This window comes from Scyliorhinus torazame, chromosome 2, assembly GCF_047496885.1.
Source record: "Scyliorhinus torazame isolate Kashiwa2021f chromosome 2, sScyTor2.1, whole genome shotgun sequence".
NCBI lineage: Eukaryota > Metazoa > Chordata > Chondrichthyes > Carcharhiniformes > Scyliorhinidae > Scyliorhinus > Scyliorhinus torazame.
In genome coordinates this window covers 217,971,170-218,115,348 of record NC_092708.1, presented here as the reverse complement: position 1 = coordinate 218,115,348, position 144,179 = coordinate 217,971,170, and the positions used below count along the sequence as shown (strand labels likewise).

General features: G+C 48.1%; 1 protein-coding gene across 9 annotated transcripts; it reads left to right on the top strand.

Moving 5' to 3' along the window:
* Positions 1 to 23,800: 23,800 nt before the first annotated feature.
* On the top strand, positions 23,801 to 141,659 carry LOC140395751 (sentrin-specific protease 2-like). Of its 9 annotated transcripts, none has more exons than XR_011936294.1 (17): positions 23,801 to 23,991; positions 27,346 to 27,401; positions 28,391 to 28,530; positions 38,411 to 38,486; positions 40,069 to 40,144; positions 42,398 to 42,524; positions 54,986 to 55,104; positions 57,155 to 57,258; positions 61,133 to 61,193; positions 77,000 to 77,081; positions 83,557 to 83,721; positions 86,878 to 87,009; positions 109,159 to 109,362; positions 116,455 to 116,534; positions 120,825 to 120,907; positions 136,819 to 136,903; positions 138,588 to 138,657. XR_011936294.1 is itself a non-coding variant. In XM_072483916.1 (17 exons), exons 1-17 carry the CDS (start codon positions 23,876 to 23,878, stop codon positions 140,989 to 140,991), a joined length of 1,779 nt encoding a protein of 592 aa, XP_072340017.1. In that variant the 5' UTR covers positions 23,802 to 23,875; the 3' UTR covers positions 140,992 to 141,659. The 9 variants fall into 9 exon arrangements, 5 of the variants coding, with proteins under 5 accessions (XP_072340031.1, XP_072340036.1, XP_072340017.1 ...); XR_011936299.1 differs by having other exon boundaries at positions 120,825 to 120,925; positions 138,588 to 138,627; XM_072483916.1 differs by lacking the exon at positions 120,825 to 120,907 and adding an exon at positions 140,929 to 141,659 and having other exon boundaries at positions 23,802 to 23,991; positions 57,158 to 57,258; positions 138,588 to 138,683.
* The last annotated feature ends 2,520 nt before the right edge of the window (positions 141,660 to 144,179 follow it).

Sequence of the window (144,179 nt, the reverse complement as noted above, 5' to 3'; positions counted from 1 at the left end):
GCACCTGCAGGTGTTGGATGCTCGCTGACATGTAGTTCCTGACTCTGCAATTGCATCTCCACAATCGATGGGACTGTCTGTTCCAGAAGCTCGAAACCCGTCTGGACGCAGCTAATTAAAAAAAATAAATTTAGCATACCCAAATATTTTTTTCCAATTAAGGGGCAATTTAGCATGGCCAATCCACCTACCCTGCACATCTTTGGGTTGTGGGGGTGAGACACGCAGACACGAGGAGAATGTGCAAATTCCACGCGGACAGTGACCCAGGGCTGGGATCAAACCCATGTCCTCAGCGTTGTGAGGCAGCAGTGCTATCCACAGTGCCACCCTGCCGCTCCCCCTGGACAACAGCTAGTTCCTGGCGTCGGCCCGCCCTCCAACTGTCCACCTCCTCGGGAGTTCCTACCTTCAACGGATGTACCGGAGCAGCTGTGAGGTGTGCACCAGATAGTGTCCCAGGAGCCTCTTCACTAAAGTGCCCAGCTGTGGTGAGTGTGTCTGGGATGGTGGAGGGTGTTGGAGACAGCTGTGACGGGAAATCTGTGTCATCCCCAGACTGGAGCTCCGGGGTGTCTTGGGTCACAGGAATGTGGCTTGTGTCCGTGCTGCTCTTCTCATCACTGCTCAGCTCATGGGCTCCGTCTGTGGCACTGGACCCGTTGGACCCGCCTATCACCAGCAGGTCCTGCAAGACACAAGGCAATTAAACCGTGGGCCGGGTGAGGGTAGGGGTGAGGCTGGGGGTGGTGTTGGGGGCGGGGTGGTTGACACACGTGTCACAGGGAACCGCAACTCAGCAGGGTCTCACTTCCTTGCCTGCAGCCGATCTCCACCCAGGCGGCCTCCCTTTCCTCTATGCCGCCAACCATGTCCAGGGCCCTCTGCTCAGCCATGGTGTGGGGCCGCAGGTCCGGCAGTCCCCCTCCTGTTTTCTCACGCTCCTGGGGGGGGGGGACAGAAAATGATAGTGTTAGACAGTCTGACGCATGCAGCTCAGGGGGTGGGTAGCTGGTGGCCTCGGTGGCCAAGGCACCTGGTATGGGTGCTGACATGTGGTTCAGGGTGGGGATTCAGCCACCCATCCAGGTAGAGCGGGGGTGGGGGGGGGGGTTAGTTCCTGGGGCACAGTGTTGCCTACTCACACTGGCCGCCCTGAGGACGTTGTGCAGTTTTTTATGGCACTGCTGGCTGGTCCAGCCTGTGTTTGCTGGTGGTGCTGACCGCCTCTGCCACCTGCACCCAGGCATGGCAAATGGAAGCGGGCGCTAGCCTCCTTCCCGGGCTGGGGTACAGGGTGGCTCGCCTCTCCTCCACCGCATCCAGCAGGGACTCCAGTTCAGCGTCTGTAAATTGTGGTGCCGTGCGTCCTGCTGCCATCTTGTTGGCTGGGATGGTGTGTGTGGGGAGTGAAGTGTCAGTCTCCTGAGTGTCAGTCGCAAATCCGGCAAATCCCACACTGCTTCTCATTGGAATGGATCGTGTTCCACGTGGTGCCGGTGTTCGCCCCTCAACGGTCGCTGAATCGGTCCAGGTGCGCCACCAGTTTTGCTGTTCAGGAAGTCCACGCATCCTGCACCAGCGTCAACACTTAAGTCTGAGGAACAGAGAATCTATCCCATTAACTTTTGAGACTTTGAACCGTTCTGCTTCTCCCAGTCCATTTGAAAATTAAAGTCTCCCATTAGCAATAAGCTTCTCTGATTTCTGTACTTATCCCACAGCTGATGAATCTGTATGGCACTTGAAGGGAGCAACAAGAGCAAGGATATACCCCAGGACTTCAGTATGTGTCTCACTGAGAGTGCCATGGTGCCCGAGTCAAGAAAGCTTAGAACATAGAACATACAGTGCAGAAGGAGGCCATTCGGCCCATCCAGTCTGCACTGACCCACTTAAGCCCTCACTTCCACACTATCCCCTTAACCCAATAACCGTTCCTCGCCTTTTTGGACACTAAGGGCAGTTTATCATGGCCAATCCACCTAACCTGCACATCTTTGGACTGTGGGAGGAAACCGGAGCACCCGGAGGAAACCCACGCATACATGAGGAGAAAATGCAAACTCCTCACAGACAGTGACCCAGCGGGGAATTGAACCTGGGACCCTGGAGCTGTGAAGCCACAGTGCTAGCCACTTGTCTGGTTTTAGTATCCAGTTATTTCTTTAAAGATGCAAGGGCTTTCAACTCCACCTCTCTTCTTAACGTGTATTTCCTGGGACTCGCCACATGGCATTAGAGCCTAGCCACTTGAAAAATGAAGGGCAGTTTGAGAGATTTTCCAGTCAGCACTGAGTAAAGAGCTGTGCAGCTGCAGCACAAACACCACAGGATTGAGCAGTAATGTCACAGCAAGTACACATGTGGAGCTCTGAGGGTGAGTAAGTAGGTTCATAGAATCCCTCCAGGGCAGAAGGAGGCCATTTGGCCCATCAAGTCTGCACTGGCCCTTGGAAATAGCACCTTACTTAAGCCCACGCCTCCACCGTATCCCCAAACCCAGTAACCCCACCTAACCTTTTGCGCACTAAGGGACAATTCAGCATGGCCAATCCACCTAACCCGCACATTCCTGTGGGAGGAAACCGGAGCACCCGGAGGAAACCCACGCAGCCATGGGAAGAAAGTGTAAACTCTACACAGTCACCCGAGGTCGAAATTAAACCCGGGTCCCTGGCGCTGTGAGGCAGCAGTGCTAACCACTGTGCCACCGACCGCCCCACGGTTCAGGGGGTCTTGAGAGCGAGGTTAGGAAAACAACTACAAGTTCCATCAGCACAAGGGGAGATGCTGAATGGTGAGTAGCTGCAGTGACTTTTTTTTAAACATTTAACTCCTGTATACATTTTCTGTCTATGTTAAAGTTTAGTTAGTCTGATAAGTTGTGAGTCTGTGCTCAGGTCTAACAGCAACTGACCTAAATGTCTGTTGGGACTTTTTGTTTAAAGAGGAAATGACCCCAACTTTACTGATAAGTCACAGAAGGACATCGGCATTCTCAGGGTTATTGGTTGTTTGCAAACTTTGATCATAGCAGATGGAGAATTTCCACCTGAAACCAGAGTGAATGCCAGTGTGCTGGTTAAAGGACTTAGCAGAGGATGTTTGGTGGTTCTTTTAGTAAAAAATATACTTGCAGGGTAAGCTAGTTACAGAGCTAATAATAGTGGGGGGGGTGATGCCAAGCTTTCCGAGGATGGGTCAACGAATACAAGGTATGGGTGGCATGGTAGCACAGTGGGTAGCACTGTTGCTTTACATCTGGAGTATTGTGTTCGGTTTTGGTCTCCTTACCTGAGAAAGGACATATTGGCACTGGAGGGAGTACAGAGGAGATTCACTAGGTTGATCCCAGAGTTGAGGGGATTAGATTATGACGAGAGGTTGAGTAGACTGGGACTGTACTCATTGGAGTTTAGAAGGATGCGGGGGGATCTTATTGAAACATATAAAATTATGAAGGGAATAGATAGGATAGATGCGGGCAGGTTGTTTCCACTGGTCAGGGAAAGCAGAACTTGGGGGCATAGCCTAAAAATAAGGGGAGGTAGATTTAGGACGGAGTGTAGGAGGAACTTCTTCACCCAAAGGGTTGTGAATCTCTGGAATTCCTTGCCCAGTGAAGCAGTTGAGGCTCCTTCTTTAAAGGTTTTTAAGAAAAAGATAGATGCCTTTCTAAAGAATAAAGGGATTCGGGGATATGGTGTACAGGCCGGAGAGTGGAGCTGAGTCCACAAAGATCAGCCATGATCTCATTAAATGGCGGAGCAGGCTCGAGGGGCCAGATGTCCTACTCTTGTTCCTAGTTCTTATGTTCTTATGTTCTTTACAGCACCATGGTCCCGGGTTTGATCCCAGGCTCGGGTCACTGCCTGTGCGGAGTTCTCCCCGTGTCTGCGTGGGTTTCCTCCGGGTGCTCCAGTTTCCTCCCACAAGTCCCAAAAGATGTGCTGTTAGGTGAATTGGATATTCTGAATCCTCCCTCAGTGTACCCGAACAGGCACCGGAACGTGGTGACTAGGGGCTTTTCACAGTAACTTCATTGCAGTGTTAATGTAAGCCTACTTGTGACACTAAAGATTATTATTATTATCTCCAGAGACTGGGGAGACTGAAGGAAACAAACAAAATTCTGCACAGATGCAGAGGGTTGAGGAAGTCCCAAAGATCCCACAGGAGGTGATAGGGCCAGTCAGGATTAAAGGGGCGAAAGGAAAGCCAATATAATTTACAGAGGCCGAGGTAGAGCCAGTGGAAAGTGAAGGAACTGAGATACAAGCAACAGATGTTGAAGGGAATGCACCAGAGGTAGTGATAGCAACTGTGAGAAATGAACATTGTGTTGTTTTTGTGTTGTTTTTACATGTATATACTCTGACGACGCAGTAGCCCGAAACCTCGGCCGACTGGGAGTTGGAGGCCATGGAAATATGCCTGCGCGTGGGTAGTACCTTGAGGGAGCAGCGGCGCACGGTGTCCGGGTGGAGGAAGCTCTCCGTGCTGCCGCTGTCGAAGAGGCAGGTAACAGTGAAACAATTTACCTGAACCTCCATGGTGGATCTGGCGAGCTGATGCAGTCGGTCCTGGTCGAGGACGATGGATGCGATGGTGGAGCTGTTGGAGAAGGGTGCCGGATCTGGGGAGCGACCTGCGGAAGAAGGTGGTGGCGCCCAGGCATCGTAGGCTGCAGTTGGAGGTCAGGTTGCTGTCGTTGGCTGCATCTCAGTTATTTGCTGCATTTCGGTCAAGTGCGCAGGTCCGAAAGTGACGATCGGCGGCGGGGCGGAACCGGAAGCGACGATCGGCGGCGGACCGGAAGTGACGTGGGGCGGACCGGAAGTGAAGGAAGCCGGGCCGGGGATAATCAAAGATGGCGGCACCCATGTGTCGCACATGTCGAATAGCGAGCCGGGAACGGAGGATGGCGGCACCCAGGAGTAGCAGGCGCGGTGTTGGACCCCGAGGCAGCAGTGGAGCGGCAGATGTTTGCAAAATGACCTTCCTTGCCACAGGCTGAACAGGTAGCATCTCTAGCAGGGCAGCATTTCCTGGGGTGTTTTGCCTGGCCACAAAAGTAACACTGGGGCCCAGGCATTATTTTTACTGCTGGTGTGGCTGGGTGGGCCGTGACTTGCAGGGGTTGTTGCTGGGCGAGCGGCAGGGAGGTAGCGGCCACGTAGCGAACGTGGGCAGGCGCATTATTTGGGCCTGTAAGACGCATTATTGTCATAGGCTGCCTGTTGGGCCTCTGCCATAGTGACTGCCGTGTCCAGAGTCGGTAGTTTGTGCCAGTAGGAGTTGGCGAATTGGGATGGAAGCGATGCCGGCTACAAAGGCATCGAGCGCCAGGGCCTCAGTGTTCTGCTCAGCGGAGACTGCTGGCGCATTGCAGGTGAGCGCGAGGGCACGGAGGTCCCGAACAAACACGGATAGGGGTTCACCCGGCTGCTGGTGCCGGGAGGCGAGGCGGTGGTGGGCGTAAATAGAATTAACAGTTCGTGCATACCGGCTTTTGAGCTTCACGATGGCATCGGCGTAGGTCGTTGTTCCCGTGATGAGGTTGAAAAGCCCGTAGTCGAGCCGTGAGCACAGGAGGTTGAGTCGGTCAGCGTCCGTTTTGGCGAAGGCAGAGGATGCTTCCAGGTAGGCCTCGAAACACCGGAGCCAGCAGTTGAAAAGGTGATCCGCGCGTGGAGCGTGGGGGTCGAGCGAGAGCTTGTCGGGTTTCAGAGCAGCCTCCATTATAACTGTAGTGTATTAAATTGATGCACTAAGCATCAAGAACCACAAAGACATGTGAGACTTTAACCAAGGCTTTAATACACTACATAGGAAGCTTACCCGACACAGACGACCCCAGACAAAATGGGTCCGGCCTCAGAAGCTGGGTATTATACTTAACTCCCGGGGGAGTGGCCAAGGCGGAGCTCTCCGTGGCCAGGTCAGGTTACATACAGGTGACCGAACCTCTACAGAGCTACAGTACAATACACAGGATTACAGGGCCACGTTACACACAACTATTATATAACTATGTACAATGCTAGGGGAGTACAGTGGTGTATCACCACATACAGAGAGACAGAGAGAGAAAGAGACACAGAGAGAGAGAGATACAGAGAACAGAGAGAGACAGAGAGATACAGAGAACAGAGAGAGAGAGAGATACAGAAAGAGGGAGACAGGCACAGAGAGAGAGATACAGAGAGAGAGAGATACAGAGAGACAGAGAGAGAGAGATACAGACAGACAGAGAGAGACAGAGACAGAGAGAGATACAGAGAGAGAGAGATACAGAGAGACAGAGAGAGAGATACAGAGACAGAGAGATACAGAGATAGAGAGAGAGAGACAGAGAGAGAGAGATACAGAGACAGAGAGAGAGAGACAGAGACAGAGAGATACAGAGAACAGAGAGAGAGAGATACAGAGAGACAGAGAGAGAAAGAGACAGAGAGAGAGATACAGAGAACAGAGAGAGACAGAGAGCGAGAGATGCAGAGACAGAGAGAGAGAGACAGATACAGAGAACAGAGAGAGATACAGAGAGACAGAGAGAGAAAGAGACACAGAGAGACAGAGAGAGATACAGAGAACAGAGAGAGACAGAGAGAGAGATACAGAGAACAGAGAGAGAGAGACAGAGACAGAGAGAGAGATACAGAGAGAGAGAGACAGGCAGAGAGAGAGAGATACAGAGAGACAGAGAGAGAGATACAGACAGACAGAGAGAGACAGAGACAGAGAGATACAGAGAACAGAGAGAGAGAGAGATACAGAGAGACAGAGAGAGAAAGAGACACAGAGAGACAGAGAGCGAGAGATACAGAGACAGAGAGAGAGAGACAGAGATACAGAGAACAGAGAGAGAGAGAGATACAGAGAGACAGAGAGAGAAAGAGACACAGAGAGACAGAGAGAGGGAGATACAGAGAACAGAGAGAGACAGAGAGCGAGAGATACAGAGACAGAGAGAGAGAGATAGAAAGAGGCAGAGAGAGACAGAGAGAGAGAGAGAGAGACAGAGAAGGCTGCAACATGCCTGGAGTCACTGTTTCAATACAGGGAGAGAGACAGAGAGAGAGACAGAGAAGGCTGCAACATGTCTGGAGTCACTGTTTCAATACAGGGAGAGAGACAGAGAGAGAGACAGAGAAGGCTGCAACATGCCTGGAGTCACTGTTTCAATACAGGGAGAGAGAGAGAGACAGAGAAGGCTGCAACATGCCTGGAGTCACTGTTTCAATACAGGGAGAGAGAGAGAGAGAGACAGAGAAGGCTGCAACATGTCTGGAGTCACTGTTTCAATACAGGGAGAAAGAGAGAGAGAGACAGAGAAGGCTGCAACATGCCTGGAGTCACTGTTTCAATACAGAGAGAGAGAGAGAGACAGACAGAGAAGGCTGCAACATGCCTGGAGTCACTGTTTCAATACAGAGAGAGAGAGAGAGACAGTTTGTTACAGAGAAGGCTGCAAATACTGAACTATCACCCGTGGGAAGGCTGAAATAATCATTCTGGAGCAAATAGTTCCCCGATACGGGTTGGTAGAAAATATAGACTCGGACAGGGGAAGTCACTTTACCTCCAAGGTCTTATAAACCGCAGTGTCAGTTCCCTGTCTGGCAAAGGTCCCAATATAGCATACAACCCTGCCAAACGCAGGGGCCCAACAACCAGGCATTTCAGCATAATTATTATAATTAATAAATTAATCAAATTTGATACTACTGATTCAGTATTAATAAATTATACAATATAATACAGTCAAACAGTTGATTGATCAGTAACATTTCAATAATAGTATGGGAATGAAAGTACAACATTCTGCAATTTGACATCTTCTGGATTATACACAGAAGCTTGTTGAAAGGGTTGGTTTTCTTGCAGAGACAAAAAGAGGCGTATAGCTTGGAATGATGCCATTTGCATCTCCAAACTTAAAAAAAAATATATATATATATTTGTCACTCCAAAGGTCTGGGAGTAAAAGTTGGATTGCTGCCAAGTTCCCGTTATCAGGTGTCCTTGAACGATCTGTTCTTTTTAATCAAAGTTGTTTTGGTTTTTTAAGACCAGCTTCCACATTGTTTGAAGTTTTAATTTCCAGGCTAATTCTAAACATTTATTTTAAAATATCAAACACAATAACTTATTAAACATATAGGTTTTCTGTAGATGAATTCATCGATTCTATTAAAGAAGGCACTACTAGAAGTTTGGAGATAAATTGGGACTTCCACACTCCTTGGCACCCCCCCCTCATCGGGACAGGTGGAAAGGATGAATCAAACTCTTAAAAATCATTTATCAGAAATAATACTAGAAACTAGGCTCCCCTGGACAAAATGCTTACCGATAGCCATTCTAAGAAAAGATTTGGGGTTGTCCCCATACGAAATGTTGTTCGGATTGCCATACCTTGGAACAATGGGAGAATGGCCAATTGCAGAATGTAAAGATATCTATGTAAAGAAATATATACTGGCACTGTTCCTCACTATCATTCCTCAGGAGACAAGGACTGCTAGGCACCTCCCCTTGAATTCGCAGTCCACAAATTTAAACCAGGAGATTGGGTACTGGTGAAATCGTGGAAAGAAAACAAGCTTCAACCCACTTGAGACGGGCCGTTCCTGGTTTTGTTAACCACAGAGACTGCCATACGAACTGCTGAAAAAGGTTGGACTCATTACAGCAGAACGAAGGGTCCCGTTAAATCACCGCCGGGACAGGAACAATGGCATGTGGAGGCCACTGAGGAACCATTTAAGATAAGATTGAAAAGACACTAAATCCTGAACTGTTCAATAATATGACGAAACTACAGCTAAAATGGACTATGCAATGTATAATAATATTAATGATGTGGGAGTTTGGAATCGGTCGTATGATTACATTGACAATCCCAGAAAGACGCTACCCTCAGGTAATACGAACTGATCTGTGCACCCTCATAGACTGCGTGTCAGCGGGGCAGGGAAAGGAGTTTAGGGTAGATTCTCTTCATTATTACCGAGGGGGGATGATTATGGAGAGGGAGGGTTGGCTGAAAAGGTTCTGCCAATTGCCCAGAGGGGCACCACGGTCGTTTCCATTCAACAGATTAATGGTTATTCCCCCTCAACGTGCAATGCTGGTACTTGTCACCCCGTATACATCACCGTAAAACACACGGCCTGGATGGAGTTAGGCAACAGGGTTTGTTCACTTAGAAATGAGATATTCGGGGTGATCATGAGAAATGGCAAGACTGAATGCTGCTTCCGTATTTTATTAGACCAGGGAGCAACTCCCACTAATGACACTAGGGGCGACAAGGCAGAGAAAGAACAGGGAGTCAAAATAATTGAAGTAAAAGATTTAGAGCAAGCCTTTGAGATAGAAACCGGATATGAGGAACAGAATGCGTGGATTGAGTGGGTGAGGTATTCGGCCCAGACGCTGAAGAAAGACAATTGTTATGCTTGCGCATCAGGTAGACCACAGGCCCAGATGGAGCCCTTTCCACTGGTGTGGACAGAAAATAGAGGGAGCATGGAATGCATGATGGCCCTATACCAAGATGCGACAGCCTGGGGCAACAAGACCTGCACTGCCCTATCTCTGATGTTTCCTCCTGCTAATAAGAAACTATCAGCAAATCCTCCCTCCTTCTTGGTTACCGTGGCGCATCACAAATCGTGTATAAGTCGTTCTGATACGGGGCTAAGTAAAGATATGGGAGAACTCAAGACTTGTATTGAGACTAAGAACGTGACCACCCAGGGCAATTACTCATCACTGAAAATACCACGTGCAGATATATGGTGGTATTGCGGAGGAAAGATTCTAAGACCCACTCTACCCCCCCCCCCCCCCCCCAATGGAAAGGGACATGCGCATTAGTTCAGCTCGCCATTCCGTTCAGTATAGCCTATGAAAGGCAAGAGGAGTGGGGGAGTGTAAAAGGGGGACGATCTGAACGGGGCATACCCACCTCATTTGATGACAGGATTTACCTGGACTCCGTTGGCATCCCCAGAGGAGTACCAGATGAGTTCAAAGCCCGAAATCAGATTGCATCTGGGTTCGAGTCCCTCTTCTGGTGGGTTACGATCAATAAGAATGTGGATTGGATAAACTATCTATACTATAATCAACAGAGGTTCATCAATTATACCAGGGACGCCGTGAAAGGCATAGCAGAACAACTGGATTCAACCAGTAGAATGGCCTGGGAGAATAGATTGGCTCTGGATATGATTTTGGCAGAGAAAGGTGGTGTATGCGTTATGCTCAAAGGACAGTGTTGCACGTTTGTCCCCAACAACACGGCACCCGACGGATCGATTACCTGTGCGCTACAAGGGTTAACCACTCTGGCTGTGGAAATGGCACACAATTCAGGGGCAGACACATCCATGACTGGGTGGCTTGAATCATTGTTTGGGAAATGGAAAGGGTTAATTGTATCCATCCTCACCTCCATCATCGTGGTGATAGGAGCATTGGCGGCAATAGGCTGCTGCATCATCCCGTGTGTAAGAGGCTTGGTGCAGAGGCTCATCGAAACAGCCTTGACCAAGCATATGCCCCTGGGTCAGGATACCATTTGCCTACTAGAAAGTGGGGAGAATGAAGGGGGGGACGGCCCCATAGAGAGGGAAGTTGAGAGGATGTTGGACAATTTTGAGGTAGGTTAGAGGAGGCTACGAAGTGTAAAAAGCAACAACAGTAAAAAGAACAAAATGGGGATTTGTGAGAAATGAACATTCTGTGTTGTTTTTACATGTATATACTCTGGTTCACAATTAAGATGTCAACAATGAAGCATGATGGGAATATTAACATGTCAAGTTCTGAGTAAGCTATAGTGAGCGAATTATTATAACGATGTACCAGAATGACCTTCGGGGAAGAACGGAATGTACAACAGAACTTGCTAAGCAAGGGGGAGATAGCAGGTGCAAGCAAAGGGCCTCATTCTTATCTTTAACTGCCAAATCACTGTGTAAGGGAGAGAAGAAATAAGGGAACTGCCCTGTCGATAGTGTGTGGGATGTGTTTCTCAGGGATGGTTTCCCACGGATTGTATTTTCATGGATTGTATATAACAAAGTGATGCTGTGTGAATTCTTTGTGTCTGCTATTGCTTACTGGAGGCACCCGCTCTTGCAAGATCGATAATAAATACTTCTTCAGAATTTGACTAAGTGTAAATCTTTTATTAAGTGAGCGGTGTTTCTCACAATACCACTTTTAAAGATCTCAATAGGGACAAGGAGGGTTTCAAATCTGGCAATCCAAAAGTGAGGGAGATGTCTCACCTAGTTGAAGTGCCGTAGGAGGGTGCAGTGGACGCTGCACAGCCAACAGTGAGCAGTTGTGTCCCAGAGGATATGGGACAAATTGAGGGTGGGTGGGTTTGCGGGGTGGGGGGTTTGGGGGGGGGGGGGGGGGGGGAACTCATTCCCGAAGCAAAATAAAAATTAAAGGTAAATGCCCTAATTTCAATAGCACTTGGGAAAATAACAAGAAAAATAAATATTAAGTCAGTGTGGACTTGTCCAGTGAAATGGTCAGATTCTAAATCCAGTAGTTTAGATTCAGAATCCACAAGTCAATAAGCAGAACCCAGATATCTCACAGGGACATCAAACAATCACTTACTGGGCAGCATGGTGGAGCAGTGGGTTAGCCCTACAGCCTCATGGCGCCAAGGTCCCAGGTTTGATCCCGGCCCCGGGTCACTGTCCGTGTGAAGTTTGCACATTCTCCCCATGTTTGTGCGGGTTTCACACCCACAACGCAAAGGTGTGCAGGCTAGGTGGATTGGCCACACAAAATTGCCCCTTAATTGGAAAAAATGAATTGGGTACTCTAAATTTATTTTAAAAAAACAATCACTTACTGTCGCCCCAGAACTCTCAATGTCTATGAACCTGAACTATCAAACTTGAGTTTCCACTTAGCCCAAACACAACTATTATATTTGGTATTAAAATTTCCATTGTACTACAGATGCTGGGGAAAATCTAACCCTGCTCAACAACACATAACTAGGATTCAAAGGTGGGAAAAGGGATAGAAGGCATTGGTTCTTGAACAAAAGATTCCTGGGTCCAAATTTCAACGCCCAAAAGAAATTCAATTGTAAGTGTGCCTCTTTCAAAAAGGGGTGATGAGAAACTCAATCTTGGACAGAAAATGGCTGTAATAATGGGTGGGCTTCACATTGTGACATCTTGCGAGATCATGTTAGATCTCACAAACCGTGGCAAGCCGGATAGATCCCTGGAGCGTGTCCTCCTGTCATTTTGCGGCCACATTGCGTCACGGCGTGCTGCTTTTCGGGCACAGCGTGGCCAGTAGATCACGTCGTACAATGCAGGCACCAGACCTATTTAGTATTGTCAGTATAGTTATTGTTGCACCTTTTGTCTCTTACGAATCAGAGGAGAAAGTCGTGGGTTGTAAATTTTGTAAAAATACTGACATGATGCAATATTGTTCATTACTACTGCTTATATAAGCTACTCACTCCCATTTATAATCTACACCACAATCTGATAGATTGTTCTTTTGTGTTCTATGAATGGCTCGTATCAGATCCAGCAAGGTAAATATCATTAATAACCTTTGGTTAGGCTTTGCAGGAGTAAAATGCATAGTGATTTTATGCTTTAATTTGGAAAAATATCTTTTTATCACCACAAGGTTTAATTTTATATTTCACTTAATGGGCTCTTTTTCCTGATGAAACTACAGTCACAAACAATGGTTTTAATAAGAAAGCAACCATTCCACAATTTGAGTTATGTCCATCTTGGACTAATTTATTAACAAAGGTTTATTTATGGTTGGCTTGAGCTTGATGGAAAGTTTGGGTTCCAAAATGGTTTCCGCAGCGAGGGTGCACACCACTGATGCAAAGTTTTATTGATGGCCTCTTGGTAAAGGAGTTAGCACCTGCACACTTACTGTCACTATATGGAGTAGGCAGATCATAGAATTTACAGTGCAGAAGGAGGCCACTCGGCCCATCGAGTCTGCACCGGCCCTTGGGAAGAGCACCCTACTTAAGCCCACACCTCCACCCTATCCCTGTAACCCAGCCCTACCTTTTTGGATACTAAGGGCAATTTAGCATGGCCAATCCACCTAACCTGCACATCTTTTGACTGTGGGAGGAAACAGGGGCACCCAGAGGAAACCCACGCAGCCACCAAGGGCAATTTAGCATGGCCAATCCACCTAACCTGCACATCTTTCGACTGTGGGAGGAAACAGGGGCACCCGGAGGAAACCCACGCAGACACGGGGAGAACGTGCAGACTTCGCACGTGTTATAACCTGCCTGCTTACCACTGGCTGGGGACTAAGAGCAATCCCACAATCCTCAGGGAGTATGAGCTTCCTCAATGAGGGGGGCGGAGAAAGCATTAGCAGAGTCCCTGCTTAAATAGCGCTGGCCAGTCTGGAACCAACTAGAGGAGTGAGCAGCAAGGGAGTTACTGCTTGTGGTAGTATGCATTAGGGGTCATGTGGGACTGTGAAGCCATGATGTCATTGGCTGACAGATCCCGGGTCCTGGTTGGACGTTGACCTCTAGCTCCGCCCTGAAGGCGGAGTATAAGTACCTGGAGCCCTCCCTCGCAGGTAGCCTACTACTGAACTGCGGGGGAAACAGTCACGCTTAATAAAGCCTCATCGACTTCACTCTATTCGTCTCTCGGAGTCTTTGTGCGCTACAATTTATTAAGCGTGACTAAAAAGGACTATGGAGCTCAGGATCATCCCGGAATGCCTGAGGATCAGCCCCCACGCAGTGAACGTGGCAGCAGCTTTCAAGCACTGGCAGACTTGTTTCGAGGCCTACCTCAGAACGGCCACCGGCCGGGTCACAGGTGACCAAAAACTACAGGTCCTGCACTCGAGGTTAAGCACGGAGATTTTCTCTTTCATCGAAGACGCAGAGGATTTCCAGACACGTTCGCAGCACTGAAAAGTCTCTATGTCCGCCCAGTAAACCAGATCTACGCTCGCTATCAACTCGCAACGAGACGGCAAAGTCCCGGAGAATCGATAGATGAATTCTACGCCGCGCTACTAATTTTGGGACGAGCCTGCAGCTGCCCGTCGGTGAACGCAATTGAACACACGGACATGTTAATGCGCGATGCTTTTGTGGCAGGTATGAACTCCTCCCAAATCCGCCAAAGACTTCTAGAAAAAGAGTCGCTAGGACTCTCAGAGGCACGGGCCCTAGCAGCCTCCCTAGACGTGGCAGCGCAAAATACCCGCGCCTACGGCCCCGACCGCGCGGCAGCCCATTGGGCTCCGTACGTACCCGTCGCGACAAACCCCCCCCCCCCGGACACCCCACAGGCTTGCGCGGTCCAAACGCCAAGTCACACCGGGGGCGCCCGCTGCTATTTCTGCGGCCAGGCGAAACACCCCCGGCAGCGCTGCCCGGCCCGCGCAGCGATCTGCAAGAGCTGCGGGAAAAAGGGCCATTTCGCGGTTGTGTGCCGGTCCCGCGAGGTCGCCGCTGTCCCGGGAGAACAGGGAGCCCTGCACGCCGCTTACGCTCCCCAACCCCCCCTGCGGCCCATGTACGACCCACAGGCGCAGCCACTCTGGGTCCCGACCACCGCGGACCCGGGAGAACAGGGAGCCCTGCACGCCGCTTACGCTCCCCAACCCCCCCCCCCCGCGCCCCATGTATGACCCGCCGGCGCTACCACTTTGTGTCCCGACCACCGCTCTCCCCGGAGAAGAGGGAGTTCTGCGCGGCTCTAACGCCACCCAAACCCCCCCCCGCGCCCCACGTATGACCCGCCGGCGCTACCAATTTGGGTCCCGACCACCGCTGTCCCCAGAGATGAGGGAGCCCCGCGCGTTCCTAACGCTCCCCAACCCCCCCAGCGCCCCATGTGCGACCCGCAGGCGCAGCCATTTTGGGTCCCGGCCACCACGAGGGGAGGAAGGGCGCCGCCATCTTGGACCACCCCAGACCTGTACGACGCATGGGGGCGGCCATTTTGTCCACCCCCGCCGCCATCTTGTGACCCCCCCAGCCATGTGCGATGCATGGGGGCAGCCATTTTGTTCAACCCCGATGCCATCTTGGACGGCAACAACGGACCCCAGTGTCGACGGCTCCACGGGTTTCGAAGAAGACGCTCAACTACTACAACCACGTCTCACTTCAATAACGCTGGACTAAGCTCGGCCCCGGACACTCCAGACGACGACGACAACGGTGCTGATAAACGGGCACAAGACACCATGCCTAGTCGACTCCGGGAGCACGGAGGGCTTTATCCACCCCGACACGGTAAGACGCTGTTCCTTGACCACCCATCCCAGCGCACAAAAGATTTCCCTAGCTGCAGGATCCCACTCCGTACAGATCAAAGGTTTCTGCATAGTTACCCTAACGGTGCAGGGGAGGGAGTTCAAAAACTACAGGCTCCACGTCCTTCCCCAACTCTGCGCCCCCACATTACTAGGATTAGACTTCTAGTGCAATCTACAGAGCCTTACCTTCAAATTCGGCGGCCCAATACCCCCACTCACTATCTGCGGCCTCGCAACCCTCAAGGTGCAACCCCCGTCCTTGTTTGCAAACCTCACCCCGGATTGCAAACCCGTCGCCACTAGGAGCAGACGGTACAGCGCCCAGGACCGGACCTTCATTCGGTCCGAAGTCCAGCGGCTACTAAAGGAAGGCATAATCCAGGCCAGCAATAGTCCCTGGAGAGCACAGGTGGTAGTAGTAAAGACAGGGGAGAAGCAAAGGATGGTCATGGACTATAGCCAGACCATCAACAGGTACACACAACTAGACGCGTACCCTCTCCCCCGCATATCCGACATGGTCAATCGGATTGCCCAATATAAAGTCTTCTCCACCGTGGGCCTCAAGTCCGCCTACCATCAGCTCCCCATCCGCCCAAGTGACCGCAAGTACACAGCCTTCGAGGCAGACTGGCGATTATACCATTTCCTAAGGGTCCCATTTGGCGTCACAAACGGGGTCTCGGTCTTCCAACGAGAGATGGACCGAATGGTTGATCAGCACGGGTTGCGGGCCACGTTCCCGTATCTCGACAATGTAACCATCTGCGGCCACGACCAGCAGGACCACGACGCCAACCTCCAAAAATTCCTCCAGACCGCTAAAGCCTTGAACCTCACGTACAATGAGGACAAGTGCGTTTTTAGCACCAACCGGCTAGCCATCCTGGGCTACGTAGTGCGCAATGGGATAATAGGCCCCGATCCCGAACGTATGCGCGCCCTCATGGAATTTCCCCTCCCGCACTGCTCAAAAGCCCTGAAACGCTGCCTGGGGTTCTTTTCATACTACGCCCAGTGGGTCCCCTAGTACGCAGACAAGGCCCGCCCTCTAATACAGACCACGACCTTCCCTCTGTCGACAGAGGCTTGCCAGGCCTTCAGCCGCATCAAAGCGGATATCGCAAAGGCCACGATGCGCGCCATCGATGAGTCCCTCCCCTTCCAGGTCGAGAGCGACGCCTCCGACGTAGCTCTAGCGGCCACCCTTAACCAAGCGGGCAGACCCGTGGCCTTTTTCTCCCGAACCCTCCACGCTTCAGAAATCTGCCACTCCTCAGTGGAAAAGGAAGCCCAAGCCATAGTGGAAGCTGTGCGACATTGGAGGCATTATCTGGCCGGCAGGAGATTCACTCTCCTCACGGACCAACGGTCGGTAGCCTTCATGTTCGATAATGCACTGCGGGGCAAAATCAAAAACGACAAGATCTTAAGGTGGAGGATCGAGCTCTCCACCTTCAACTACGAGATCTTGTATCGTCCCGGAAAGCTGAACGAGCCGTCCGATGCCCTATCCCGCGGCACATGTGCCAACGCACAAATTAACCGCCTCCAAACCCTCCACGAGGACCTCTGCCACCCGGGGGTCACTCGGTTTTTCCACTTTATCAAGTCCCGCAACCTCCCATACTCCTTAGAGGAGGTCCGTACAGTCACAAGGAACTGCCACATCTGCGCAGAGTGCAAACCGCATTTTTACAGGCCGGATGGTGCGCACCTCATTAAGGCTTCCCGCCCCTTTGAACACCTTAGTCTGGATTTCAAAGGACCCCTCCCCTCCACCGACCGCAACATATACTTCCTTAATGTGGTGGACGAGTACTCCCGCTTCCCATTCGCCATCCCCTGTTCTGACATGACCGCGGCCACAGTCATTAAAGCCCTGAACACCATATTCACACTGTTCGGTTGCCCCGCATATGTCCACAGCGACAGGGGGTCCTCTTTCATGAGTGACGAGCTGCGCCAGTTCCTGCTCAGCAACGGGATAGCCTCGAGCAGGACAACCAGCTACAACCCCCGGGGGAACGGGCAAGTAGAGAGGGAGAACGGCACGGTCTGAAAGACCGTCCTACTGGCCCTACGGTCCAGGGACCTCCCAGTTTCCCGGTGGCAGGAGGTCCTTCCGGACGCCCTCCACTCCATCCGGTCACTACTGTGTACTAGCACTAATAAAACGCCTCATGAGCGCCTCCTTGTCTTCCCCAGGAAGTCCTCCTCTGGAACGTCGCTGCCGACCTGGCTGGCGGCCCCAGGACCCATCTTGCTCTGAATGCACGTGCGGGCGCACAAGTCGGACCCGTTGGTCGAAAGGGTTCACCTCCTTCACGCGAACCCGCAGTACACCTACGTGGAGTACCCCGAAGGCCGACAGGACACGGTCTCTCTGCGAGATCTGGCGCCCGCCGGCAACACACACACCACCCCGACACCAATCACCCAACCCCCCCCCCTTCCTGCCACCGCCGCACCCCGCGACCGCCCCCTTCCCAGGAGGATCAGTCCTCCTCCCAGGCCCGACCAGGAATAAAGCCCAAGCTGAAACCGTAAGGCTCCCGGAGAAGACAACACCGGAACAAGCACCACCACCACCGGGGCCGAGGCGATCGACACGGACGACCAGGCTGCCCGACCGACTCGTGGCGTCGATCTAACAGTACAATGTGGACTTTTAACGAGAACATTTTGTCTTTTCCTGACGATTACTGTAAATAGTTTGAAACAAAAAAAAACCTTGTACATACTGTTATAACATGTGAAAGTTTTCCTCCCAGGACCAGCCTTGTAAACCCTTACCACCATGCGAAGCATCACCCCGCCGGGTTCATTTTTAACAAGGGGTGAATGTGGTAGTATGCATTAGGGGTCATGTGGGACTGTGAAGCCATGATGTCATTGGCTGACAGATCCTGGGTCCTGGTTGGACGTTGACCTCTAGCTCCACCCTGAAGGCGGAGTATAAGTACCTGGAGCCCTCCCCCGCAGGTAGTCTACTACTGAACTGCGGGGGAAACAGTCACGCTTAATAAAGCCTCATCGACTTCACTCTATTCGTCTCTCGGAGTCTTTGTGCGCTACACTGCTGCTGTTGTATATATGTTATTGTAAATAAATGTTATTTCTTTCTATTCTACAACTCGTGCTGGATTCTTCGTGGCCCTCACAAAACTGGCGATGAGGGTTAAAGTGGATAGCTGTCTACGCTGCTGAAACCACCTCCCTGGATTTCTGTTGGATACAGGTTGAAATTTTTTTTCTGCTACGCCGTGCCTCTGTATGGACGTTTGGATGTCTTTGATGCTGCGCTGTAAAGTTGGAACCAGTACGCACAACAGATGTGTTACTATTTCTGGTCAAACAACATCACCAAAAACGAGCGGCAGGTGGTTATTTTGCTCACCGCTTGCAGCCCGCAAACGTTTGGGGTGATTAGGAGCCTTACGTACCCAGCTGCGCCGGACACCAAGACATTTGATGAACATGTGACCTTAGTGGGGCAACATTTTAACCCAATCCCGTCCACAATAGTCCAGCGTTACTGGTTTAATACCGCTGAGAGGACCCCAGGAGAGTCCCTTGCAGAGATTCTATCCAGGCTAAGCAGGATTGCGGAGTACTGTGACTATGGTGAGACCTTGTCAGAAATGTTACGCAACCATTTAGTTTGCGGTATTAACAATGCGGCCACCCAGAGAAAGTTGTTAGCTGAGCCAACATTGACTTTACAACAGGCAATTCAAATAGTATTGTCCCAAGAGAGTGCAGAACGGGAAGTGCAGGAGCTACAGGGAATGGAGGTGCAAGCCTTGGGGTGCAACCCCTTCCACCCAAAAGCATCTCCCCGCACCCCTGCGGAACCTTGTGCGGGGCGGCATCCGGATCGACGCCAGAGGCCGCCGGACGTTCCTCCCCGAAGGGAGCCTTCTCCAGAACCAATGGATGAGGAGCCATGTCAGTGTCAGACTTGTGGGCGCCGACCCTGTCGTGGACGCCGGTCCTGGGGGTGCCAGGGGCGCCGTCATTCCGACAGAAACTGGGGCCAGCCCAGGAGCCGTACCTTCCATTTGGATGAACCTGCGGCGACTACTCCCGAGGACATGGAGACGGAGGACGACTGCCTGCAGCTGCATTATGTGGCAGCTCCCCGTGTGGCCCCCATTAAGATGACAGTACGGGTCAATGGTCACCCGCTTGAGATGGAGTTGGACACTGGCGCAGCTGTCTCCGTGATCGCCCAGAGGACATTCGACCGCATCAAGCAGGGTATACAGACCCTTACATTAACTGACACACAGGCCAGGTTGGCCACCTGCACGGGGGAACCATTGGACATTGCAGGAACTACGATGACCCTTGTTGTTTATGGACGCCAGAAGGGGCGTTTCCCACTTATCGTGGTGCGCGGCCATGGGCCCAGCCTGTTGGGTCGGGACTGGTTGCGCCATTTGCGGCTGCAGTGGCAGCACATCCTCCAAACAGGTTCTGGAGGGTTGACGGAGGTACTAGGACGGTACCCAGATGTATTCCAGCCCGGTTTGGGGAAAATAAAAGGGACCGTAGCCCATATCCAAGTCGAACCAGGAGCCACACCACGCTATTTCCGGGCGCGCCCGGTGCCTTACGCCTTGCTCGAGAAGGTAGAAGGGGAGCTCGCTCATTTAGAGTCCTTGGATATTATCAGGCCCATCCATTTTGCTGACTGGGCAGTGCCAATTGTACCTGTAATGAAGCCAGATGCCACAGTTCACTTGTGCGGCGACTATAAACTTACAGTGAATACGGCTTCCCGGTTTGACCGATATCCAATGCCTCGCATAGAAGATCTCTACGTGAAGCTTGCAGGCAGACTCTCGTTCACGAAAGTAGATGTGAGTCACGCCTACCTACAGTTGGAGCTGGACCTGCCTCCCGGCCACATGTAACTATTAATACACACCGGGGCCTGTATGAATATACACGGTTGCCCTTTGGGATATTCTCTGCCTGCGCTATCTTTCAACGCGTCATGGAGGGCATCTTGAGAGGTTTTCGCTGAGGTTTAAGAGAGGTTGTCGCTGTCTACTTGGACAACGTTTTGATTACAGGGACTCCGGAGCAGGAACATTTCGAAAATTTGGAGGCTGTCCTTAGACGCTTTTCAGAGGCTGGAGTCCGTTTACGTCGTACAAAGTGCGTCTTTCAGGCGAAGTAAGTAGTCTACCTGGGTTATCGGGTGGACGGTGAAGATTTGCACCTCGTCACAGAGAAGGTGTGTGCAATTCAATAGCCCCCCGCCGCAACTGACACTTCGCATCCTTGTCCTTTTCTCGGCCTCGTAAACTATTACGGGAAGTTCCGCCCCAATCTGGCAACTACGCTGGCCCCGTTGCACCTTCTGCTGAAGAAAAATCACACCTGGGTTTGGGGTCAGCCGCAAGAAACCGCTTTCCAGCGGGTAAAACAACAATTGTCGTCAACTGGGTTACTAACCCACTATGATCCTGGAAAGCCTATGCTCATCACGTGTAATGCATCCCCGTATGGTATTCGGGCCGTCCTGTCCCACAAGATGGAGAATGGGGCCGAGCAGCCGATAGCTTTTGCCTCCCGCACATTGACTGCAGCGGAAAAGAAGTATGCGCAGATCGAGAAGGAGGGCCTGGCGGTGGCTTTTGCGGTGAAACGCTTCCACCAGTATGAGTATGGCTGCCACTTCACTATCGTGACTGATCTTAAGCCTCTGCTGGGACTTTTCCGAGAGGATAAGCCAATACTGCCCATTGCTTCCGCACGGATCCAGCGCTGGGCTTTGTTGCTCTCTGCCTACGCGTATTCTCTGGAGCATAAACCAGGGACCCAGATAGCGAATGCCGACGCACTGAGCTGATTGCCTTTGTCGACTGGCCCCAAGTCGACCCCCACAACCGGTGAGGTGGTTGCAACCCGAACTTTTATGGACTCCTTGCCTGTCACGGCATCACAGATCCGTGAGTGGACCCAGACGGAGCCAGTCCTGTCAAAGGTTCGGCACATAGTCCTGTATGGTGGGCAACATAGACAGCTCCCAGGCAAGTTCCTCCAAGCTGTAAGAATTTAGCGTGGAAGAAGGTATCCTCTTGTGGGGGATGCATGTGATTGTCCCGGAAAAAGGACAAGAACTGAGGGACTTGCACAATGGGCATCCAGGTGTGACCAAAATGAAAATGTTGGCCTGGAGTTATGTCTGGTGGCCAGGCCTCGACACCGACATTGAGAAGGTGACCCAAAACTGCTGCATTTGCCAGGAGCATCAGAAGCTTCCGCTGGCCGTGCCCCTACATCACTGGGAATGGCCAGGGCGGCCTTGGGCGCGCTTGCATGCGGATTTCGCTGGCCCTTTTCAAGGATCCATGTTCCTTCTATTAATCGATGCCCAGTCTAAATGGTTAGAGGTGCATAAGATGGTAGGCACAACGTCCTGCACAACAATCGAGAAGATGCGTTTGTCTTTCAGTACGCATGGCCTCCCCGAGGTGCTGGTCACGGACAACGGCACTCCATTCACAAGCGAGAGTTTGCGAGGTTCATGAAGATGAATGGCATACGCCATATCCGCACCGCTCCATACCACCCGGCTTCCAATGGGTTGGCGCAGTGCAGACATTCAAACGGAGCCTAAAGAAGCAGTCTTCCGAGTCTATGGACACAAGACTGGCTTGTTTTTTGTTTTCATACAGGACCACTCCATATGAGATGACTGGGGTAGCTCCCGCAGAATTCCTAATGGGCTGGAGACTTCGCACCCACCTTAGCATGGTTTTCCCAGACATTGGCGCAAAAGTAAGCCGCACTCAAGAACGGCAGGGACGTGGCCTTTCTCGGCATTGGCCGATTCGTCAGTTTGCGCCCGGTGACCCAGTGTTCGTTCAAAATTTTGCTGGTTGTGCCCAGTGGGTCCGTGGCATTATCTTTCGCCGAATGGGCCCTATCTCTTACCAGGTGCAAGCCCAGGGTCGTCTACAGCGCAAGCATGTAGACCACGTTCGGTCCAGAAGACCATTTCTTCCAAACGTTCCCCGCCCCCGGAGCTCATTTCTACAGCCACAGAGACCAGACACAGTGGAGAGTATTCCTCACAATCTTCCTCTGGTGCCGCACTCAAAACCTGCGCAGGTCGTTGCAGAACCGCGTGGAGATTGGGATGCCGAGATGACGGAGGCAGTGGACTCTGACTCCGAGACACAGACACAGGACGCCTCAGAGGGGGAGTCCTCGGGCCCACGGGCCGTAGATGTACAACCATTATGTCGTTCATCACGGAAGCGCCGTTCTCCATCTCGTTACACGCCCCCCAATCCAGCGTCTCGTGCAAATGGTGTCCGGCTGCGGCAAAATGAGCCCGGCGCCCTCATTTGCCAGGGTCTTGCGTGGATTCTTTGGACTTTGGAGGGGGAGGGATGTTATAACCTGCCTGCTTACCACTGGCTGGGGACTAATGGCAATCCCACAATCCTTAGGGAGTATGAGCTTCCCCAATGAGGGGGGCGGAGAAATCATTAGCAGATTCCCTGCATAGAGCTGGCCAGTATGGAACCAATCGTGGCCCACAAACACTTTCCATACTTCTTCATTCCCTTAGCATCCAAAAAGCTATCCATCTCTCTCATGAATATATTCAAGAACTTTGCGTCCATAGCTTTCTTTTAGTTTTTGCTGACTAGTCAGACTCATGCTGAGCCAGGGAGTCCTCATTGATCAGTGTCCTGGGTCAATTTTATTACTAAAGACTGGTAACCACTTTTTTTAATACACTAGTATTGGAAAAAATGTTTTTTTTTCCCTGGCCAGTTATCATTTTGCAAAATTATGGCTTCCTCAAACCTGTACAGTTCAGAACTGAGCATGTGGTCACCTTTTGTGCCTCCCAATAAAATATGGTGCCAGCCCTACAGAGAAGCGAGACAGTACACCCAAATTTGGTGCAGATTCAGCAGCGACATTGATAAAAGTGCCTGCAACACAGATAAATATCCCAAACAGCATCCCAGAGACAATAATAAAAAGATGCCACACCAAAACAGGAGGTAGTGGTTGGGGTGGCCTAAAGCTTGGCGAAAGAGGTTGGTATTAAGGAGGGCCGTAAAGGATCCAGAAGGTCAAGACAGCAGATGCATGGGAACACCACCACCACCTGCAAGTTCCCCTCCAAGCCACACACCATCCTAACTTGGAATTATGCCCACATCTATTGAACGAATAAAAAAGGCTGAGTGGTTTAGAAGGGAATGAAAGACAGGGCAGTTGAAGACAAAATCACTAATGGTGAGGGACAAAGTGAATTGTACACGATTCAAGGACGTTTCTGGCCTGCAGAAGCCGAGGGTTAACAAAATTGCTTGGCTTTTTACAAAGACAAGTGAAGACACATCTATCCGGATGCCAGCTGCCTCTCTTACAGGAGCAACTGAACATTCAGCCAACAGGCCGAGTGCGCACGCGCGCCTGCTGCCGTCTCCCTGGCAACGGGCCTGGCCCAGCCGAGGCCTGCGACCCTCGCCTCCAGCGGGATATGTACGAATGGATCCGCGGCAATATCACCTCGCTTTTCTCTGCCGGGCCGAGAGCTCCGCAACTCAGTGTTTCTAACCGGAGCGGCACTGTTCCCGCCAAGAGGAACTACCAGAGGTGGGTGTCGGAAGTCAGCTAGGCCGCGGGGGGAGGGGCCGCGGGTCAGACAAACACAGCAGCCTCCGGCCCTGCAGCAAGCGGCGGTCCACACATCGAAATAACTCCCGTTAACTTTAACTCAAGGTCTCTTAACGACTGATACAATTATTGGGCTTGTCCACTGCAGCTAGTTTCTGACTGGTGCCAGCATAACTGCTGCCCTTGGCGCAACTTGCACCCCTACTTGCTGACATACTGGCCTCCTTGTCCACCAAAGTTTCAGTTCTAATATTCTCACCTTTGTTGGATCATTAAATGAAAAGGGAAAAAAATGCAGCGCTATCGGGAAAGGGGAATACAGTGATATGAAGTGAACTGTGCTTTCAGAGGGACAGCACGAATTCAATGGACCGAATAACCTTCCATGCTGTAAACATTCTATGATTGTTTTCAAATCCTTCCATGCTCTTGCCCTTCCATCTCTCTGTAACCTACAATCCTCTGAGACATCTACCATTGGCAGATGTGTCTGTCTGAAGTGTAAGATGTCTCTCCTGAAACCTCTGTCTCCTTTAAAGCAGTCCTTAAAACCAACCTCACTCAAATACTCAGGGAGTCCGGTAATAATAACTTCATTGAGAATTTGGAGGCAGTTTCGCCAACACTTCGGGTTGGGGGCAGGGTCAATGGAAATGCCGATTCAGGGGAACCACAGATTTGAGCCAGGGAAGTGGGATGGAAATTTTCGGAAATGGGAGGATAAGGGGATTAAGACGCTAAAGTATTTGTTTCTTCGGGGTTGGTTTGCGGGATTGAAGGAGCTGGAAGCGAAGTATGGGCGGGAGCAAGGGGAAATGTTTAGATACAAGCAGGTTTGAGATTTTGCCAGAAAGGAGATACAGAGCTTCCGAGGAGGTGCTGACGACAGGGGGACTGGGGAAGGGGGTAGTGTCGGTGGTTTATGGAGCTATTTTGGAAGAGGAGAAGGCACCACTGGAAGGGATCAGAGCAAAGTGGGAGGAAGAGTTGGGAGAGGATACGGAAGAGGGGTTCTGCTGTGAGGTGCTCCGGAGAGTGAACTCCTCCACCTCGTTCACGAGGTTGGGGCTGATACAGCTGAAGGGCGAGGATGAGAAGATGTGTGTGAACGTTGCCCCGGGGGGGGGGGCTAAATCACATTCATATGTTTTGGCCCTGTCCAAAGCTGGAGGATTACTGGAAGGAGGTTTTAAGGGTAATTTCTAAAGTGGTGCACGTGAAACTGGACCCGGGCCCCCGGGAGGCCATATTCGGGGTGTCGGACCAGCCAGGGTTGGAAACGGGTGCGGAGGCAGATGTTGTAGCCTTCGCTTCGTTGATCGCCCAAAGGCGGATCCTGATAGGTTGGAGAGCAACCTCTCCACCCTATACCCTGGTGTGCCGAGGGGCCCTGTTGGAATTCTTGACTCTTGAGAAGGTTAAGTTTGAACTGGGGAAGGATGGAGGGGTTCTACAATTCATGGGCATTATTCATTATGCACTTTCAAGAACTGGATAACATCGAACATTAGTTGGGGGGGGGGGGGGGGGTGGGTGGCTGTGTTTGTTAATGGTGACTATGGGTGATTCCTCATTCCTTTTTGTCCTTTGTTTATGTGAACGTGCGGGCTAATGTTTGGGGTTTGGTGGGACGATGGGATTGTTATTGATATGGGGATTGACATATTTGTTACTGATTATTTGTTGTTGGTGGGTGTAAATTTGGGAGAAAATGTGAAAAAGGGAGAGAATAAAAATATTTTTTTTAAAAACCTACCTCACTGTCCAAGCTTTTGGTCACCTGCTATCTAATTAAGCAGTTTGGTTATCATAATTATAGCATGCCTGCTCTCTGTCAGACCTATCCAGTCAGTCTCATTGCCCTACTTTAATGTTGTGATCCTGCAAGTTTATTGCCCCTCGAGTACCTATCCAATTTATTTTTGAAATGATTGGTTGTCATCTTTTAGATAGCAAATTTTTTATTCTTTCACTGAGTGTGGATGCTGTTGGTTAGGCCAGCACAATCCAAAGATGTGCCAGTTGGGTGGATTGGCCATTTTGCCCATCTTGCCCATGCCAACCTGAGGACACCCAGGCGCCCTTTCTAATCTCACCTCCCTGCACCCAGGCCATAGCCCTGTAGTTTAGAACACTTAAGGTGCAGATCCAGGTACCGTTAAAAGAGTTTAATGTCGCTGCCTCCACCACCAACTCAGGCAGCGAGTTCCAGACTCCCATTACCCTTTGTGTAAAAATTGTTTTCCTCATGTCCCCATTACATCTTCTGCCACTTATCTTGAACCTATGTCCCCTGGTTCTAGAATTCTCCACCAATGGGAACAATTTTATCCTGTCCACCCTATCTCTTCCCCTCATTATTTTGTCCACCTCAATTAAGTCACCCCTCGGCCTTCTTTGTTCCAAGGAAAATAACCCCAACCTGTCCAATCTCTCCTCGTAGCTACACTTCTCTAGCCCTGGCAACATTCTTGCAAACCTCCTCTGCACTCTCTCCAGAGCAATTACGTCCATCCTGTAATGTGGTGACCAGAACTGCAGACAATTCTCCAGTTGTGGCCTCATCAGTGTTTTATACAATTATAACATTATATCCTTACTTTTATATACTAACTAAATTTCCCCCAGACCTTGTCAAGGATCCTCAAATTATTATTCCTTTTGTCTACTTTATTGTGATGCCCACCACCCCCTGCCAATTTTGTGAATCTCCCTGCAAGGATATTGGTCGCAGTCCAAATGAGGTGCAACCTGTCCCTTCTTAATAGGCATCTGTTGCCCGAGATTTGGATCCAGTGCCCCAAGAATCTGAAGCCTCTCTTGCATTATGCCTCAAGCCACACATTGCTCTTCTCTATCTTCCTATTTCCACCCTTGCTGGCACATGGCACTGGGAGTAAACTAGAGATTACAACTTTTGAGTTCCTACTTTTTTAACTTCCAACAAGAGGCTTGGTTTTCTGAGCATAATTGCAAATTACTGCTATGATTCCAGGAACCCCATGTCTATAATGGACAGTCACAACAGGATTTCTGAAAGGAAAGCCAAACATATTCTCAGAATGACTTCGGTAAAAAATCTCTGCATCCAAACATGTTGACGCAAACTGGCTTCTCCTTTAATGGGATATCTCATGGGTTTGATCTCCATTCTGTGAGGAAAAGTTAAACGTTTGTCATATGTTTTAATGGAGAGTCAGGTTCTTTAAAAAGCATATTTCCCAGTGGAGAAAAGCCCATCCATTCACAAGAAACTCGACTGTGTTTTCCTTATGCAATGTAAGTCTCTCAATATTGTCTTTAAATTGATGTCATTTTGATCTTTCTCCTCAGTGTCCAGACTTCTAATGATGAAATTGAATGGATATCAGTAAAAAGGCAAAGGCTGGGTATGTTTGTTTTTACAGGATAACATCTTTTAGTTGAACTGAAGATACTATACTGCATGATTATTTCACACCCTGTGCTTTTATGTTGCCACTTCCCTTTCCTTGTTGTAAATGGAGAGTATTAATGTTTTCCATCAAGGCTTGGTTTGGGTTCCCAAGCTTCCACCAATGCAGAGCAGAGGGTGGAGTTTGCACATTCTCCCCATGACTGCGTGGGTTTCCTCCGGGTGTTTCGGTTTCCTTCCACAGATCAAAGCTGTGCAGATTAGGTGGGTTGCCATGATTAATTGCCTCTTAGTGTCCAAAGGTTAGGTAGGGTTGTGGGGGAGTGGGTCTAGGTAGGGTGCTCTTTCAGAGGAACGATGCAGACTGAATGGCCTTCTTCTGTACTGTTATGTTTATTTGATTCTATGAAGGTGGGAGAGTTTTTGGAAAAAAATCTGGGAAAATGTTGGATCACTACAAAGCAGAAATGTGTACAGCACCTTTTAGTGGATGCATTGGTGGTCATCTTCCAAGATTCTTTAGACCATGACCCCTGGTTCCCCTACCATTGGAATCATTGAAAATTTGTTTCCTAGTAGTTAGTGAGAGACACTAATTAGATTAGCTTGAAACTGGTAGATGATAAAGAGACCATCTCATCGAGACATCCAAAGGATGTTTAAAAAGACACAAAAAATAACTTGATACAGCAGTTGGGGCTGTGGTATACTGAGCTATAAAATGATAAGAGTGCAGTTTTCAGCATGGTTTATGCCCAATCTGGAGAAGATGCTGAGCTGACCTGACTCTCATCATGGGGAAGTTGGCTCCAGAGTGCTGTCTCACACCTTCTCACAACTAGCTGTGGAAAGGGATTAGCAGGGACCTTGCAGTAGATGTTCAGCTTGTCCCTCCAGCCAAAGAACATGGAGGAAATAATCACAGGGAAAATGGAGCAAAAGGAAAATAGCTCAGAAGAAAACAAATGGTTCTTTGTTTTCTAGGTGACTTTGTGAATACAGTTAAGAAGTCTATATCGGGGTTTGTCAGCTATATGAGATCATTGTCACCATTTGGTTACAAGGTCATGCAGGTAGACTCAAAATCCACCGTGCAGAGGAAGCAGACCCAACCATTAAAACAGGTCAGTGCTATCATTTTTAAAAAAATATATATTTTTATTCTTCTCCCTTTCCACACTTTCATCAAATTTACACCCACCAGCAAATACATTCCAACATACCCTCCACCCTGCCCAATGTTCGATGTCATCCAATTCTTGAAAATGCATGATTAACAACGGCCATGAGTTGTAGAACCCTTCCATCCTTCCCCTCAGCTCAAACTTCACTTTCCCGAGCGTTAAGAACTCCAGCAGGTCCCCCGCCATGCTGAGGCATAGGGCGGAGAAACTGTCTTCCACCCCAACAGGACCCGCCTTCGGGCGATCAACGAGACCAAAGGCTAAGACATCTGCTCCGCGCCCGCTTCCAACCCCGGCTGATCTGACTTCTGGCTTCTAGGGGACCTGGTTCAAGCCTCATGTGCACCACCTTTGAGATTACTCTGAAGACCTTCCTCCAGGAGCCGTAGGAACATGATTTTTGGGCCCCCACATCGCTCACAAACATCCTCATCAAAGAGTCAACTCATCCTTGTCCTTGTGAGATGTCCGGCGCCGACCCCCCCCCCCCCCCGTAATCATCTTTTCAACTTCCTTAAAAAAACTCCTATGGCAAAAAGATTGGCAGGCGCTGAAAAATAAACAACAACCATGGCAACACATTCACAGAGGAAGACCATCCCACCTTGCCAAGTCTGCTTTCACCCTCCTCACCAAACCAGTAATATTATACCTATGGACCCCCCCCCCACACCTTATCCCGTGCCACCTGCTCCTCCAGGTATCTAAAGTGCGTCGCCACCCTATGGAATGGCAGCTCCCCACCCCCGGTCAGGACACCACAAAATATTCGCTTTTGTCCAAATTTAGCTTGTACCCTGAAAAAGACCCAAACATTCGAAGCAGCTCCAGTATAGCACCCATCAACGCACTTGGTTCCAACACATACAATAACAAATCGGCTGCATACAAAGATACCCTATGCTCCACCCCCGCACTATCCCCCTCCGCACCCCAGAACTTATCAACGGATGGCCAAAGGCTCAATCGCAAGCGCAAACAACAGGGGGGACAAAGGACATCCGGTGCAGTGCAAAATATCTCAAATTCATGTTATTTGTGCGGACGCTCTCCCTCAGCTGCCTGTATAGTAATCTTCCCCGCTCCACAAACGTGGCCCAATCCCAAACCGCTCCAAAACCGCCATCAAGTACCCCCACTCTACCCAGTCACATGCTTTCTCGGCGTCCAATGCCACCCCCACCTCTGTCTCCCTCCCATCCGCTGATGCCATAACTACATTCAATATCCTCCTTATGTTCGAAAAGAGCTGCCTCCCTTTCACAAACCCCATCCAATCTTCCTCTATAACCTGAGGGAGGCACTCCTCAACCTACCCACCAACACCTTCACATCCACATTCAAGAGTGATATGGGCCTAGAAGAGCCACACTTTGTCGGATCCTTATCCTTCTTGAGCAGCAAGGAGATCGATGCCTGCCCCAAAGTCTGTGGCAACACCCACTTCCGTACTGCCGTCTCAAACATCCCCACCATCAGCGGCGCCAACTTATCCCCAAATTTCTTATAGAGGTCAGTACTATCATTAGTCAAAGCTAAGCTTATAGAAATAACCAGACAAAGGAGATAACTGTGATATTTGATATTTTCCATTGCATTATTTGTTTACTATAACTCTTGACAATGTGAATTTTGCCTCTGTGATGTGAAACATATGAGGGGACCTGGATGTGGTGTTACTCTGAGTCTGACCTGCACACTGCAAAGAGCTGCTGCTCACTCCTGCACAGCTGCTCCATGCACTGCAAAGGGATTCCTTTGCTCTGTATTACTTCTACATGTCTGCTGCCAAATAACGATAGGGTTATGTGAGGGAAGTGATTAGTGCAGCATCCAATTTTTCTGTGAGGGGCTAATTGGTAAGTGAGTCTCAGCCATCTCATTTCCATGGTGTTCCAACAACTGTGCCTGTAATCTGTCTGTGTTTCCGGTCTGTACAAGCCTTTTCTTTTCATATTGGCTTGGTACTGCCTTTTCCTTTGCATTGCTGGAGAGAGAAAGAGAACAAGCAGTCATTGCTATTGGTCTGCCCTCACTCATGATTTATTTTGCTGCATCTTTTCAGTGGGCTTTGAATTACAGATATCGGAGGTTATCTTGAATGTGGCAGCAGGGAGGGGAGGCAGGGTGGTGAAGAGAAGTGTTCATTCACCTTTGTAAAGTGGCAGTTTTCATCTTTGTCTGGAATGAGATTGAGAATAGCTATATTGTATTTTTAGTAGAAATATGGATTACATTTTGATTGTTTTGATTGTAAATTTCAAAAATGGTGTTACAATTGTGATGAAAATGAGCACTGTGCATTTGTGATGAATTGTGTGTGTGTACATGTATAATGTGCGATTTTATTGAGTTTGAATTGAGACACAGTTTAAGAGTAAATCACTCCCTCTGCTGGCCCACGCCAATGCCTGCATATTGGCCATGAACAGAACTCTGATCTCCGGGTAAGCGTTCTCCAAGGTGGCCTTCAGGACGCGTGACAACGCAGAATCGCCAAGCAGAAGCTTATAGCCAAGTTCCGCACACATGAGTGCGGCCTCAACCGGGACCTGGCATTCATGTTGCATTACATTCATCCCCCACCATCTGGCCTGCAAAATCCTACCAACTGTCCTGGCTTGACACAATTTTTACCTCTTTAACCTGGGGTTACCCCATCTCTGGATCTGTAAAGATTTAATCACCTGCTAATGCTCGCATTCCAAGCATTGTCTGGCATCTTTGAATCTGTCTATATATATATATGTTTCTGGAACATACCTCTGCATTCACCTGAGGAAGGAACAGTGCTCCGAAAGCTAGTGACATCGAAACAAACCTGTTGGACTTTAACCTGGTGTTGTAAGACTTCTTACTATGAACAGGATTGACATTGACTGATGCCTTCACCTTTTTGGCTCATACATAAGGAAATGGTCAGAATAATGGCTGATGCAATGTTATACCGAGAAGTGGGAAGAAAAATGAAGAGAAGCAACAATAATGGTACAATTTAGGGTTGTAGGAATATGGAGACGTGGAGATTCAGTGTACAAAGTCATAGTCATTAAAGCAATCTTTGAAGGTGGTAGGACAAGTTGATAAGCTTATTTTTAAAGAAAAAGTTTACAAGGTCCTGGGCTTTATAAGTAGCCAAATAAAGTACAAAAAATTGAAGTTATTCAAACACTTTATAAATCCCTGGTACCGAGTTATGTGGAGAGACAAGAGAAGCTGGGATTGTTCCCTGGAGAAAATAAAAACTTAAAGGGAAAATTTATTAGAGGTCTTTGATAAAGTAGATAGAAACTGTTTCAAGTGGAAGGAAGGTCAGTAACTGGAGGACATGAATTCAAGATAATTGGCATTTGAACCGGAGGGTAGATACAAACTTTTTTTTTGTGCACTAAAGGGTGGACCCTGTGGGTAGCCCATGCTTTCCCCCTGGAACATACCATCTGGGAGGGCTGCATAAAGTTGTTCGCAACCAGAAATCAAAACTATTTGATAATTTGCCTGCTAATCACTGCTGCAAATTACTGGGATAGATGTAATTCTCCTCCACTCGCTGCATTTTGCTTTATGATTCTTTGACTTTCGGTAGTGGGAAGCTGCCAGTGCCCAAGGAAATACACTCCAGCATTGAGAAATGACAGTTAGAAATTACAGATTTAATGGTCAGTTCAACCACATGCTTTAAGTACTTAACAAAGTCTTTTTAAAACTGGAATGCAAATATTTCCACATTCAGCTTTCAAAATTGTGACATTTCAAAATAGTATATTGTTTGTCCTAAATTAATTCTGATAGCTTAGTTGCTTGAAGTTCTGATTTGAATATGGCTGCTTTGCGAATATTAGTGGGAGATTGGGTTCATAAAGTAGATTTCCCTTCTCAGTTGGTAACTCTCCCCTGTGGGTTGCTGTACTGACAGAGTTCTCCATTGTCAGAGGTACCATCTTTCCAATGAAACATTAAACCGAGATCCCACCTATCAGTTTAAATGGACGTAAAAATAAATTCCCATGGCATTATTCAAAGAGCATGTGGGTTTTCTGATGTTCTGACCAATATTTATCCCTCAACAAACACCACAAAAACAGGTTATTTGATATCTCCTGCAGTGCAGAAAATTTTTCTCGAGAAAAACAATGGCTAAATTTGTGATGAATATCAGTAATTAACTGACTATTCATGGGACATCTGAGGACATGAAAAACATTATGCAAATCCAATCCTTTGGTGCTTGTAACTCTGGAACCTTACCCAAAAGGGTGTTCTTCATATGCCAGCTGATAAAACAGTGATCAACAGCAGACAAGGTAGCATTGGAAGGTCTCTCAGTTGACCCCATCCTCTTCTTTCCCAGTGTTTATACGTTTGCATTTTTGAGCAGGGGCAACTGGAAAGCAGACCATATGAAGGACCATTGCTGACTTTCTCTTCTCCAAATTAGGGGCTAACATCAATGTCCAATTGCTGCTTTGGCTAAGGTTAGCTAATAACGCAGACTGGGTAAAATAGGTGATTTAAATTCATTTTAACTCCTAATTAGTGCCCTTATTTCTTGCTCTGCTTAGGTCATCCCAAACCAAATGCAACCTGTGATTGAAGAGACAGGCAGCAGATGAACATAACTTTAAACTGGCTGCCTGGAGGGTTTGTTTAAGAGTATTAAAGGTGTGCAGGTTAGGTAGATTGGCCATGCTAAAATTACCCCTTAGTAACCAAGGATGTGCAGTTTAAGTGGGGTTACAGGGATAGGGTGGGAGAGTGGGCCGAGGTAGTGTTCTCTTTCAGAGGGTCGGTGCAGACTCAATGGACTGAATGGCCTCTGTGGTGATATGCATACATGCATATCTGTATATAACTGGACAAATGTATAAAGCCGTTTATCGATGTATGTAATCACAGGTATGACCTCCTGCCAGTGGGGGGCATCAGACATGCATCACGTGACAGACGGGACTGGGCAGTTGGTGGTAGGATGGATAGTAGGACACTCGTACTTAGAGTAGCTCCCTAGGAACTTGAGTAACTTTGTTTGTATATAGATCTGTTAGTTATCTTCCCACGTGTTTAACAATAAAACATTGTTCTGGTAAATTGAACACATTCCTGTTCTGTGTGTGTCTTCATCATCGGGGGAACCACGGAACACAACATGGTACCAGAAGTGCTGAACAGCTAAAGGTAACTACAGACAAGATGAGACGAACTACGCCGTAGACTAATAAAATCAGAACAGACGACTTCTCGGCCAACCTGGTGAACTACGGCTATTTGCGACCCATCACAACAGACGACGGTGACGTTTGAGATGGAAGGTTTAAAGGCATCCCACCAACTCGGGTAACATGGATGAAAACTGGGGTGTTTCTAAACAGCAGTTTGGACCCATATGTCTTAGCCCTTGGCCTCCAGGCACAGCCTGACAAAAGGTGCATTGCGGTGCTGCTCAAGGTAGCAGGTGCTCAAGCACTTGAACTTTATAATTCCTTCACTTTTGATAGTGAGGGAGGAAGCAGGAGTACGATGAGGTGATTACTTACTTCCATCGACCCTGCTCCCCGAGAAAGAATGAGACCTTTTAAAAAAAATAAATAGATTTAGAGTACCCAATTCTTTTTTTCCATTTAAGGGGCAATTTAGCATGGCCAATCCACCTACCCTGCACATCTTTGGGTTGTGGGGGCGAAACCCACGCAAACACGAGGAGAATGTGTAAACTCCACACAGACAGTGTCCCAGAGCCGGGATCGAACCTGGGACCTTGACGCCGTGAGACAGCAAAAGAATAAGACATTTGAAAGATTTTGATTCTACACATACCAAAAAAGCAAATGAATCGTTCGATAGCTTTGTGACAGATTTGAAGCTGAAGGCCTAGTCCTGCAATTTTGAAAATCTTCAGTCGTCGATGCTCTCCGACCAAATAGTTTTTGTGACATTGAATGATAGGCTTCAAGAACGATTGTTGTGGAAGGACAACCTCACATTAGAAAATGCCATCAGGATCTGCCAGGCAAATGAGTTAGCTGCACAGCGGATCAGTATCCTCAGCTCAAAAATTGTTGGTGCTAGTTTCAGAGAAGATGCTGGCGCCATAAGCACTGTGACACCGTCCAGAAAGAAACGTGGCCTCAGTGCGGGCCGCTATTTTAAGGGCACTGTGACACAGTCGAAAGGTAACCGTGGTCTCAATGTGGGCGGCCATTTTGAGCACACCGCTACGTAGCATGACGAGAAACATGGTCTCGATACGGGTGGCCGTTTTGGGCAACAAACCAGATCCGCCATTTTGTGTCAGCAATGTGGCAACAGACACTTGCCGCAGCGATGACCTGCATTTAAAAATGTTTGTCACAAGAGTGGCAGAATGGGACATTTTGCCATTCGATGCACCTTCGGTCCGCCAGTTGTCCGAACAGAAGCGAAGAGGGCAAACGAGGATCAAGGCATCGACAACCGGGCCAATGTGAACATGATTTTGGATAACGACCCAAACAGTTCGACTGGCCAAAACAAAGACATTTTTCGAGGAATTTGCAGTCACAGTGAGGCGAATGCGGGGACCATTGAGGATAGATGGACGATCCTGATAATGATTAATGGAACGCCCATCAGCTGTAAGCTCGATACGGGAGCAAGGGCAAATTTGATCTCATTATCAGCGGTACAACGGCTAACAGTCAAACCAAAGGTTACTCCAAGAGTTTTGCTTCTGATGGATTACAACGGTCATCGGATCGCAACCTTAGTAGCATGAGAGCTCAAAGTCACCGTCAAGGATGTGACGCAGGGAGAATACTATTCTCCATAATGGAAACAGAACGTGAATCACTCAGTGGGGTGCAGACATGTGATGAACTTGGGCTCCTCAAGAGGGTGTATACTGCAGCACACATGACACCCAGCTGACATATCTCAGTGGAGTATATCATGCAGAACCACCCAGAGGCGTTTCAAGGATTTGGCACCCTGCCCTTCACATATTGCATTCAGCTCAAGGAGGATGCAAAACCGTTTGTGCATATGCCCAAACAGGTGCCTGCTCTGCTGAGGAACAAGCTCAAGGATGAGCTACAAAGAATGACTGCCTTGGGTAGCGTCATGTGCATAGAAGACTGGTCTGGGTGAAAAAGAGGAATTGCGACCTGAGGATATATATCGACCCCAAGGATCTCAACCTGAACGTTATGAGGGAGCACTACCCTATCCTGAAGAGAGAAGGAATAGTGTGCAAAATGGCTGGATCAACGTGCTCCAGCATGCTGGTTGCGTTGCAAGGCGTCTGCCAGTTTAAGCTTAATGAGGCAAACACAAGACTCTGCACCTTCAACACGCCCTTCGGGCGCTACTGCTTCCTGCGAATGCTGTTCGGCATAATCTCGCTGTCTGATATTTTTCATCGTGCTATGGAGCACGTAGTGGAAGAATTATCGGGTGCCCACATATACATTGACGACATTATAATCTAGGGGTCCGCGCGTGAGGAACATGATGAAAGGCTGTTTCAAGTCCTCCAAAGAGTCACAAGAATGGCCTCTAGTTCACTCAGGCAAAATGCCAAGTCGGTGTTGACACCGTTACTTTTTTGGGAGATAGGCTCTCGGCAAAAGGTGTGCAGCCAGATGATGAAAAAAATCAAAGCCATTCTTCAAATGCCACGGCCCATGGACAAAAAGGACGTCTTGCGCTTGCTGGGAATAATTAACTTTGTGGGAAAGTTTATTCCTAACCTTGCCTCCAAGACGTCCCAGGTTAGGCAATCCATAAAAAAGATGTAGTTTTTCAGTTGTCGCCGAAACATGAGCAGGAGTGGAAAGCGCTGCGCGCCTCACTAACAACGGCGCCTGTTCTTGCTTTCTTTGACCCGACTAAGAAGACCAAGATTTCCACCGATGCATCTCAGGATGGTGGGTGGCACCAGACATGCGTTATGTGACTGACGGGACTGGGCAGTAGGTGGTAGGATAGTAAGACAGTTGCATTTAGAGTAGCTCCCTAGGAACTTGAGTAACTTTGTTTGTATATAGATCTGTTAGTTATCTTCCCACGTGTTTAACAATAAAACATTTTTCTGGTTGAACACATTCATATTCTGTGTGTGTCTTCATCGGGGGAACCACAGAACACAACAGCCTCCTTCTGCACTGTAGGGATTCTATGGTTCTATGACTCCAGATTGGCACCTATGAAACTTTCTGCAGCATAAAGTAATTAGGCCTGCTTTTGCTGGACCAGGGCACTCATGGCATGCCCAATTAGTTAGACTTTATCCTGCGTCTTTCAACTCAAAAGGTTTTTGCTCAGTAAATTGCTGGAAGTCTGTGCTGATAATGACACAGTCATGCAATAGGGCATCTGGGATCTTTAAGATAGGCCAAACTGTGTATCATCTATGTAGTGATCTTAAAGGTTTAAGAAATAAACAAAAGAATGACTGAGAAGGAGGGTGAATTAAATTGAATGGACTGCAGCAGTTCAAGAAGATGGCGCACCACCACTTTCTTAAGGCCATTGACGATGGGCAATAAATGTTGGCCTAGCCAGCGATGCCCATGCCGTGTCAAATCAGGTACAAATAGCGAAATAAAGGAGAGGGGAAGAAAGATTGGTTTAAGAAAGAAAAATAAATAGACACAGATAGAAAATGTAAGTTAATGTGTAACATTTTGACATTATAAAGAACATAACATCAAGAAATAGGAGGAGAAATAGACCATATAGCTCTTGATCATTGTTGATCTTCTGCCTCAATTTCTGTTCTCCATATCCCTTAATTCTCTCTACATTTTGTGCTCAAACCTCGAGAAGGCGATACCACTGAGCCAGGGCTGACAAAGGTTACATTCCTTGACTAGAATTGAACCTGTCCTGCAATAGTGAAAACACCAAATTTGAATTCTAGATCACAGAAGCCCACCAAGTCTGCACGGCCCTTGGAAAGATCATCCTACTTAAGCCCACGCCTCCACCCTATCCCCTTAGTCCCGTAACCCCAACTAACCCTTTGGACACTAAGGGCCAATTTAGCATGGCCAATCCACCTAACCTGCACATCTTTGGACTGGGGACTGAAACCGGAGCACCCGGAGGAACCCCACGCAGACACGGGGAGAACGTACAAATGCCACACAGTCACCCAAGGCTGAAATTGAACCCGGGGTCCCTGGAGCTGTGAGGCAGCAGTACTAACCACTGTGCCACCGTGTCGCCCACCTGGACCACCAGTGAGGCTATAATGGAACATTTCCTCGGTAATGCACTGAAATGGCAGTTAAAATTATGTGCTCAAGTCCCAGAATAGTGATGAAACCCAAAACCATTCCAACAACAATTTACAACCTAAAGGAATGACCTGGCACACTTTTAGTTCTTAATTTTCTGGACTCAACGTTAGGCGGTCACCAACATTATCATGAAATTGAGAGGTGCTTAACCTATTACTTGCCACTGAATTTTCTGTAGTGAGTTTGATGAGCAATTAATGTGGAAGTGCAGGAACTTCATGAAAAACAGTGGTGTTTTCGTGAGACTGACGACACAGTGGTGCAAATAACCCAACAGTTTGTGACGATTCGCAATTCATAAAGTATCCTGTCTTGTCACAAGTGGCTGGCCAATTTTAATGTCAGTGATCATATTCGTTGTAATTTTTCCAGCAAATGTTGGCTCAATGTGCCATGAGAGAATGACTGGTGAAGAAAACAAGGAAAAAATAAGCATGTTGTGTTGTGTGTGAAATTTCTCAATGTTTATTTACATAGTACAGCAATGGATTGTGTCTACTTGTTACGAATTCAACATTAATGATGCATTTCCTTCTTTAAAGATTCTTTCCTCCTCCCTGACTGATCTCCGTTATTGCAGTTCTGGTGAATCTTTACCAAGAACAGATTTAAAATTCGGTAAGAGTGTGTTTTGATAGGTTGGTGCAGATCTTCAACCTGCCAGCCATCCATCTCTCTCCCTGTTTCTATAATTATTTTTCTCCCTCTCGTGTATGTATTGACAGCTCAGATACTGGAGCAATCCATTACTACAGATCACTAGCTAGTCAACCTACCCCTTTAACCAATCATAGACCAGAGCCATGCAATCAGAAACTACTCAGACCTCAGGCTATTGTCATTTCAATTGTACATTTTTCTAATGAAACCAATTGCATTCTGAAAAAAGAGAATCTTCCCTGTTGCTCCTTGGCTAAACTTCCACTTGGTTCCAGGGCTTTCTGCTGAAACTCTCAGACTAAAGCTTATTTGCTGCAGACTTACAACCTGTTAGTTTTGCTGGTATTGAAGCTTCATTTTATATTTGCATAGAAATAAGAGCAACATAGTTTACCACTGCCACCAGTTCTGTACTTTGCTACTGTTGCAGGTAGGTTTTGGGATTCCCTCGTACTCCTTCCTAGTCCCAAACTCCATATTTATCTGCCATGCCATCACGACTGAACATCACTCCCTTCCATCTTTGGTTTTTCACCCTCAAAACCTAACCTCCTTAATCTCAGTTAGGCAGGCATTTTTGGCCAGAATGTACTGCAACTGACAAGCAAGCATACGGACTCTGCCATTCTTTAGATTTGTCCTAGTTTTTGCCCTTTTAATTTCTCTGACTTTTTGTTGTAAGCTAGAGACGTAAATGGTGTGGTACGACGTGAGGGCAATCTGATTGATTCGTTAATGAACAACACACGGTCTGAACCAGAAAGTGCAAGTTAGAGTAGTGAATTTAATATCAAATCAGGTACAGAAAGTAAAATAAGAGGTGGAAAGAAAGATTGGATTAAGAGTGGAAGAAGGGCTGAAATGTGGGGAGAAGGAAGAAACAAATAAAATGTTTAAAAAAAAAAAAAAAATTTTACATTCACTAAAATGCAAATAAATGAGACTCCACGCTTGTAAAGTTATTGTTCAGTTCCAGAGATGATTGGCAGTAGTCTAAAACTTGACATAATGTTAAGCCATTACTTGGATTGAAATCGAGTAGCACTAATTTTTTGTGACATGTTTAGTCTGCATCTACAGCAGATGTGCAGGTACTTAACACTGTATAACACGTCCACGTAGGGAGCCTAATGGTGAAATGCCATTTTCACACAGCTTCTAAAAGAATGATGCATCTGATATAACAACTGCTGTATTTTCACATTTAACAGCACATCTGTGTTATTTAGTACATTCTGGCCATTGTGTCTTCATGTTCTCCAGAAGATTTGTTTTCTATCTATATTTTTCATTGCATTTTCACTCTTGAGAATCTGCCAGGGAAAATACAGAAAACTGCCCAGGCAGAATTTTCAAGAAAAATATGATTAGTGAACTCTCATGCCCTCTGGGTGGAAATCTAGTATGTCAAAGGTGGCTCTTTGACAACCCATCAAGCACCTTAATTTGTGGAATTCCGTTGAAATTACTTCTTGCAAAACTAAACTGGCCGAAGGAGGACTCAATCACATTGCTTTTTGGCTCTTGCTGTTTGACTTAGATGTTGACCGAGAATCAAGGAGAAGGAATTACGGGAATGAAAGGAATTGGCATGAATTTGACAAGATAAAACAGAGGTAAGTATGCAGTCTCATGAATGTCAAAGCACCAACTTATTTTTGTCTTTCTATAAAATCGGTAGTATAATAATCTTAGGCCTGCTTGCAGTCCTTGTTAACTTTTTCCATCACCTTACTACCCTTTCTACATATATGAAAGAAACTGTCTATATAATTAATGCACTCTCACTACCTAGCTCCACCTCCCAAACCTATCCCAGTAACTCCACTTAACCTGCACATTTCACATCAAGGGGAAATTTTAGCATGGCCAGTCCACCTAACCCGCACATTTTTGTGGTAGGAAACCGGAGCACTCGGAGGAAATCCACGCAGATACGGGGAGAACATCCAAACTCCACACAGACTGCCAAGGCTGGAATTGAACCCGGGTCTCTTGTGGTGTGAGGCATCAGTGCTAGCCACTGTGCCACTATGCACTATGCTGTCCTTTCCAGAGGAGACATTGGAGGGAGTGTTTAATTGCAGTTGACCAATTTTCCCAGACGTTTCTATTTTAAATGTGGCCGTAGGAATTCACAATGGAAGTATAAAAATAAGATCAGAATATGAGTTTAAAATGGCAATTGAATTATGACTGCAAAATCTGGCCAAGTTATCAGCCACCCTCCAAACTGCAATGTGCAGGTGCTTGATTAGCATACATTAATTTCTTGTTTGCAACAATCTTTCCCTATGAGAACTAGTAAGCCTCTTCAATGGAATATGTCACTACACTGTTCATTTACAAGAGGCTGAAATACCAGGCAGTGTAGTTTCTGTTTAGCGTGATTCCCATTGTATATTGAAAAGAAAACTTGGAAAGAAACAATTATTTTCAGAAATGTTGTTCTCCATATCTTGCGTGCAGTGTTGTCCAGTAGAAATAATTGACAATCCACAGGTATGACTACAGGGTGCATTGTTTTCGCCACATGCATTAGTTTTAGTGGAAACACCTTGCATACACAATACAAGTAAGTGTAGTTCATAAGTATCCATAACAAACTTCATCAGATTGACCTGCCCCTGCTCTCCATCCAGGATGCTGCTCGTTTGCCCAAGCTAAGCCTATGTGGAGCTGCTTGTCGTTAGTTTGGGACTGTTTTCTTCTGTTGGTCTGGTGTGGCTATTCTGATTGCTGGAGCTGAAAAGGTTGACAGCTTTCCTCCCCATACAATGTTGCTGGTTTCCATGGTGCTGGTATCAGGTTTACTTAGGATTGCACAGGATATATGGCAACAAAGCTGACCATTTGTCCCAACAAGCCCATGACAGAGTTTATGCTCAACTCAAACCTCCTCCTATCTTTTCTCATCTAAATCTACCGTCATAACCATACATTCCCTTTTCCGTCATAGCTTGACTAGTTTTAATTTGAATTAATTTATGCTATGCGTTTCTACCACTGCATGTGGCCGTGAGTCCCACATGCTCACCACTCTGCTTGAAGAGGTTTCTTCTGAATTCCTTATTGGATTTCTTGGTGACTATCTTGTATTGATAGCCTATAGTTAAGCTCTATCCCATAAGTGAAAACACTCTCTCTCTATCTGTTTAATCAAACCTTTTCATAATTTTGAAGACCTCTATTAGGTCACCCTTCACCCATTGATTTTCAAGAGCGAAGAAATCCAGCATGTTTGTCCAGCCACGTGTACAACCACGTATTTCTGATATCACTCGTAAATCCTCTCTGTAGCCTCACCACTGCTTTGACATTCTTTTTATAGTATGCTGTATATGGGACAACTTTCCCTCAATGTTGTAATGGAGCAGAGAAGCAGATGAGTTCCTCCCTGAAGCTTAGAAAATTGAATTTAAAACCAAAAAAATCTTAACGATAAGCAAATTGATTTTTTTCCCCAAATGTAAAGGGAAACAGGTAAGCTAGACTGCTCTTCCACTTTAAACAAAGTGCCCTTTCCTTTCCAACTGTAAGATTATACCCTGCACTTTGAGGCCAGTTCTAACATCTAAATTATTATGTGGCTGAGAGCACTTAATTTAGCACCGACTTAGAACTATTAATTTCACTGCATCTTTTCCAGCTTAGCTATCAAAAGTATTATTGCCGGCAATTTAGGATGTATTGCACAAACACTTTGGAGATAAGGGCAATTTTGCTGGGTCTACAAAAGTTTACATCAAAAGTGGGAAAATGTGCTTTCTTCCTTTATTGATTTGTGTGGACGGAGAAGGGTATTCTAATGTACAATCTACACAGGTGAATAGGGAATGTGTTTTATCATGCACCGTATGTCCTAACAGAACATTCTGTGAGCTTCCAGGAGAAACCAGTGAGCAGCAGCCTTTTCCTCTAAAGCACCATAGCCTTCCATCAACACCATCACTGGTCAGGAAAAATGTCAGAGGCCACCACTGCACTGCGAATGAGGTGAGCAATAAATCAGAAATAATAGCAGAAAGTGCTGATTAGGCAGCATCTGTAGAACAAGTAGCAAAGTTAATATTTTGGGACAATGCCCTTTCATCAGAACTGGAAAGAAATTAGAGATTAAAATGCTGACTGAGTTGCTGCCATATTTTTAGTGGGGTGGCACGGTAGCACAGCGGTTCGCACTGTTGCTTCACAGCGGCAGGGACCCGGGTTTGATTCCCAGCTGGGGCATTCTCAATGCGGAGTCTGCACGTTCTCCCCGTGTCTGAGTGGGTTTCTTCCGGGTGCTCCCGTTTCCTCCCACAAGTCCTGAAAGACGTGCTTATTAAGTGAATTGGCCATTCTGAATTCTCCCTCTGTGTACCCGAACAAGCGCTGGAATGTGGCAACTAGGGGATTTTCACAGTAACTTCATTGCGGTGTTAATGTAAGCCTACTTGTGACAATAATAAAGATTATAGTGTGGCAGCCACCACCGGATTCACAGAACATTTCACTGGCGAAAACGGCAGAGATGTCGTCACCAGGGCCTCCAGACCCTCCCGTTACATGACCCCGACTCCAGGTGTACCCAACTAACCACCTGATCCACAAACCACCCCAACACCTTCTCTGCATTGGCCACCAGATAATAGTACAATACCCCCCCCCCCCCCCCCCCCCCCTCCACACCCCCACCTGCCGTTCCCTCTGTAAGACCCCTCTCCAAATCTGACGTGTTCTCCCCACCCCTATAAAGTCCATTATAAGCTGCTCCATCTCCTGAAAAAACGACTTTGGCAGGTAAACTGGGAGGCATAATAAGGAGAACTGGGAGGAGAAATAAGAACATATCACGCAAAATGTTCACCTTAATAGATTGAACCCGACCCGCCAGTGACAATGGAAGGCTGTCCCACCTCTACAAGTCCGCTCTAACCCTGCTCACCAAGCATGTAAAATTCAGGTTGCAAAGTCACATCTACTCCCGGGCCACCTGAACCCCCAAATGGCAGAAACTGGTCCCCGCCAGGCGGAATGGCAATTCCCCAGCCCAGCACCTCCCCTCAGAGGGCTGACCACAAAATATTCACTCTTCCCAACATTTATTTATATCCTGAAAAGGAACCGAACCTCTGCAATGTTCCCATTATCTCCCCCATAACTAGCCCTGGATTCCTCTTTTTAAATAATATTTTATTAACGTATTTGAAATTTTTTATAACAGTGACAAAAACAATGACATCAACATGGTAAAATAAAGTTGACGAATAGCTGCCACCTCCGGGAGGACCCTGACATTGACCCTCTTAAGGCAAATTTTATTTCCTCCAGACTGAGAAACCCAGCCATGTCACTAACCCAGGTCTCTACACTCGGGGGCTTCGTGTCCCTCCACATTAATAAGATCTGTCTCCGGGCTACCAGGGAGGCAAAGGCCAGGACATCAGCCTCTTTTGCCCCCTGAACACCCGGATCTTCCGACACTCCAAAGATCGCTACCTCCCAACTCGGCACCACCCGTGTTTTTAGCACCATGGACATTGCCTTAGAAAAACCCTCTAAGCTCCGGGCATGCCCAAAACATGTGGACATGATTTGCTGGGCTTCCTGCACACCTCGCACACCTATCCTCTCCCCCGAAAAACCTGCTCATCCTAGCCGCTATCATGTGTGCCCGGTGGACTACCTTAAATTGTATCAGGCTAAGCCTGGCGCATGATGAGGAGGTATTAACGCTGCTAGGGCATCCGCCCATAGACCCGCCTCTATCTCTCCTCCTAGCTCGTCCTCTCACTTGCCCTTAAGCTCCTCCACCGGAGCTTCCTCCTCCTCCGAAAGCTCCTGATAAATATCCGATACCTTCCCCTCTCCCACCCAGGTACTGGAAATTGCTCTATCCTGTATCCCCCGTGGTGGCAGCAGCGGAAAGGCCGGCACTTGTTTTCTCAGGAAGTCGCGCACCTGCAAATACCTAAAACCGTTCCCTGCTGGCAATTTCAATTTATCCTCCAAAGGTTTCAAGCTGGGAAAGCTCCCATCTATAACTAGGTACCCCATCCTTCTAATTCCTGCCCTTTGCCGACTCCGGAACCCGCCATCTAGCCTACCTGGTACAAACCTGTGGTTGTTATACATCGGGGTCCAAATCGATGCTCCCTCCACTCTCTTATATCTCCTCCACTGCACCCAGATCCTCAGAGCCGCCACTACCACCGGACTTATGGAGTATCGGGCCGGTGAAAACGGCAGAGGTGTCGTTACCAATGCTCCCAGACTGGTGTCTTTACATGACGCCGCCTCCATCCGCTCCCATGCCCACCCCTCCCCCACTACCCACTTCCTAATCATGGCTATATTAGCCGCCCAGTCGTAATTGCAGAAGTTCGGCAACGCCAACCCACCCTCCCCCCGACTGCGCTCCAGCAACACTTTCTTCACTCGTGGGGTTTTACCCGCCCACAGAAAGCCCAATATAATCTTATTCACCCGCTTGAAAAAGGCCTCAGGGATGAAGATGGGGAGGCACTGAAAGACAAACAGAAATCTGGGGAGGACCGTCATTTTCACGGTCTGTACCCTCCCCGCCAGTGATAGCGGGAGCAAGTCCCATCTCTTAAAGTCCCCTTCCATTTGTTCTACCAACCGGGTTAGGTTTCACTTGTGTAGTACCTCCCATTTCTGGGCCACCTGGATTCCCAGATACCGAAAGCTCTTACCTACCATTCTAAGCGGCAGCTCTCCCAGTCTCTTCTCCCGCCCTCTTGCCTGGATCGCAAACATCTCACTTTTCCACATGTTCAATTTATACTCTGAAAAATTGCCAAATTCCCTCAGGATTCGCATTACTTCGCCCATCCCCTCCAATGGGTCCGAAATGTACAAAAGCAGGTCATCTTCATAAAGCGAGACCCGGTGCTCCACACCGCGCGCGCGCCCCCCCCCCCGAGCCAGCCCTTTCCAGTTCCTACAGGCTCTTAACGCCATGGCCAATGGCTCTATGGCCAGAGCAACCAGTAACAGGGAGAGGGGGCACCCTTGCCTCGTCCCTCGGTGTAGGTCAAAATACCCCGACCCCAGCTGGTTCGTACGCTCACTCGCTACTGGTGCCTGATAGAGCAATCGTACCCAGTCAATAAAGCCCTCACCAAACCCAAACCTTCCCAGCGCCTCCCACAGGTAATTCCACTCCACCCGATCAAAAGCCTTCTCCGCATCCATCGCTACCACCACCTCACCACCTCTCCTTCTGAGGGCATCATAATAACATTTAGAAACCTTCGAACATTTGCCTTGAGTTGCCTACCCTTAACAAATCCCGTCTGGTCTTCCCCTATCAGCCCCGGGTCACAGTCCTCTATCCTCGTGGCCAGTATCTTAGCCAGCAGTTTGGCATCCACATTCAGTAGAGAAATCGGTCTGTAAGACCCGCATTGCTCCGGATCCTTCTCCGGCTTCAAGATCAATGAAATCGAGGCCTGTAACATTGTTGGGGGGAGGACTTCCTTCTCTCTTGCTTCGTTAAATGTCCTCACCAGCAGTGGGCTCAATATCTCTGAAAACTTCTTATAGAATTCCACCGGGTAGCCGCAGGCCCCGGGGCCTTGCCCGACTGCGTGCCCTCCAGCCCCTTGATTATTTCCTCAATCTCAATTGGGTCTCCCAGCCCTCCACCAGGTCCTCCTCCACCCTCGGGAACCTCAACTGATCCAGAAATTGCCTCATCCCCTCCTCCCCAGCCGGGGGTTCCGACTCATATAATTTACTATAAAAGTGCTTGAACACCTCGTTCACCCCGCTGGGTCCAGGACAGTATTACCATCTCTACTCTTTACTATACCTATCTCCCTCGCCGCCTCCCTTTCCTGAACTGGTGCGCCAACATTCTGCTTGCCTATTCCCCGTACTCATAGATCACCCCCCTTGCCTTCCTCAACTGTTCCACTGCTTTCCCTGTGGTCACCAGCCCAAACTCCACCTGTAACCTCCGCCGCTCCCTCAGTAGCTCCGCGTCCGGGGCCTCCGAGTATCTCCTGTCCACCTGGAGTATCTCCTCCACTAATCTACCCCTCGCAGCCCGATCCGCCTTTTCTCTGTGGGCCCGTATCAAGAGTAATTCCCCTCTGACTACTGCGTTCAAAGCTTCCCAGACCGTTGCTGCAGAGACCTCCCCCATATCATTTGTTTCCACGTAGTTCTGGGTGGACTTGTTAACCTGCCCACAGATTGCTTCATCCGCTAGCAACCCCACATCCAGTCTCCACAGTGGGCGTTGCCATCTCTCCACACTAACCCGTAGATCCACCCAATGAGGGGCATGATCTGACACTGCGATCGTCGAGTACTCAGTATCCGCCACCTTTGGTATTAACGCCCTGCTCAAAACAAAAAAGTTGATGCGAGAGTATACCTTGTGGACATGCGAAAAAAAGGAAGACTCCTTCGTCCTCTCCTCGGCCGTGCAAACCTCCATGGGTCCACTCCCCCCATCTGTTCCATTAAACCCTTCAATTCCTTTGCCGCAGCCGGCCTCCTCCCTGTCCTGGATTTTGACCGGTCCAATTCCGGATCAATGACTGTGTTGAAGTCCCCTTCCATGATCAGATTATGTGACTCTAAGTCTGGGATCTCACCTAACTCCCGCCTCATAAATTCCACGTCATCCCAATATGTTCACAAGTACCACTCACAACCCCTCCAGTTTCCCACTCACCATTATGTACCTACCCCCCCTTGTCTGACACGATTCTCCCTGCCTCGAATGCCACTCGTTTGCTGATCAAGATCACTACCTCTCTGGCCTTTGAGTCCAGTCCTGAGTGGGACACTTGGCTAACCCACCCCTTCCGCAATCTCGTCTGGTCTGTCACCTTTAGGTGTGTCTCTTGCAGCATTGCCATGTCCGCCTTCAGTTTCCTCAAATGCGCGAACAACGCAAGCCCTCTTGACCGGCCCATTCAATCCTCTCACGTTCCATGTGATCAGCCTGGATGGGGGGCTTCCAACGCCCCCCGTGCCGACTAGCCATTACCCTTTTTAGGCCAGTCTTGAGCTCGCGCCCTCCGCTTCCTCAAGTCCCCACTCAGGCAGTGGCCGTTCCCGACCTCTCATTTGTCTCCTAGTAACAGTTCTTCCCCTGTCAGCAAAGCAGCTCCCCTCTCCCTCCCCTCCTAGCAACAACACTAAAAACCCAATCCCCCAAGTCAAGCTCCAACTTAACACCTGTCCACCCGCTACTGCGCTTCCGAGAGTCAGCTGACCCATGCTGACTCGATAGTTCCCACCCCTGGCACCAAGCAGTCTGCCTCCCTATTGTACTCTCCTCTCTCCCCCCCCACATGAATAAACATTTTAAAAGCATCACATTCACCAGTAAACAAACAACAGAAAAAAAACCAGTGCAGAAACAATCACTTTAGAAAAATATGTCATCCAAAAAGCAGAACTAAATTCAAAGCCCATCTAACAAGGTCCCTACAAGACAGATCAATCTTTAACCATCCACACAGCCCATTATTTCACATAGAGCTACTTAAATTTTTTACAATTCAGCACCACAAATTGCTGCCACAGTACTTCTCCAAGGCTTTAGTGTCTTTTAATACGCCTCCAGCTTCCTTTCTTTAATAAAGGTCCATACTTCGTCTGGCGTTTCAAAGTAGAAGTCCCGTTCCTCGTGTGACCCACAGGCGGGCTGGGTACAGCATCCCAAACTTCATCCCCTTCTTTAAGAGGGTCGTTTTTGCCCGATTGAACCCAGCCAACTCTTGGCCAAATCAGCTCCCAGGTCCTGATAAATGCGCAACTCATGGTTCTCCCACTTGCTGCTCCGTTCTTTCTTGGCCCACCGCAAAACGTGTTCCTTGTCCATGAAACGGTGAAAACATACCACCATGGCCCTCGGCAGTTCGTTCGCTCTGGGCTTCCTCGCGAGGGCTCTGTGCGCTCTGTTCAATTCCAGAGGCCGAGGGAACGCCCCAGCCCCCGTCAACTTCTCCAACATGTCCGTCACATAGGCCCTCGCATCCGATCCCTCACTGCCTTCAGGGAGGCCGACAATTCTGAGATTCTGCCTCCTGGACCTATTCTCCAGGTCCTCCAGCTTCTCCTGCATTCTTTTCTGGCAGTCGTTCACCATCCGCACCTTGCTTTCCAGCACAGTTATATACTCCTTGTGCTCAGACAACTTGCGTTCGACCTCCTGGATCGCTCTCCTGTGGATTTCCTGATTCTGAACCACTTGATCAATCAAAGCCTCAATCGGGTCCAGCGTGTCCTCCTTCAGCTTGGCGAAGCAATCCTCAAAAAACTTCACCAGCTGCTCTGTTGACCACTGTGCCCTCTCCACGCGGCCCTTGCCCTCCGCCATGCTGTCTCGTGTTACCAGCTCTGCTTGCGTCTCCCTTATACGACTTTATCGTCTCACACGGACACTTCTGGTCCAATTCTCCATACACCGGAGAGGGATTTCTCCTTACTGTCTCACTCTTCACTGCTTTATCCCATAAAATCCGGAGAAAAACGGGGGGAAAAGGTCTAAAAGTCCGTTACAGGCGGGAGCTATCAAATGTGCGACCTACCCCTCCATGGCCGCCACCGGAAATCCGGCCCTGGATTCCCAACATACAGTAAAACTTAATCTGCGTGTAGGGACACCCTGTGCTCTACTCCACCCCTCACAAATCTCTTCCACTTTTCCGAACCCTCAAAGTAATCACCAATGGTTTAATCACCAACGTGAACAGCAGCGGGGACATAGGGCATCCCTGCCTTGTCCCCCTATGTAGCCTGAACGACTAGCCACTGGCACTTCATATAACAGCTGACCCCCACGATACAAACTCAGGACCAATCCCAAACTTCTCCAGAACTGAGAATAAGTAGCTCCACTCAACCCTATCAAATGCCTTTTCGGTGTCCATTGACACAATAATCTCCAGTTCTGGTCGCACCACCGGCATAAGAACTACACTAAGTAGCCGCCTCACGTTGAATGACAGTTTTCTGCCCCTCACAAACCCCATCTGGTCTTCCCCCACTACCTCCAGGAGGCAAGGCTCCAACCTCAGTGCTAGGATTTTAACCAAAAGCTTTGAATCCATTTTGAGCCGAGTGATTGGGCGGTATGACCCACACACTGTCCGGTCCTTGTCCTTTTTCAGAAGGAGGGCGATGGATGCCTGCCTCAACGTCTCCGGAAGAGAACCCCGTGTCAATGAGTCATTAAGCATCCCCAGCACCAATGGGGCCAGCTGGTCTGCAAATTTCTTGTAAAATTTTACTGGGAACCCATCAGGCCCCCAGCGCTTTCTCCGCCTGCATCTTACCGAGAGCCCTGCAGACCTCCTCCAACCCCATTGGTGCCTCCAATGTCTCCTGCAACTCATCCCCAACTATGAGGAAATTCCAAGCCTTCCAAGAATTCAACCATCTCCTGCTCATCCTCTGGTGGTTCCGACCTTTAAAGCCCCTTATAAAAGGAACAAAACACCTCATTACTTTTCTCTGGGGTAGAGGCCATCCCACCTCCAGATTACCGCACCTGCACATCTCTCTGGCAGCTTCTTGGTGCCTTAACTGATACACAAAGACTCAGCCAGCCTTCTCCCCATACTCGTATACCATCCCTTTTAAGCGCTGCAGCTGTCACACCCGGTCTGTGAACAGTAGGTCAAACTGCATTTGCAGCTTCTTCCTGTGTGCCAAGAGCTCTTGCTTTGTGTCACTCGCATACTCCCTGACAACACACAGAATTTCATCCACTATCTCCTGCCAGTCCTGCCTGTTCTTCCTATTCATATACGACTTGTACTAGACGATCCCCCCCCCCCCCCCCCTAGACGATCCCCCCCCCCCCTAATCACCACCTTTAATGCCTCTCACATCGTAGACGGTGAGACCATCCCATTCTCATTCTATTCAACCTAGTTCTTTATGGCCCCCGAAATCTTCGCACAGAACCTGAGATCTGATAACAGACCCACATCCAGCCTCCACCCCGCCCACTTGGTGCTTAAGTGATTATCACAGCCTTATTTACCAACTGTCATTGTAAAATTTCAATATGGTGTAGCAATGCCAAGTTTTCAATTTATATTCAAAATGCTTGTGACAAATTAATTTTCGCAGCCCCTCTGAAATTTGAAAATAAAATGGGTGTATGTGAAGTACATTTATAAGTTATTGAACCAACATCTCCCAGTGAATCTTCAGAATCTTTTATTTTCACCCAAAGTCTTGAATTATTAATTAATCAGATGTAATGCGCCCAGTGGAGCTCCTAGGACTTCGTCCAGCAATTGTGAGCAGTAGTTTGACTTTGCCAGAGTGTTGTCTTGCAGAATGAATCCAATCTGACTCGCCCTCCTTGACATCCAGATCCCCTGCCCAGCTCTTAACCCAGAGCTCCATACCTGAGCCCCACCCAGAATGTGGCTGGTCTCTGGCTGATCAACACTCTGCCTGGCCATGACACAAAAGCTTTTTTCCCGCACAGTCAAGAGTGGTTAGTTTGAAGAGCGAGTGGATTTTTTCCACAACATCACATGGTGAAGAAGGGTAGGACCACCTACATCCACAGGACCTGACTATCCCACTGGACATTGAGCCAAAGCTGTGGTCTTTATTTGCCAGGACTTTTAGTTGCATGCCTTGTGCCTCCAAGGTGAGACTGCTAGCAATAAGACAACAGCCCCAGCTCTCCACTTTTTAATATGTCAAAACCAGTTAATATGTTGTTTTTTATGAGTGAGGTATGTACTTGTACAGATCCAACTGAGCACTGTAAGGGCAAGAAAGGAGAAAAAAAGCACCCCGTTCCATCTTGTTTCCATCCCCCCAACCACCACCACCATCCAAATACAGCCCTTGATAAACATGTCTTTTCTTTTGGATGTTGACTAATGAGTTGTGTGTTTTCTTTTTCACGTGTAGTACTAAAGTGACTCAGTCTAAGGCACTGAATAGCTGTGCTACACAGATTGGGAAAGTCCAAAACTCAATCCTTGCTTGATTAAAGCAACGCGGTTTCAAGACTCCTCTCCCCAGCATACTCCTGGCAAATGTCCAAGCGATCGATAACAAGCTGGACGAACTTAACGCTATACTTACCTCTCAGAGGGAAGTAAGAGACTGCTGTGTGCTCTGTGCAAAGAGACATGGCTCACTCCTGCCTCACCAGCTGTATCATACAACCTTAAGGATACTCAAAACACCGGAAGGACTGCACTGCGTCATCAGGCAAAGCAAAGGGTAGAGGGGTTTGCCTCCTCATCAACTCCTCCTGGTATTCGGATGTGGCGACTCTGGCGACCTACTGCTCCCCGGACCCGGAATACCTGACCGTAAAGTGTCCCTCGTACTACCTTCCACGAGAGTTCACTTCAGCCATTATCACAGCGGTCTACACCCCACCCCAGGCAGAAGTGAAGAATGTGCTGGACGAATTGTACACGGTCATAAACAACAATGAAACAGAACACCCGGAGGCCTTGTTCATTGTGGCTGGGGACTTCAGCAAGGCCAACGTCAAGAGTGTACTGCCAAAATTCCACCAACACATCTCCTGTCCCACGAGGGGCAACAACACTCTCGACCACTGCGACTCAAGAATCAAGGGTGCCTTCCGTTCCACCCTCCGACTGCACTTCGGAAAATCGGACCATAAGATGGTGCTCCTTCTCCCGGCATACAAACAGAAACTTAAGCGGGAGAATCCGGTTAAGAAGGTCGTGCAGTGCTGGTGTGAGGAAACAGAAGAGCTCCTTTGTGACTGCTTGGAGTCAATGGACTGGTCCATATTTAAGAACTCAGCGACCAAACTAAACGAGTCTGCCACCAGGGCAGCACGGTAACATAGTGGTTAGCACAAATGCTTCACAGCTCCAGGGGCCCATGTTCGATTCCCGGCTTGGGTCACTGTCTGTGCGGAGTCTGCACGTTCTCCCCATGTGTGCTCCGGTTTCCTCCCACAGTCCAAAGATGTGCAGGTTGGGTGGATTGGCCATGCTAAATTACCCTTCGTGTCCAAATTGCCCTTAGTGTTAGGTGGGGTTGCTGGGTTATGGGGATAGGGTGGATGTGTGGGCTTGGGTCGGGTGCTCTTTCCAAGAGCCGGTGCAGACTCGATGGGCCGAATGGCCTCCTTCTGCACTGTAAATTCTATGAAATCTATGAAAACCATTGTCACAGACTTCATCAGCAAACGTGTGGATGACTGCGTGCCAAAGAAAGTAGTATGAACGTTACCCAACTGGAAACCATGACTTAATCAGGCGATTGACTCCCGACTGAGGGCCAGGTCTGAGGCGTTCAAGTCAGGCGACCCTGACCTATACAAGAAATCCAGGTACGACCTCCGCAAAGTCATCCGGGATGCCAAGAGACAATATCAGACCAAGCTAGAGTCACAGACTAGCGTTACAGACTCTCGTCAGTTGTGGCAAGGAATAAATACCATAACCGATTACAAAGCGAAGCCGAGCAGAATCTCCGGCAGCAGCGCACCCCTCCTCAATCAACTCAATGCATTCTATGCTCGGTTTGAGCAGGAAACCAGCAAACCGCTGTCAACTGCCCCAGCAACCCTGGCACACCCATAACCACCATCACAGGTTCCAAAGTCAGATCGACCTTCCTGAAAGTAAACCCTCGGAAGGTGACAGGTCTGGACGAGGTCCGTGGTCGTGCACTGAGATCCTGTGCGGACCAGCAGACAGATGTGTTCGCAGACATCTTCAACCTCTCCCTACTCTGTTCCGAGGTTCCCATCTGCTTCAAGAAGACCACCATCATACCGGTGCCAAAGAAGAACCAGGCAACGTGCCTCAATGACTACCGTCCGGTGGCCCTGACATCGTTCGTAATGAAGTGCTTCGAGAGGTTGGTCATGAGGCACATCAACTCCATACTCCCAGAATGCCTAGATCCACTGCAATTCGCATACTGCCGCAACCAATCCACAGCAGATGCCATCTCCCTGGCCCTACTCTCATCCCGAGAGCATCTCGACAATAAGGACTCCAAGATCAAACCCCTATTTATTGACTCCGCCTTCAACACCATAATCCTAGCCAAGCTCCTATCAAAGCTCCAAAACCTAGGACTTGGCTCCTCATTCTGCAACTGGATCTTCGACTTTGTGATCCATAGACCACAATCAGTAAGGAGAAACAACTACACCTCCTCCATAGAAAATGTAAAAAAGGAGGCGAATAAAATATATTTTTTAAAAAACTACACCTCCTCCACGATAGTCCTCAATACCCGAGCCCAGCAAGGCTGCGACCTTAGCCCCCTAGTATACTCCCTATACACACACGACTGCATCGCACAATTTGGCTCCAACTCCATCTACAAGTTTGCTGAAGACACTACCATAGTGGGTCGGATCTCGAACAACGACGAGTCAGAATACAAGAGGGAGATAGAGAACATAGTGAAGTGGTGTAACGACCACAATATTTCCTCAATGTCAGCAAAACTAAAGAGCTGGTCATTGACTTCAGGAAGCAAAGCATCGTGCGCACTCCTGTGTGCACCAATGGGGCCGTGGTGGAGATGGTTGACAGCTCCAAATTCCTGGGTGTGCACATCACCAACAATCTGTCCTGGTCCACCCATGTCGAAGCTACGAGCAAGAAAGCACAACAGCACCTACACTTTCTCAGGAAACTAAGGATATTCGGCATGTTCACATTGACTCTTACCAACTTTTACAGGTGCACCACAGAAAGCATCCTATCTGGCTGCATCACAGCCTGGTATGGCAAATGCTTGGCCCAAGACCGCAAGAAACTTCAGAGTTGTGAACACAGCCCAGTCCATCACACAAACCCGCCTCTCATCCATTGACTCTATCTGCACCTCCCGCTGCCTTGGGAAAGCGGGCAGCATAATCAGAGACCCCTCCCACCCGGCTTACTCACTCTTCCAACTTCTTCCATCAGGCAGGAGATGCAAAAGTCTGAGAACACGCACTAACAGATTCAAAAACAGCTTCTTCCCCGCTGTTACCAGATTCCAAAACGACCCTCTTATGGACTGATCTGATTAATACTACACTCCTGTATGCTTCACCTGATGCCCGTGTCTATGTATTTACATTGTGCACCTTGTGCTGCCCTATTATGTATTTTCTTTTCATGTACTAAATGATCTGTTTGAGCTGCACGCAGAAAAATACTTTTTACTGTCCCTTGGTTCACGTGACAATAAACAAATCCAATCCAACTGATCTAGATTAGTTGTTAACTGGGCTTAGAGAGGAATTTGGGTGCCAGTTCCTATTCCCGATTGCCATCGAAGTGCCTCCTTGCTGAAATATGAATGTATAGCAATGTCTGATGAGGACAATATTGGACTCAACTGTGATGCACCCCAAGGTTAAATAATCTGCTGATATCATAGTTTGGCTCACAAATGGTACAGGGAAGGAAGGGAAATTTTCCAGAATTAAAAACCATTTTTTCTTTTTGCAGAGCATAGAGAAGAATGAGAAAGGACAGTATCAACTTCTGTTACGACTGGTAGCTGCAGGGTTAGACAACAAGTCTAAGCAGCAACCCTCGGCTTCTGCGTCCAATCCAACACAACGTGTGTGAGTGTCAGTCATCTATGTTTATTGTTTTAAGACTTTATCTGTTTCAACAACTACTTGATTTGGCACAGCATCTTTACTGTAATAAATGTCCCAAGGCATTTCACAGAACTATAATCGAACAAAATGTGACAGCGAGCCACTTAAAATATAAGGTAGGTGACCAAAAGCTTGGTTAAAGAAGTTGTTTCTAAGGCGGTATTAAAGGAAGAGTAGAGGCTTAAAGGGGGATTTCCGGAGTTTAGAGCTTTGGTAGCTGAAGGCATTATTGATGGAGCAATTAAAATATGGAGTGCATAAGAGGCCGTAATTAGAGAAACGCAGAGACCTGAGGATTGTAGGTTTAGAGGTTACAAGGATAGGGAGGAGTGAGGCCACAAGAGGGATTTGAAAACAAGGTTCAGATTTAAAAATAAAATGTTTTGTTGCTTAAATTGGAGGCAGTGTAGGCCACCAAGATGATGAGTGAACAGGAGTTGCTTCGAGTTAGGATAAGCGCAGCAGAGTTTTGAATGAACCCAAGTTTATGAAGGGTGGAGAAAGGTAGGCTTGTCAGGAGGGTGTGGAATAGTTAAGTCGAAAGATAAGATTTGAATAAGGGTTTCCGCAGCAGATAAGTGAGGAAAAGGCATAACAGAGTTGGAAATCAGCAATCTTGGTTAAGCAGAGGATATAGGGTCAGAAGCTCATCTCAGATCAAATAATGAAGATTGCAAATGGACTCGTTCAACCTCCAACAGTTGCCAGAGAGGATTGGAGTCAAAAGAGAAAATGCTGGAAAATCTCAGCAGGTCTGGCAGCATCTGTAGGGAGAGAAAAGAGCTAACGCTTCGAGTTCAATGACCCTTTGTCAAAGCGGGATTGGAGTTGATGGTCAGGGAAGAGTTTGTGGCAGAGACTGAAGACAATGGCTGCAGTCTTCCCAATATTTAGTTGGAAGAAATTTTGCTTATTCACTACCAGATATTGGATAGATAATCTGTCAATTTCGAGACATCGTCTGCCTTCCAGCTCTTTATCAAGGTGTATGCATTTGCAACGCAAACGACTATCTTCTTTCAGCCCTGACAAAAATGCCATACATCTTCTGTTACTTGTTAAGTAAACGGGAGAGCGCTAGCAAGTATTGGAAGTTGCTAAAGAAAGAACTTGAATTTATATGCGTTTGATATATTTAGAAGAAAGAATGAAAGAGGCAATATAAATAAAATGGTACAATTTTGAAGAAAATGCAGAATCAGAGAGACTCAGATTTACGTACAAAAGATTTTGACGGTGAGAGGACAAGTTGATGAAGCTATTTGGAAAAATAACTAACAGAATCCTTGGTTTTATTTATGGAGGAATAGAGTACAAACTTAGGGTAGACTTTTATAAATCATCAGTTAGACCTCAACTAGATTATTGGGTTCAGTTCTGGGAGTCACTTTTTAGAAAGAATTTCAAAGCCTTGGAGAGGATGCAGAAAAGATTTACTCAAACCGTAGCAGGAATGAGGGGAATTCATTTATGTGAAGAAACTAGAGAAGCTGGGCCATTTCTCCTTGGAGAAAGTTAGGAATGCAGTGTTGAAAGGATGGTGGAAGCAGATTCAATTGTAACTTTTGAAAAGGAATTGGATAAATATTTGAAAATCAAAAACATGCAGTGCGAGAGGGAAAGAACATGAGGGGCCTAATATGATGTAACACCTTTCACAACCTTGGTGTCCTACAGTGCTTCACAGACAATGACATATTTTTGAAGTGGGGTCACTGTTTAATTAAATTGTACTGAGAAGGCCCCATCTGTTTTGTGGAGTTTAATTAAGTAGCTTTCTTTTTCTTCCACTTCTAATGAAGGTTAGTAACTGAAATAATTTAAACTGGGGACGAGCTGTGTACTTGCAACATTTTCTTGCTTTTTAGAATCTGGTTTGTTATTTGTCATGACACAAAAGGAAAACCTGGGAAGTAGGAACTGATTAGAAAAGTTTGCTGAAATTCCTCTATTATTACTATTTTTGTGTAAAACTGCTACATTCCTCAAAGGTTTCAAAATGTCTTTGCAGTAGTTCTGCCAGTCCCAGCCAGTGTCATCATGTAAAGTTCGAATCCAAGGACAGACACAGCGCTCTTGAAAACAATCCAATTACACTGCCAACACTAAAACTGGGTAAGCACAGCTGTATGATAAGCACCAACTTTCACTGACAGAACTTTATGTTCGATCATTTGGAAAAAGGTTAGAAGTTGTTAAATTCTCATTAATGTGAAATACTTTGTGCATGTATTCATGTATAAGACAAATGTAGATGATTAGCCCAGTGGTGCAGTCCACGGTCAAGTTATGGAATCAGTTGAGGAGGCATTTTAGGGTGGAAGGAATATCGGTGTTAATGCAGCTGTGCGAGAATCATGGCTTGAGCCGGGGGGGATGGATAGTGTACACAGAAGGTGGAGGGAAGTGGGGCTGGTAAAGGTGAGGGACCTGTATTTGGAGGAAGGGTTCGGCAGTCTGGAGGAGCTAAAGGAGAGGGTAGAGCTGCTGAGGGAGACTGAGTTCAGGTATCTGCAGGTTAGGGATTTTGCGTGAAAGGTCTGGAGGGGGTTCCCTAGGTTGCCGGGATACACCCTGCTGGAGAAACTGCTGCTTCTGGATGTGGAAGAGGAGGGAAGAATTAGGGATCTATACAATTGGCTGGGGGAGCAGGGAGGCGGGTGGTGAAGATCAAGGAGAAATGGGAAGCGGAGTTGGGAGGGAAGATCAATTGGGGAGTATGGAGTGAGGCACTGGATAGGGTAAACATGACCTCCTCTTGTGCAAGGATGAGCCTGATACAGTTTAAGGTGGTGCACAGGGTGCATATGACTTGGGCGAGAATGAGTGGGTTCTTTCAGGGGGTAGCAGATGAGTGTGAGAAGTGTGGGTGGGGGCCAGTGAATCACGCACACATGTTTTGGTGTTGTGAAAAATTGGGAAGATTCTGGGCGGGAGTGTTCGTGGTCTTAGCCAAGATAGTGGAGGAGGAGGTGGACCCGGACTCTTTGGTGGTGACAGTTGGGCTTTCAGAGAAGCCGAAGCTCATGGAAAGGAGGAAGGCCAATGTCGTGGCCTTCGCCTCTCTAATTACGCGGTGGCGAATTTTACTGGAGTGGCAGTCGGCATCGCCACCGGGGGTTGCGGCTTGGTTGGGTGGCCTGTAGGACTTCCTGTGGTTGGAGAAGATAAAGTTTAAAAAAAAATAATAAATTTAGAGTACCCAATGCATTTTTTCCAATTAAGGGGCAATTTAGCATGGCCAATCCACCTACCCTGCACATCTTTGGGTTGTGGGGGCGAAACCCACGCAAACACGGGGAGAATGTGCAAACTTCACACGGACAGTGACCCAGAGCCAGGATCGAACCTGGGACCTCGGTGCCATGAGGCGGCAGTGTGAACCACTGCGCCACCATGCTGCCTGGAGAAGATAAAGTTTGAGTTAAGGGGCTCTGCAAGGGGGTTTGTGGAACGGTGGGGTATGTTTGTGACCGTGTGTGAGGAGCTGTTCGTCGCGGGGAGTGGGGGGGTGGTAAAGGCAACAAATTTGTACAGACTGTATAGTTGATTGCTGGGGAGTATGTTTCCCTGGGTGTTTATTTGCTGTAACCTGTTTTGATGCATATTTTTAATAAAATACATTTTTTTGAAAAGGAATGTAGATAAATTTTAGGGGAGTTTCAGTAGGAGTGATGATCGGCATTGTGAAACGTTGCTCAACTCCACTCTTCCTTCCACTCACTTTGCACTCTAGATTTTTTCCTTACACTAATAATTTGCATTTACATAGAACCTCAAATGTAAAGCAGAAAGTTAATTCTATAATCCAGCCCTGAGATCTATCTGGAAAGAGGATTTTGGGATAGGGTACTAGGATGAAGGAAGGAACTAAGGTGGGTAGGAGGAATTTGAGTGGAGGAAGTAAACAAACCACAGCATTAAATGGTATTGGCTAAATGTCATTTGTTGTTTGATATGATTTAATAATACAAAATAGATTTAGTAATAACATAACAGCTAATCTCACTGCACTGGAAAGTAAAGTAAGACTCCTAAATATACAGTCAACTACCATTTGAAACTACTTGATTTCCATATTGTTGAGATATTTATTTGCAAAAGAATAATTGTTGATCAAAAGGTAAGATGGAATGTCTCTGAACAAAGCTCTTATTCAGTTGTTCAGCGCAAAAAGGGATTGCTTAAATGCTGAAGAATTTGGTTTATCTTTTGGCTGTGAGGGCCCCCTGAAAGGACACTGGTGAGTGTCAGCCAAGTTTGGGTTTGAGCCCACAGCTCAAATGGATTCCTGATCCTACCTACCTTCTATAACTTCTGGTCAACCAGCTCCACTTTGATTGTTTACAGTGGAACCACACTCGCTGCACAACCTGACAACTTATTCCAGAGGTCAACAACACTCTGCAAAAAGAAGTACTTCCTGACATTGCACATTCTAAGCTCCAGTTAGCTTTCTTTACTGTTACTATCTTTGCCCTGCTAGTTTCAGTGCCTGTAACCTTGAACCATTTAGTTCATATTCCTACCACTTATTTTCCTTTCCTAGTTGTCATATAGCATGTTACTTATTGGCTCATACACAGAAATTACAATATGGAAACGAGGCCATTTGGCCCAACCAGTCTGTGTCATTGTTTGCCTTCTACATGCCAACAGATCTAATCACATTTATCTTCCTTCCTCCCATATCACTTCTTTCCCTTCATCTTCAATCTAATTTAACCTTGGGTTATATAGATATTGTGTATCAGAACAATGAACCCAGCCAGTATTTGAGCCACACTGACCAGGTAGATCCCAGGTTCTGCTGTAAGCTCACTGATTCCAGTTGGGGTGGCATTGCACCATTATAATTGACTTCCAACTGTTTCTGGAATAAAAGTGGAAAATATAGTAATAATCTTTACTGTCACAAGTAGGCTCACGTTAACACTGCAATGAAGTTACTGTGAAAATCCCCTAGTCGCCACATTCCGGTGCCTGTTCGGGTACACAGAGGGAGAATTCAGAATGTCCAAATGTCTGACATCTCGTAAGATGGCAACCTCAACTCCGCTTTGCTGTCCAGTCCCCCTGCTCATTGATTCCCTGAGAGCCTTTATACTCAACAGCTGAGCATCCACAGCCCTCTGAGGTAGAGAATTCCAAAGACTCATAAACCTCTGAGTAAAGAAATTTCTCATCTCAGTTCTAAATATTTGACCCCTTATCCAGAAACTATGCCCCCTAGTGTAGACAGGGGGAAATGGCCTTTCAACTTCCAATAGAATTTACAGCACAGATAGGCCATTTGGCCAATCGGCTGTATTTGTACTGCATAATAATAATAATCGTTATTATTGTCACAATTGGCTTGCATTAACACTGCAATAAAGTTACTGTGAAAATCCCCCAGTCGCCACATTCCCGTGCCTGTTCAGGTACACTGAGGGAGAATTCAGAATGCCCAAATTACCTAACAGCACGTCTTTCGGGACTTTTGGGAGGAAACCGGAGCACCCGGAGGAAACCCACGCAGACACAAGGAAAACATGCAGACTCCGCACAGACAGTGACCCAACCTGGGACCCTAGTGCTGTGAAGCAACAGTGCTAACCACTCTGCTGGCATATGTACCTCCTCCCATACTTCTGAGCACCCTTAAGTTCCTCTCCAATGTACTTATCCTTAAATCCAACTCTACTATTCACCTCAGCTGCTGCTTGTGGCAGGTTCCATGTTCTGAGCATTCTCTGGGTAAAGAATTCTCTCTTGATTTCAAAAAAAAATCCTTTTTGTTTGTGCTTGTCCATATTTAATTTTATCTGTGAATGTTCCAAGTATTTATATATTTTGTCCTTCCTGAACTGTCTTCTGAGCATCAACTTTTTCTCCCAGTTCAGTATCCTCTGCAACCTTGACTAATTTACATGGGGTTTCTGAATGAAAACTGGTGATCTGAAATCAAAATAGGTGCATTCGTGAATCAATGTTATTGTTATTTCAGGTTCATCCTTACGAAAGAACCCTAGTATTGACAAATCAACATCAGCAAATACCAATGTAAGGTAAGAAATTTAATTAAATTTCTGTAAGAACAAGTAAAGTGGCTGAAACCAAAGAGAAAATGCTGGAAAATCTCAGCAGGTCTGGCAGCATCTGTAGGGAGAGAAAAGAGCTAACGTTTCGAGTCCAGATGACCCTTTGTCAAAGCTGAAAGACCGGGAAAGTGGGAAGTATTTATACTGTGGAGTGAGAGAATGAAAGATGAGTCATAGCCACAGAAACCAAGGGAAACGAGTGCTAATGGCAGTAAAGTGGCTGGATGTTGTAATCACCACAGAGTGCATCTTATTGTGGTGAGTTTCTTTTCCAGCATTAACGAGACTGGCTGTTATAACCCCCGCTCATATTCTTCACAGAATATGAACTTCCCTGGTAACAGGGGCCTGGGATTCCCCCTTAACAAGGTGAAACCTCACCAGTATATAAACCCCAACCTGGGTGCAGGTCATGGTGGGAGACTCTTCAAGGAGCGGAGGTTATTGTACATCGAAATAAACCCAGTCTTTGTTTTCTACCTGTTTGTCTATGCGTGCATTTTGGCGGATTCAACACTGGCAGATGGCAAAGCCAATGGGTTTAAATATAGTTTTACACCTCTGGTTAACAGGTCAAATCTAACCAGCGGAAGGAGCTCTGATTTTCGCATGAACTAAAATGAAATGAGTTGGAACAGTTTCAGACCTTTTTCTAACCAATGGTAAATGCTGCCCATGAGCTCAAAGTGATTTGGGCAACATTGGAAGTAAGCCTTCGATTTATGTAGCACCTCTCAAGGATTTGGGACATCCAAAAACAATTTACAGCCAGTGAAGAACTTTTGAAGTTTAAACGCTGTTGCAAAGTACAAAATACAGTAACCAATTTGTACACAAGGTGCAACAAAGCAATCCGCTAACCAGATAATCTGCTTTTAGTAATATTGGTTGAGAGTTAACTGTTGGTCCAGAACACCAGTCAGAACTATTCTGCTCTGTATTGGTCTGACTACTCATGCTGAAACTGATGCAGGAATTGGATTTGTTTGGAGAATCTTTTGAAATTTTGCAAGTGCAGGTGAAGCTTGGTAATGCAGCTGGTCTATGCTATGGGTGCACTTGTATCTATGTCACCAACATGACCCAGGAGTTTGGGTTCCCAGATTGAATCTTTGGTTTGTCCAGTGTCATTTGTCTGAACAATTGTGGACATTACTGTTAGTTTCTATCAAATTGCACATCGCAGGCAAATCTGTCCCTTTGAGATTTAGGGGGGGCTCCAGAGATCGGTCACTACACTGAGGCGTTCCTGTGAGCGGAGCTCCTCAGTGCACAGAACAGGGCTGTGTGTGGCCTCGGCCTCTCGTTCCCCGCTGAGGCCCCCTATCTAATGTGAGTGCCATTTTATAGTGCTGTGTTTCTCGGCACTGCAAACGCTGGGAAACATGCAGCTAAACTAAACTAAATGTTCCTATTTAGTTAAATCCTGCCTGAAGGGTGGGATTCTCCCTTTTCCATCCCTAAGATCAAGAATCCCGATTGGGCGCAGAAACTCACATCTGGCCAAAACATTGGATCGGTGACGGATGATAGATCCGTCCCCAGTAAAAAGCTGAATTGTAATGATTTGACTGCAATTAACAAGCTGGAAGTCTGAATCTGTCTCTGTCCCCTCCCCACAGCTGGAACTCCACCGAGGGGGCTTTGGTGTAAGTATTGCCAAGCACAGTCTCACTCTGAACTGCTGTGCCTAACAGCTGATGAGCAGATCAGACAATTCCGAGAATAATCAAGCCAGCAACATTTTATCTTTCCACACATCTGTTCCCTCAGACTTGTGCTTTGAAACTGCTGCTTTTTGAAGTGTCAGAGCCTTTCTAGAAAACCTGCAACATTTGAAAAGGCAAGAAATCCCCTGAGATTCTTTGAAATGCTAAGCATTCATTCAATTTCACAGTGCAGTACCTTTAACTTGCATTTGATTGACAGGGCATTCTGTGGTTACAAAAAAGGCAGTGAAAGCACTTAGCTGTTTGGAGGGGGGAGGGGAGAGGAGGCGGGGGGGGAGAGGAGGCGTGGGAGGGAGGCGGATTAACCGCTCGCGGCACCACCATGCCAACTCTAGATCTTGTTTACTCAGCCTTTGTCCCTGCTCGTCTGCCCCACCGATCACCCATACTCCCCATCGACTGCTGAGGCCTCTGGCTGCGCGGCTGGAGGCTATTGCTGATAGGGAATTGGCAATTGTGGTTAAGTGAGCACTTCATACATGCCAAGTGGATTGCCGTGAGTGGGCAAGCCATTTAGCATGTGGGTGTCATTGTCTAGCATCCCAATCAAACCTTGCTGCTGGACACTGTGCTTGAACACTGCGGGAGGCAACACCACACACGCAACATCCGAACACCTGGGGGATGGGACACAGCATTGCAGAAGAAAGGGACAGAGGCATCATAATGGTTGTGCAAAATGGAGTTTAATGTGCTGTACAGTACCCCACTCCCATTGGCGCCATCCCCCAACCCCCCTACCTATGCCCTCCCCCGGTGCCCTCAGTGATTCTCAACATGCCTGGCCCTCCTAGCTCTACCACTACATCTAGGTGTTTCCCCAGGATGCACATCTGAGCTGGACGTGGCCAGCTGCCTACCTCGTCCCGTGGCCTTTGATGCCCCAGGCGGACGTCCTCTGAGGTCGGTGGGCCCCGGCTCACATGTCTGTGCCGCCCTGCCTCGTGTGCTGACCTCGAGACGCGGCCTCATCAGAGGGGTGGAACTCGGGTGAGCTGGTGGCCACCTCCACCACTCCGTGGGAAGTGTCCGGATTGGCGCCCCCCCCCCCCCCCCCCCCCCCCCCCCCCCCCTCGAAAACACCTCACCCAGTATCGGTCCCTTCCCCCAACTTTTCACCCCGGCTAGGCTCATCAAACCCTGTGCTACCAGGCTCTGATGGCCGTAGCCCCTCCCCTCACCTCACTCCCGTTCACTGGCCAGTGTGGAGGTTCCCGCCCCGGTCTGCTTCCCCCTTGCCCCGTCCCAGGAAAACAAAGAAATCCCCTTTAACACACAACCCCAGCATAAACACACAAGCCCCAAAGAACCATCATTGCAAAGGAAAGTCCCAACTCTTTCCTTGTCCAAATAGACAGTGTTGACTCATTTAGTACATACAACAATATGCAGTGAAATGATAAAGCTACATACAGCTACATACTCTCCTACCAACCCCCTACCCTCAGTTCAAGACCAGTCCTCAGTCCCATTTCTCAATTCTGCCAGAGCCCTTCTGCCTTTGCAAACACCTCTGCCGCTTCCACTGTTTCAAAATAAAAGTCTTTGGATTTGTAGGTCACCCTCAACTTAGCTGGATACACTATGCCGCACCTTGCTGTTACAGTGCCGTCCTCACTCGGCCGAAGGCCGCCCGCCTCCTCGCCAACTCCACCGTAAAGTCCTGGTATATGCATATACCAACTCCAGCCCACTGCACCTCCCGCTTCTGCTTTGCCCAGCACAGGACCTTCTCCTTCACGATGTACCTACGGAAACACACAGTTACTACTCTTGGCGGCTCACTCGCCTTTGGTATAGGCCTCCACGACCTATGAGCCCGATCCAGTTTGTATCGAGAGGGATCTTCCCCCTCCCCCCAATAGCTTCGCCAACATCATGGCAAAATACTCTGTCGGTCTTGGGCCTTCCACCCCTTCGGGCAGATCCACGATACTCATATTCTGCTGCCTGGATCTGTTTTCCAGGTCTTCCATTTTGGCTCGCAGACCCATGTTAGTCTCTATCACCCTCCGCAGCTCCTTCTCCATCGAGGTGAGTTGATCACTGTGTTGTGCTAGTGTCTCTTCCACTTCCTTCACTGTCTCACCTTGCTCCCGCACCTCAGCTGCTGCGCTTGATACCGCCGCCCTCACCGGGGCAATTGCATCCTCCACCAGCACTTTCAATACCGCCCTCATTTTCTTCCTCATCGCTTCCATGTGTTTTGTGAACTGTTTTTCAAGTTCCACGGTCATCGCCTCAGTCATCCTTTCTGCCGTGAGCAGTGCGGCCTCACCCGACGCCCCCGCCTTCATTCCAGTTCCTGAGCCGACCTTTCCACCCACCGGCGGACCTTCGTTAGCCCCCTTTTTCATGGCCGGTTTTCTTTGAGATTTGGACATCTCTCCTCTATTCCTTCCTACCCTTGTTTCATCAAAAGTTGCTCCTGGGACCGGGCTGCAAAAGTCCGAAAAATCAATTCTCGGGCGAGAGCCCTTCAACGTGCGGCTTTCTCCTACCCGCCGCCACTGGAAGTCCGTAGGCATGGCCATCACCGACTACACAACACCCTGGACACCCTTCACTAATTAAAAAAAAAAAAAATTTAGTGTACCCAATTCATTTTTTCCAATTACCGGGCAATTTAGCGTGGCCAATTCACCTACATTGCACATTTTTGGGTTGTAGGGGCGAAACCCACGCAAACACGGGTAGAATGTGCAAACTCCACACAGACAGTGACCCAGAGCCGGGATCAAACCTGGGACCTTGGCGCCGTGAGGCAACAGGACTTGCCACTGTGCTGCCCTGACACCCTTCATTAATGGTGCCGATGTCATACACCACGCTCTACGCTGCGGTCGCCATCCTAGCAGTGTTGGCCTCGGTGCAACTCATTGCCTGTGCCATCTCCTGCACCCGCAGCCTCTGGACTCCTCCAAGCAGCTATGGATCTGCTGGAGTGACGCTGACATCTCCCTCTGAACGTCCCGGCTGCTCCCTTTGTCTCAGTCAGCTCCAGGTAACCCACTTCCATAAGCTCAACATCAAGCTTGGACAACATCAAGCTGGGTCCTGTGATACAGCAGCCCTCCGACTGCTGTCTTGCCTGGAGGTTCCTGCCTCCACAAGATGTGCATCATCGGCAGTGCGATGCTCACCACATTGTGCCCAAGAAGTCTGTCCACTAACATTTCCCAGCGAGGTGTGTGTATCTGCGTTGGTGGAGGGTGGGGACGACAGCTGTGCGACTGTAACAGTTGCATCCTCGGAGCTGTCTGAGGTGTTCTCCTTGGAGTCAGGAGAGGGAGGCCGCCCGGGATGGTCCGGCTCCATCGGCTGGAGGACCTGCAGGAGAATGGACATGTGGTCAGTGGGAGCGATGGGTCAGTCACTAAGGCAATCACTACTCAGGTTTGACAGGTCCTCCAGGTGGAGCCCGGTGGTTCCTCATCTCTGCGGCGTCTGCCAGCCTCTGTGTGGGTGACCGCCCTGTTCTCGGCCACTGCAGTCACCTCCAGGGTACCTCTCCCGACGATTGTGGGAGAGCTTTTTCTGAGGAGACACAGAGAGGGCATCGTGAGCCACACACGTGGTTCACAATCGGGGGGAAGGGGGGGGGGGAAATGGCTGGGGTCGCATGGAGAATTGGGGGGGTGGATGCTTCCTTGGCCAGGGGTGTTGGTGTCTACTCGTTCATGCTGCCCGGTGTGGCTCATTGACCTTTTTCATGCACTGAACACCTGTCCTAGTCATATGCCCCGAGCTGACACCTCATCCCAGGCAGCACTGGCTGCCCTGTGGCTCACCCTCCGGGAAGCTCGGGGGAACAGGACTTCCCTCCTGGCCTCTGCAATATCTAGCAACCTCCCTAGGTCATCGTCCCCGAATCCTGGGGCTGGTCTCCTTGGCGCCATTGTTGTGAGCTGGCTGGGATTGGCAAAGCAAGTGCAGCTTAAGTGCTGCTCGACCTAGTTAGCGGGATCTGGCGAGCGCGGTCCCGGAGAATCAGCTGACGTGCTGTCATTTGTGGTGAGAAGCCCATGTGGCCTCGTTAAATAGACCAATTAACGTTGAATAGTGTTGCCGGCCTCGCTGGGCCGAGTGCCGTGAAGCTCGCGGCAATTCCTGCTTGCTACAACACTTGGGGTAAGATTCTCCGGAAAGATTTCCAAATGTTGACCATAACATTTCTAAATTTACTATTAAGTTGTTTTCCTCTGTATTACTTAGTTTAGACTCCAAAAGTCAGTAAAACTCTGCTTTTTAAGTGAAAAATATCAGTGCCAGTTGCCATTCTATTTTGAACTATATGGTGTTTTGAAACATTAGCCTTTAGCATAGCTAGAACTTCATTATGCAACAATTTAATTCAAGCGTATTAAAACATCGACAGAAAACTTTCCTTCCTTCAATCTGGGAGATGGTAATATGGAGGGATCACTGCTTTCCTTGCTTCATATTTATAACCAAGGCCTGGGTGTACAGGGCACAATTAAAAAATTTGAAGATGACACAAGCCTTGAAAGTATTGTGAACGGTGAGGAGGGTACTGATAGATTTCAAGAGGATATCAACAGGCTGGTGCAAAGGGCAGGCACATGGCAGATTAAATTCAATGTAGAGAAGTGTGAAATGATACATTTTGGTCAGTGAATGAGGAGAGGTGAATCCAGCCATATTGTTTATCCAGGCCTCCACGCTGGGGGGCTTCGCCTCCTTCCACATTAGCAAGATCCTTCGCCGGGCTACTAGGGACGCAAAGGCCAGAATGCCGGCCTCTTTCGCCTCCTGCACTCCCGGCTCGTCCACTACTCCAAATATTGCTAGCCCCCAGCTTGGCTTGACCCGGGCTTTCACCACCTGAGATATTGCTCCCGCCACTCCTCTCCAGAACCCCATCAGTGCCGGGCATGACCAAAACATATGGACATGGTTCGCCGGGCTCCCTGACAACCTTCCACATCTGTCCTCTACCCCAAAGAACCTGCTCAACCTCGCCCCCGTCAGGTGAGCTCTGTGAACCACCTTAAATTGTATCAGGCTGAGACTGGCACACGGGGAGGAGGAATTAACCCTACCTAGGGCATCCGCCCACAGACCTTCCTCGATCTCCTCCCCAGCTCCTCCTCCCATTTACCCTTCAACTCTTCTACCAGCGCTTCCCCCTCTTCTTTCACCTCCTGGTGTATTTCCGACACATTGCCCTCCCCGACCCATACACCCGAGATCACTCTGTCTTGAATTTCTTGTGCCGGGAGCAATGGGAATTCCCTCACCTGTCGCCTCACAAAAGCCCTCACCAGCATATATTTAAAGGCATTTTCAGGGGGTAACTCAAACTTCTCCTCCAGTGCCCCTAGGCTCGCAAAAGTTCCGTCAATGAACAGGTCCCCCATTCTTCTAATCCCCGCCCGATGCCAGCTCTGGAACCCCCCGTCCATCTTCCCCGGGACAAACCGATAGTTACCCCTGATCGGGGACCACACCGTTGCTCCCATTGCACCCCTGTGCCGTCTCCACTGGCCCCAGATCCTTAGCGTTGCCTCCACCACCGGGCTCGTGGTATACTTTGTCGGCGAGAGCGGCAGCGGTGCCGTCACCAACGCCCCCAAGCTCGTTCCTTTACAGGATCATCGACACATTTGCTGCCCAGTAGTAGCTCCCCAGGTTTGGCAGCGCCAACCCTCCTCGGTCCCTACTGCATTCTAGGAACCCTCTCCTTACCCTCGGGGTCTTATTCGCCCACACAAACCCCATAATACTCCTACCTACTCTCTTAAAAAAGGCCTTAGTGATCACGATGGGAAGGCACTGAAACACAAACAAAAACCTCGGAAGAACCACCATTTTGACCAACTGCACTCTACCCACCAGCGAGAGCGGTAACATGTCCCATCTTTTGAAATCCTCCTCCATTTGCTCCACCAACCTCGTCAGATTCAGTTTATGTAGGGCCCCCCAACTCCTGGCTATCTGGATCCCCAGATACCGAAAGCTCCCCTCTGCCCTCCTCAGCGGTAGGTCCCCTATCCCTCTTTCTTGGTCCCCCGCCTGTAATACAAAGAGCTCACTCTTCCCTACATTGAGCTTATATCCCGAAAACTCCCCAAACTCCCTCAGAGTTTGCATGACATCCACCATCCCCTCCACTGGATCCGCCACGTACAGCAACTGGTCATCCGCATATAGCGACACCCGATGTTCTTCTCCCCCTCGGACCACCCCCCTCCATTTATTAGACTCCCTCAATGACATGGCCAATGGTTCGATCGCCAATGCGAACAACAGGGGGGACAGGGGACACCCCTGCCTCGTCCCTCGGTGCATTCAAAAGTACTCCGACCTCCGCCGGTTCGTCACTACACTCGCCACCGGGGCTCTGTAAAGGAGCTTAACCCAACTGATAAACCCTCACCCGAACCCAAACCGACGCAGCACCTCCCAGAGGTACTCCCACTCTACTCGGTCGAAGGCCTTCTCCGCGTCCATAGCTGCCACTATCTCCGCCTCTCCCTCCACCGATGGCATCATTATCACGTTTAAGAGCCGCCGCACATTGGTGTTTAGCTGCCTACCCTTTACAAATCCTGTCTGGTCCTCGTGAATCACCCCCGGGACACAGTCCTCGATCCTCGTGGCCAGCACTTTTGCCAGCAACTTTGCATCCACATTAAGGAGCGAGATCGGCCTGTACGATCCACATTGCAGTGGGTCCTTGTCCCGCTTTAGGATCAAAGAAATTGTCGCTTCCGACATTGTCGGAGGTAGGGTCCCCTCCTCTCTTGCCTCATTAAAGGTCCTCACTAGTAGCGGGGCCAACAGGTCTACGCACTTCCTGTAGAACTCCACCGGGAACCCGTCCCGTCTCGGGCCTTCCCCGCCTGCATGCTCCCCAAACCCTTGCTCAGCTCCTCCAACCCAATTGGTGCCCCCAAACCAGCCACCTCTTGCTCCTCCACCCTCGGGAATCTCAGTTGGTCTAGAAATCGTCTCATACCCTCTTCCCCCGCTGGGGGCTGGGATCTGTACAGCTCTTCATAGAAGGCCTTAAATACCTCGTTTAGTTTCGCCGCACTCCGAACCATGGCTCCCTTCCATCTTTGACTCCCCCTATTTCCCTCGCTGCCATCCTTTTACGGAGCTGGTGTGCCAGCATCCGACTAGCCTTTTCCCCATACTCGTAGGTCGCCCCCTGCGCTTTCCTCCACTGTGTCTCCGCCTTCCCTGTGGTCAACAGGTCAAACTCCGTCTGGAGCTGTCATCTTTCCCCAAGTAATCTTTCCTCCGGGGCCTCTGTGTAACTCCTGTCCACTCTCAAAATCTCCCCCACTAACCTCTCCCTTTCCATGCCCTCTGTCTTCTCCCTATGAGCCCTGATGGAGATTAGCTCTCCCCTGATCACCGCCTTCAACGCCTCCCATACCACCCCTACCCGCACCTCCCCGTTGTCGTTGGCCTCCAAGTACCTTTCGATACGACCCCTCACCTTCCCACACACCACCTAGTCCGCCAGCAGTCCCACATCCAGCCGCCACAGCGGGCGTTGGTCCCTCTCCTCTCCCAGCCCCAGTTCCACCCAGTGCGGGGCATGGTCCGAAACGGCTATGGCCGAATACTCCGTCCCGTCCACCCTCGGTATGAGCGCCCTGCCCAGAACAAAAAAATCTATCCGGAAGTAGGCTTTGTGTACATGGGAAAAGAAAGAAAATTCCCTGGCCTGCGGCCTTGCAAATCGCCATGAGTCCACTCCCCCCATCTGATCCATAAACCCCCTAAGTACCTTGGCCGCCGCCGGCCTCTTTCCAGTCCTTGATTTGGAGCGGTCCAGTGCTGGATCCAACACTGTATTGAAGTCCCCTCCCATTATCAGGCCTCCTTTCTCCAGGTCCGGAATGCGCCCCAACATGCGCTTCATGAATCCTGCATCATCCCAGTTCGGGGCGTATACGTTTACCAACACCACCCACGTCCCTTGCAGCCTACCGCTCACCATTACATATCGCCCTCCATTGTCCACCTCAATAGGCTTGGCCTCAAATGACACCCGCTTTCCCACTAATATTGCCACCCCTCTATTCTTCGCGTCCAGTCCCGAGTGGAATACCTGTCCTACCCATCCCTTTCTTAACCTGACCTGGTCCGCCACCTTCAGTTGAGTCTCTTGGAGCATGACCACGTCCGCCTTCAGTCCCTTTAAGTGCGCGAACACTCAAGCCCTCTTCACCGCCCCATTCAGCCCCCTCACGTTCCACGTTATCAGCCGGATTGGAGAAACCCCGCGCTTTCCACAGCCCACTCCGCCCCCTCTGGAGCAGCTCCTGTCGCGGCCATGTCTCTCTCCCCCAGCCCATATAACATTTCCTGCGCGTGATTGACCCCCTATATACAACAACCATCACACATCAAACATCCCCCCCGCCCTCACAAACCCTCAGTTAGAGTCCAACTTTTCGGTTTGTATAAAGGTCCACGCCTCTTCAGGCGTTTCGGAGTAATAGTGTTGGCCCTTGTATGTGACCCACAGTCGCGCTGGCTGCAGCATTCCGAATTTCAATTCTTTCCGGTACAACGCCGCTTTGGCCCGGTTGAAACCCGCTCTCCGCTTTGCCACCTCCGTGCTCCAGTCCGGGTATATTCGGATCTCTGCATTGTCCCACTTACTGCTCCGCTCCTTCTTGGCCCATCTCAGGACCAACTCTCTGTCTGCGAACCGGTGAAACCTCACCACCATCGCCCTTGGCGGCTCATTTGCCTGGGGCTTCCTCGCCAGCACCCGGTGTGCCCCGTCCAACTCCAGCGGCCTCGAAGGGGCCTTCCTGCCCGTCATCGCCTCGAGCATCGTGCTCGCGTATGCCCTGGCATCAGCCCCCCCCACTCCCTCAGGGAGACCCAGGATCCCCAGATTCTTTCTCCTCGACCTGTTCTCCAGGTCTTCGGGTCTTCCCGCCCACCTCTTGTGTAGCGCCTCGTGCTGCTCCACTCTCACCGCCAGGCCCAAGAGCTCGTCCTCGTTCTGGCAGGCTCTTTTCTCTACCTCCTGGATCTTAACCTCGTGGGCTTTCTGGGTGATCCCGAGTCCTTCAATTGCCGAAAGCATAGGCGCCAGCATCTCCTTGCGCATCTCCTCGCGCTGCTCTTCGAAGCAGTGCTTGATGAACTCCTGCAGCTCCCCTTTGTCTCTGGCCGCCGCCATTTTTTTTTTACCTCAGTTCTCCCATTGCTCCAGTGCCGCTTTTCTGGCCGTTGCACTTCGGGTCCGTTTCATAGGCGTTGGAGGGGGAGCTCTCTCTTCCCTTCCCCACGGGTTTTTGTCAAAAAAAGTTCCGTTGGGGGTCCTCTAGCGAGCCCGAAGGTCCGTGGTAGCGGGAGCTGCCGAATCGTGCGACTTAGCTCCGCATCGCCGCACCCGGAAGTCAAAAAAAGGATACAATTCTAAAGAAAATGCAGGAGCAGAGGGAGCTGGGTGTATATGTGCCTAACTCATTGAAGGTGGCAGGGCAGGTTGAGAGATCAGTTAATAAATCGTACAAAATCTTTTTATTCATTGGGGTACAGAGTACAAAATCAAGTAAGTCACACACTGGTTTAGCCTCAAGGAGGTGCAGGTTTTGGAAAGTGTGCAGAAAAGATTTACAAGAATGGTTCTGAGCATGGGAACCTTCAGTTATGTGGATAGATTGGGGCTGTTATCATTGGAGAACAGAGATTGAGAGAAGATTTGTTAGGCTTGTTCAAAATCGAGGGCAGTACGGTGGCGCAGTGGGTTAGCACTGTGGCCTCACGGCACCAAGGTCCCAGGTTCGATCCCGGCTCTGGGTCACTGTCCGTGTGGAGTTTGCACATTCTCCCCGTGTTTGCGTGGGTTTCGCCCCCACAACCCAAAAATGTGCAGGTTAGGTGGATTGGCCACGCTAAATTGCCCCTTAATTAGAAAAAAATGAATTGGGTACTCTAGACTTGTTCAAAATCTGGCGAGTGGAAATGGGAAAAACTGTTCCAATTGACAACAGGTGAAGAATCAGAGACGACCTGAGGAAAAACTTCTTTCTGCAACATATTTAATTGTGGTTTCCAAAAGGGAACAGGATGACTACCTGAAGACAAAAGATATAACTGGGGTACAGAGAAACGGCCGAAACTAACTGAGTTGCTGTTGCAATGTGCTGAATGCCCACCTGCATTGTAAACATTCAGTGATTCCAGTAGAGATACATTAAAGCAAGTTGATAAATACTTGAGAAAGAATGAAGTTGAAGATTACACTGATATTGTGATCACGAAGAGTGGGAAGAGGCTTCTGTGGAACATAAACACCAACATAAATGGGATAGGTCAAATGGACCTCATCTGTGCTGCAAATTCTATGAAAACTGCCAGTGGGGGACACATTGTCTCACTGCCCCCTCGCGTTCTCTCTCGCCGCCCCCTCGCGTTCTCTCTCGCCGTCCCCTCGCGTTCTCTCTCGCCGCCCCCTCGCGTTCTCTCTCACCGCCCCCTCGCGTTCTCTCTCACCGCCCCCTCGCGTTCTCTCTCGCCGCCCCCTTGCGTTCTCTCTCACCGCCCCCTCGCGTTCTCTCTCACCGCCCCCTCGCGTTCTCTCTCGCCGCCCCCTCGCGTTCTCTCTCGCCGCCCCCCTCGCGTTCTCTCTCGCACTACCCCCTCGCGTTCTCTCTCGCCGCCCCCTCGCGTTCTCTCTCGCCGCCCCCTCGCGTTCTCTCTCGCCGCCCCCTCGCGTTCTCTCTCGCCGCCCCCTCGCGTTCTCTCTCGCTGCCCCCTCGCGTTCTCTCTCACCGCCCCCTCGCGTTCTCTCTCGCCGCCCCCTCGCGTTCTCTCTCACCGCCCCTCCCGTTCTCTCTCACCGCCCCCTCGCGTTCTCTCTCGCCGCCCCCTCACGTTCTCTCACGCCGCCCCCTCGCGTTCTCCTTCGCCGCCCGCTCGCGTTCTCTCTCGCCGCCCCCTCGCGTTCTCTCTCACCGCCCACTCGCGTTCTCTCTCGCCGCCCCCTCGCGTTCTCTCTCACCGCCCCCTCGCGTTCTCTCTCGCCGCCTCCTCGCGTTCTCTCTCTCTGCCCCCTCCCGTTCTCTCTCTCCGCCCCCTCCCGTTCTCTCTCGCCGCCCACTCCCGTTCTCTCTCGCCGCCCCCTCCCGTTCTCTCTCGCCGCCCCCTCCCGTTCTCTCTCGCCGCCCCCTCGCGTTCTCGCTCCCCGTCCCCTCGCGTTCTCTCTCGCCGCCCCTTCGCGTTCTCTCTCGCCGCCCCCTCACGTTCTCTCTCTCCGCCCCCTCAGGTTCTCTCTCTCCGCCCCCTCGCGTTCTCTCTCACCGCCCCCTCGCATTCTCTCTCGCCGCCCCCTCGCGTTCTCTCTCGCCGCCCCCTCGCGTTCTCTCTCGCCGGCCCCTCGCGTTGTCTCTCACCGCCCCCTCGCGTTCTCTCTCACCGCCCTATTGCGTTCTCTCTCACCGCCCCCTCGCGTTCTCTCTCACCACCCCCTCGCGTTCTCTCTCACCGCCCCCTCGCGTTCTCTCTCACCGCCCTCTCTCACCGCCCCCCTCGCGTTCTCTCTCACCGCCCCTCCCGTTCTCTCTCGCCGGCCCCTCGCGTTCTCTCTCACCGCCCCCTCGCGTTCTCTCCCTGTCCCCTCGCGTCCTCTCGCCGCCCCCTCGCGTTCTCTCTCGCTGCCCCCTCGCGTTCTCTCTCGCCGCCCCCTCGCGTTCTCTCTCGCCGCCCCCTCGCGTTCTCTCTCGCCGCCCCCTCGCGTTCTCTCCCGCCGCCCCCTCGCGTTCTCTCTCGCCGCCCCCTCGCGTTCTCTCTCGCCGCCCCCTCGCGTTCTCTCTCGCCGCCCCCTCGCGTTCTCTCTCGCCGCCCCCTCGCGTTCTCTCTCGCCGCCCCCTCGCGTTCTCTCTCGCCGCCCCCTCGCGTTCTCTCTCGCCGCCCCCTCGCGTTCTCTCTCGCCGCCCCCTCGCGTTCTCTCTCGCCGCCCCCTGGCGTTCTCTCTCGCCGCCCCCCTCGCGTTCTCTCCCGCCGCCCCCTCGCGTTCTCTCCCGCCGCCCCCTCGCGTTCTCTCCCGCCGCCCCCTCGCGTTCTCTCCCGCCGCCCCCTCGCGTTCTCTCCCGCCGCCCCCTCGCGTTCTCTCCCGCCGCCCCCTCGCGTTCTCTCCCGCCGCCCCCTCGCGTTCTCTCCCGCCGCCCCCTCGCGTTCTCTCCCGCCGCCCCCTCGCGTTCTCTCCCGCCGCCCCCTCGCGTTCTCTCCCGCCGCCCCCTCGCGTTCTCTCCCGCCGCCCCCTCGCGTTCTCTCCCGTCGCCCCCTCGCGTTCTCTCCCGCCGCCCCCTCGCGTTCTCACCCGCCGCCCCCTCGCGTTCTCTCCCGCCGCCCCCTCGCGTTCTCTTCCGCCGCCCCCTCGCGTTCTCTCCCGCCGCCCCTTCGCGTTCTCTCTCGCCGCCCCCTCGCGTTCTCTCTCGCCGCCCCCTCGCGTTCTCTCTCGCCGCCCCCTCGCGTTCTCTCTCGCCGCCCCCTCGCGTTCTCTCTCGCCGCCCCCTCGCGTTCTCTCTCGCCGCCCCCTCGCGTTCTCTCTCGCCGCCCCCTCGCGTTCTCTCTCGCCGCCCCCTCGCGTTCTCTCTCGACGCCCCCTCGCGTTCTCTCTCGCCGCCCCCTCGCGTTCTCTCTCGCCGCCCCCTCGCGTTCTCTCTCGCCGCCCCCTCGCGTTCTCTCTCGCCGCCCCCTCGCGTTCTCTCTCGCCGCCCCCTCGCGTTCTCTCTCGCCGCCCCCTCGCGTTCTCTCTCGCCGCCCCCTCGCGTTCTCTCTCGCCGCCCCCCTCGCGTTCTCTCTCCCCGCCCCCTCGCGTTCTCTCTCCCCGCCCCCTCGCGTTCTCTCTCCCCGCCCCCTCGCGTTCTCTCTCGCCGCCCCCCTCGCGTTCTCTCTCGCCGCCCCCTCGCGTTCTCTCTCGCCGCCCCCTCGCGTTCTCTCTCGCCGCCCCCTCGCGTTCTCTCTCCCCGCCCCCTCGCGTTCTCTCTCCCCGCCCCCTCGCGTTCTCTCTCACCGCCCCCTCGCGTTCTCTCTCACCGCCCTATTGCGTTCTCTCTCACCGCCCCCTCGCGTTCTCTCTCACCGCCCCCTCGCGTTCTCTCTCACCGCCCCCTCGCGTTCTCTCTCACCGCCCCCTCGCGTTCTCTCTCACCGCCCTCTCTCACCGCCCCCTCGCGTTCTCTCTCACCGCCCCCTTGCGTTCTCTCTCGCCGCCCCCTCGCGTTCTCTCTCGCCGCCCCCTCGCGTTCTCTCTCGCCGCGCCCTCGCCGCGCCCTCGCGTTCTCTCACGCCGCCCCCTCGCGTTCTCTCTCGCCGCCCCCTCGCGTTCTCTCTCACCGCCCCCTTGCGTTCTCTCTCACCGCCCCCTCGCGTTCTCTCTCACCGCCCCCTCGCGTTCTCTCTCACCGCCCCCTCGCGTTCTCTCTCACCGCCCCCTCGCGTTCTCTCTCACCGCCCCCTCGCGTTCTCTCTCACCGCCCCCTCGCGTTCTCTCTCACCGCCCTGTCGTGTTCTCTCTCACTGCCCTCTTGCGTTCTCTCTCTCCACCCCGTCCAGTTTACAAGTCTGCTAGAAATCAAAAGTGCTTCTGGCACAGATTGACATTGGCAGTGAAGAGTCACCTCGCCTAGGTCAACACTGGCAGTACAGACCTATTTCTGTCACAGATCAACGCTGGCAGAGTAGACTTGCTGCACTGTGGGCCATGATACAGTGTGTTTGATCAGAGGGCATGTGGATTATATGCTGGCAGGAGTGCGTTGGGGGATGTGGATAATGATAAGAGAAAGATTATTCGACATTGCATTAACTTGGGACTGTGCCTGGGGTGAGCAGCTGAAGTTCGCGGTGGCAAAAATGCATATCAGGGTGTCACAGGAAGAATCATCCCAATAGAAAGGAGGCGCAAGAGGGGAAGATTGATGTTTTTATGAAATCGTGTTGTCAGTGACTGAAATTGCAAAAAAATAGACTGACAATTGTGAAGGCTGGTGAAGTGGGAAGATCAGGACTAACTTGGATAATTATGTTGACCGATAGACAGATCTGGTCTGATGATCAATCCAAGGTCCTGCAGATGACTGGAGGAAACCCAACTGCGAGAATGAAAGAACATAACGTGGTAAGGAATGTTTCTTGGATTTGACTTGATAGAATTGTGACACAGTGCCTTAAAATTATTGGGCAGCAGGTTTCGTGTCTTTACACTAGAAAGTAGAATGGTTAGCTTTAATGTGAAATCATATGTAGGAGAAGAGGATTTAACTTGGCAAAAGTTAGCAGCTTTAACCATTGAATAGCTTGTAATATGGGACTTTTGAAAAACAGGCACAAAGACTCAAGGTGCTAAAAATATTGCGTGAGCACTTCGATCTCACCTCTGAATTAGAACATCCATAGAATAGAACCACTACCTTGCAGAAGAAGGCCATTCAGCCCATTGGGTCTGCTCTCCGAAAGAGCATCCAATGAAGCTCACTCCCTTACCCTATCCCCAGAACCCCGTAAACATAGAAACAGAAAATTGGAGCAGGAGGAGGCCATTCGGCCCCATCGAGCCTGCTCCGCCATTCATTCTGATTTTGGCTAATCATCCAACTCAATAGCCTAATTCCCCCCCCCCCCCCCCCCCCCCGCCCCACATATCCTTTGATCCCCTTCGCCCCAAGCGCTATATCTAACTGCTTCTTGAAAACAGTGTTTTGGCCTCAACTACTTCCTGTGGTAACAAATCCTACACTCACCACTCTCTGGGTGAAAAAAAATCTCTGTCCTAAATGGTCTACCCTGTATTCTCAGACTGTGACCCCTGGCTCTGGACGCTCCCACCATCGGGAACATTCTGTTAGAATTTTATAGGTTTCTATTAGATCTCCCCTCATTATTCTGAACTCCAGCAAATACAATCCTAACCGTCTCAATCTCTCCTCATACGTCAGTCCCACCATCCCAGGAATCAGTCTGATAAACCTTTGCTGCACTCCCTCTTTAGCAAGAATATCCCTCCTCAAATAAGGAGATCAAAACTGCACACAATATTCCAGGTGTGACATCACCAAGGCCCTGTATAATTGCAGCAAGACATTCCTGCTCCTGTATTCAGTTCTTCTCTCAATGAAGGCTCGCATACTATTTGCCTTCTTTACTGCCTGCTGTACCTGCAGACTTACCTTTGATGACTTGTGTACGAGGATACCCATGACTCGTTGTACATTCCCCTCTCCTAATTTATGGCCATTCAGATAATAGTCTGCCTTCCCATTTTTGCTACCAACATGGATTAACTTGCAGTTATCCAAATTCCATTTTTGCTACCAACATGGATTAACTTGCAGTTATCCAAATTATATTGCAACTGGCAATCATTTGCCCACTCACGCAATTTTTCAAAATCACACTGTAGGATCTCTGCATCCTCCCTTCACCCAACTTTCTGTAACCTGAAAATTTGGAGAAATTACATTTTGTTCCCTCATCTAAATGACTAATATACATTGTGAATACCTGGGGTCCAAGCACCCTGCGTTACCCCACTAGTCACTGCCAATTTGAAAAGGACCTGTTAATTCTTGGGCGGCATGGTGCTGCAGTGGTTAGCATTGCTGCCTACGGCGCTGAGGACAAGGGTCGATCCCGGACCTGGGTCACTGACCGTGTGGAGTTTGCACATTCTCCCCATGTCTGTGTGGATCTCACCCCCACAACCCAGAGGTTAATTGGAAAACAAATAATTGGATACTGTAATTTTTTTTTTAAAGACCCGTTAATTCCTACCTCTTTGTTTCCTTTCTGCCTACCAGTTTTCTACCCATCTCAAACCATTACCCCCACTGGCTCCCCCTCATTAACTCCACTAGTTACAGCCTTGAAGAATTCCAGTAAATTTCCCCTTCGTAAATCCATGCTGACTCTGCGATCCTGTCGCTGTTTTCTCTCTGCCTCCCTTTTTAAATAGTGAGTTATATTAGCTGCTCTCCGATCTTTAGGAACTGTTCCAGAGTCTATAGAATCCTGGAAGATGACCACCAAAGCATCCACTATTTCTAGAGCCATTCCCTAAGTACTCTGGGATGTAGATTAGCAGGCCTTGGGGATTTATCAGCCTTCAATCCCATCAATTTCCCCAACACCATTTCTCTACTAATATTGATCTCCTTCAGTTCCTCTCTCTCACTAAACTCTGTGTTCCCCAACATTTCTGGTATCTTATTTGTGTTCCCATTTGTGAGCACAGAACCAAAGTATGTATTTGATTGTTCAGATTTCTCTTTTTCCCCATTATAAATTTCCCTATTTGTGACTGTAAGGGACCTACATTTGTCTTCACCAATCTTTTTCTCTTCATGTACCTATAGAAACATTTAGTTGGTTTTATATTCCCAGCAAGCTTACTCTTGTACTCTTATCTTTTCCATCTTAATCAATCCCTTGGTTGTTCTTTGCTGAATTCTAAACAGCTCCCAATCCTCAGACCTGTTGTTTTTCTTGGCCAATTTGTAAGCTTCTTCCTTGGATCGAATGCTATCTCTAATTTCCCTTGTAAGCCATGGATTGGCCACATTTTCTGTTTTACTTTTGTGCCAGACAGGAATAAGCAGTTGTTGCAGTTCCCCCATGTGGTTCTTGAATGTTTGCCATTGCCTGTCCACATTCACCCGTTTAAGTAATGTTTCCCAATTGATTATAGCCCACCTAACCTGCACATCTTTGGGCACACAAAGGGGCAATTTAGCATGGGCAAACTACCTAATCTGCGCATTTTTGGACTATGGGAGGAAACCGGAGCACCCGGAGGAAACCCATGCAGACACTGGGAGAATGTGCAAACTACACACAGACAGTCAGCCAAGGCCAGAATCGAACCCATAGAACATGTAGAAAATACAAAATCTGAATAAATGAGTTACCTTAGCTAAAATGTGCCTGTAAGAGTGATTAGAGCTAGGACTCTTAAGCAAAAGAAAGGAAAATAGAGAGTGAGAAGAGATAAAAGGAGGAAGGGAAAGACCAAAGTGATGGGAAAAGAGGGAGACAAGAATGGAAGGAGAAGGCGTTAGAATTCCAAGAAAGGAAGATAGAACAAACTTTCCAGAGAGAGAAAAACAAGAAGGAGTTCCGGCAGCTCAAAATAAATAGGAAAAGGCCACTATACCCAGTGAAGGCACATCCTAGTGAGAGAAATTACCTTCGCTCAGGATCGAGTTCTGAACTCTTAAAGTACTTCCAATTGATGCCAAAGTGAGATGAGTGGGATGTGGAAGCATTTTTACTCTCATTAGAAAAGGGTAAAGCAGTTGAAGTGGCCAGTTGAGGATTGGACCCTTCTACTGTAATACACAAAAAGATCATGGGATTCAATCCAAATGGCCTCCTTCTGCACTGTAGGGTTTCTGTGACACCATAAATTGATGCATAAACCTCTAGCTCAAAATAAACTTGGGTTTAATAACTCCTATAAGCCAGGGAGAGAAAGGTTTGAGGTGGACAATACAATAACAGGCTGAAGAGAAAAGGAGAACAGGGAGGAAAAACTTGATCATTCTCCAACTTTTAAAAGCAAGAATCTGGATAGTAAATCAGTTGGGAAGATGCACGTAGTGCTTTCAGTGTGGAAAATCTGGACACCAAAAAGAAAATTGCTGAAGAAACCAGCGATGCCCTGTCTCTGTAGCTGAACCAGTGTCTGTAACCATTAGGATTTTAAACTTTAATTCAGATTAGGATGAGGGTACCTACCAGAATTTTTCTTTGCCCAAAGGGAAAATGACTCCTTTTGTGTCCCAAGCCTTAAGAAAAGAGAGCTGTCCTCTGGGACAGTAGCCATCTTCAAATCCTAATTGTAGCAAAGGTTGCAGAGATGCCACCTGAAATACAAATATTGGCGAAAGGGCTTACTGGCAGAACGCTTGAAATTTCCCTCCGTTAAAGTTTACCTGCACGGTAAGTCGGTCATCAGGTGACAGCGCAATTCTGAGCTTACCAATGCTGGGGGTGGAGTTGGGGCGTCGACCAGTTGCTGAGCAGTTACTTAGCTGGAAGCATGGCATTGTGTCCAGATGATTCAGAGCAGTCCACGGAGATGCGAAGCTGAGGGAAACAAGCAAAATCCTGCTCAGTTGAAGAGGGCTGAGGAAACATCTAAAATCCTGCAGAGGTTGGTAGAGCCAGTCAGGATTAAAGAGGATAAAGGAAAGCCAGTAAAATTTGCAACGGCCAAAGTAAACCATGCCGAATTTAGCAGAGAGTGAGGGTAATGCCCCACCTGTGCCATGGGAATGTAGCAGAAATTGGACGGTCACCTGTGAGCAGTCGTGTCCTAGAGGACATGGGACAGAGTGTGGGGAAACTCATCACTGAAGGCAAAGGATAGATTCTGGACTGGATTCTCCGATTTTGAGGCTAAGTGCCGATGCCGGCGTGGGAACTGTGGCCAAAATCGGAGATGACCCCTCACCAACCGGTGAGGGGCTAGCAGCCACTCCAGGGAAAACTCCCGCCTCCCATGGCTGGAGAATGGCCAGGTCCATGGCTGCGCGTGCGCACGGCGATGACTTGCAGCGGTCATGCCATAAAACATGGCGTCGGCCGAGCACAGACCTGACCTGCCAAATACTGCCCCCCGGATACCCCCACTGGTCCCCCCAGCCCTCGCAGAAGCCCCCCCCGGCCAGCAGCATGGCTCCCAACTGACTGTGTGGCAACGCTGGACGCAGTCTGCAGTCATCGCGCCGGGTTCCCGACCGCTGAGACCTCATGCCCCCAAGTGCGGTCGGGAACTCGGCCCATCGGGGGTGGAGCAATGGGGGAGGGCCTTCAGGGACGCTCCAATGCCATTGCAACAGCGTGCGGCACGCAATGCGATGATGCCGTCTCGGAGGATAGAAAACCGACATCAAACCGGCGCTGCTACCGATTTGGGTGTCTGAAGGGCTTTCCACCCGATTGCTGATTCCGATATTGATGTTGGGCAACTGTGAATCTCGCCCACTATATCCTAAACTCAACCGCAATTGTGAACACCATAAGGGAAATACAAGTGCAGTCAGTGTAGAAGTTCTCACTAAAAGACCAAATGGTTAAGTTCAAATTTCAAAATTTACCAAATTCAGCTTCAGAGCCCACTGAATATAGGTGCAGGATGTGAATCAACCCTTCCTGAGTTCAAAACCAGTTTACAACCCACTACCATCCCAGAAATAAGATTTGTCAATGTACCAGAAACTGATCTATTGAACTCATTGGTTGAGGAAGTGGCCATTGAAGGGAGATGTGCAGGCAGCAAAAACTGCAGTAGCAGAAATTTGCATGGTCCAAACATTTTTCTTCAACCTGTGAAAGGCAACTCTTTCTAGGAAAGCAGAGGCAAGCCTGAATCTCCTCTAACCCCACAGCTCACCAGAAGTCACATGCCTGTTGGTCTTGAAGTTCCCAAAGCACCATCACCAGATCATTATGACAATTCTAGCCCACTAGACAAAACATAACTGGGAATTTTTAAAGAAGGGAATAGAAGGCATTAGAGTCCTGTGAACAAACCTGCCTTAAAGCCACCCCTAATGCCAAAAGATCTTCACTTTTAGTTGTGCCTCATCTGAGTTTGAAATGAAAACTGAAGATTAAGTGTGGGTGATGGAATGAATGTGTATAAAATATGTGGTTGTATTTCTCGATTTACCATGGTAAGAAGTCTTACAACACCAGGTTAAAGTCCAACAGGTTTGTTTCAAACACTAGATTTCGGAGCACTGCTCCTTCCTCAGGCAATTTAGCCCCTTAGCGTGGCCAATCCACCTACCCTGCACATCTTTGGGTTGTGGGGGCGAAACCCACGTAAATGCGGGGAGAATTTTCAAACTCCACACGGACAGTGGCCCAGAGCCGGGATCGAACCTGGGACCTCAGCGCCGTGAGGAAGCAATGCTAACCACTTCACCATCCTACTGCCCTGACTGTTGCATCTTAAAAGTCTTTCAGCCTTATTCTGATTCCAAGCCCTCCTATAAAGAAGCTTGACCTCCTGCTAAAGAAACTGGACGTGTCGAACTTCGTGACCTACTGAACCTTCATTTCTTCAAGGGAATCTCCCACACTCTGGGGTGGAGAGGCTAAGAAACATCCGCATCTTCCTCCAAAGCTATACAGGCAGTAGGGGAAAAGGTGCAATGATTTCAGTTCTCCCTAAACCCTGTCTGTAACAATTGTTCATCAACGCAATTGGGTTTCTCAAAGCAGCTATTGTTTTCCTCATTTCGTACCTCTTTTCTCTCCTTCTCATGTTTCCCTTCGTAGGTGCTGACTCTGCTACACAGGTGCTCTCTGACCAAGCAGCTATCCCTAATGTATTTGCAAAGCTCTGTCCTGCATTGAGTGATTATGATCAGGACCAGTAGCTGATTTTGTCTTTCTTTAGTTGGGGCACTGGCACCATTTGTGACATTGAGCTGCTACTTGGGCTGAAACCAGCTCATTAAGGAACCAGGGATCAAACCTGGAACTTTGTAGTTTATATGCCTTAGTCACACACTACTTTTACAAGCAATGCATTTAGTGTGTTGTCTCTATTTTTGTGATTCTCTCTTCGTTTTCTCTTTTTTCAGGAGCAGAATATAGAGCGTGACCTATCAGATGAAGTGGCAGCGCGATTGTACCTGGATGAAGGAGATGCAATAGCATCTGCCAAATTTCAGTCTTCTCAAATCCTAAAAGAAAATCTAAACATCTTAAGTAAAGAGCAAAGAGGAGATCTTCCCCAATTTACGGAGGTATAGCTAAGATACATATTACAGAGACTTCAACATTAAAAAAAAAATAAGGGGAGATAGATGTAATGGGTTTGGATCAGGAGAGGTAATGCATACTTGAAAAAGGCAATGCATTTGATAAGATGCTACATAGGAAACCAATTGATCCAATTAAGCCACATGATATTAAAGTGAATGTGGCACAGACCAGGAACTTGGTTACTTGGGCAACAGAGTAGAAGGTCAATCGAGGTGCTTCAGAAAGGAATAATCTAAATTATGGTGTCATTCGTCACTGTTGGGTCTGTCGTTCTCAATATATATGGATGATCTGCTAGGGGGAACACTAGAAGTTGCAGGCACAAACATTTGGAGCCAGTTTAGTTAAGCAGGTGACCACAGACAGATTAGTAGGTTAGCTAGAGAGATGTTAAATGGAAGGTGGAGAAATATAAAGATACATTTTAAGAAGAGTAAAGTGATGAAATATACTGGCAAAACTTTGAGAATCAGAGGGATTTGGGGATTCAGATTCACAGTTCTTCTAAAGTGTGAAAACAAATTTGATCAAGCTGCTTTTAGAAAAAAGCATTAATGGGGATGTAGGATTTATAAATAAGGGGACTTCCGGTGACGGCGGGCGGGAGGCGGCCGCACAATGGAGGGCTCCCGGTCGGCAACGGCATTTTCGGGGCTTTAAGCCCGGTCCCAGGGTCTGCGGAGGCGGCAGAAGAAGGGAGAAGGCACGGAGGAGGCACAGTGGAGACACAGGAGGAAAAAAGGAACAAAGAAAAATGTCGAGGGTGAGCAAGAAAACGGCCGGGGAAAAAACAGCTGGAGGTCCGTCGGGGAGTGGAAAGGTCACCGCGGGGTCACCATGAAAAATGGAGGCTGGAGCACCAGGGAAGGCCGCACTGCTTACGGCTGAAGAAATTACTAAGGTGATGGCTGCGGAATTTGAAAAGCAGTTGGCGCAGATTGCGAAATGCATGGAGACGGTGAGGAAGGAGATGAGGGAGGTTTTGAGTGTGCTGGTGGAGGAGGCGGTTTCCCCGGTGAGGACGGAGGTGGCGAGCGCAGTGGCGGAGGTGCGAGAGCAAGGGGAGGCGCTGAAGGAAACGTTATTGCAGCACGGTGATCAACTTGCCTCGATGGGGAAAGAGTTGCGGAAGGTGATGGATACTAACAAGGATCTGCGAGGAAAAATGGAAGACCTGGAAAACCGATCCAGGCGACAGAATTTGAGGATTGTGGGGCTGCCCGAATGAGTTGAAGGACCGAAGCCGACTGAGTACTTTGCCGCGATGCTGACAAAATTATTGAGGGAGGGGGAGGACCCCTCCCGATATGAACTGGATCGGGCTCATCGGTCGTGGAGGCCTATACCAAAGGCGAGTGAGCCGCCAAGGGCAGTGACTCTGTGCTTCCGTAGGTACAGGGTGAAGGAGAAGGTCCTGAGCTGGGCTAAGCAGAAGCGGGTGATGCGGTGGGCTGGAGCTGGTATACGTGTATACCAGGACTTTACGGTGGAGCTGGCAAGGAGGCGGGCTGCCTTCAACCGGGTGACGAGGGCACTGTACATTAGCAAGGTGCGGTGCGGCATTATATATCCAGCGAAGCTGAGGGTGACTTACAAGCTCAGGGACTTTTATTTTGGAACGGCGGAAGCAGCGGAAGAGTTTGCGAAAGCAGAAGGACTGTGGCAGAACTGACAAATTGAGGAATGGCCATATGCCGATGTAACCTCATGACTGTATTTTCTTCTTTTTTGTATCACTGCGCGCGGGTGTAGAGATTAAAGGAGCCAATGTGGTATATATTTGGACAAGGGAAGGGACGGGACTTTCACTCGAAATGAGAGTTCTTTGAGGTGTAGGTGGGTATGCGGGGTTTGTGTGCTAAAAGGGGATCTTTGGGCTTTCCTAGGGCCGGGCAAGTGGGAAAGGGACCCGGGCGGGGGCCTCCACGCTGGCCGGTTTAAGCCGGCCAGTGAACGGGAGTGAGGTGGGGGGAGGGGCTGCAGCATCAGAGCCTGGCAGAACAGGGTCCGAGTGGTCTAGCCGGGGTGGAAAGTTGGGGGAAGGAACCGAGGTTAGGAGGAGGAGTTTTACAAGAGGCAGTGGACAGGAGGAGCTGGAGACCTGCGGTGGGGGGGGGGGGGGGGGGGGGGGGGGGGGGGGGGTGGAAGGTGGGGGGGTGGGAGCTGTGTAAGATTAAGGGTGTACTACAGGTAATCCCTGATTCCTTTTTGTCATTTGTTTATGTAAACATGCGGGTTGAGGTTTGGGGGTTGGTGGGTAGATGGGATCGTTGTTATTATGGGGACTGACCTTTCTTGCTGATTATTGTTTATTGTTGATGGATGTAAATGTGGGAGAAAATGTGAAAAAGGAGAATTTAAAAATAAATTTTTTTTAAAGGATTTATAAATAAGAACCTGGAGTGAAAGAAAATTGACAAGAAAGTAAGATTGATACAATAATTGGTTTGAATATGATGTTCAATTTTTAATGCCTCAGTTCAGTAAGGAGGGTAAAGTCTTGGAGAAGGTACAAAAGGGGCACTGAAGTGATATCAAGGCTGACGACATTTAGATAGAAGGGACTAGGAATACTTGGCTTTTTTCATTAAAATAAAGCAGATTGGGAAGAGATCTAATGTGAGAGATTTTGAAAAAATTACATCCAGAAAGACTACAGCACTGTTCCTCTCACATTCAGGCAGAGTTTCTCCCTTGCATATCAAAATCAGAACTGAGAGCTCAATCTCTCCCGCGGCATCATTGGGCAAATTTACTGTTTGCTGTACTCTCCCATTAAAATTGACCCCTGTGAGGGCAGCATGGTGGCGCAGTGGTAGCACTGCAGTCTCACGACGCTGAGGTCCCAGGTTCGATCCCGACTCTGGGTCACTGTCCGTGTGGAGTTTGCACATTTCCCCCGTGTTTGTGTGGGTTTCGCCCCCACAACCCAAAGATGTGAAAGGTAGGTGGATTGACCACGCTAAATTGCCCCTTAATTGAAAAAAAAATTGACCCCTGTAAAAACAACTGTTTATTTTTCCATTCTCAGACAAGTTCCACCCTGATTTTTCTCCTTACAGCTGCTAAGTGATCTTGCAGTGTTTGTTTTTTGCTTTCTCTTTGCAGCTTTGGTAACTTGCGGTCTTCTGTTACAGAAAATGGTGGAGGCTGTAAGGAAAGCCCTTGACGGTGGAGAGTCTGACGAAGTACTCAGCACTGGCTTCAAACTGAGGATAACACGAAAGGACATTGGAACTCTGTGTAATTACAACTGGTTAAATGATGAGGTACAGGTGCCTTTCAAATTGTTCCTTTTTATATTTTTTGCTCTTATTTGAGTCTTAATTGTACCCCACCTCTGAAAAAGCTGACTCTAACGAGTGTTCTTCCACATGCCCTCTGGGACTTTATCCAAATGGCTATTCATAAATTATTTTCCCATTGGTACACTGGTAGTGGGCTGCTCTGTGTGGTTAACCTGTATTTTCACTTGCAACAGACTCCCAGGCCACCAGAACCTGTTCCTCTTCCAGTTTTTCATGGCTTCATCTTGACTCAGCCATGCTGCTTTCACTAGTTGTTCGCAAGGTGCTGTTAAACTGTTAGAGATGGACATATTTGAAGCAATGTGAATTTCTTTTCCCGTTTATAATAAATGTAATTTATATTAATTGATGATGAGGAAATATTGGTCAAATTGTTATGGATATCATTCTTTTCCGATTACATCATGAGCCACAATAACAAACAGACTATTACTTCTATTTATCTAGTTCCTGTAACATAATAAAGTGTCCCAAAGCTCTTCACAGGTACATTATAAAACAAAATATGAGTTTGGAAAAAAATTATTCAAGGAATGTGAGTGTCGCTGGCTGGGTCAGCATTTATTGCCCATCCCTAATTGCCCTTAAACTGAGTGGCTTGTCAGAGTATTTAAGAGTCAGTCTTATTGCTGTGGATCTGGAATCACAAATAGGCAAGTCCAGGTGAGGACAACAAATTTCCTTCCCTAAAGGACATTAGTGAACTAGATGGGTTTTTACTATCAGCTCCAATGGTTTCATGGTGATCATTAGCCGTTTAGTTCCAGATATTTATTGAGTTCAAATTTCACCATCTGCCCTGGTGGGATTTGTACCCAGTTACCCAGAGAATTGCCCTTGGACTTTGGATTTCTAATCCAGTGACAATACCACAATGCCATCACCTTAAAACAAAATGCTGCAAGTACAGGAAATAATAAAGTAGAAATTGATGACAGTTTTCAGAGTATTTGGAAGTGGGCAATGATGTACCCCAATGTTTAGTTCCGAGATGACTTCATTGCCTGTGACTGTGTGTGTGCATGTGTAATCCCACACACCAAGGATGTGGTTATAGGTTTAGAGGGAGCGGTGTCAAAATTTAGATAATTATTTCAGAGAAAAGGAACTATAAAGAGATATATTGATAAGATGGGCAATGGTCTAAGAGCTGGCAGGTGGAATTAAATATCTGTAAGTATTTAAATTATTTGTAAATTGAAATAGGGTTGGCACTCTGGAGGGGAGCAGAGTTTTTGAGGGTAGGGTAATGGGGATACAGGGTCACAAAATTTCATGTGAAACAAAAGTCTTAAGCAGCAGTTATCCAAATTTTGACTTTCAGAGAAATGTTGTTTGGGGTTTGTGTTGGAAAAGGGTGAAAATATGCAAATCATGATAAATTCTTAAGATCCACAACACCAATTTTGTCTCTGCCTGCATTGCTATTGCCAGTTACCTTTTCGCATTCTCAAACCATGGGCTCTACAAGTTGAGGCTTGACCATTTCTAGCTATATTTAAAATCATCCCAAGATGCCTGCTGAAATCTGCGAGAAGGTATTTTTTAAAAACCTGCAGTTTCAAAGTGCTTGCCGTGGCCATAAAACATTTTCAACTCGAAGGGACTTCTTGCAACACATGTTTTTCTTCATGGAGGTCATTTCACTGTGACCAAGTAAAATAACAACCTGGGTGAACCTGCTCTGAAAACTACAACCAGAATACACCACAACAGTGTCACTCGTCTAATCTACTGTAGAATACTGCTCTGCCTTGTCCTGCTGCCACGACACAAACTGAGGATGTGTAGTGAAATTCTGTCTTGAGAACAGTGTCAGGGATGCTTAAATCCGTTCAAATGAGTGACTCCTGGTGCTGTTCCACATTGCCCCACTTGCCATTTGTTGCAACACCATCTGGAAGGTCCTGACCCAAAGCATACTGTGTGCTGCTCTATATCACTGCCTGCTATCCATCATAGAAAAGTACACTCTCCCCCTACAGTCTTCCTTTAAGTAATGGTCGCTCTGCCAGATGTACCACCCTCCCAATCGATTAACTTGATTTTATTTTCTCCAAAATTACATTTTATTCATAAAACTTGTAGAAGAATATTACATTATAGTTCAGATTTGACATTACATAAATTGTAATGCTGATCAGTTTCTTTTCATACAGCACACAAGATGCTTCAATGGCTTGGCATTGCAGGTTATATTTATAATAACATTTACATTTAATGTCAAACATCTGGTGCATCCAGCCTGAAGGATTTTATATGGTTTCCAGTTCCCCAGTATAATATGGCGAGAGGGCCTTAGACCAGTGTTTTTCAAACTTTTTTTTCCCAGGATCCACTTTGGCCAACTGCCCACCTTCAGGACCCACGCCGGCCGAACTTCGGGACCCACGCCTCGTTTGCTTACCCAGTCTCTCCTGAGTCAAGGCAATGTTTGGGATGCCAGATATTCGATATCCAGGCTTGGGCTGACAAGTGGCAAGTAACATTCATGCCACACAAGTGCCAGACAATTACCGTCTCCAATAAGAGAGAATCAAACACTCGCCCCTTGACATTCAATGGCATTACCATCAACTTCTTGGAGGTTATCATTGGTCACAAACTAAACTGCACGAGCCATGTACTGTGACAACAAGAGCAGCTCAGCGGTTAGGAATCCTGCAGCGAGTAACTCACTTCTTGACTCCCCAAAGCCTGCCCACCACCTACAAAGCATAAGTCATGAGTGTGAATGAATACTCCCCACTTGCCTGGATGAGTGCAACTCCAACAACACTCAAGAAGCTTGACACCATCCAGGTCAAAGTAGCCCGCTTGATTGGCACCCCTTCCACACGCATTCACACCCTCCACCACCGACGCACAGTAGCATCAGTATGTACCATCTTCAAAATGCACTGCAGGAACTCACCAAGGCTCTTTAGGCAGAACCTTCCAAACCCACAGCCACTAGCATCTAGAAGGACAAGGGCAGCAGATACCTGGAACACCACTACCTGGAGTTTCCCCTCCAAGTCACTCACCATCCTTACTTGAAAATATATCGCTGTTCGTTCATTGTTGCTGGTTGTTATGGGCCAGGGCTTAGAGAACCCCAAAGTGTATCATGGAGTTCACCTGACCCACAACTTTTAATAGATTTTGGTTATGGGGAGCACAAGGGGCCACTCTACAGGTGTGATGCAACAGAGATCTAAAGTACTTTTTAATCAAAATAATGTTTATTATATGAATCCAGTTAACATTTTATAAACACACAGTAAACACCTTAGCAACTATCAACTCAAATACTCCCCCGAAGGTACAGTACTCTATGAGTAACTCTTAATCTTTCCTAGCAACATCCATATGTTAAACCCTTTTCAAAGAAAGACAGCAGGTTTAAATTCTCTACAGAAACAGGTATTACTTTGAAATCCTCAAATGAGCGGAAGACAATCTGTAGCTTGTAGAGAGAGAGATCATTGGACAGCTGCTTGCTTTGCCTGCAGCTATCCAACTCTGAAAACAAAACTAAAACACACACTGGCTGCCTGCTCAAAAACGAAAGTGAAAGATAGCCAGCCCAGCTCCACCCACACTCTGACATCATTGCAGCTATTTGATAAACACCCAGTTCTTAAAGGTACTGTCACATGACATGGGCAAAATCCTGGAACTCCTTCCCTAATAGCACAATGAGTGTCCCTACACCACATGGACTGCAGCGGTTCAAGAAGACAGCACACCACCACCTTCTCAAGGGCAATTAGGGATGGGCAATAAATGCTGGCCCAGCCAGCGAAGCCCACATCCCGTAATAAATTGATTAAAGAAAAGCTAACGTTTTCTTGCCCCAGGCAAGGGAGGGAAAGTAAATCATCTAGTTTTCCTGTAGCCCCGATGCATTGAATTTATGTTAGCATTGAGCAAGGCCAGGATCAGATATGCCTGTGATGCCCTCCTATCAATAAAAGTTCACTGTGTAGGGTCACACATGAATAGTTACTCATGCGAGATACTGGAGGTATTCTGCTTTAATAAATCACTGATCCTTGGGGGAAGGACATTTTGTGTATGTTCAATGAAAGACCGATTTGCATCGGGCGCTTCTTGGGCTCCGAGTACTTACATAGTCACCTGTAAAATCCAAGAATAATACAAACAAACAAAGACTCCCAGGAAGCAAAGGTGCAACCACAGATTCTTGCTAGGTATTTTCTCCATTGGGGATTTAACCAAGCCTCCAGCTCCATGGCAATCACCTCGGCTGGTTCCATCGACCTCGTGCTCACCTGGACCCACATTAACCCCCTCCCCAGGCTCAAACTAGAACGTGACATTCAATTTGTCATAATCAAAGATTCAGGTCACCAGCAAGCTGCACCAATATTCCTTTCCCATAGGAATTTGTTTTATAATGTTCCGATTTTCACAAAGCAGATCAGCAATAGCTCCACACTCCATTCTGTTCAAAATAAATACATGGGGAACATGTGCGCAGAGCTTGCACAGTCCCCTCATGACATGACTAGTGTATACTGCCCATTTGGAATTGCTTTTCAGAAGACTTTCCAATTGTATATCCAAGTCACTCACAATCCTGACTTTGAAATATAACACCATTCCTTCACTGTCGCTGGGGCAAAATCCTGAAACTCCCTCCCTAATAGCACAGTGGATGCACCTACACCACATGGACTGCAGTGGTTCAAGAAGGCAACTCACCACCACCTTCTGAAGAGCAACTAGGGATGGGCAATAAATGCTGGCCTAACCTGCGAGGCCCACATCCTGTAAATTCATTTTTTTAAACTCCGAAAAGGAAACATGCTACAGAGATGTTGCTTTCGGACTTCCGATGGCGGCTATGAGGGAGTGAGTCGCACATTCGGTGGCTCTCACTCGGGCTGGCTTTTTGGACCTGGTTTCCCGACTTTTCTGAACTTTTGAGCGCTAGCAAAGACAGCTACAAAGTTGCTGATTGAAGTGTGCGGAGCTGTATGGAAACAAAGGAGAGCAGAAAGCAACGAAAGCAGGAAAAGAAGGGGCAGACAAAGTGGTGTGGGAGCTGACCCGGGACCAAAGATGGCTGACCGGACAGCGGACCAGACGATCCAAGCAGCGCTGGACAATCCCCCCCCCCCGACCAGTGGTGGTCAGGTTCCACAGGTTCACAGACAAGGAGCGGGTCCTTCAGTGGGCAGAGTACGAAAAGCTGTACATGGAACAACAATGTCCTGCGCATTTACCAAGACCTAAGTCAGGACGTGGCCAGGCGGCGAGCAGCCTTTAAAAGAATTAAAGAGATTTTGTTCATAAAGCACGTGAAGTTCGGTCTGCTTTTCCCGGCGCGGCATTGGGTCACGCACCAGAGCTAGCATTACTACTTTATGGACCCCGATGAGGCGATGGAGTTCACAAAGGATCAGGGACTGGTGCCGAACTGAGGGCCCACGGACCAAAGTCAGAGTCTTGAGTATTATTGTCTGTGGGACTTCTAGTTTTCTTGGATGGACTGATGTGTTAAGTAAGTTGGTTCAACGTTGACTGCAACTGGATGCAGTGAAACTAGAAACAGGCTTCTGACACAGGAGATGGTCCAACACTGTTTTATTGAACTTCCTGATTGCTGTACATAGTCTGCTGTGAGTTGACACTCTATCAATCTAACTGATAACCTCCTACTGGCTTGACCAGACTAACTCTCTACCTCATGGTGATAATGCTCACTTGCTTGTGCACTCTTACTATCTCAGTAGCTGTGTCCTGTAGAGAGAGAGAGAGTCTTAATGCCCTGTGTGCTTTATAGTGATGGTGTCCTCTCTGGTGATTGGTTGTTATGTGTTGTGTGTGTTCATTGGTTATCCTGTGTGTCAATCACTGCCTGTCTGCATCTCATTATATACATGAGTGGATATTATGACACGGACTTTATATTTTTTGTTGCTTCACAGGTACATTGTAGTTGCTTTTTTCCGTTTTCGCTGTCTATGGGTACAATGGTCGAGGGGGGACGGGTACCCCCTCTCTCTTTTGGGTTGTCTTTTTGCCTTTTCTTTGTGTTTTTCTCATTTTGGAGCTTCCAACGTAACATAAATTTGGCCTGGAAGCAATGGGGGTTAAAGGTATTGGATGTAGGGGGGTGACGCGGGTACTGTGTTGCTGTGTGTTGTTATTATTAATGCCCAGAAAGGGATGATCGGTATCACTCATCTGTTTGCACAACTGGAACAGCATTACAGCTGGAGCGGTCTCGGGTCTTTGTTTGATTGCCCTTGTTTTTTGTTGAACTCCCTTACTGCAGGGAGACTGCTCGAGCAGGACACATCAGGGGGTTGGGTGTGGATGGGTGGGGGGATGAGCTCTGGGGAACAATAGGAGCGAGACAAATGGGCGCCGGAGGGATGAGTCACCGGGCTAGCGGGAAGCTAGTCAAGGGAGTCAGGTGGGGGAGATGCATACAGCCAGTACATGGCAGGGGTTGGGTTACAGAGGGGTGTTGTTGCTAGGGGGGGAGGGGGGGGGGGAAGAGTTATTTTTTTGACATGGGAGGGACCTAAAATAGGTAACAGTGGAGGTCGGGGGTGGGAGCTGCCAGGAGGCGAACTGGGAGGGATGCGGCACATGGGCTGGGGGTGGGCCCAAGAAGTGGGATGGTTGATCGGCAAGGGGGGGGCGGGGGGCCAGGTGCCCTCCAACCAGGCTGATCACCTGGAATGTCAGAGGACTAAACTGGCCAGTCAGGAGGGCGCGTGTGTTCGCGCATTCGCGGGTGTGGAATATAAGGAAAGTAGGAAGGAACTTAAGCAAGGAGTCAGGAGGGCTAGAAGGGGTCACGAAAAGTCATTGGCAAATAGGGTTAAGGAAAATCCCAAGGCTTTTTACACGTACATAAAAAGCAAGAGGGTAGCCAGGGAAAGGGTTGGCCCACTGAAGGATAGGCAAGGGAATCTATGTGTGGAGCCAGAGGAAATGGGCGAGGTGCTAAATGAATACTTTGCATCAGTATTCACCAAAGATAAGAAATTGGTAGATGTTGAGTCTGGAGAAGGGTGTGTAGATAGCCTGGGTCACATTGAGATCCAAAAAGACGAGGTGTTGGGTGTCTTAAAAAATATTAAGGTAGATAAGTCCCCAGGGCCTGATGGGATCTACCCCAGAATACTGAAGGAGGCTGGAGAGGAAATTGCTGAGGCCTTGACAGAAATCTTTGGATCCTCACTGTCTTCAGGTGATGTCCCGGAGGACTGGAGAATAGCCAATGTTGTTCCTCTGTTTAAGAAGGGTAGCAAGGATAATCCAGGGAACTACAGGCCAGTGAGCCTTACTTCAGTGGTAGGGAAATTACTGGAGAGAATTCTTCGATACAGGATCTACTCCCATTTGGAAGCAAATGGACGTATTAGTGAGAGGCAGCATGGTTTTGTGAAGGGGAGGTCGTGTCTCACTAACTTGATAGAGTTTTTCGAGGAGGTCACTAAGATGATTGATGCAGGTAGGGCAGTGGATGTTGTCTATATGGACTTCAGTAAGGCCTTTGACAAGGTCCCTCATGGTAGACTAGTACAAAAGGTGAAGTCACACGGGATCAGGGGTGAGCTGGCAAGGTGGATACAGAACTAGCTAGGTCATAGAAGGCAGAGAGTAGCAATGGAAGGATGCTTTTCTAATTGGAGGGCTGTGACCAGTGGTGTTCCACAGGGATCAGTGCTGGGACCTTTGCTGTTTGTAGTATATATAAATGATTTGGAGGAAAATGTAACTGGTCTGATTAGTAAGTTTGCAGACGACACAAAGGTTGGTGGAATTGCGGATAGCGATGAGGACTGTCCGAGGATACAGCAGGATTTAGATTGTTTGGAGACTTGGGCGGAGAGATGGCAGATGGAGTTTAATCTGGACAAATGTGAGGTAATGCATTTTGGAAGGTCTAATGCAGGTAGGGAATATACAGTGAATGGTAGAACCCTCAAGAGTATTGAAAGTCAAAGAGATCTAGGAGTACAGGTCCACAGGTCACTGAAAGGGGCAACACAGGTGGAGAAGGTAGTCAAGAAGGCATACGGCATGCTTGCCTTCATTGGCCGGGGCATTGAGTATAAGAATTGGCAAGTCATGTTGCAGCTGTATAGAACGTTAGTTAGGCCACACTTGGAGTATAGTGTTCAATTCTGGTCGCCACACTACCAGAAGGATGTGGAGGCTTTAGAGAGGGTGCAAAAGAGATTTACCAGAATGTTGCCTGGTATGGAGGGCATTAGCTATGAGGAGCGGTTGAATAAACTCGATTTGTTCTCACTGGAACGAAGGAGGTTGAGGGGTGACCTGATAGAGGTCTACAAAATTATGAGGGGCATAGACAGAGTGGATAGTCAGAGGCTTTTCCCAGGGTAGAGGGGTCAATTACTAGGGGGCATAGGTTTAAGGTGAGAGGGGCAAGGTTTAGAGTAGATGTACGAGGCAAGTTTTTTACGCAGAGGGTAGTGGGTGCCTGGAACTCGCTACCGGAGGAGGTGGTGGAAGCAGGGACGATAGTGACATTTAAGGGGCATCTTGACAAATACATGAATAGGATGGGAATAGAGGGATACGGACGGACCCAGGAAGTGTAGAAGATTGTAGTTTAGTCGGGCAACATGGTCGGCACGGGCTTGGAGGGCCGAAGGGCCTGTTCCTGTGCTGTACATTTCTTTGTTCTTTGTTGAGGGCGCGTGTGTTCGCGCATTTGCGGGCTCCAAAGGCGGACGTAATCATGCTGCAGGAGACGCACCTGAAAGTGACTGAACAGGGACTTCCAGGTGCGGCTATGCAGAGGTAGGTCGCATATCCGGTAGCTCCCGCTTGGAATGAACTTTTGGGCTCTTTTACAGGGCCCCCACGGCATTTGTTTGACATTTCCCGGTGTGGGAAGAAGACTGCAGCATTCCCCTGACAGTGTCCCCCAGGAATGTTATGTCTTTTGGATACCAGACCCGGCAGAAACAGTAAAAGATTTGGCTTGAGCTGCAGCAATAGACAAAGGCCTCTTCCAGCATGCAGGCGGGGGAAGGGCAAGCTTAAAGCTGCAATCTGACTTGACTCTATCAAAGGTGAATTTTAGCAGCAGAGGGAACAACTGTGAAAAGATCTACCAAGGCCATTGAAGAAGCAGGGAGGAGGCTTCCGGTGGCGGCCATGGAGGAGTAGGTCGCGCATTCGGCAGCTCTCGTCTGGGACTGACTCTCCGACCTTTTCCAGGAATTTCCATAGACTTTTTGGGGCAGACTGGTGAAGCGAACACTGCCAAAAGGATTCCCTCTCGACTTCCGGTTGCGGCTATGCGGAGCTAAGCCACACGATTCGGCAGCTCCCGCTACCACGGACTTTCAGGCTCATTAGAGGAGCCCCAACTGAACTTTTTTTTGACGTAGCCCGTGGGGAAGGGAAGAGAGAGGTCCCCCTCCAACTTCTATGAAACGGACCAGAAGTGTAACGGCCAAAGGAGCGGCACTGGAGAAACGGGAGAAGCGAGGGAAAGAAAACAAAATGGCAGCGGCCAGGGACAAAGGGGAGCTGCAGGTGTTCATCAAGCGCTGCTCCAAGGAGCAGCGCGAGGATATGCGCAAGGAGATGTTGGCGCCTATGCTTTCGGCAATTGAAGGACTCGGGATCACCCAGAAGGCCCACAAAGCTAAGATCCAGGAGGTACAGAAAAGAGTCAGTCAGAACGAGGACGGGCTCGTGGGCCTGGCGGTGAGAGTGGAGCAGAACGAGGCGCTACACAAGAGGTGGGCGGGAAGACTCGAAGACCTGGAGAACAGATCGAGGAGAAAGAATCTGCGAATCCTGGGTCTCCGTGAGGGAGTGGAGGGGGCTGATGCCGGGGCATATGCGAGCACGATGCTCGAGGCGATGATGGGCATGAAGGCCCCTTTGAGGCCGCTGGAGTTGGACGGGGCACATCGGGTGCTGGCGAAGAAGCCCCAGGCAAATGAGCCGCCAAGGGCGATGGTGGTGAGGTTCCACCGGTTCACGGACAGAGAGTGGGTCCTGAGATGGGCCAAGAAGGAGCGGAGCAGTAAGTGGGACAATGCAGAGATCCGAATATACCCGGACTGGAGCACGGAGGTTGCAAAGCGGAGAGCGGGTTTCAACCGGGCCAAAGCGGCGTTGTACTGGAAAGAAGTGAAATTCGGAATGCTGCAGCCAGCGCGACTGTGGGTCACATACAAGGGCCAACACTATTACTTCGAAACGCCTGAAGAGGCGTGGACCTTTGCACAAGCCAAAAAGTTGGACTCTAACTGAGGGTTTGTGAGGGTGGGGGGGATGTTTTGTGGTTTGATGTGTGATGGTTGTTGTATCTAGGGGGTCAATCAATCACGCGCAGGAAATGTTACATGGGCTGGGGGAGAGAGACAAGGCCGCGACAGGAGCTGCACCAGAGGGGGCGGAGCGGGTTTTGGAAAGGCGAGAAGGGGAATGAAGGAATGCATATGGATTGGGAGACTCCCACACGGGGAGGTCAATGGGACGGCGGGGGAAGCCGGGGTCAGCAGGCGTCAGCTGACTTACGGGAGTGACATGGGGGGGGGAAAGCGTTGCTGCTGCACTGGCCGAAAGGGAATGGGACACAGAAGAGGTGGTCGGGACGGGGATCCCCCCTCTGGGGACTGGAGGGTGAGGGAGGTGTGGACACGGGACTGGCCCAGAAAAGGAGATGGCTAGTCGGCGGGGCGTTGGCGGGGGGGGATGATGAGAGCCCCTCCAATCCGGCTGATAACGTGGAATGTGAGGGGCCTGAATGGGCCGGTGAAGAGGGCTCGAGTCTTCGCGCACTTAAAGGGACTGAAGGCGGACGTGGCCATGCTCCAAGAGACACACCTGAAGGTGACGGACCAGGTCAGGCTAAGAAAGGGATGGGTAGGACAGGTATTCCACTCGGGACTGGACGTGAAGAATAGAGGGGTGGCAATATTGGTGGGAAAGCGGGTGTCATTCGAGGCCAAGACTATTGTAGCGGACAATGGAGGGCGATATGTAATGGTGAGCGGTAGGCTGCAAGGGACGTGGGTGGTGTTGGTAAACGTATACGCCCCGAACTGGGATGATGCAGGATTCATGAAGCGCATGTTGGGGCACATTCCGGACCTGGAGATAGGAGGCCTGATAATGGGAGGGGACTTCAATACAGTGTTGGATCCAGCACTGGACCGCTCCAAATCAAGGACTGGAAAGAGGCCGGCGGCAGCCAAGGTACTTAGGGGGTTTATGGATCAGATGGGGGGAGTGGACCCATGGCGGTTTGCAAGGCCGCAGGCCAGGCAATTTTCTTTCTTCTCCCATGTACACAAAGCCTACTCCCGGATAGATTTCTTTGTTCTGGGTAGGGCGCTCATCCCGAGGGTGGAGAGGACGGAGTATTCGGCTATAGCCGTTTCGGACCATGCCCCGCACTGGGTGGAACTGGAGCTGGGAGAGAAGAGGGACCAACGCCCGTTGTGGCGGCTGGATGTGGGACTGCTGGCGGACGAGGTGGTGTGTGGGAAGGTGAGGGGGTGTATCGAAAGGTACTTGGAGGCCAGCGACAACGAGGAGGTGCGGGTGGGGGTGGTATTTGAGGCGGTGATCAGGCGAGAGCTAATTTCCATTAGGGCTCATCGGGAGAAGACAGAGGCTATGAAAAGGGAGAGGTTAGTGGGGGAGATTTTGAGAGTGGACAGGAGATACGCAGAGGCCCCGGAGGAAAGATTACTTGGGGAAAGACGACGGCTCCAGACGGAGTTTGACCTGTTGACCACAGGGAAGGCGGAGGCACAGGCACAGTGGAGGAAAGCGCAGGGGTCGACCTACGAGTATGGGGAAAAGGCTAGTCGGATGCTGGCACACCAGCTCCGTAAGAGGATGGCAGCGAGGGAAATAGGGGGAGTCAAAGATGGAAGGGGAGCCACAGTTCGGAGTGCGATGAAAATAAACGAGGTATTCAAGCCCTTTTATGAAGAGCTGTACAGATCCCAGCCCCCAGCGGGGGAAGCGGAGATGAGACGATTCCTAGATCAGCTGAGATTCCCGAGGGTGGAGGAGCAAGAGGAGGCTGGTTTGGGGGCACCAATTGGGTTGGAGGAGCTGAGCAAGGGTTTGGGGAGCATGCAGGCGGGGAAGGCCCCGGGACCGGACGCATTCCCGGTGGAGTTCTACAGGAAGTACGCAGACCTGTTGGCCCCGCTACTGGTGAGGACCTTTAATGAGGCAAGAGAGGAGGGGACCCTGCCCCCGACAATGTCAGAAGCGACAATTTCTTTGATCCTAAAGCGTGACAAGGACCCACTGCAATGTGGATCGTACACGCCGATCTCGCTCCTCAATGTGGATGCAGAGTTGCTGGCAAAAGTGCTGGCCACGAGGATCGAGGACTGTGTCCCGGGGTAATCCACGAGGACCAGACGGGATTTGTAAAGGGCAGGCAATTAAACACCAATGTGCGGCGGCTCTTAAACGTGATAATGATGCCATCGGAGGAGGGAGAGGCGGAGATAGTGGCAGCTATGGACGTGGAGAAGGCCTTTGACCGAGTAGAGTGGGAGTACCTCTGGGAGGTGCTGCGTAGGTTTGGGTTCGGGGTAGGGTTTATCAATTGGGTTAAGCTCCTTTACAGAGCCCCGATGGCGAGTGTAGTGACGAGTCGGCGGAGGTCGGAGTACTTTCGACTGTACCGAGGGACGAGGCAGGGGTGCCCCCTGTCCCCCCTGTTGTTCGCATTGGCGATTAAACCATTGGCCATGTCATTGAGGGAGTCTAATAAATGGGGGGGGGGTAGTCCGAGGGGTTGAACAGCATCGGGTGTCGCTATATGCGGATGACCTGTTGCTGTACATGGCGGATCCAATTGAGGGGATGGTGGAGGTCATGCAGACGCTAAGGGAGTTTGGGGAGTTTTCGGGCTATAAGCTCAATGTAGGGAAGAGTGAGCTCTTTGTATTAGAGGCGGGGGACCAAGAAAGAGGGATAGGGGACCTACCGCTGAGGAGGGTGGAGGGGAGCTTTCGGTATCTGGGGATCCAGATAGCCAGGAGTTGGGGGACCCTGCATAAACTGAATCTGACGAGGTTGGTGGAGCAAATGGAGGAGGATTTCAAAAGATGGGACATGTTACCGCTCTTGCTGGCGGGTAGAGTGCAGTCGGTCAAAATGGTGGTCCTTCCGAGGTTTCTGTTTGTGTTTCAGTGCCTTCCCATTGTGATCACTAAGGCCTTTTTTAAGAGAGTAGGCAGGAGTATTATGGGGTTTGTGTGGGCGAATAAGACCCCGAGAGTAAGGAGAGAGTTCCTGGAACGCGGTAGGGACCGAGGAGGGTTGGCGCTGCCAAACCTGGGGAGCTACTACTGGGCAGCAAATGTGGCGATGATCCGCAAGTGGGTTATGGAAGGAGAGGGGGCGGCATGGAAGAGGATGGAGGTGGCGTCCTGTAAAGGAACGAGCCTGGGGGCATTGGTGACGGCACCGCTGCCGCTCTCGCCGACAAAGTATACCACGAGCCCGGTGGTGGCGGCAACGCTAAGGATCTGGGGCCAGTGGAGACGGCACCGGGGTGCAATGGGAGCATCGGTGTGGTCCCCGATCAGGGGTAACCACCGGTCTGTCCCGGGGAAGATGGACGGGGGGTTCCAGAGCTGGCATCGGGCGGGGATTGGAAGAATGAAGGACCTGTTCATCGACCGGACGTTTGCGAGCCTAGGGGCACTGGAGGAGAAGTTCGAGTTACCCCCGGGAAATGCCTTCAGATATATGCAGGTGAGGGCTTTTGTGAGGCGACAGGTGAGGGAATTCCCGTTGCTCCCGGCACAAGAAGTTCAAGATAGGGTAATCTCGGGTGTCTGGGTCGGGGAGGGCAAGGTGTCGGAAATACACCAGGAGTTGAAAGAAGAGGGGGAAGCGCTGGTAGAAAAGTTGAAGGGTAAATGGGAGGAGGAGCTGGGGGAGGAGATCGAGGAAGGTCTGTGGGCGGATGCCCTAGGTAGGGTTAATTATTCCTCCTCCTCGTGTGCCAGGCTCAGCCTGATACAATTTAAGGTGGTCCACAGAGCGCACTTGACGGGGGCGAGGTTGAGTAGGTTCTTTGGGATAGAGGACAGATGTGGAAGGTGCTCAGGGAGCCCGGCGAACCATGTCCATATGTTTTGGTCGTGCCCGGCACTGGAGGGGTTCTGGAGAGGAGTGGCGGGAGCAATATCTCAGGTGGTGAAAGTCCGGGTCAAGCCAAGCTGGGGGCTAGCAATATTTGGAGTAGTGGACGAACCGGGAGTGCGGGAGGCGAAAGAGGCTGGCATTCTGGCCCTTGCGTCCCTAGTAGCCCGGCGAAGGATCTTGCTAATGTGGAAGGAGGCGAAGCCCCCCAGCCTGGAGGCCTGGACAAATGATATGGCTGGGTTCATAAAGTTGGAGAGGATTAAGTTCGCCTTGAGAGGGTCTGCGCAGGGGTTCTACAGGCGGTGGCAACCGTTCCTAGACTATCTCGCGGAGCGTTAGAGGAAGGTCGGCCAGCAGCAGCAGCAACCTGGGGGGGGGGGGTGGTGTTGGAGGGGTGGAGGGGACGTCCTGGGGGGGGGAGAGGGGGGGGGGGACGTCCTGGGGTAGGGGGCTGCCTTGGAAGGTGGATGAGCAAGAGATAACATTAAGGGTTGGGGAAACTGGCACGTACAGGCGAGGGCCAGTGTACAAAGCTGTGTAAATATATCATTTTGCCATGTATACATCTATGTTTTTTTTTTGTTACGAGAGGGGGGGGGAGTTATTGTTTGTCAGGGAGAAAAATTGTGTTAAAAAACTTTAATAAATATATATATTTTTTTTAAAAAGAAAGTGACTGAACAGACCAGACGAAGGAAGGGCTGGATTAGCCAGGTCTTCCACTCGGTCTTGGACTCTAAGTCCAGGGGGGTGGCAATCATGATCAATAAACGGGTTCAATTTGAGGCGGAGGGCACAATCGCAGACAGAGGTGGTAGATTTCTTATGGTCCGGGGTACGCTTGAGGGGGTGAGGGCAGTCCTGGTGAATGTATATGCTCCAAATTGGGACGATGCTGACTTCATTAAAAGGGTGCTGGAGAAAATCACAGACTTAGATTCACACAAGCTGATCATGGGTGGGGACTTCAACACGGTCCTTGACCCCGGACTAGATGGGTCATGCTCCAGAACGGGTAGGCTCCCAACGATGGCAAGGGAACTGAGGGGGTTCATGGAGCAGATGGGGGGGGGTAAACCCATGGAGAGCCAGGCGGCCGATGGGAAGGGAATATTCGTTCTACTCGCATGTTCATAAAGTATACTCTAGAATCGATTTTTTCATCATGAGCAGGGACTGTGTAGGCGGGGTAAAAAATACGGAGTATTCGGCGATCACCATCTCGGATCATGCCCCACACTGGGTTGATCTGCAGGTCTGCAAAAGGAGCTACCAGCGCCCGCAATGGAGATTGGACGTAGGATTGCTTGCGGAGGAGGGGGTGTGCGAGAGACTGCGGAAGTGCATGCAGGATTACCTGCGGGTTAATGACACAGAGGAAGTCTCAGCAGCGACCCTGTGGGAGGCGCTGAAGGCGGCTGTAAGGGGGGAGCTGATTTAAATTCGGGCCCACAGAGATAGAACGGACAGAGCGGAGATGGACTGACTGGTCAAGGAGATCCACCAGACAGATAGGGAATATGCAGCGGCCCCGAGGGAGGACCTACTTAGAGATAAATGGAGACTGCAGGCTGAGTTGGGAGTGTTGTCCACGGGCAAGGCAGTGGACAACTCAGGAAGGCAAAGGGTGTGGTCTATGAGCATGGGGAGAAAGCTAGTCGAATGCTTGTGCAGCAACTCGGGAGGAAGGAGGCGTCCAGAGAAATAGGCAGGGTAGTGGACAGTATGGGGAACAGAGTGGATGACCTGTCAGGACTGAACAGGGTATTTCGGGAGTTTTACAGCAAGCTCTATACTTCGGAACCCCCTGGGGAGCCGGAGGAGATGAAGCGTTTCTTAGACAGACTGACCTTCCCAAAAGTGGGTAGGGGGCTGGTAGACGGACTGGGGGCCCCGATCAGAGCTGAGGAAGTACTGGGGGGCTGAAGGTCATGCAGTCGGGTAAATCCCCGGGGCCGGATGGATACCCAGTGGAGTTCTATAAAAAGTTCTCGGAGATAGTGGGGCCGGTGCTGACTTGGGTATTTAACGAGGCGAGGGACAGAGAGACGCCACCCCCGACGATGTCACAGGCTATCATTTCACTGATATTAAAACGGGATAAAGACCCGGAAGCGTGTGGGTCATATAGACCAATCTCCCTGATCAACGTCGACGCCAAGCAACTGGCTAAGGTCTTGACGCTTAGAATTGAGGACTGTGTCCGGAGGTGATCGGGGAAGACCAAACAGGGTTTATGAAAGGCAGACAGCTGGCAGCCAACTTGAGAAGACTACTCAATGTGATCATGATGCCCCTGGAGGGCAGAGAGGTAGAGGCAGTGGTGGCAATGGATGCCGAGAAGGCCTTTGACCGGGTGGAGTGGGACTATTTGTAGGAGGTACTCGGATGGTTTGGGTTCGGGGAGGGCTTTGTTGACTGGGTTAGACTATTGTACCAGGCCCCAAAAGCTAGCGTGAGGACGAATAGGACAACATCAGAGTACTTTAGACTACACCGGGGGGCCAGTCAGGGATGCCCACTCTCCCCGTTGCTGTTTGCACTGGCCATAGAGCCGCTGGCGATTGCCCTGAGAGCTGCGAGGGGGTGGAAGGGAATGATTAGGGGAGGGGTGGAACACAGGGTATCGCTGTACTGCGGACGACCTGCTCCTGTACATATCGGACCCGCTGGCTGGGATGGACAGTATACTAGGAATATTGCGAGAATTTGGCAGGTTTGCAGGGTACAAACTGATCATGGCTAAGAGTGAGATGTTTGTAGTGCAGGCGAGGGGCCAGGAGAACAGGTTGAAGGGGCTGTCATTTAGGATGGTCGGAGAAAGTTTCCGATACTTAAGGATACAGGTGGCACGAGACTGGGGCAGGCTGCACAAGCTAAATTTGACTAGAGTGGTGGAACAAATGAAGAGCGAGTTCAGGAGATGGGATGCACTCCCACTATCACTTGCGGGGAGAGTGCAGACGGTAAAGATGACAATCCTCCCACGATTCCTGTTTATTTTTCAGTGCCCCCCCGATTTTCATCCCGCGGTCCTTCGTCAAAAGGGTCAACAAGATTATTATGAACTTTGTCTGGGCGGGGAAGTCCCCGCGGGTGAAGAAAGCGATGCTTGAGAGGAACCGTAGCGAGGGGGGGGCTGGCACTGCCGGACGTCAGCAACTACTACTGGGCGGCCAACATAGCCATGGTAAGGAGTTGGATGGTGGGTACGGGGTCTATTTGGGGGCGAGTGGAGGCAGCTTCATGCAGGGGCACCAGTTTGGCAGCCCTGGTCACGGCTCCCCTACCGATCCCGCCGGCCAGGTACTCCACCAGCCCGGTAGTGGTGGCAGCCCTGCGGATTTGGGGCCAGTGGAGGAAGCAGGTAGGGGAGGTGGGAGCATCGGTCTGGTCTCCAATATGCGACAACCACCGATTCGTCCCTGGGAGTATGGACAGTGGATTCCGAGGGTGGCGGGGGTGGGGGGGATATATTCTTGGGGGGGAGCTTCTCGAGCAAGAGGGCCTTGGAGGAGAATTTCGGACTAGTCAGAGGGAATGACTTTCGGTACTTGCAAGCGCATGACTTCATACATAGACAGGTCCCATCCTTCCCACGCCTCGCGCCAAATTGGATGCAGGACAGAGTAGTGTCTCGGGGAGAGGTAGGAGAGGGGAAAGTCTTGGATATTTACCGTGAACTTATGAAAGGGGAGGAGTCCCAGACAGAGGAACTGGAGCTCAAGTGGGGGGAGGAATTTGGCGAGGAAATGGAAGAGGGGGTATGGGCGGAAGCCCTGAGAAGGGTAAATTCAACTGCAACATGTGCTAGGCTCGGCCTGATTCAGTTCAAGGTCGTCCACCGGGCCCACATGATGGTGGCCCGGATGAGTAAGTTTTTTGGGGTGGAGGATAAATGGGCTAGGTGTGCGGCAGGGCCAACGAATCACGTACACATGTTCTGGGCATGCCCAAAACTTAGGAGATACTGGGAGGGATTTGTGGACGTCATGTCCCAGGTACTGAAAACTAGGGTGGTGATGAGTCCAGTGGTGGCAATTTTTGGGGTCTCGGAAGACCCGGGGGTCCAGGATGAGAGGGAGGCCGACGTCTTGGCCTTTGCTTCCCTGGTAGCCCGGCGACGTATACTGCTGGCATGGAGGGACTCAAAGCCCCCAAAGACATGGCTCTCGGACATGTCGAGCTTTTTAGGGCTGGAAAAAATTAAGTTCGCCTTAAGAGGATCTGTATTAGGGTTTGCCCGAAGATGGCAACCATTCATCGACTTCTTCGCGGGGAATTAAATGTCAGCGCGGGGGGGGGGGATTAGAGTAGAATAGGAGTGATAAAAAGGCGGGTACTGTTTATGAGAGAGGAGTGGTCTTTTGCACTATGTTTCTGCTTTGTGTTGATATTTGCATGTTACTGTACACTGTAACTGTTTACAATGCCAGAAATACCTCAATGAAATTGTTTATTAAAAAAAATGTTGCTTTCTTCCAATGTGTTCTAAGTAAAGCATGTTTTTTAAAAAACTGCCAATAACGGAATACGTTGCTCACTATCGGGCAAACCCGTGACCAGTGATCGAGTGAACAATTAAGTGGGTCCACTTTGTTGAATTTGATATTTGGTCCCAAACTTCAGTGCAGTTGCAAAGACAAGGAAATGAAAGATCTTTCTACCTGGCATTCAATCAAAGATTCCTTTGTGCTTATAGAAAATATGCTAACACCTAGGGATTGTTGCTATGCTAACTGAGGGGGGAGGGGGTGGGGGGTTGTTGGAAAGAAAATGGATTTTGAGCATAGCATTCGAGCGACAGCTGGAACTGGGCGATCGCTGAGAAATGATTGGGGTTTGTCGGGTGGCTTGATATAAGGACGTGTGCGCGGGAGTGCAGGTGGCCGCGGCACATTTTCACCCTTCAGTGCTGTTACCTCTGAGCTTCATATTGTGTCGACGGCTTGTTACATTCTTGTTTTTACAGGGAAGCATCTTCTCCCTATGAATAATAGAATTGTTACCAGCCGTGTGCTCCGCAACCCTTCTGACACCCGCTGTAACCCACCAGCGAATCACGATCGTACTTTGACAAATCTTCTGCTCCTTCCCCATTGAACCCTTTCAGCGGAAGCCCCAAACATTAGTGCATCCTTCAGCACATAATTCTGGATTTTGGAATGTGCCATTCTGCAATACTCGGTCATGGACAGCTCTTTGAGGGGGGCAACACGGTGGCGCAGTGGGTTAGCCCTGTTGCCTCATGGCGCCGAGGTCCCAGGTTCGATCCCGGCTATGGGTCACTGTCTGTGTGGAGTTTGCACATTCTCCCCGTGTTTGCATGGGTTTCGCCCCCACAACCCAAAGATGTGCAAGGTAGGTGGCTTGAACACGCTAAATTGCCCCTTAATTGGAAAAAAATGACTTGGGTACACTAAATTTATTATTTTTTAAAAATGGACAGCTCTTTGCATGGAAAGACCACCAGGGTTTGGGTAGACCGAAGAGTTCAAAGAGTTGAAGCTCAGCAGTGGTTGATGCTTTTCTCAGTGGGTGTTCCTGGGTAGCACTGAGTTCTGTGTAACCAAGCTGCTCCAGTTGAACATTGGCAAAAACCACTGCATCTCTTTCTAGACCTGCTTTGCAAAGACAAATTAAGGAGGAAGTGGGTGAGAGTCTCTTTCCCAACACAGTACGGAGATGGTGAGACACTGGATGTATAAGAAGGATCTGATTGCAAGGACCCTTCTCACCATCCACCATGCAACATCTTGGTGCTTGTTGGAAAATTCAGGCGATGAGGCAATGTGCCAAATTACTTCCACTGTCTGCTCAGGACACCATGAAATGGGATCCACCATCTCTTTTTCCCACAAGGCCTCGATTTTGTTATGTGCAGCCTACTGTCTGATTGAACTGTGCTCGTCTTTACAATAGGTCTCGTCCTGAATCAGGCGCAGGGCCCCTACCAGCTGCATCAAGTGGACAAATCAAATGTTTCACCCACCACCTACTTGACCGATGCTATAGATGAAATTTGACCTTCAAGCGTAAAAACCCAAAAACCATAAAAGTGAACCAAGATAGTGTTGGGTCATGGGGACCAACATGGTTGAGCCTGATTTTTTAAAATCTATTTTAACTCGGCATCTGCAATGGGTGTTCCAGCAGAGTTACCAGATAGTGATCAGACACCAGAGCACTGAGAACAATTGCTGTACCATTGCTGTAGTCAGCTAATTTGGTATAAACCAAGGATGAAGCGTGAGGCTGTTGTGTGTACATGACTGTAACACATCAACTTTACCAAATACACCAGCGATGAAAAAATATTTTCAAAAACATGGCTTCAATTTAAAGCACCAGATTTCCTTCACAACAGTTTATTTCCTAAAATGGCAGTAGGTTGCCAGAAGATTCTCTGTGGATCGCAATGTTGTTGATACCTGCCTTGTTAACTGAAAAATTGCATTAAATACATCCGCTGGAATATGTTGAGAGGCTACAAAAAGCAGTTAACCCAGGGGCTGTATGGCATTTATTTCTCTGAATGTTGAAAAACATTGTCGAGTAATGAAGAATGGGAGCGAAACCAATATGCTTCACAAGAAAATCAATTATACCTCCGAATAAATTTGTGCCATAATAACAGTAAATTCAGTTCACCTGTGATCCTTGCCATTTAATTGCAAGCTCCTGGATAAGACCATATCCTTGAACACTAGCATTGTCCTTGACTATTGCTGAGTGATATACAGCCTTAAATGTATGTTTTCATACAATTGTGCCGATAGAATCATATAATGGTTACAGCACTGAAGTAGCCCATTTGACCTGTCATGTACATGCTGGCTCTCTGCAAGAACAGTTCACCTAGTGCCAACCCTTTGTCTTTCCCTCTGCATTTTTTTTTCCTTTTCATACAATGTTCCAGTTTCATTTTGGAAGTCATGATTGATTCTGCCCTCACCACATTCTTAGGCAGCACATCCCAAATCCTAACCATGCATGATGTTTAAGAAAAAACCTTTTCCTTGTGTCGCCATTGCTTCTTTTGCCAGTTATCTTAAATATGTGCCTCTGGTTCTCAATCTTTCTACGAATGGGAGCAGTTTCTCCCTGTCTATTCTGTCCAGGTACCTCATCATTTTGAATATCTCTATCAGATCTTCTCCAAAGCGAAAAGTTCCAGTTTCTCCAATCTATCTGCAAAACTGAAGTTCCACATCCCTAAAGCCATTCTCGGGAATCTTTTCTGCACCCTCTCTAATGCCTATACTTCTTTCCTCAAGTCTGGTGCCCAGAATGGGATGCAATACTTTGGTTAAGGCCAAACCTGTTTTTGCAGGTTTATCACAACTCCCTTGTTTTTATACTCTAGCCCCTAGTCTTAAAGCCTAGGATTTCTGCACTCTCTATCTGTCATGACATCTTGAGTGATTTGTGCACCTATACCCCCAGGTCCCTCTGTACCTGCACCCCATTTAGGATTGTACCCTTTGTTTTATATTGTTTCTCCACGTTCTTACGACCAAAATAAATCAGTTTACACTGTGTCCATCTCTCTTATCTTGTAGGTGCTGGCGCCTGCTGCAATATAGGTCCAAGGGGCATGTGTATTCTGTGGCACTTTTACCATTTTGAATGTACCAGCATGGGCAGTGGATTGTCAGCAGGTTTCTCAAAGATGAGAACATCACAGCTGATCTTAATCATCTGCTATTCTTCCATTTGTACAGATTGCTGAAGCTCATTATAGTCCTACTGTTGTATCAGAGGAGTATCTATTGCAAATAGATACACTAGTTGTTCTGTTCTACCCTGAGCACAACCACCACCTTCAGTTGAAGAGGAGTTGGGGGAGAAATGAAGGGAAACAGATCATGTGCGGTCTTGTATTCCTGTTTTTAAATCTGTGGTGTACAGATTGGAATGAGCTGAGCCTTTTAACAGTTTTCTGCTGATATTTTGCAGGTGATTAACTTCTACATGTGCTTAATTATGGAAAGAAATAAAGAGGCCTGTTTTCCCAGAGTTTACGCATTCAATACTTTCTTCTACCTGAAATTGCATGCTGCAGGTTACCAGACAGTAAAGCAATGGACCAAAGGAGTTGATTTATTTGAAAAGGACCTCATACTGGTACCAGTACATTTAGGAGTGCATTGGTGTTTGACGGTAAGCAAGCATTTCCTCTGGATTCTGTATTTTCTGTGCGCCTATTCTGGGTTCCACTAATTAGCATTTTACATGACAGTCTTTGAGACACGGTCCAGTGGGTAAAGGATGAAACGCAGTGTTTGGCTACGTAGGCCATGTTTGATCCTCCATCTGTTCTGAGTTTGCTAATCTCATGCAGGGCAGCAATTGAAGTGCCAGAGTTGGTCTCTGCGGCCCTAGTTTCAGAGAAGAAAAGAAGTCTGATCTGATGACCACTGATCGTTATCCAGGAATCCCTACTGGAAAGATTGGAAGGACAGGATCAACTCTTTGCTGCTGAATGTCCAGTTGTACTTTTAGTTTATGCTCAGATATGAAGTCCGAGCAAAGGACTAGGGTAACATAAACGACGAGGGAATAACAATAGTTATAAAACAGAAGTCTAAAAGGACTTTTAAAGTATACGGAACAAGTATTAAAGATGAATTAAATTGTCTGTACAGCAGTGTCCATAGTGCTGCCAGCCCAAGTAATGGGGAATGAACAAGAACAGCTAAGGAAGAGAAGAGTATGGAAACTTAGGCAATGGTGATCACAACATCATAAGGTTGAAGATAAAGATTGAGAAGGATGCCAGTAAAACGAATGCCAAAGCAATACATTGAAGAAAACCTGATTTAAGGGGCTGAGAATGGTACTAGGGAAAATAAACTGGAAAATGTTACTGTTGGATGAAGAAATAAAATAGCAGTGGGAAACATTTCAAGCTTGACAGTAGCTCCACAAGCAAGTTGAGATCTTGTGTATGCATTGTGGCCATCAGACAATTTTCAAGTGCTAGAACCCTGTTACGAATGAATGGTTGGTTCTCAAAATCATCATCTTCTGCCACCAGCTCCCTGCTCCCCACCCTCGTTCCTCAAACCTGCACCAATATGTGCCAATTGATTTTTCTTTTGATTTGTCTTCCATACACCCTTGAATTGTTCCCTTTTTGTCATTGTATAGTTCCATGGGAGACCTCAAGTACCTCACCAGGTACTTGAGGTACTTCTCAATATCAGCTTGATTGTATCTGTCAATTGACTGTTCCACAATGGGTCACCACATCCAAGCCAATCCTTTTTTTAAATAAATTTAGAGTACCTAGTTATGTTTTTTCAAATTAAGGGGCAATTTAGCGTGACCAATCACCTAACCTGCACATATCTGGGTTGTGGGGGCGAGACCCACACAGACACGGGGAGAATGTGCAAACTCCACTCAGACAGTGACCCGGGGCCGGGATCGAACCCGGGTCCTCTGCGCCGTAGGCAGCATTGCTAAACACTGTGCCACCGTGCTGCCCCATCCAAGCCAATCCTGAACTGCTTTTTCTCTTTTTAATAGCTTTCCCACACTCCATCTCTTTCTCTCTCTTTGTTGTTTGCACATACATACTTTCTCGGAAGGATCACTGGATCCATGTTCTCCATTGCCCCCTCTGTCCAAGTCCAAGGATATTGAGGCCAATTATAGTAACCCTCAGTAGAGTTAAACCTTTCATCTTGTGATTTTGTCTGGGTCTTGCTGGATGTTTGAATTGTCTGTTGGAGGAGGAATTAGTGAGGTTTCTGACCTAATACTACTTTTGATGGACTTGGCTGTTGCTGCCAAATAGCATGCTTTATTGGCAGCTATCGGCCAGTAAATTTGATTCCAGCCCAGAATAAGTAGATCAAACAACGAGCATGCAATTTCCCCCCATAAGATATAGAAGCAGAATTAGGCCACTCGGCTCATTCAGTCTGCTCCGCCATTCATAGAAGCATAGAATAGAATTCCTACAGTGCAGAAGGAGGCCATTCTGCCCATCGAGTCTGCACCGACCATGTCTTGGCCCACGCCCCGCCTTATCCCCGTACCCCACCTAACATAAGGGACAATTTATTGTAGCCAATCCACTAACCTGTACATCTTTGGACTGTGGGAGGAAATCTGAACACCCAGAAGAAACCCGCGCACACACTGGGTGGGTGTACAAACTCCACACAGATAGTTACTCAGGCTGGAATTGAATCCAGGTCCCTGGTTCTGTGAGGCAGCAGTGCCAGCCACTGTACCACTGTGCCGCACCAATCATGATTGACATTTTTCTCATCCCCATTCTCCTGCCTTCTCCCCATAACCCCTGACCCCCTTATTAATCAAGAACCTATCTAACTCTGTCTTCAAGACACTCCGTGATTTGGCCTCCACAGTCTTTGCGTCAAAGAGTTCCACAGATTCCCCACCCTCTGGCTGAAGAAATTCCAAAATTCCTCAAATCTCTGTTTTAAAGGATCATTCCTTTAGTCTGAGATTGTGTCCTCTGGTTCTAGTTTTTCCTAAAAGTGGAAACATCCTCTCCACGTCCACTCTATCCAGGCCTCGCAGTATCCTGTAAGTTTCAATAAGATCCCCCTCATCCTTCTAAACTCCGAGGACAGACCCAGAGTCTTCAACTATTCCTCATATGACAAGCTCTTCATTCCAGGGTTCATTTTTGTGAACCTCTTCTGAACTCTTTCCAAGGCCAGCATATCCTTCCTTAGATACGGGGCCCAAAACTGCTCACAACTCCAAATGGGGTCTGACCAGAGCCTTGTGTGGTCAGTGACCACATCTGCAGCAAGTGTTGGCTGCTCGAGGAACTTCGGCTCAGAATTGATGAGCTGGAGACCGAGCTGCACACACTGCGGCACATCAGGTAGGGGGAAAATTACCTGGACGCTTTTTTTCAGGAGGCAGTCACACCCGGTAGAATAAGTACTGTTAATTCAGCAGTGGTCAGGGACAGAGTGGTGTGACTGCAAGGGAGGCAGGTAGGGGGATCCTGAGTTTAGGAGTTGAGGAGCCTCAGCCCTTGACCTTGTCCAACAGGTATGAGGTACTTGCTCCCTGTGTGGATGAGGAAGAGGGCTGCAGGGAGGATGCGTTGACTGACCACTGCACCGTGGCACAGGAAGCCATTCAAGAGGGGGGAGCAAAAAGACAAGTGGTAGTTGTAGGGGATTCTATAATTAGGGGGATTGATGGCATCCTTTGTAAGCCAGATCGAGAGTCCCGCATGGTATGTTGCCTGCCCGGTGCCAGGGTGAGGGACATCTCTGATCGGCTTGAAAGGATTTTGGAGAGGGAGGGGGAGGATCCAGTTGTTGTGGTCCACGTTTGGACTAACAACATAGGTAAGACTAGGAAAGAGGACCTGTTTGGGGATTATCAAACACTAGGGACTAAATTAGAGAACAGGTCCTCCAGGGTTATAATCTCTGGATTACTACCCGAGCCACGTGCCAATTGGCATAGGGTTGAGAAAATTAGGGAAGTTAACACGTGGCTAAAGGAGTGGTGCGGGAAAGAGGGATTCCATTTCATGGGGCATTGGCATCAGTACTGGGGCAGGAGGGATCTGTACCGTTGGGACGGTCTTCACCTGAACCATTCTGGGACCAATGTTCTAGCGGATAGGATAAATAGGTTGGTCACAAGGACTTTAAACTAGCAAGTTGGGGGGAAGGGAAGTGTAAAGCTATGGACAGTATAATAGTTAATGGAGATCAAGGCAGCAGGTTACGTGACGGGTTATTATGTAGAGATATGGGTTCAAAGACAAGGAAAATTAGGAGAAAGGGCAAAAGGAAAAATAATTCGTGAAAAGTTACTGATCAAGGTGTTAGGATTCATAACAAAGACACAAAAAACAGCATAAGTGTACTTTACCTGAATGCTCGTAGTATACGAAATAAGGTAAATGAGTTGATGGCGCAAATCATCGTGAATGACTATGATTTAGTGGCCATTACTGAAAGATGGTCACGACTGGGAGTTAAATATCCAAGGGTATCAGACTATACGAAAGGATAGAATGGACAGTAAGGGCGGTGGTGTAGCTTTGTTGTTTAAGGATGGCATCCGGGCAATAGTAAGGGATGATGTTGGTGCTATGGAGGACAAGGTTGAATCAATTTGGGTGGAAATCAGGAATAGTAAGGCGAAAAGGTCACTGATAGGAGTAGTCTATAGGCCACCAAATAGTAACAGGATGGTAGGGCAGGCAATAAGCAAAGAAATAACGGATGCATGTAGAAATGGTACAGCGGTTATCATGGGAGATTTTAATCTGCATATCGATTGGTTTAACCAGGTTGGTAAAGGCAGCCTTGAGGAGGAGTTTATAGAATGTGCCCGGGATAATTTCCTGGAACAGTATGTAATGGAACCTACAAGGGAACAAGCGGTCCTAGATCTGGTCCTGTGTAATGAGGCAGGATTGATTAATGATCTCACAGTTCGGGATCCTCTTGGAAGGAGCGACCACAATATGGTGGAATTTAAAATACAGTTGGAGGATGACAAGGTAAAATCAAACACTAGTGTTTTGTGCTTAAACAAAGGCGATTACAATGGGATGAGAGAAGAACTAGCTAAGGTAGACTGGGAGCAAAGACTTCATGGTGTAGCAGTTGAGGAACAGTGGAGAACCTTCCGAGCGATCTTTCACAGTGTTCAGAAAAGGTTCATACCGACAAAAAAGAAAGTCGGTAGAAAGGGGAAAAATCAACCGTGGATATCTAAGGAGGTGAGGGGAGAGTATCAAATTGAAGGAAAAAACATACAAAGTGGCAAAAATTAGTGGGAGGCTAGAGGACTGGAAAGTCTTTAGGGGACAACAGAAAGCTACTAAAAAAGCTATAAAGAAGAGTAAGGTAGACTATGAAAGTAAACTGGCTCAGAACATAAAAGCAGATAGTAAAAGCTTCCACAAATATATAAGACAAAAAAGAGTGGCTAAGGTAAATATTGGTCCTTTGGAAGATGAGAAGGGAGATTTAATAACAGGAGACGGGGAAATGGCTGAGGAGCTGAACAGGTTTTTTGGGTCAGTCTTCACAGTGGAGGACACAAATAACATGTCAGTGACTGATGGAAATAAAGATATGATAGGTGAGGACCTTGAGATGATTGTAATCACTAAGGAGGCAGTATTGGGCAAGCTAATGGGGCTAAAGGTAGACAAGTCTCCTGGCCCTGATGGGATGCATCCCAGAGTGTTAAAAGAGATGGCTAGGGAAATTGTAAACGCACTAGTGATAATTTATCAAAATTCACTAGACTCTGGGGTGGTCCCAGAGGATTGGAAAGTAGCAAACGTGACACCACTGTTTAAAAAAGGAGGTCGGCAGAAAGCGGGTAATTATAGGCCGGTAAGCTTAACTTCGGTTGTAGGGAAAATGCTGGAATCTATCATTAAGGAGGAAATAGTGGGGCACCTGGAGGGAAATTGTCCCATTGGGCAGACGCAGCATGGGTTCACAAAGGGTAGGTCGTGTCTGACTAATTTGGTAGAATGTTTTGAGGACGTTACCAGTGCAGTAGATAACGGGGAGCCAATGGATGTGGTATATCTGGATTTCCAGAAAGCTTTTGACAAGGTGCCACACAAAAGGTTGCTGCATAAACTAAAGATGCATGGCATTGAGGGTAAAGTGGTAGCATGGGTAGAGGATTGGTTAACTAACAGAAAGCAGAGAGTGGGGATAAATGGGTGTTTCTCTGGTTGGCAACCTGTAACTAGTGGGGTCCCTCAAGGATCAGTGTTGGGCCCGCAGTTGTTCACAATTTACATAGACGATTTGGAGTTGGGGACCAAGTGCAATGTGTCAAAGTTTGCAGACAACACTAAGATGAGTGGTAAAGCAAAAAGTGCAGAGGATACCGGAAGTCTGCAGAAGGATTTGGATAGGTTAGGTGAATGGGCTAGGGTCTGGCTGATGGAATTCAATGTTGCCAAGTGTGAGGCTATCCATTTTGGGAGGAATAACAGCAGAATGGATTATTATTTAAACGGTAAGATGTTAAAACATGCTGCTGTGCAGAGGGACCTGGGTGTGCTGGTGCACGAGTCGCAAAAAGTTGGTGTGCAGGTGCAACAGGTGATTAAGAAGGCTAATCGAGTTTTGTCTTTCATTGCTAGAGGGATGGAGTTCAAGACTAGGGAGGTTATGCTGCAATTGTATAGGGTGTTGGTGAGGCCGCATCTGGAGTATTGTGTTCAGTTTTGGTCTCCTTACCGGAGAAAGGACATATTGGCAGTGGAGGGAGTGCAGAGGAGATTCACTCGGTTGATCACAGAGTTGAGGGGATTAGATTATGACGAGAGGTTGAGTAGACTGGGACTGTACTCATTGGAGTTTAGAAGGATGCGGGGGGATCTTATTGAAACATATAAAATTATGAAGGGAATAGATAGGATAGATGCGGGCTGGTTGTTTCCACTGGTCGGGGAAAGCAGAACTAGGGGGCATAGCCTCAAAATCAGGGGAAGTAGATTTAGGACGGAGTGTAGGAGGAACTTCTTCACCCATTCGGTTGTGAATCTCTGTAATTCCTTGCCCAGTGAAGCAGTTGAGGCGCCTTCTTTAAACGTTTTTAAGAAAAAGATAGATACCTTTCTAAAGAATAAAGGGATTTGGGGATATGGTGTACGGGCTGGAGAGTGGAGCTGAGTCCACAATGATCAGCCATGATCTCATTAAATGGCGGAGCAGGCTCGAGGGGCCAGATGGCCTACTCCTGTTCCTAGTTCTTATGTTCTTATACAGCCTCGGAAGTACATCCCTTGTCTTGTATCCTAGCCTTCTCGACATGAATGCTAACATTGCATTTGCCTTCCTAACTGCCAACTGAACCTGCACGTTAACCTTAAGAGAATCGTGAACAAGGACTCTCAAGTCCCTTTGTGCTTCTGATTTCCGAAGCATTTCCCCATTTAGAAAATAGTCTATGCCTCCATTCCTTCTTCCAAAGTGCATAACCTCACACTTTCCCACATTGTATTCCATCTGCCACTTCTTTGCCCGCTCTTCTAGCTTGTCCAAGTCCTTCTGCAGCCGCCGCTTCCTCAATATTACCTGTCCCTCTGCATATCTTTGCCCCCCCCCCTCAATTCGACCCCCAAGGCAAACAATTGAGATTGGAGAATTTCTGAACTTTATGAAAGAAAAGGTGAAGCAAAGTAAATCCTTCATTGTACAATTCAGTTTAAGGTGAACAATAACACTTAAAAGTTAAATGTTTATTATTAAACAGGTTGCAGATTTAAGAAAAAAGATTATTCTTCATCTTGATTCCATGGGTCAGTGGAATGATGATGTGTGCCGGACACTGCTGTAAGTATCTTGTTGTAACGGAATGTCATAATGTTTTGCTTCCATTATTCAAATCAGCTCTCAGGTTCATGAGAACTCGGTTGAAGGCACTTGGTAGATAACAGTTGATTGCATAATGTTTGTACCATTGAGACTCCTCACATAATGACACAATCCATGTCCATATGCAGCAAGACCTGGACAACATTCAGGCTTGGGCTGATAAGTGCCCAGTAATGACCATCTCTGACGAGAGATAATCTAACTATTGCCCCATGATATTCAATAGCATTGCCATCATGAAACCTCCACTATCAACATCCTGGGGGGTTACCATTGAACAGAAGCTGCAATGGACTAGCCATATAAGAGCAGGTCAGAGGCTAGGGATTTTGCAATGAGCATCTCACTTCCTGACTCCCCCAAACCTATCCACCATCTACAAGGCACAAGTCAAGAGTGTGATGGAATACTCTGTACTTGCTTGAATGAGTGCAACTCCTACAACAGTCTGAACACCATTCAGACAAAACAGCCCATTTGATTGGCACTTTACCCACCACCTTAAGCATTCACTCTTTCCACTGCCAATGTACAGTGGCAGCAGTATGTGCCATATACTGGCTGGTGCTGCAGCAACTCACTAAGATTCCTTCACCAACACCTCCCAAACCTGAAACCTCTGTCACCTGGAAGGACAAGGACAGCAGATGGAAGCGACCACCACTGCCTGCACTTTTCGCTCCTAGCTACACATCCTGTCGTGGAACTATATAGCCTGTCCTTCACTGTAACTGATCCAAAATCCTGGATCTCTCTTTCCTAACAGCGCTGTGGGCATTCCTGCACCACGTGAACTACAGCGATTCAAGATGGCTGTTCACCACCACCTTGAGGGCAATTAGGGATCGGCAACAAATGCTGGCCTCATCAACAACGCCCGCATTCCTTGGAACAATTTTTTTTAAAGTTGTGAATTAATAGTATTTATAAAATTAAATAATAATGTAAGAAGAAAGATGGGCAATAAATAAATGATGCAGAAATGGCTAAAGAGCCTAAAAGGGAACTGTGGTTCTCAAAGAATTGATAATGTCAAACCAGTGCAGAGCAGCAATCATCAATGCTGTAACACTGTTGAATTGGGTTCACAATTACGGATGGGGAAGGCCATTCAATCTGTCTTTTAAAAAACCTCTCCTATTGCAATATTTCTTTGGCTGTTAAATAATTAGAATAGAATCTCTGCAGTGCAGAAGGAGGCCATACGGCCCATTGAGTCTGCACCGACCCTCTGAAGGATCATCCTAACCTAGGCCCATAACCCCACCTAACCGGCATATCCTTAGATACAAAGGGGCAATTTGGCACGGCCAATCCACCGAACATGCACATCTTTAGACTGTGGGAGGAAACCAGAGCAAACCCACACAGCCACAGGGAAACGTGCAAACTCCACACAGTCATCCAAGGTCGGAATCAAACCCGGGTCCATGGCGCTGTGAAGCAGCAGTGCTAACCACTGTGCCACCATGCCGCCCTAGGGTTTTTCTAAGGTTTCTTAATCTTCACTCAGACAGCTGTTCCATGTCGTGATCATACTTTGTATCCCTTTCTGATACCAGTTTTAAATTCATTTTTTATCTCGGAACTGGAGACTTCTTGACCTTTCACAATTTAATTTCTATATCATTTTTTGTTATCTTGTGTACTCCTGTAAGGTTACTTTCTTTCAAAACTGAAAAGTCCAGGTTTCCTCAGTCTTTCTTCACACTAGAGATCAATCCTGTGGCCCTTCAGTGCTTGAATAAGATCATACTGAAGTACAATGTAGTTTCAGCATGACTTTACTCATGTGATTTAACTAAAAATCAACATTCCATTTTCAACACCAATAAATTGCTATGGCAAAGGATTGGACCACTTAAGGACAGTGGGGGGCATCTATGTGTTGAGCCAGAGGACATGGACGAGGTACTAAATGAGTACTTTGCATCAGTGTTCACCAAAGAAAGGGACTTTGTGGAAGAAGATTCTTGGGTAGGGTGTGTGTGTGTGTGTGAACAGTCTGGATCATGTCAACATCGAAAAGGAGGAGGTATTGGGTCTTTTAAAAGATATTAAGGTAGACAAGTCTCCTAGGCCGGATGGGATTTACCCCAGAATACTGAGGGAAGCAAGGGAGGAAATTGCTAGGGCCTTGACTGACATTTTGTATCCTCATTGGCTACAGGTGAGATCCCAGAGGACTGGAGAATAGCCAATGTGGTTCCGCTGTTTAAGAAAAGTAGCAGGGATAATCCTGGAAACTATAGGCTGTTGAGCCTCACGTTGGTAGTAGGTCAATTATTGGAGCGAATTCTCAGGGACAGTATTTATACCCATTTGGAAACAAATGGATTCATTTGCGATAGACAGCATGGTTTTGTGAAGGGCAAGTCATGCTTCACTAACTTGATTGAGTTTTTGAGGAGGTGACAAAGATGATTGATGAGGGGAGGGCGGTGGATGTTGTTTACATGGACTTCAGTAAAGTCATGGCAGACTGGTACAAAAGGTGAAGTCACACGGGATCAGAGGTGAGGTGACAAGATGGTTACAGAACTGGCTGGGTCACAGAAGGCAGAGGGTAGCAGTAAAAGGGTGTTTTTCTGAATGGAAGGTTGTGACTAGTGGTGTTCCACAGGGATCTGTGCTGGGGCCTCTGTTGTTTGTAGTGTACATAAACGATTTGGAGGACAAAGTAGTCGGTCTGATTAGTAAGTTCGCGGATGACACCAAGGTGGGTGGAGTGGCAGATAGTGTTGAGGAGTGTCAGAAGATACAGCAGGACATAGATAGGTTGGAGACTTGGGCAGAGAAATGGCAAATGGAGTTTAATCCGGACAAATGTGAGGTAATGCATTTTGGGAGGTGTAACATAGAGAGGAAGTATACTGTAAGTGGCAAAATTCTTGGGAATATAGAAAATCAGAGAGATCTGGGCTTGCATGTCCACAGATGTTTGAAGGTGGCAGTACAAGTGGACAAGGTAGTCAAGAAAGCATACAGAATGCTTGCCTTCATTGGACGGGGCATCGAGTATAAAAACTGGCAAGTCATGCTACAGTTGTATAGAACCTTGGTAAGGCCGCACTTGGAGTATTGCGCACAATTCTCCAATAGCCACACTACCAGAAAGATGTGGAGGCTTTGGAGAGTGTGCAGAGGAGGTTTACCAGGATGTTGCCTGGTCTGGAGTATGCAAGCCCAGATCTCTCTGATTTTCTATATTCCTAAGAGTTTTGCCATTTACAGTATACTTTCTCTATGTTACACCTACCAAAATGCATTACCTCACATTTGTCCGGATTAAACTCCATTTGCCATTTCTCTGCCCAAGCCTCCAACCTATCTATGTGGAGAGGCTGAATAGACTCGGACTGTTATCATTAGATAGACAGAGGTTGAGGGGTGTCCTAATAGAGGTCTACAAGATTATGAGGGTCATGGATAGAGTGGATGGGCAGGCACTCTTTCCCTGGGTGGAGAGGTCAGCCACCAAGGGGCATAGGTTTAAAGTCCGTGGAGTCAAGTTTAGAGGAGATGTGCGAGGCAGGGTTTTTACGCAGAGGGTGGTGATTGCCTGGAACGCGTTGCCAGGGGTGGTTGTGGAAGCAAATACATTCATGGCGTTCAAAAGGCATCTTGACAAACACACAGATAGGATGTGTTTAGAGGGATACGGCACAAGGAAGTGCTGAGTGTTTTGGCAAAGGTTGATATGACCGGTACAGGCTTGGAGGGCCAAAGGGCCTGTTCCTGTGCTGTATTGTTCTTTGTTCTATTGTCCATTTTTGCTTCCTGTTTGCAATACTCTACACTTGTCTGTGATGAACAATATTTGCAATTGTTCTACCTCTGTTTAGTTCAATGTCTGTTAACTATTTATCCTCCAATTCTACAAGTCTTCATCCTTTGATATCATTTACATATTTGATCATTAAGTCTTCCATGTCGGGCGGCACGTGGCGCAGTGATTAGTACTGCTGCCTATGGCGCTGAGGACCCAAGTTCGAATCCCAGCCCTGGGTCACTGTCCATGTGGAGTTTGCACATTCTCCTCTTGTCTGCGTGGGTTTCGCCCCCACAACCCAAAGATGTGCAGGTTAGGTGGATTGGCCATGCTAAATTGCCCCTTAATTGGAAAAAAAAAATTGGATACTCTAAATTTTAATTTTTAAAATGTCTTCCATGTCATTGATGCAAGTTAGAAATGGTGACCTAGACATTATTGCGAGTCTTATCATAACATTGTTGTTATCAACACAGCCTCAAAGGGAGAGGTACAAAGTGCCCTGGATTTTGAGCATTGGACCTCATCAGAATGTAGTTGGACCTTGCAATAGGAACAGGTACCTTTTAATTTTAAGGTATGTGATTGGGTTGGATTGTGGCGATTTTACCTTGGAGATTGTGATCGGGTTTGGTGGGCGATTGATAGGAATATCACAGGCCCCAAGAGATCAGTGGGGAAGAAATTGGAAGTGCTGTAGGGGGTGGGGTTGCAAAATCACACACCTTGAGGTTACTGTTTGGGGAATAAGGTAAAAACATAGAAAATAGGAGCAGGATAGACCATATGATCCCTCAAAACTGGCAATCATGGCTGGACTTTGGCTTCAACTCCACATTCTTGACCATTCCCCATGATTACCTGAGAGTCCAAACATCTGTCTATCCCAGTTTTAAATATGCTCAATGATGGAACATCCACAGCCTGCTGCAATAGATAATCCTCTCAGTAAAGAAATGTTTCCTGATCTCAGTCCTAAATGTTTAGCTTCTTATTGTGAGACTGTGCCTCTGTGTTCCAGATCCCTCATCCAGGGGCAACGGCTTCTTGGTGTCTACCCTGTCAAGCCCCTTCAGAACTTCTATTTTTAAATGAGATCGCGTCTCGTTCTTCTCTCAGTAAAGAACTAAACCCAGTTTACTCAGCCTCTCAATAAAGGACAACTTTCAGATCCCAAAAATCAATTTAGTGAACGAACACTGTACCACCTCCTATGAAAGTATATCCTTCCTTAAATATGGAGGCTAAAACTGCCCACAGTATTCTAGGCGTAGCCTCACCAACCCCACACAATTGTAGCAAGATTTCCATATTTTTGTACTCCAATCCTCTTGCGATTAACGGTCAGTATTTAATTCACTTTCCTAATTGCTTGCTGTGCTTGCATGCCAACTTTCTGTGTTCCTTGAACAAGTCGACCCAAGTCTCTCTGGGCATCAACATTTAGAAGTTTCATGCCTTTTAAAAATATTCTGCTCCTGCTACCGAAGTGAGTAACTTCCCACTACACCACATTATACTCCATCTGCCATCTTGTTGTCCACTCACTTAATTTGTCATATCTCTTTGCACACTCTTTGTGTTTTCCTTTCAGCTTGCATTCCCACCGAGCTTTGTATCATCAGCAAAATTGGGTACATTACTCTTGGTCTACTGACCTAAGTCATTAATATAGATTATAATAGACCTGACTGTTCTATCACCGCATTAGTTACAGACTGCCAATTTAAAAATGATCCATTTATTTCTACTTTTCGCTTCCTGTCCATTAGCCAATTTTCCATCCATGCTAATAAATTATCACCGACTCCATGAACTCCTATCTTACATATTAACCTTTTGTGTGGCACCGTTACAAATCCAGTAGACTGCATCTACTGGTTCCCCTTGCATCCCCACTAGTTCCATCTACAATCTGGCAAACATGATTTACCTTTCGTAAGACCGTGTTGACTTTGACCATATCATTGTTTTCTCAGTGCACTATTAGGATCTTCCTGAATAATGGATTCCAGCATTTTCCTGACAACTGATGCTAGATTAACAGGCCTGTGGTTCCTGGTTTTCTCTCTCCCTTTTTTCTTGAATTCTTGAATAACATTTGCTAACTTCCAATCTGATGAGAATGTTCTAGAACCGAGAATTTTTTTATTTATTTTTTAAATCCACCATCTCTGCAGCTACCTCTTTTAGAACCTTAAGTTGTAGGCCATCATGTCCAGGGGATTTCTCAGCTTTTAGACCCTTAAGCTTTTGCGTACTTTTTCTACTCTGATACTAATTCACAGAATCACAGAATTGTTATGGTGCAGAAGGAGGCCATTTGGCCCATCATATATACACCAGCTCTCCAAACAAGCATTATGGCTTAGTGCCACTCCCCTACTTTTTCACCATATCCCTGCGCATTGTTTCTATTCAAGAAATCATCTAGTGCCCTTTTGAATGCTTCAATTGAACCTGCATCCACCACACTTCCAGGAAGTGGATTCCAGACTCGAACCACTCACAGTGTGAAAAGTTTTTTCTCACATCACATTTGCTCCTATTGCAAGTTACCTTGAATCTGTGCCCTCTCATTCTTGATCCTTTTACAAGTGGGGAAAGTTTCTCCCTATCTGCCCTGTCCAGCCCCTTCATGATTTTGAACATCTCTATCAAATCTTCACTCAGCCTCCTTCTGTCCAAGGAGGCCAGTCTATCCTCATAACTGAAGTTTTAGATCTCTAGAACCATTCTTGGAAACCTCTTCTGCACTCTCTCCAATGCGTTCACATGGGCAGCACGGTAGCATAGTGGTTAGCACAATGGCTTCACAGCGCCAGGGTTCCAGGTTCGATTCCCGGCTTGGGTCACTGTCTGTGCGGAGTCTGCACATTCTCCCTGTGTGTGCGTGGGTTTCCTCCGGGTGCTCCGGTTTCTTTCCACAGTCCAAAGATGTGCAGGGGTAGGTGGATTGGCCATGATACATTGCCCTGTGTACAAAAAAGGTAAGGTGGGGTTACGGGGATAGGGTGGAAGTGTGGGGATAGGGTGGAGGTGTGGGCTTAGGTAGGGTGCTCTTTCCAAGGGCCGGTGCAGACTCGATGGGCCGAATGGCCTCCTTCTGCACTGTAGATTCTGTGATTTAATCTGTGATTTAATCCTTCCTGTAGTGATGTGCCCATAGCTGTAAGCAATACTCCAGCTGAGGTCTAACTAGTATCTTGTATACATTTAGCATAACCTCCTTGCTTTTGTACTCTATGCTCCTAATTTAAAAGCCCAGTATACATTGTGCTTTATTAACTGCTCTCTTGACCTGTCCTGCCGCCTTCAATGATTTATGGATATTAACACCCAGGCTCCTCCTGCATCCCTTGTAGAATTGCTTTAAGTCCCTTACTCTTATTAGCCTATCGATTACCCTCTATTTCTGATGTGTAATTTGTGAGTTGAAAGCACAGATTGTAACATATGAGTTTGATGTATTTGCTGTTACAGAAACCTGGTTGCTTGGTGAGCAGGACTGGGTGCTCAACGTTCCAGGGTATACAATGTTCCCAAAGAACAGGTCAAAGGGGAAAGGAGGTGGGGTTGCTTTGTTAATCAAGGAATTTTTCAGAGCAGTGCTGAGCTGTGATATAAAGGCAGTGGATAGTGATGTAGAATCGGTTTGGGTTGAAATCATAAATCGCAAGGTTGGGAGTCATTTAAGACACACAAAATGTGACCTCTCAAGAGGTCAGAGCATAAATGGGGAAATAAGAAGGGCATGTTTGACGGGAATTGCAATTATGATGGGAGTTTCAATCTGCATATTGATGGGACAAACCAAACCATTGGAGAAGGATTTGTGGAGTGTATCAGAGATTGCTTTTTATTTTATTTAAATATGTTTATTGAAGTTTTACATAATAGCAAACAACCAACTAAAACACAAGAATGCAAAATTTACAAACAACAGCAAAAAAAACAATTGACTTAAACACTATACCTGAAACCCCCCCATCAACAGACAGTGTCTAGATCCTTAAAAAAGGGAAAAGCTGGTGCCATCTCGGGTAGAACCTCTCCACTGAACCCCTGAAGGTGAATTTCATTTTCTCCAAATGTAAGAAGAACAATAAGTCTCCCAACCAGCCAAAGACACTGGGTGGACTGGGAGACTTCCAACCAAGCAATATCCACCTCCAGGCTATCAGTGAGGCAAAGGTGAGAATGCCCACCTCTACCCCAGAGTGGATCGCAGGTGAACCCAAAACCCCCAAATGGTTACCAATGGACATGGGACTAATTCCAAATTGAGTATCGCCGACATGGTGCTGAAAAAGGAAGCCCATAAACTGGCGAGTTTGGGACAGGACCAAAACGCATGAGTATGGTCAGCCGGGATAAGCGAACAGTGATCACCTCCATCTTCAATGTTTGGAAAAACCCGCTGCTCCTCGCCTTTGTCAGGTGCGTCCTATGCAACACCCTGAACTGAATTAGGCTCCCGGCTCCTGTCAAGGGCCTCCCTTCAAACCTCGCTAGTAAGTACAGCGCCCAACTCACTCTCCCATTATGCCCTTACCCTGTTTGGTGGGGAAGGATCAGATGAAAGAATATGGCCATATATGCCTTAGATAGCCCTCTTGTCAGGCCATGCCAAGGATAACATACTATTCAGCAAGAAGGAAGGTGGAGCCAGAGAAAAGAAGGGAAAGCCGGACAAGCGGGATCGTGCGTTTGTGACTGACAAAAAAAGGCGAAAGTTGGGTAGCTGAAAATTGCCCGCCAACTCTGTAAAATTGGTAAACCTCCTCTCCACGAATAGGTAACCAAATGCCCAATCCTCTTCACTTTCCACGATTTATATATTGGGTCCAATCTAGAGGGTAAGACGAGGTCATTATTACAGATAGGGGCCAGTGAAGACAGGGAAAGGAATTTAAGATGCTGTCAAAACTGTTTCTAGGGGGCAGCACGGTGACGCAGTGGCTTAGCTCTGCTGCCTCACGGCACTGAGGTCCCAGGTTCGATCCCGGCTCTGGGTCACTGTCTGTGTGGAGTTTGCACATTCTCCCCGTGTTTGCATGGGTTTCACCCCCACAACCCAAAGATGTGCAGGCTAGGTGGATTGGCCACGTTAAATTGCCCCTTAATTGGAAAAAATGAATTGGGTACTCTAAATTTATATTTTTTTTAAAAACTGTTTCTAGATCTTAAGAGAGGAGACCACCCAGGGTTCAAGGAAAAGCTAGCAGGAGAAAGAGGCAATGACGCAGAAACTATGGCAAGGAGAGTAGTGCAGGAGCAAGCATCCATTTGGCCCCAAACGGAATCGGGATCACTTATCCACAATAAACAATTTTGAATATTGACAGCCCAGTAAAAAACAGTAAGTTTGGGAGGGCCAAGCCCTCTCCCCACGTTCTCCCCATGTCTGCGCGTGTTTCCTCCGGGTGCTCCGGTTTCCTCCCACAGTCCAAAGACGTGCAGGTTAGGTGGATTGGCCATGATAAATTGCCCTTAGTGACCAAAAAAAAGGTTAGGAGGGGTTATTGGGTTACGGGGATAGGGTGGAAGTGAGGGCTTAATGGGTTGGTGCAGACTCGATGGGCCGTATGGCCTCCTTCTGCACTGTATGTTCTATGTTCACTGCCCATCTATCTGGAGTAGAACGCTGCGATTCTGGGATTACTCGCCCAAATAAAAGCATATATCAATTTATTAACCTTAATAAAGAAGGATTTGGGCAGAAAAATGGAGACACATTGAAATAAAAATAAAAACCTTGGGAATACATTAATTTTTATTGTTTGAATCCTATCTGCCAAAGATAGAGGAAGGTTTTTCCACCTCTGTAGGTCTGTTTTAACATTATTGGTCAGGTTCGAGTAATTCAATTCGTGAAGTGAAACCCAATTGTGCGTTGCGCTGACCCTCAAATAAAGGAAACGTGGGGTAACGAGGTGGAAAGGTAATATGCCTAAATGGACTTGCCTTCCAGGGAGGTTGACCAGAAAATTTTCACTCTTACCTAGATTGAATTTATAGTCCGAGAAGGAACCGCAGGTATTAAGTGTCTTCGTTATGCCGTCGATGGACGGAGTTGGGTCTGTAATATATAAAAGTAGATCATCTGCGTAAAGAGATACCCGATCGTCCACCCTGTTCCGATTAATACCCCCTCCATCGACGAGAGGTCCTCAAGGCTATAGATAGTTGCTTTATTGCCAGGGCGAGTAAAAGTGAAGAAAGTGGGCAGCCCTGCTTCATCCCCCTATTCAAGGGGAAGTAGTTTGAATAATAATGTTTATGTGAACGCTGGCCATGGGGGTATTATATAACAAGAGGCTCCAAGAAGCAAATTTGTGGCCAAATCCAAATGTTCTGAGAATCTCAAAGAAATGTTCCCACTCCACACTGTCAAATACTTGCTTAGCGACAAGAGAAACTATCACCTCGGGTTCAGGTGCAAGGGAGAAGGAAAGAATGACAATTCAACGGTGACGTATATTGCCAGCCCTTTACAAAGCCTATTTAGTTCCAAAGCATCTTATAAGAGCTACTAAAAGGAATTATGAAAAGAAACTTGCAAGGACATCAAAAACAATACGAAGAAATGTTATAATTATGTAAAGGGAAAGTGGGTGATGATGAGCAATGTAAGCCCACTGAGAGATGAAATTGGAGATATTGGGCATGATCTACTGGCTGCGTCCCGCCAGGATTGGAGCGCAATGTGACCGGTAGATACCAGGAGAGGCCTTCCCCAGAATTCCCGACAGCGGTTATGCCTTGCGGGGTCTTACCAGATCCCATGAGGTGTCGCAATCTGGATTCTGCCCAAATGGTCAGGACCAAAGTATCACTCGCTTAAGTGGGTTTGAAAACCCACTTAAGCGAGCTGACGTCAGATCCAACGGCCTCCCGACGTCGAACGGCCTTCCCATGGAGACCCCAGCTGGGCACCGTTCAGTACTGGTCCACACAAACATTGACCAGGTGGAACGGTTCCCAGGGGTCTCCCCCAGGCCTTTGGCAGCCTGGGAAATCAGGGACAGGGAAGAGTGGCACCCTGGCTCGCTCTCACTCTCTCTCTCTCTCTCTCTCTGGCACCTGGGCACCTAGCAATGGAAGCCTGGCACCTTGGCACTGCCACCATGGTACTGATGAGGTGCCTGGGGAGCAGTACCAGGGTGGCTCTGCCAAGGATTAGGGCCTGATTTATGCCCATGAAAGGAGGGACATGGGGGCGGGGGGGGGGGGGGGGGGGGGGGCGGTTATAGGCTTGTAAGAGGGGCCACTGGAAGGCTGGGGGAGTGAAGGGTGGGGGTCATGGAAGGGGGTGTCCTCAGAGGCCCCATAGCAGGGTATCATCACTTGAGAGGGGGTGTGGGGTAATGCCCATGTGTGTGGGGGGTGACATAGCCCCTGGGTGGAGGTGTGGGGGACCCTCCAGGCGAATTCGAGATCGGGCCACATTTTGAAAATGGTGACCTGATCTCTGAGGAGCCGATCTGGCCAGTGAGTTTAGCTCCCCAGTGTTGAAAATAATTCTGAAGTGTGGGCTAAACCAGTGAGAAACTCCCCAGGGCCCCAAAAAGTGACTAAGTGTGGTTAGATAGTGGTGGGCAACTCGCCAACAGAGCCAGCGGGAAAGCCCACCACAAATGACACTTAGAAGCTTCTGCGATAGATTGCGCATTAAATTGCGGCTAGATAGCAGTCAGGAACTCGCCGACAGCCGGGGAGAAACTCCCCGCCAAATTCGCCCAAAATTACAGTTTTTTCAGTTAAATCGTGCCCATTGTCAGTGATAATAGGGGAGTGGAACACATGTTGAACAATTGCTTTGCCTCAGTATTTACAGTAGAAAAGGAGGATGATAACTTGCCAGAAGTCCTGAAAAAATTAATAGTCAATGGAGGACTGGAACTTATACAATTAATACAAGTACTGCATCACTAGCTAGGAAATTAATGGAACTAAAGAGTGACAAATTCCCAGGATCTTTTGGTTTCCACCCGAGGGTGTTAAAAGAGGTAGGGGCACACTTGGGGCACATTGGAGATTCCCTAACTATAATCTTCCAGAGTTCCCTAGATTCAGGAGTAGCCCCTCTGGATTGGAAAATGGCACATATCACTCCACTTTTTAAGAAGGGCGAAAGGGGAAAACCAGGGAATTTCCGACCAGTTCGCCTAACTGTGGTGGGAGAATTGCTGGAATTTATTATCAGGGATGGGACAACTGAACACCTTGAAAAATTTTGCTCGATGAGGGAGAACCAGCATAGATTTATGAGGGGAACGTCATGCCTGACTAATCTTATTGAGTTTTTTGAAGAGGTGACTATGGTAGTGGACAGGGGAATGACTATGGATGTCATTTATCTGGACTTCTAGAAGACATTTGGTAAAGTCCCACACAAGAGACTGTTAACTAAGGTAGAAGCGCACAGAGTTGAAGGCAAATTATTGGCATGGTGAGGAAATTGGTTGAATGTTAGGCGACAGAGAGTGGGGATAATTGGTATTTATTCTAATTAGCAGGAGGTGACTAGTGGTGTACTACAGAGATCTATGATGGGCCCTCAATTATTCGCACTATTCATTAATGACTTGGATAATGGCATAGAAAGTCATATATCCAAATTTGCAGATGATACAATGTTCGGTGGCATTGTAGATAGCCGAGATGATAGCATAAAATTGTAAGGCGATATTGACAGACTAGGTGAATGGGCAAAATTGTGGCAGATGGAATTTAATGTAAGCAAGTTGAGGTTATCCATTTTGGACCAAAAATTTTGAGCGGAATACTTTTTAAATGGAAAGAGGTTAGGCACAGTGGATGACCAAAGAGACTTGGGTGGGGGTGGGGGCGGGGGTTGGTTTCAGGTGCATAGATCCTTAAAATGCCAGGAACAAGTGCAGAAAATAATCAAAAATGCTAATGGAATGCTAGCCTTTCTATCTAGAGGATTGAATATAAAGACGCAGCGGTTATGGTGTAGCTATACAACACCCCGGTTACTGTGAGTAGTTCTGGGCACCACACCTTAGGAAGGATATCTTGGTTGGGGGGGGGGGGGGGGGGGGGGGGGGGAACATAGGTTTTTGAAAATGATACCTGGATTACAGTGGTTGAGTTATGAAGAGGGTATACTCAAATTAGACCTGTTTTCACTAGAATTTAAAAGGTTAAGGGGTAATTTGATTGAAGTATTCAAGACATTGACAGGGGAAGTTAGGGTAGATAAAGGTAGACTATTTCCACTGGTTGGAAATTCTAAAACTAGGGGGCATAGGGTTAAAATTAGGGCTAGACCATTCAGGGTGGTAGAGGTTTGGAATTCTTTCCCACAATAAGCAGTTGAAGCTAGGTCAGTTGTTAGGGCGGCACGGTAGCACAGTGGGTAGCACTGTTGCTTCACAGCACCAGGGTTCCAAGTTCGATTCCTGCTTGGGTCACTGTCTGTGCGAAGTCTGCACGTTCTCCCTGTGTCTGCGTGGGTTTCCTCCGGGTGCTCCAGTTTCTTCCCACAAGTCCCTAAGGACATGCTTGTTGGGTGAATTGGACATTCTGAATTCTCCCTCTGTGTACTGAACAGGCGCCGGAGTGTGGCGACCAGGGGCTTTTCACAGGAACTTCATTGCAGTGTTAATGTAAGCCTACTTGTGACAATAATAAAGATTATTATTATAATTTTAAATCTGAGATAGATAGATTTTGGTTAAGCAAAAATATTAAGGGATATGGACCAAAGTAAGGTATATGGAGTTAGGTCACATGATCTCATTGAATGGCAGGACAGGCTCGAGGAACTAAATGACCTACTCCTGTTCTCATGTTTGAACCTCCAAAATTATACTGGGAAGGCAAAGCTCCAACCGGAGCGCCAGAACCTTTACAAGGAGCCTAACATCCACGTTTAAAAGCGAGATGGGTTGGTGAGAACCCCATTTGCTCGGGTCCTTAATGGGCAAGGAAATAGAGGTCTGCATAAGGGTCAGAGGCAATGAACCCCTGGATAGGGACTCATTAAACATACCTAATAACAAAGGTGAGCGATTGCTTTTTAGAGCAGTAGGTTGTGGAACCTACCCAGGAACAGGCTATTTTAGCTTTGGTTTTGTGTAATGAAGAAGGATTAATAAGAGATGCTATAGCTAAGGGTCCCCTCGGGGGTAGTAACCACCATATGATAGAATTCCAGATACAGTTTGAAGTGAACGCCATAGGTCCAAAACCAGTGTCTTCAATTTATATAAGGGCAATTATAATGGTATGAGGGAGGAGTTGTGGCAGCATGGTGGCACAGTGGTTAGCACTGCTGTCTCACCGCACCAGGGACCCGGGTTTAATTCTGGCTTCAGGTCACTGTTTAGCAAAAGACTAAAATGCTCGTAAGAAGGGAAAAAAATAATTTTGAGAGAGAACTTGAATGCAATATTTAAACATACAGTAAGAATTTCTCTGGCTTTATAGATAGGAAGCAGACGGCTAAGGTAAATGTGGGACCTCGACTGAACGAGGCTGGTGAATTATTAACAGCAAACAAAGAAATGGCAGATATGTTAAATAAACATTTTGCTCGGTCTTCACCATGGAAGACATTGCAAATGTCCCTAAGATATCAGATGGACTGATTTCAAATAACATGGTAGAACTTATAGAAATCCCAATCACAAGGATTAGAGTATTAGAGAAACTCAAGGGGCTAAAGGTGGACAAGTCACCAGGACCCGACAAACTGCAGACTAGGGTTTTAATGGAATTGGCTGCAGAGATCGTGGATCCTTTGGTGGAAATTCTTCATAACTCGCTAAATTTCTAGAGGGTCCCAGAAAAATGGAAAACAGCCAATGTGACTCTCTTGTTCAAAAAGGAAGAAAGGCAGAAGACAGGGAACTATCGGCCAGTTCGTTTAACATCTGTTAGTTTAATACCTGTTATTGACAAGACGCTAGAGCCAATAATCTCAAAGAGGAAATATCTAATCATTTAAGAAAGCTGAATATAATAAAACCTAGTCAGCATGGTTTTAAGGGAGCAGCATGATGGCACAGTAGTTAGCACTGCTGCCTCACAGCGCCAGGGACCTGGGTTCAATTCTGACCTTGGGTGACTGCCTGTGTGGAGTTATCAGGTTCACCCCATGTCTGTGTGGGTTTCCTCCGGGTGCTCCGGTTTCCTCCCACGATCCAAAAATGTACAGGTTAGGTGGATTGGCCATGATAAATTGCCCCTTAGTGTGGGAGTGTGGGCCTAAGTAGGATATTCATTTGGAGGGTCCATGTAGACTCGATGGGCCAAATGACCTCCTTCTGCACTGCAGGGATTCTATGATGAAAGGTAAATCATGTTTGACAAATTTGCCTGAATTCTTTTGAGGATGTAACAAGGAGAGTAGATAATGGGGAACCTGTAGATGTAGTGTATTAAGATTTCCCAAAGGCATTTAACAAGATGACGCACAAGAGGCTGGCGCATAAAGTAAAAGCCCAAAGAATTGGAGGAAGCATGTTAGCATAGATTGAAACTGGAGAGTTGGAATAAATGGATCCTTTTCAGATGGAAAGATGTAACTTGTGGAGTATCACAGGGATCAGTTCTTGACCTGAGGAAGGAACAGACGGTAAGATTTCCAAATTTGCCGATGATACAAAAATAGGTGGATGGGCATGTTGTGATGAGGATAGGGATTCTGCAATGTGATATAGATAGATTGGGTGAGAATCTGGCAAATGGAGTTTAATGTGGAGAAGTGTGAGGCCACGCACTTCAGTAGGAGGAATCAAAAGGCAGATTATTATCTAATTGAATAGAGACTGCTGTTAAGTAAAGCACAGAGAAATCTAGGTTGTCTAGTGCATGAATTAGAAAAAGCTAGCAGGCAGGTTCACCAAGTAGTTAATAAGGCAAACAGCATTTTGGCCTTTATTGCAAAAGGGTTGGAGTTTAAAAATAGGGAGGTTTGATGCAACTATACAGGGTGTTGATGAAGCCTCACCTGGAATACTGCATACAGTTTTGGTCCCTTACCTAAAAAAGGATATAGTAACATTGGAGGCAGTCAATAGGAGGTTCGCCAGGCTAATTCCTGGGATGACAGTGTTGTCCTATCAAGAAAGACTAAATGGTCTCGCTCTGTATTCCTTGGAGTTTAGAAGAGTGAGGGGTGGGCGGCATGGTGGCACAGTGGTTAGCACTGCTGCTGCACGGCACCAAAGCCCCAGGTTCGATCCCAGTCCTGGGTCACTGTCTCTGTGGAGTTTGCACATACTCCCTGTATCTATGTGGGTCTCACCCCCACAACCCAAAAGATGTGCAGGGTAGGTGAATTGTCCATGCTAAATTGCCCCTTAATTGGGGACAAAATAATTGGATACCAAAATTTTTTAAAAAGTGAAGGGTGACCTTATTCAAACATATAAGATCCAGAAGGGGCTTGACAGGGTAGATGGTGAGATGTTTTCGTTAGTGGGAGAGTCTGGAATAAGGGGACATAGCTACAGGGTAAAAGGCCAAGCATTTAAAACCGAGGTGAGTGGAAATTTCTTCTCGCAGAAGGTGTTGAATCTCTGAAATTCTCTACCCCTGGCCCTGAGGGTGGTGAAGGCGTTATCATTAGAAGTATTTAAAGTGGAGGTGGATAAATCTTTGATATTTTGAGGAAAAGAGGGCTATGGGGAAATGGCACAGAAAAGGAGTTGAGGCCGGCATAGATCAACCATGATTGTATGGAATGGTGGGCAGGTTTGAAGGGCCTGGTGGCCAACTCCGGATCGGTGCTGGGACCACAACTTTTCACAATATACATTAACAATTTGGAAGAAGGAACTGAAGGCACTGTTGCTAAGTTTGCAGATGATTACATTACATAGGTGTAAAGATTTGTAGAGGGACAGGTAGTATTGACGAAGCAGGGGGGCTACCGAAGGACTTGGACAGGCCAGGTGAGTGGGCAAAGAAGTGGCAGATGGAATACAATGTCGAAAAGTGTGACGTTGTGAACTTTGGACGGAGGAACGGAGATATTGACTATTTTCTAAATGGGGAAATGCTTCGGAAATCAGAAGCACAAAAGGGACTTGGGACTCCTTGTTCACAATCCTCTTAAGGTTAACATGCAGGTTCAACCGGCAGTTAGGGAGGCAAATGCAATGTTAGCATTCATGTCAAGAGGGCTAGAATACAAGAGCAGGCTGTATAAGGCTCTGGTCAGACCCCATTTGGAGTATTGTGAGCAGTTGTGGGCCCCGTATCTAAGGAAGGATGTGCTGGCCTTGGAAAGGGTCCAGAGGAGGTTCACAAGAATGTTCCCTGGAATGAAGAGCTTATCGTATGAGGAACGGTTGAGGACTCTGGGTCTCGTTGGAGTTTAGAAGGATGAGGGGGATCTTATTGAAACTTACAGGATACTGCGAGGCCTGGATAGAGTTGACGTGGAGAGGATGTTTCCACTTGTAGGAAAAACTAGAAGTGGAGGACACAATCTCGGACTAAAGGGACGGTCCTTTAAAACCAAAATGAGGAGGATTTTCTTCAGCCAGAGGGTGGTGAATCTGTGGAACCCTTTGCAGCAGAAGGCTTTGGAGGCCAAATCACTCAGCATCTTTAAGACAGAGATAGATAGGTTCTTGATTAATAAGGGGATCAGGGGTTATGGGGAGAAGGCAGGAGAATGGGGATGAGAAAAATATCAGCCATGATTGAATGGCGGAGTAGACTCGATGGGCCGAGTAGCCTAATTCTGCTTCTATGTCTTGTGGTTCTTGTGTAATTTGTGTTTTCTACTGTGAAGACAGACACAAAACATTTGTTCAACATCTGCCATTTCCTCATTCCTATGATAATTTCTCTGCTTCTGAAGGACCAATTGTTTTTAGCTTCTCCTTTTCATATATTTTTAAAAGCACGGCAAGAAAATCGCAGACCTCAGGAGTACTATTTGACGGATTGGCTAGGAAGATAACAGATGTCAGAGTGCTGTCAGAGATCAGGCAGGAAGATAGCAGACCTCTGGGAATACTGTCATGGGAGGTCAGAACTGCTCTGGTTTTCCTTTACCAAGATGGTGTTTCGCATGATTCATGGCAGAAGTATGTGTGGACATCAGGCACCAAACAGCGCCTGTAGCACCAAACAATGGACTCTACCAATTCTGCACCCAGTATTCCTCAATTCTCACTTGCTGCTGTGGTAAATTACTGTGCATAGATTAAGTAGTTTCTTCCCCCATGGGAAGATGATTGTTTAGTTAGAAATGATTCCAACAGGCTACAGTAACAGTATTGACGGAACCTTGAGAAAAGGCACCTGCTTTGTGGACGTGGGCTTGGGAGAGCTAAAAAGAATCTGCACTGTAAATTAGAAAAAAGGGTGACTGTTCAAAAGGTAAAAAATTAGCTGATATCAGTAACACGTAATTGAATGATACAGACCAGGATAGTCCTGAGTCCAATACGTGTGGTGAGTTAGCTGGAATTAAAACAATTCTCAACACACCTTAAGCTGTTGGATGTTGAGTGGGTCAGAGTTTCAATCCCTTATGGCTACAGAATGACCTTCTGGTTCCTGGGGGCACTGGCACTAATACTGGGGAAAGTGAGATCTGTATTGTTGGGATGGTCTATATCCCAACAGTACTGGGGCTGATGTTCTAGTGAACGAATTAGCTGGGAAGTAGAATTTTAAACTAAACAGTGGGAGCAAGGGAAGAGAGAGAGGTACTGATATGGGAGATGATAAACCGTATTAGGAAGGGATGGGGAGTACAGATCCAAGAGTAAATCAACAGAAAAGGCTAGGCACTACGAAAATAATACAAAGGCAAAATTAAATGCTCTGTGGCTAGGCTCTGTACCTGGTCCGTGGCACTTTTGATTTGATTTGATTTATTCTTGTCACATGTATTCGTATACAGTGAAAAGCTCTCCCCAGGACCTGACTCACCTCTGTAATATAAACCTAAAATGTGAGGCCACATCTGGAGTATGTGCACAGTATTGGTCTCCTTATTTAAGAAAAAATATAAATATGTTAGAATCAGTTCAGAGACGGTTTACTCGACTAATTTCAAGAATGTGCGGGTTGTCTTATGAGGGAAGGTTGACGAGATTGGGTTTGTAACCACTAAAGTTTCGAAGAGTAAAAAGAAATTTGATTGAAACATTTAAGATCCTGTCGGGTATTGACATGGTGGATGAGGAGAGGATGTTTCCCCTTGTGGGAGAATCTAGAACTAGGGGTACTGTTTAAAAGTAAGAGGTTGCCCATTTATGACAGAGATGAAAAAAAATTCTCTTGTGTTTTTAGCCTCTGGAATTCTCTTCCTCAAAGACAACCAAAGCAGAGTCTTTGAATATTTTTAAGGCAGAGCTAGACAGATACTGATTAACACCCTTGACAGGTCATTGGGGGCAGGCAAGAATGTGGGGTTGAGGTTACAATTCAACCGTAGTGGGTCGGATCTCAAAAATGATGAGTCATAGTGCAGGAGGGAGATAGAGAACCTAGTGGCAGGTGCAATGACAACAATCTCTCCCTCAATGTCAGCAAAACTAAGGAGCTTGCCATCGACTTCAGGAAGCAAAGTATTGTACACTCCCCTGTCTGCATCAATGGTGGAGATGGTTGACAGCTTCAAATTCCTAGGTGTAAACATCACCAACAATCTGTCCTGGTCCACCCACGTCAACGCTACGACCATGAAAGCGCAACAGCACCTATACGTCCTCCAGAAACTAAGGAATTCGGCATGTCCACATTGACTCTTACTAACTATTACAGGTGCACCATAGAAAGCATCCTATCTGGCTGCATCACAGCCTGGTATGGCAACTGCTCAGCCCAAGATCGTAAGAAACTACAGAGAGTTGTGAACACAGCCCAGTCCATCACACAAACCTGCCTCCCATCCATTGACTCTGTCTACACCTCCCACTGCCTTGGGAAAGACCCTTCCCACCCGGGCTATTCTCTCTTCAAAACTTCTTCCATCGGGCAGAAGATACAAAATTCTGAGAACACGCACTAACAGATTCAAAAAACGCTTCTTCCCTGCTGTTACCAGACTCCTGAATGGCCCTCTTTAGATTGAACTGATCTCTAAATGTATCTTCTCTACTGTTGTAGCACTATATTCTGTATGCTTCACCCGATATCTATATATTTACATTGTTTATTTATCGTATGTCCTATGTTTTTCATGTATGGAACCATCTGCCTGGACTGCATGTAGAACAATACTTCTCTCTGTACCTTGGTACATGTGACAAATCTAAATCTAAACAATCAGATCATATTGAATGGTGGAGCAGGCTCGAAGGGCTAAATGGCCTACTCCTGCTCCTAATTCATATGTTCATATGTAACTATTGAGAACCAGGTGAAGTCAGCTGATCCCATATTGATGGTGTTTTTACAAATAGTGCTGGCAGACCACATTTAAGACTTTGTAACTTCTGATCTTTTTGTCATGTTTGATTTTAGACGATACCTACAAGAAGAAAGCAAAAACAAGAAAGGCCGGCACTTGGATTCCTCTGAGTGGATTCTCCGCAGTATGAGAGCTCATGTAATTACAAGCATTTTACATTGTTATATTACACAACTGACTGCCTGAAGATTCACATGGTTTTGTTAATATGAAACTGAACCTAAGAGGTACCAAATCCCAGGTTTAACTCGCAGTCACCATAGCTGGAAGCACACCTCACTTGGCCTCACTTTGTCTGGCAAGTAAGGAGGAAAATCAACACTGATTTATGATTCTGATTAGTATCCAGTAACATCTCTGCATACCTGATTAGGACAAAAATGGATGATGCTTCCTGTGGATGCAAAGACTGCTGAGATTCACTGTGACCTAAGACACACACAATGGTTAATAGATGTGGTACAGGCCTGATGCCTGAAGAACCATCATGGCTTTCATATAATAATTTAGGAATAACCCACAGTCATATTTAGAGCAATACGGACGGGATGGTGACGCAGTGGTTAACACTGCTGCCTCACGCACTGAGGACCCGGGTTCGATCCCGGGACACTGTCAGTGTGGAGTTTGCACATTCTCCCCATGTCTGCGCTGCGCCCCCCCAACCCAAAAGATGTGCAGGTAGGTGGATTGGCCACAGTAAATTGCTCCTTAATTGGAAACATTAAAAACTATATATTTAGAACAATCAAGATGCGTAGATCCTGTTTTACAGATTATCTTTTTGTTCCATTCTGTGATTGTAGTTAATTACTAAAATATTTTAAAATACATTCCGGGGCTGTGGGCATTGCTGGCTTGGCCAGCATTTATTTCTCACTCCTAATTGCCCCTGAGAAGGTGGTGGTGAGCTCCTGCCTTGAACCACTGCAGGCCATTGGGTGTGGGTACACCCAGTGAGTTCCAGGATCTTGACCCGGCGATATATTTCCAAGCCAGGATGGTGAGAGACTTGGAGGGAAACATCCAGGTGATGGTGTGCCCAGGTATCTGCGTCCAAGAGTATTGACCTGCTAGATGGTAGTGGTCATGTGCTTGGAAGGTGCTGTCTAAGAAACCTTGGTGACTCCCTACTGTGATGACTGGCCCAGTGACATTGTGACTAATGCACCGCCTCCCCTAAATCAGACAGGTGAGTGCAGAGTATTATTGAATGTCCTGCAGTTAAAACCAATGTAACAGTTTACCTGCAGTGAAGTGCAGGCAAAGTGGAAAATACTAGAAATACAGACCAGATGAAGAGAGCACAGATCACTATTTTGAGTGCAGACCTTATGGCCTTTCTCTGATTGCCGCACTGGAGAAGCAGCCTGATTTTCATCTCCATTGGTTTTAGTAGTTTAAAATGGAGTAGTTTAGATAAAGGCTGAAATGCCAGTTCTGCACCAGGCAACAGTTGAAAATCTATCCCATTCTGTCTATAGTTTGGCTCAAGAATGGTCCCCTGAAGTGCTTTTTTGCAATACCATCACAAAAATCCTATTAGCAGGCAAGAAGTGAAGTAACAATTAGTGATGTCCAAGCCTTTAAGTCTTTTAATTGGCAGACCAGCTAAACAATAAACAGAAACAATTTTGTTTAGTGTGGATGAAATGGAACTCTTGCATAATAAGTAGGAATTATTGAGTATAGATGAAGGAAAATTAAGAGTGCAGAAGTCTCAAATAAAACAAACTGAGTATGCCAAAAAATAAAAACAGGAAATGTACTTTGAGACCATGTTTAAAACAGAAATCATTTTAGCTTCTTTCTGTTCTGATAGGAAGTCCCACAGCAAATGAATGGAAGTGACTGTGGGGTATTTGTGTGCAAATATGCTGATTATATTGCAAGGGATGAGCAGATTACCTTTACCCAGGTACGGAATTATTCACGTTCATTTAAAGATTAAATTTTCTATTTATCAAGGTGGAAGTAATTGGGACTTTGTCAGTTGTAACAAGGCTGGGTGCAATAATCACGGCCAACATTAACTCCAGCCCCCAGCGCGGTGGCGCAGTGCTTAGCACTTCTGCCTCACGGTGCCAAGGACCATGGTTTGATCCTGGCCCCGGGTCACTGTCTGTGTGGAGTTTGCACATTCTCCCTTTGTCTGCTAGGATCTCACCCCCACAACCCCAAAAGATATGCAGGGTAGGTGAATTGGCCACACTAAATTGCCCCTCAGTTGGAAAAAAAGAATTGGCTTCTCTAAATTTAAAAAAAATTATTAACTCCAGCCCCCACTGTACAAGGCAACCATGTTTTCCCATATCATCCATTCTATGGCCTGACTGAGTTAGACTGGCAGTTTACTCCCAACTCACACCATGGACATTTGCCATGACCTATACCCATTGGCAACTGGATTAAGGTGATCAGATTTCATTTCATATAGGGAACTAGGAACTACTTTCACGCCATTAGTCTGTGTCAGTTTTGAACACGGGTACCAAAGGTGGAAGACTACTGCTTGGGCTTAGTATGTCCAGACAGGCCTGTAATCACTAGTCATTTGGATGCGATAAGTACAGAATATTCTCTGGATTAGTACCTGAGCTACATGCAATTTGCCATGGAGATAAGCAGATTGGAGCTGAAGGAGTGATGTTGGAAATAGGGGTTTCATTGGCTGCAGTATTGGGACCAAAGGGAATGTACAATTGGAAGTGGCTCCACCTGAACCAGGCTGGGAAGAGGATCCTGTTGGAAATGATAAATGGGCTGGCCAGAAGAACTTTAAAGTAGTTAATGTTTTGTAATTGAATTGGGTTTAATTTTATTAGGCATTACTTATGCCTCTTTAAATAGATTTACACTGAAACACTAGATTGGTAGGAGGTGCTTGCTTGTAATGTGTAATTAAATGCTTACAAAAGTGTGCAAAATTGGCTTGGGGTCTCATTTTAACCAACTGGCTTTCTGGAATAGAACTGGAAAAGAAAGGGCAGGGTTCCAGTGAAAAAGATAGAGGGCCGGATTCTCCATCCCTGCACACCCCAATTGCGTTATTCGATGGGACGGTGAATCAGGAATCGGGGCAAAATCAGGATCGACGGCGAATGTGATGCTCCGACCCACGGAATCAAGGTCCACGGCGTGCGTCAGCGGGAGCAGATGAATGAATGCAAATGGGCCTTCCGTAATTCTCTGGTCCCCGCGGATGAGAATTATGTGGGTGCTTGTGGTCTCTACCGCCCCGGTCCGCCACGCTGATAGAGCCCAACCGAGGGCCATCCCCCCCACAACAATGCATTGCCTGCCCACCCCCCACCCCTTTCCAGGAACCCCTGTAATAGGAAGACCCCCCCCCCATGACCCCTGTAATAGGGAGACTGCTCCCCAGGGTCTTCTGTAATAGGCGACCCCACCTCCCCCACCCAGGGATCCCTACAATAGGGAGGTACTCCCCCCCCCCCCCCCTCCCACAGGGACCCCTGTAAAAGGGGAAGGACCCCCCAGGGACCCCAATAATAGGGGGACCCCCCTGCCTAAAAGGACCCCTCCTTCAGAAAAGAGACCTCCTATCTGGAAGCTAGAGAGCAGTGCAGACTGGGGCAGTGAGAAGAATTACAGCTTGTAACACTTGAAGCTCCACATGCACACTCTACCTCTCAACCACCCTTTTTCCTTTGTGGTTTGTCTGTGTGTGTGGGGGAAGTTAGAAAGGGGGCAATTGGGAATCGGATATAGTCAGTTGTATCTTTCGCCTATTTAATTATATTTACCTTAATTTTACACACCTGGTGACTGTAGTCAGTTTAACTCAACCAAAGGCATGGACGGGTATAAATATAGAATCTAATTTCACTTGTGTTCTGACTCCAGGTCAAGTGGGGCTGGAATTGACTGTGCATTAGCCCAGGGTGTCATGACACGGTACTGAGGGTGCAGGGCTGTCACTGCATGCCACTGGGGCACTGCATTGGTGGCTGCAGGTTTGTCACTGATGGAGAGAGCAATTTGAGGTTCTAAATTAAATACATCTTGTAAGTAGCACAATATGGATTAAATGTGATTATTATTTTCTGTATTGGTAACCAACTGCTGAATAAGTCCTGGGATGCCACCATGTGCAATTTCAAATAATAAATTAAAGTTTATTGTATTTTGATCTCTCTCAGCATGACATTCCATTCTTCAGGATGAAAATGGTTTGGGAGATTCTCCACAAAAAGTTACTGTGATGTTTGGCTGTTGGTAGAGACATTATTAAGGATGAGGTGGTTGAAGTGCACCTGTGCTAGCCTTTCCATGGACAGAAATGTGCCAAATACCTCTTACTGGAACCTGCATCTCCCACCGCATATTTAAATGAAGATGGAGTAAGATATGAGTTGCCATTATCCTCACCCACTCCTCATTGAGGTTTTGTAAGTATTTGAAGATGGCAAATAACAAAAGTAAGTTAACTCAGTATGAACTGAACATCCAGCTCGACCGTCCCTTTTTGACAAGCCCCAAAGCTGACTTCTGGCAAAAGATGGTGATCAGAACTGTGTTTAAGCACATGTTTCAGCAATGCACCGAACAGCATAAACACCCAGAAAAGTAGTGTGCGGGTTTCTTGTTGTCATGCCTTTCGAAAACAGTGAGTAGTTTGTAATGCCAGCAACTTAATGCAGATAAAGAAAGATTCTTCCTTTCCTCAACATGTGAAGCCTGTGTTCCACTTTTTAGGATTGGCGGTACAGTTGTCATCATGGCAATACAGTCGCTCTGTTATTGCAATAACTACATCTATTGGAACCAGTGGATTGGTAATTCCTTTGGACACTGTACACTCTTCCAATGTTTTGTCTGCTAAAATCTTTATTTATTACTTTCACATTTAATAAAGTTTATTTTGTTTTCACGTTCTGACTTTTGATATTGTCATTGATGTGTTAGATCTATGATTCGCAATCAAGTGACCTGAAGACAGTAATACACTTTGGATGCTGCAGTTAACTGTATTGTGCGTAAATGTGGAAAGTCTCACATGGATGTAACATTGCAGCTTCAGATTCGTATTGGGTTTTTCTATTGTATAAATTAGTTCCTTTTATGAAGCTCTGTGGGAAAACTCAAACCCAGTGAACCTTTGCTGAAGGGCCCATTGTACACCAATCCCTCTAAGATTTTTTTGTCTTGATTGCTTTGCAAACTGCTCACAAGTGCTTCAACTCTCAATTCCCAGGCTATTAAAATAGCATTAGACATTTGATGTACCATTTGAAAGCTGCTATCTCACTTTAAATCTGGTTACTACAATTGTCTTTTAATTCAGAACACTTTGTTTACTCTACCTAGAATTCTTCTGAACCTTGTCTCTGTTCACATAACTCCAGTCGTCTTAAACATTTTTTCTGCCCCAATTACCTCGTTATCTGGCCTATAACTTGTACTTTAGGGAGCTGACCTCTTTGCAGCTGCCGTCTTGTCAGTCTTCTAGCAGAGTTGAAAGATGTTCACTCCAGAGGTCCTGTCTCCAACTGCCCACAAATTTAGTTAAATTTAAAAGCTTTTTTTTATCTTTACAAGGGTCTCCAGTTGCTGAGCAACCCTTGTTAGTTCTATTTATTCTTCAGACCGTAGCATAGTAGAATCACAGATGGAATTTGTAGTGATCTGTACTTCTGTACATATATCTGCACATACACCAGGGACTACAGACAGATGTAACAGCCACAGCATCACTAGAGGGCAGCATCAGAGACGGGTATAAAGGGTCCAGCCCACGGGAGGATCCACCTCTTTCAGAAGCACAGGGCTAGTGAGCAGCAGACAGGGACAGCTCAGCATAGGCAGTTTATCTTAGCTTCACTGATCATACCTCTTGACTGTATTATATCTAGTTAAGCTCTGGAAACAGAACAAACCCATTGAATAAAGTATTTGTGTTAACTGGAAGTCTACAATCTTAATTCAGACTTGGAGAATAACATATGATACCAGAAGTGATTTCAGAAAGCTAGCTACCCATTCTGGCTGTTAGTCTCTGGCCTGCGATGATTTCTGGCAGAAGATCTTGTCGGGCAGGAGGACCGTGTCCAACCTCCACGGGAAGCGTTGGGAGCGACATGTTCCAACCTCACATCCATATAATGTGGAGATTGGAGATTACGATTGAGGAGTATTCCCCTCTTACTATTTCCCTACTACAAAGAAGTTGATGCGAGTATAGACCTTGTGTACTTACAAAAAAAATGAGAACTCCATCTCACCTGGGTGCATGAACCTCCACAGCCTCCATCTGCTCCATAAATATCCCTAGTTCTCTGGCCATGCCTGCTTTTTTCTCGTTTTGGGGTTCGATCTGTTCGTCATTGGGTCCTGTACATAGTTAAAGTCGCCCCCCCCCCCATGATCAAGTTGGTGCATATCTATATTGGGAATTTGCGCCATGGTCTTTTTTTACAAACTCCGTGCCTTCCCAGTTGGCCGTGTACACATTCACCAGGACAACTGGTGCCCAGTCCAGGGCACCGCTGACCGTGACGTACCAACGCCCTGGGTCTGTAACCGTCTTTGTCTCAGTAAACACCGTCCTCTTATTTATCAGTATGGCTACCCCCAAAGCCCCCCCACCCCCCTCCCTGCCCCGGGCTCTTGTCCCGTAACATGAATGGTGGCCGGGATTCTCCGCCGGCGGGATGCTCTGTTTTGCAGGCGGCCGGAGGCTTCCCGACGGCCTGGGGCTGCCCCACAATGGGAAACCCCATTGACCAGCCGGCGTAACGGAGCATCCCGCCAGCGTGGTGAGGCAGAAATGTGATGTGGCGGGGCGGAGCATCCCACCCGGTATGTCTGTCCCATCCATCCCTTCCTCACCCACAGTCGGTCCATCTCCCTCAGGTGCGTTTCTTGGAGGAAGTCTATGTTGGCTTTCATACTTTTCATATGGGTGAAGCTTCTGATCTTTTCACTGGGCTGTTAAGTCCCCTGACGTTCCAGATGACTATTCTGATGAGGTATTTTTTCCTCCTCCCCCCCCCCCCCCCCCCCCCCCCCCACCTCCTGCAGGATCAACCACACTTACCTTGCAGATCCTCCCCTGTATTCTAGAGAGTTTCCCTTTGTTGGGGGGCCTCCAAAATGGCCCCAGTCACCGTACTCACCATGAGGCCGGGCACCTGCGCTCTGTGGTTTCCCATTGCCCAGGGACTCTCCAAAGTGGCCACCAACAGTGTGTACACCATGTGGGTGAGCCCCTGTACTCCAGAACCCTCCAGAGTGGGTACTTGTGGTGCCACCTTGAATGACCTGTTGAAGCCAGTCGGCACCTCCCCCCAGCAGTTTTGTTCGCACTGCGGGGATATGTTTCCCCCTCCAACTGCCCCCGTCTCCCCGCTGCCACCCTCTTGTTCCCCCCACCTGTTTGCCCCTCTAGTTC

Bases quoted from the DNA above. Each gene is read 5' to 3' on its own strand.
- LOC140395751 (XM_072483910.1), top strand. From the start codon at position 23,876: ATGTACGAATGGATCCGCGGCAATATCACCTCGCTTTTCTCTGCCGGG. The intron at 28,531-38,410 runs GTCAGTGCTATC...CCTTCTTTAAAG, and splicing joins AGACCCAACCATTAAAACAG to ATTCTTTCCTCCTCCCTGAC. The intron at 83,722-86,877 runs GTATAGCTAAGA...CTTCTGTTACAG, and splicing joins ATCTTCCCCAATTTACGGAG to AAAATGGTGGAGGCTGTAAG.